General features: G+C 39.0%; 1 protein-coding gene across 4 annotated transcripts; it reads left to right on the top strand.

Moving 5' to 3' along the window:
* The first annotated feature begins 29,706 nt into the window (after positions 1 to 29,706).
* On the top strand, positions 29,707 to 105,988 carry zbtb46 (zinc finger and BTB domain containing 46). 4 transcript variants are annotated; one of them, XM_063041354.1, is made up of 9 exons: positions 29,707 to 29,840; positions 45,458 to 45,565; positions 48,257 to 49,236; positions 77,461 to 77,715; positions 89,854 to 90,017; positions 90,261 to 90,324; positions 90,408 to 90,776; positions 99,163 to 99,338; positions 103,736 to 105,988. In XM_063041354.1, exons 2-9 carry the CDS (start codon positions 45,528 to 45,530, stop codon positions 104,381 to 104,383), a joined length of 2,694 nt encoding a protein of 897 aa, XP_062897424.1. In that variant the 5' UTR covers positions 29,707 to 29,840; positions 45,458 to 45,527; the 3' UTR covers positions 104,384 to 105,988. The 4 variants fall into 4 exon arrangements, with proteins under 4 accessions (XP_062897424.1, XP_062897422.1, XP_062897426.1 ...); XM_063041352.1 differs by having other exon boundaries at positions 45,458 to 45,561; XM_063041356.1 differs by having other exon boundaries at positions 29,772 to 29,899.
* The last annotated feature ends 4,753 nt before the right edge of the window (positions 105,989 to 110,741 follow it).

The raw sequence follows: 110,741 nt of genomic DNA on the forward strand, positions 1-110,741 counted from the left end.
AGCAGGAAGCTAGAGGATTTGGAAACTTTAAAAAACCAGCAGTTGGCAACTAAAAAAAAAGAAATAAGGAGAGAAAAGATGAAATAGGAAGGTAAGCGAGCCAATAATATAAAAGAGGATACCAGGTTTTTTTCAGACATGTAAACAGTAGAAGAGAGGCAAGAGTTGATATCAGAACGCTGGAAAATAATGCTGGAGAGGTAGTAATGGGGGACAAGAAAATGGATGAACTGAATAAGTACTTTATGTCAGCCTTCACTGTGGAAGACACTACCAGAATGGCAGAAATTCGAGCATATCAGAGGGCAAAAGTGAGTGTAGTTGATATTACTGAGAGCAAGAGATGGGAAGAGGTCCCAGTCAGTTTTGCAAAGTGTGAGAAGTAGGGGGAATCTCAGCTGGGTTTCAGGGGATCGTGGGAATCGGGAGGGACTGGTGAGTTTCAGAATTAGGTTTCTTATTACACAATACAGAAAATAGAACACCACAGCCCAGTCCGGGCTCTTTGGCACACAATATTGTCTCAGCCTTTTAACCTCCTCTAAGACCAATCCCACAGAGCCCTCTATTTTTCATTCATCTATGCGCCTATCTAGGAGTTGCTTAAATGTCCCCAATGAAGCTATTCCTGAATTGTTGAGCATAGGTCTTCAGGCTCTGGTACCTCCTCCTTGATGGAAGTAATGAGAAGAGAGCATATGCTGGAAGGAGAGGGTCCTTAAGGTTGGATGCTGTCTTCTATTTAGGCTGTGGTCTCTGGTCCTAGACTCCCCCACTACAGGAAACATCCTCTCCACAACCACTCCATCTTTAACTTTCAATATTTGGAAGGTTCAATGAGAACCCTCTTTTATATATAATTCAACATTAAGATATACCAATCGGTGCACATTGAATATCACCTGCAACTACTTCAGGAAAAAGATTTATTTGGCAACAGTGCATTCAATCCAACATGCTGGATAAAGTGCAAAGACTTTAACAATTTAAGAAACCAGAAGCCAACTGCTTTGCACATTTCATGCAAGACAAAGTGCACCAACTGCTCAGCACCAGTGTTTTTTGGTGCAGGGTCAAAACATAGCAGGCTTCTCTGTTTAAGAGCATCCTAAGCAATGTGTAGATTAATACTTTTACTTGCTGGAGTTTAGACAAAGGTTACAGGGAGAAGGCAGCGGAATGGGGTTGAGAGCAATAATAAATCAGCCATGATGAAATGGTGGCAAGGCTTGACGGGCTAAATGGCCTAATTCTTATAGTCTTATGTATGTTAACATGAATAGCATGACATAGGTTCATTTGGTTAATAAAAAACTTTAGTTTTTCTATTAGCAATGGATGTGATAGATAGCTGGCCAGTGGTGTAGTGCCAACCGCATCGGACTTCAAGGCCACTGGTCCCAAGTTGGAATCCGTCTGGCTCCTTGCACACTTTTGATCTGTGCAGGGCTGAGAATTGAGCTAGGAACTTGGCCTTGTGAAAAAACAGACAAATGTTAAAGAAACGGCGAGGTTGCTGGCCCAATGTGCCATAAGGCATGGAGAAGAATGGCAATGGATATGATAGATCTGGAATTCTCTTATCAAAGTGTAATATGTAGGAAGCTAGGAATGTGGTATTTTGTAAGTTGAGCTGAGAAAAAAATCTCAAATGGAAAAATTGGCAGAGAACAACTGTTTTTTCTAATACATACATATTTAGGGATTCTATTCAATTTGTAATTAACATGAAAGATTTTCATAAATCTAACTGGAGAAGCCTTTAATACATGCTTGCATTAACTGAAAGGTTTGTCTTTCTCAGCCAAACAAGATACATACAAGCCAAATAAAGCCATTGAACAAATAAAAAAACATTTGGGCACCATGATACTTCTTAATCTTCGTAAGTTATTAAATAATTTAATGATTTTAATGTTAATGATTTTAACTCCATGTATTTGGTTCCCACATGTATTCTTAATTCAGGTATCAGTACAGTTACAACCAATCAGAAAGTTTTTGGTTCCATACTCACTATTGCACAGGAGGAGGCCACTTGGCCCCTCAGGTACTGCTCAGCTCCTGTCAAACATCCCATCTGTCCCATTCTTTATCAACACTCTTGCTTGTTTTCTCTTGAATGCCCATTGTCCCCTTTGACCATTTTTGCCACTAACAGAAGCTGATGGGAAATCAGTGTAGCCAATTAACCTTTCGGATGTGGGAGGAAACAAGAGCCCAAGAGCCTCAGTAGAAAGTCACATGATCACAGGGGGAATACACAAATGCCATGCAGTCTGAACCCCAGTTCAGAAAGCAAATTCAGGTTTATGTAACTACAAGGTACTAAAAGCTGCACCACAATACCACCAGTCGCACTTTAGTTGAAACTTTAAATGTGATCTGAACTCACACTGCTGAGTAAGTGCCACACTATTGGAAATCCCATCTCTTCAAGTTTCTGCTTATTTCTGTTGTTCAGATGCATCAACTGGTGCATGTTAAAGAACTCACTGCAAAATCTGAGACACTTGAAATTCTACTGATATTCAGAGTAACACTACTCCCTCAAATGATAATGTGATATAATTGCAAAATAATAAAGGACTTTTTAACATCTTTCTTCTGATTTTCAGAGCAGGAACAAATCTTCATCTATTTGCTTCTGTAGGTGTAGTGTAATGGCCCCACCAAAAAGCATTAATTCATAACCTTTGAACTGCGTTTGAAATGCTAGATGTACTTGGCAGCAGTTATGTAAAAAACATCCAAGATCAATCTATTAATTGTAAAATATTGAAATTATTTAATGCAAATTCTACAAAAGGATAGATGCTACCCTAGTATCCTTCCTTACTTTGGCATTCTGAACTGCATTCCCTCTCCCAACATTTGGAGTGTTGATAAGAATGAAAAAGGAAGAGGAAGTGAGATAATATCAAGCTGTGGAAAGTTGACAATTGTGAATGAAAATAAGTTTGCATTAGCGATTCAAATGAAGGCATGGTACATGTTCCGATAGCAAGTTGTAAGGCAGAGAAAAGCTTGTTGCTAGTGAGTTGAGAGGAATATTTCAGTAGATAGATTGAGCTAATATTGGGTTTAATAATTAAAAATTGTTGTTTCCAAAATCCATGGATTGACCAGAAGGTTTAGAGTAATTAAGAATAAACAATGGTTAGAACAAATGTTCACAAATCTAATTGGGACTTACAAAAGTCAGTGCAGGTTCACTTAAAATTTTTCAAAGTGGGGGTTTAAAAGAAGCATTAGAGCAGATATAGATATAGGAAAATTGGGTAAAATGACAAAAAGACTAACAAAATGCCACAAACAGGATTATAAACATTGGATTCACATGAAAATGTAGCTGCATGGTAGAGTAGTGGTTTGTGCAATTGCTTTACAGTACCAGCGAACAGTATTCAGCCTTTAATCCCCAGCATCGTTTGTAAGGAGTTTGTACATTCACACTGTGACTATGTGGGTTTCCTCTGTGTTTTTCATTTCCCCCCATACTCCAAAGACGTATGCTTAGCTTAGCATTAGAAAGTTGTGGGCAGGCTATGTTAGCACCAGAAACATGCTGACAATTGCGGGCCGCCCACAGCACAATCTTTACTGATCTGATTTCAACCAAAACAAAGCCATTCACTGTCTGTTTTGACATTTACACATGTACAGATAAAATTAATTTTTGAAGATCTTGAATCTTCAAATCACTCACAGCTTAGGAAGGACTAAAAAGACGCAGTAAGGTCTGGAGTAAGGGGTAAACATACTTAGATACTTTAAGTGTTGGAACAGCATCATAGAAACAGAAAACCTACAGCACAATACAAGCCCTTCGACCTACAAAGCTGTGCTGAACATGTCCTTACCTGAGAAATAACCTAGGGTTACCCATAGCCCTCTATTTTCCTGAGCTCCATATACTTGTCCAAGAGTCTCTTAAAAGATCCTATCGTATCCGTCTCCACCACTGTCGCCGGCAGCCCATTGCACGCACTCACCATTCTCTGTGTAAAAAAACTTATCCCTGACATTTCCTGCTTCCAAGCACCTTAAAACTGTGCCCTCTTGTGCTAGCCACTTCAGCCCTGGCAAAAAGCCTCTGACTATCCATACGATCAATGACTGTCATCATATGTGCTATTTATGCTATGTACAGGCGTGCTGTGTGCTGTTGGTAATGTGTTTTGCACCTTGGCCCCAGAGGAACACTGTTTCGTTTGGCTATATTCAAGTATGGTTGAATGGTATTTAAACTTGAACTTGAACTTGAAGCTCATACCTCTTTTATAGAAATGCTCTGTTTCAGACCTTAATGGGTCACGGGATCTGTTATATCCTTGCATTAGCCCAGGTATTCCTTGCCATTGCTAAAGGAGAATTGATGTAACCGCCAGACATAAAAGGGAGTGGTAATGTCATGGTGTTTGGTATAAGAAGTTGATCTATCAGATGTTAGACAGTGGAGTACAGGAAGACAAATATAATTACTCCAAATCTGGTGTTAAAGTACTGTAGACAGGAGTAAGTTCAGAGACAGGACATTGTACAAACTATCTTCAGTGAGCTTACACATCAGGAGCAGAGACTGGCCAAGTGACCATGAAGAAGGAGCTTCCTGCCAGCTGTATAAATGGCCGTGAAATCTTTGTTATTCAGAGATAGGCATAAACACCAGGTAACATATGACCAGTGAGATTACCCTAGGAGTTAGAGTATCATAGACTTGCAGTTATAAAAACCAGGATTAATATGATTAAAGGATACTTGAAATAAGTAATATCAACTAAATAAGAGAAAATTATATATCATAAATATACATTTGATAAATAAATATCAAATAAATAAGAAATAAGATTAGCCTGTCTACTTGCGATGCCATTTTCTGCAAACATTATACTTGTATTCCTAGGTCCTTCTGTTTCATTACATTCCTCAGTGGCTTACCATTCGTAGTAGAAGACCTCTGCTGGTTTGGCTTTTCAAAGTGCATCGCCTCAAAATTATCTGTATTAAAAGCCATTTGTCACTCCTCAGCCCCTTTCCTTAACTGTATCAGTAGGGAGTGCCTAGCACAACCAATGGTTTGTCAGAGCAGTATTTCTCTTATCTGTCTCAGTTTACTGATGACTTTTTCTCTTTTCTTTGTGTCATCTAATGTACCATTTTTGTCAATATTAGGAAAATGCTTTTCTTCTTTCATCTTGGGATGAAAGTGATAGTGATGGGGAATGAGAAACATTTGAAATTCATGTGCAGTTCGGGCATTGTCTGCTGATGGGATACTGAAGTACAAGATGATAGGTATTCCCTTTCTCATCATCCCCATCATGATATCTTTTCATGTAGATTCCTCTTCTACCTCACCTCTTACAATTTGAGATTAAGTTTAAGGAGATTTGGCATGTCACCAAAGACTCTTGCAAATTTCTACTGATGTGGCATTCTAACTGGTTGTATCACCATCTGGTATGGAGGGGCTACTGTCGCAGGATTGGAAGAAACTGCAGATAGTTGTAAACTCACCTAGCTCCATCATAGGCACCAGCCTTCCCACCATCGAAGAAAACTTCAAAAGGCAATGCTTCAAAGAGGCGGCATTGATCATTAAAAATGCCCACAATCCAGGACGTGCCCTCTTCTTATTACTACCATCAGGGAGGAGGTACAGGTGCCCGAAGACACACAAACAACATCTTGGGAACAGCTTCTTCCCCTCTGCCATCAAATTTCTGAACAGTCAATGTACCCATGAACACTATCTCACTATATTTGCTCTCTTTTTGCACTACTTACTGCATTTACATTAAATTTATTACTGCTGCTGCATAACAACAAATTTCACAATGTATTTCAGCAATAATAAACCTGATTCTGATTTCAATAGATACATTTCATGTCAGAGAAACATATACAATATACATCCAAAAAATTCTTTTTCTTTGCAAACATTCTTAATGATCCAACATCACCTGCATGAACTGTGATCATCATGATATAGGTAGTATCAGGATTCACAGCAGCTTTCTCATGAAATATTGTCATACAAGATAAAATTATGGCAGTTGACAAAGCGTAGTCAACATGAGTGTTTAAGAATAGTCTGAAAGTGTAAAGAGAGATCGGCTTGGAGTGAAGTGTACAAAAGGAATTCCAGAAAAGAAAGGGCTTTGATAGTTGAACCAAAAAGCAAGCTAATATCTCCATGGGTAAGTATAGAATAACTAACTAAAGGTTAGCAGGTAGATGCAGCAAAAAGTCAGGATGCCAAGTTGCAAAGTACTGGGAGACTATCAAATAAAGGGATTTAGTTACCAGTTAAGGAAGCAGTCATTTAAAACTGAGTGTCTATGAATTCTCTGGAAACATTTAAAAAGAAGGATGTAATTTTGAGAGTATTCAGGACCAATGGCAGATGATAGGAAAGTTGAGGTCGGGAATGTATCAACATGTTCATATTGAATGGCGGGGCAGGGTCGAGGGGTTGAGTGGCCGACTTCCACTCCAGTCTTCCTGCACTCTTGTGTTCTTGGGGAAAATATAGTCTCCATTGTTGAGGTACCAAAAATCAAGCTTAAACATGTCCAAAATTAGAGGAGCGGCGATAACTCAGAGAATTCAGAGCCCAAGGAGATTATAGAAAAATAACATGGAAAACTTTAAATTGAGTTGTCGATTTGAAATATGGATGAACAAGGATGATGGGTCACTTAATACAAGTTAGTATATGGGCAGCAGGGATTTGCATGACCTTGTATTCACAGAGGATGAAATAAAAGAATAGGACCAGGATTGGATTGGAACAGATACTCAAAAGTGATAAAGCCTAAAGAGGCAAGGTCAAAATGGGTGTAAAGTGATTGTCTTACAAATAACATAATTAGGTGATCTGAAGCTTAGCTCAGGATCCAGTAGTCCAGTTCATTTTCCAACATTATCAAGTAGAGAAACAGTATTGATGGCAAGTGAGTAGCATTTTTAACTGTGACTAGCATCCAGAGCCTTTAGATTTCTCAAAATTTAGCTGAAGGAAATTTATGCATCCAGAATTGGCTGTTAAAGAAGCTATCTGAAAATATCAAAAGAGGATGTGGCATGGTTGTGCTGGGCTTCATCTGTGTACATATAGAACTTGTCAAACATATTTTCAGATGTTGTTGTGAGACGCAGGATACACAAGATAAATCCTGAAAGAATTCCTGAGGTGATAGTGCAGACACCAAAATAAGAAGCTAATACTGCTGATTCTCTGCACGTAATGAATAGATAAGAAGGTAATCAGGCAAATACAGTTATAGTCAATGGAAATACAGTGGAGAGATGTTAGTGGAGGACATTGTGATTGGCTGCTTAGGGTAGAAAACAAAGTTGGGGGAGAAATTACACAATCAATGTAGGTGTAACTACTGGTTTAAATGAGAGCCATTTCATGATGGGATGGAGAAATCTCAATTATGGGATCCAAACAAGGAGTTTCTTGTAAGGTTACCATGAATTTGGGAGGTTACAACACTTTGGGGAAGGAAGGAATGTTGTGGATGGGACAAGAGCTAATAAGGATAGGACAGGAACGAGATAGCTTTTTTTCAGGTGTCCTGGCAGCAGATTTGAAGGAGGAGGGGCCACATCTGAGAACACAGGCCCATGAACTGTATCAACAGACTTGCAGACAGGAAGAGAGGTTTGGTGAAGCAGCAACTTGGAAGGTATAGGACTGAGGGAGCAGGAGGTGGTCTCATCAAAAATCTAAATCTGTAGAAGCTATGAAGGAAAATAAAAGACACTGGAAAAGAATTCCAATTTAATGCTAAAACTGGAGGGAACATAATGAGGTCGGCTCAGTGTGTCAAGGAGGAGTGAAGAAGCAGAGGCAGCTGGCTACATATATATATATATAAATGTGTACTATATATAAAATATAATTACAATACTGAGGTTGTGTTTCATCACTGAAGAAAATTCAAGCATGATTTTCAGTCACTGGAATGCCACAACCACAGAATGCCTTGCTCAACTAAAATGCCTTACTCATTTTTTAACCAGTGCTATGCTATGTCCACTAAAATGGTGCTTAGCTGATTAACACCGTATGTGACAGACCAGAAAACTAAGATTTTATGCCAATTCATAACTGTAGAAGTACTAGCTCAGTTTTCATCTTAACAGGAGCCAATATAATTTTCCAGTGCTTTGAAGCATATTTTGAGAAACATTTATTATTATTCCTGCTGAGTTGAACTGAAATAATAATTGGGTGAGAAATGAAAAGATTTTGACACACAGACATCTATTTTAAACTAAAATTCATCTGTGTTTTATTTATCTACTTGGCTGTAGTTATTCTTGCAAATTTTATTTCTTAAACCTACAGCCTTGCTTCTTAACAGTAATATAAGTAAATGATCTGAAAACTACTTTAATAACCTATGTCCATCACTTTCCTTACTAAGACTGGATATCTGTTATCCCAGAATTTTTAAGAACATGAAAAACAAGACATACAGCCACTTGGGCTTTCTCTACCATTCAGTAAGATCAAAGATGAGCTGACCTTGGCTTCAACTGAACTTTGTATGTTCATGGTCTTCTGCTGCTGTAGACCAACTTTGTCAAGGTTTGATGTGTTGTGCGTTCAGAGATGCACTTGTACACACCACTGTTGTATCACACAGTTATGTGATTTACTGTCACCTTCCTGTCAACTTGATCCAGTCTGGTCTTTCTCCTGTGTGAAAATCCCAAGAGATCCCAGGAAAATAAGACCAATCAAGTGTGACAGTGGAAAAGTGTGTATGGAACCGAAAGAGGTAGCAGAGGTACTTAATGAGAACTTAGCTTTAGTATTCACTATGGAAAAGAATATTGGCGATTGTAGGAATGACTTACAGCGGACTGAAAAGCTTGAGTATGTAGATATTAAGAAAGAGGATGTGCAGGAGCTTTTGGAAAGCATCATGTTGGATAAGTCACTGGGACTAGGGGAGATATACCCCAGGCCACTGTGGGGGGGGGTGGGCAAAGGAGGAGATTTCTGAGCTTCTGGCGATGATCTTTGCATCATCAATGGGGATGGGAGAGGTTCCAGAGGATTGGAAGGCTGTGGTTGTTGTTCCATTGTTCAAGAAAGGGAGTAGAGATAGCCCAGGAAATAATGGACCCTTGAGTCTTACTTCAGTGGTTGGTAAGTTGTTGGAGAAGATCCTGACAGGCAGGATTTATGAACATTTGAAGAGGCATAATATGGTTAGGAATAGTCAGCATAGTTTTGTCAAAGGCAGCTCATGCCTTACGAGCCTGATTGAATTTTTTGAGGATGTGGCTAAACACACTGATGACGGTAGAGCCGTAGATGTAGTGTATATGGATTTTAGCAAAGCATTTGATAAGGTACCCCATGCAAGGCTTATTGAGAAAGTAAGGAGGCATGGGATCCATTGGGACATTGCTTTGTGGATCCAGAACTGGCTTTCCCACAGAAAGCAAAGGGTGGTTGTAGACTCGTCATATTCTGCATGGAGGCTGGTGACCAGTAGTGTGCCTCAGGGATCTGTTCTGGGACCCCTGCTCTTTGTGATTTTTATAAATGACCTGGATGAAGAAGTGGAGGGATGGGTTAGTAAATTTTCTGATGGCACAATGGTTAGGGGTGCTGTGGATAGTGTGGAGGGCTATCAGAGGTTACAGCAGGACATTGATAAGATGCAAAACTGGGCTGAGAGGTGGCAGATGGAGTTCAACACATAACTGTGAGGTGTTTCATTGTGGTAGGTCAAATTATGATGGCAGAATATAGTATTAATGGTAAGACTCTTGGCAGTGTGGAGGATCAGAGGGATCTTAGGGTCTGTGTTCATAGGACACTCAAAGCTGCTGTGCAGGTTGACTCTGTGATTAAAAAAGCATACAGTGCATTAGCCTTCATCAATCCATGGGATTGAGTTTCAGAACCGAGAAGTAATGTTGCAGCTATATAGGACCCTGGTCAGACTCCACTTGGAGTACTGTGCTCAGTTCTGGTTGCCTCACTATAGGAAGGATGTGGAAACCATAGAAATGGTGCGGAGGAGATTTACAAGGATTTTGACTGGATTGAGGAGCATGTCTTATGAGAATAGGTTGAGTGAACTCGGCCTTTTCTCCTTGGAGTGACGAAGGATGAGAGGTGACCTGATAGAGGTGCATAAGATGATGAGAGGCATTGATCGTGTGGATGGTCAGAGGCTTTCTCCCAGGGCTGGAATGACTAGCACGAGAGGGCACAGTTTTAAGGTGCTTGGAAGTAGGTACAGAGGAGATGACAGGGGTAGGTTTTTTTTTAAATTTCATAGAGAGTGGTGAATGTATGGAATGGGTTGCCAGTGACGGTGGTGGTGCCGGATACGATAGGGTCTTTTAAGAGACTCCTGGACAGGTACATGGAGCTCAGAAAAACAGAGGGCTATTGGTAACCCTAGGTAATTTCTGAGGTAAGGACATGTTTGGCACAGCTTTGTGGGCCGAAGGCTGTGTGCTGTAGGTTTTTTATATTTCTATGTTTCGAGATCAGGAATTTTTGTAATATTCAAACCATCTCATCTTGGATGCCATTTCTTCACCGTTCTGATATTTGATCTGAACAACAAATAAACCTTTCTTCTGACTTTTTATGGTTGTTGGTAGTCCCACCTGAAGGTGTATTACCACCAACTGGACTGGAGTATTGTGAAGAGAGTTGGGCAAAAAACCTTACTACGTCTCTTTCAAATTAAAGTGAAATCACCCAAAAAGCCCTATAGATCGTAAATAATTAAAGATGATGCTGTGAATTAAATTAAAATCAATCCCATAACTTAAAGTTTTAAAATGAAAACTATCAACCCCAAAGATTGCAATAAAGCCTGCATTTGATTCCTCTCAACCTTATGTTTCGCACTGTAAAAGTACATGTTCAACTGTTTCATCATAGTGGCAAAACCTACACAATGCAGAATGATGTTTCCAACAAGCATTAATCATAGTATGCCCAAATCTAAGTTGTGTCAAAATAATTTCTTCCCTTGTTTTACCTCCTTCTACCAAAGACCTAACAGTTTGATGTATTCTATAAAGGTGTCTCTCCTTATGCCCAATATCCCATATCTTGCCATAACCCCCTAATTATTAACCCCACCAACCCGTCAGCTTCTGATTTGCTCTGTGAAAGGTCTATATCCACTGTTGAACTTTTGACAGCATCCTTAGCTAAACAATCAACCCACTCATTTGCCTCAACACCTCTATGTGCAAGGACCCATAAGAAGCAAACATATAAACCAATACTTTGTATATGAAGTAGTGTTTGATGAGCTTCCATCAGTAAATCTGACCTACTGCTAGAATAGCCTGTTCTAAGGCTCATCAAAACTAGAAGGGAATCCAAACAAATTACCACTTAACATGGACAAATTTCTTCCACCCGCAGTAAACCTAAAATGATGGGAACCAATTCTGCTGATAAATGGTTAGTAAGTCATTCCTTTATCATTACTTGCAATTCAGGCATAAAAACAGCCACACCAACATTCCCAGTTAATCCATCCATAAAAATGATTAACATACAATAATTTTCCTTAATATATTCATGAACTAACAGAGTCTCAGACATAACAGAATCCTTAGACTTTATTAAATCATGTAATCTAAAATCAACTAAAGTCATTGGAAAAAAACAAGCTGGGGTTACTGAGCAAGCTACAGTAGGACATATTGCAAAATCCCACAAACCCATATTCCCAGCATGGTAAGCAGCCACCCAAAGTTATAAACACTCATCTTGTGATGTTCCCAACATTCCTATAACACACCTTTAAGAAAATAATCATTTCTTTGCCCCCTCAAATTAATTCAATAAATTTCAACCTCCATAATTTTAAGGGTGAATTGTCCCATTTCAACCAGAAAAGCTGAAACAGGGGGATGACCTTACTGCATGAGGACACAATCTTAAAGTTTGTGCTTGTTTAACATCCAAACATTTTAAAGTTGAAGATGAAACTGACCCATAAGACACACACCCAGAATCAAGAACAGATCTAATTAAATATAAATGGTTCACAAAGATTTTCATGTAGCATCCCAAGAATACTCACAGGAGCACATGAGAATATTTAATGCTCCTTAACATTTAACAATTATTTTACTGTTATGGCATTTCCATGTTAGCTTGTTATCCATCCACATGCCTAGAAATCTTATCACCAACACTTCTTCAAGAGCTTGACCATATAATTTTAAACCAAATGCAGGTCTTTTAATCCTCTTTATAAAACACATAACTTGAGATTTAGCTACCGAAAGCTTAAATCCCCATCTATTTCCCCACCATTCAACCTTATTAATTGCTAATTGCAACAAAATACTGTAAAATTAAAATTTCTATCTCTGATCCATAAAGGTCCATCATCTGCATCTAACAATTTACCCACCCCAGTACCTAACTCAGAGAAAATATCGTTAATCATAATATTAATAAAGGGCAACAAACACTGCCTTATGGGGACCCATTCTCTACCTCATTGAAACCCAAATATACCATGCCTACCCTTAACTGTATAGATCATCCAAATAAACTCAGAAAAAAATTATACAATCTCCCCCTCACTAATTTCTGTAGCTTAATCAAAAATCCCTCCTTCCATAACATATCATATGCCTTTTCAATATCAAAAATTACCATAATTTTTAGTTACCTCTGCTTTTGTGACATCTTCTTCCAATCAAAAAACTGAATCCAATGTCATTCTATCCTTCCAAAATCCACTCTGATAAAACACTATATCAGCTTTTTTCCAAAATAAAATTAAAACACTCTATTATCATTTGTTCCATAAATTTACATAAATGAGACATTAACAATATAGGCCTATAACTAGAAGGATCCAACAGGGGTTTCCTAGATTTTAGAATAAGCACTACTACTGCCATTTTCCATGAGGAAGGAAGATGACCTATGCTCCAAATGTGATACAAAAAATTGAATATTATCTCGAGAGTTGTCAGTCATATGTCCAATCATACAATAACATTTATCATCCTTTCCTGGTGATGACTGGCCTACATTAATAATGGCCTTCATAAATTCATACAGAGAATACTCTACATCAGTAATACTATCATTTCTCCAGCTGGCTTCCAACACACCAGAGTATTCTCTTGGAACCTCATACCTACACCGTTTAACCTCTTCATTTAAATCATCTTTATTATGAATTGCAGTAAATGACCAAGTCAGTATCTCAACATTCTCTATTTCAGTAACATTCATATTACCTTCTTGACCATGTCAGCATGCTTTTATGCTTTGAGGTGCTGCCACATGATTGGTAAATTAGATATTTGCATTAACAAGCAGGTATACAGGTGTAGTTAATAAGGTGGTCACTGAGTGTGTATTAAGTGACTCAGCCTTCACAGGTCACTGAAGTAGAAAATTTCAGACCTTTATGAAGCTGGTCTAGGACCTGTATGTAAGTATTATCACAAAGAAGGCACAACAGTACCTCTACAGTTTTTTTTAGAAATTTGCATATATTCAGCATGTCACCAAAATCTTTGACAATCATCTATGGATATACAGTGGAGAGTATTTTAATCAGTAACATTTGCTCAGGAATGGAAAAGGCTACAGAAAGTGGTGCATACAGTACAGTCCATCCCCACCACTGAGTACATTTACATGGAGTACAGCCACCAAAACAGCATCCATCATCAAAGACCCCTTTTCTTAATACTACCATTGAGCCGGGGTACAGAAGCCTTAGATCCAATACCACCAGCTTCAGGAATAGTTACAGACCCACTTTCAAGGACCCTTTTCAACTCAAGTTCTCAGTATTAGTTTTGTTTGTATAGATCATTTTCTTTTGCACATTGGTTGTTTGTCAATCTTCGTCTGTTTATTTAGCTTTCCATAAAATGCTATTGTATTTTTCCTGTAAATTCCTGCAAGAAAATGCATCACAGGGTAGTATATAGTGACATATACTGTACATACTTTGATAATAAATTTATTTTGAATTTTGAAATTAGATTGAACTTTGAAGCCCTGAACAAAATGTTTTCTCCTTATCGCTATGATCCCAAGAGTTGGATTTTGTGTGGAAGAATAACATCCCAGCAGTATCTATCCTGTTAATCCCTCTCAGAATTCTATAGCATATGTTTTAATAATTACTCATCATCTGTCATTCTTATAAACTCCTATAGTTATATCTGTGTGATCTTATTGAAACATAAAATGGAGCATAATAGGATAAATGTTGAGATGTTTCCAATAGTGAGTGAAATTTGAATGAAGAGATATACAGTAAATACCAGACGAGGGGATCATGGAGACTGGAAAGCTACAGGTAGTTAAAGAGGAGGTAGATACATTTCTAAAAGATCTCTGTAGAACCGGCACACATGAAGAGTTGACACCAGGGACTGATTTCATCATGGGGTAGACCTGAGGGGCCAAGTTGACCTCTGCTCTTATCTTTAGTGTGTTGTTTTGTGTTCAAGCTATTCAATACTTCCTGATAAGACAAACCTGTCACTCCAGGAATCAACCTAGTGAACCTTATTTGAATTGCCTCCCTGTATGCATATCAATCTGTATATAAAGAGACTAAGAATGGTGGACACAACAGACTGCAGATGAAAATGAGCCAGTTGAGGAACTCAGCGGGTTAGCAGCAACTTTGGAGGGAATGGGGAGTCACATTTCAGGTGAAGATTCATCATCTGTACCAGACCTGGAACCAAATGAGCTCTTCCAGAAGATTGTTTCTTGCTCAAGACTGAAAGCTCTGAGCAGTTTGGCCTCACCAATACCCTGTATTCTGTACGTAAAATGTACTTTGGCTTTAAAGACATGTGGATTTTCTTTTGAAGTGGTGTTATAAACATGATGTGAAGACCCCAAAGGATCTGAAGATTACTATTAAATGATACTATTAAGAATAGAGTCATAGAATGCTACAGCATCGATATAAATCCTTTGGTTCATCTTATCCATGCTAACTTTCATGCACCCATTTACACTAAACCTATTTCATGTTCCCTGCTTTCCTATCAATTCCTGCAAGATGCAACATACTAAGTACAATTCATAGTGGCCAATTAACCCACTAACCAATTTAACCAGAGGCTAGAACCTGTGTTGCAGGAAAGGTAAGTCAGAAACTCTGCACATATGCCATTACATTGCCCAGAGTTAATATTCTGGTTAAATTCTCAGAATAGTAACCCAGTGGTCTGCATTAAGAATTTTAGTATGATATTTCAAATGCCACCAAGGTAATTGTGGAATTAAAATTCAATGTGCAATCTGGAATTTTAAATAATGATCATAATTCTGCAACACAGATAGTGGTGACTCTGTGGAAATCTAAATACTGCAATGCTGGGTAAGTTTAGCTATTGGATTCATTCAGAACAGTGATTGATTAATTTCTGGAAAGTTGGGAAATGAAGAAAATTGATTGATATGGGATTGTGCAGGAAAATGACGTTGAGGTGGCAGATCAGGCATGATCATGATGAATGGCAGAACAAACTCAAAGGGACATCTGTCTCCCCCCTCCCTTTGTCTCCTGCTCTTGTGTTTTTATTTCAGTTGAAGCGAATTACCAAATTATTGAGACAAGGATCTGTGGAAGATGATGTTTGATTCATTTTAAAAATATTTAAAGGAAGAATACTGTGTTCTCCAGATCTTTGTTCTTTTTTAAAGATAAATTGTGTATGAGCTTCACATTAGTTTGTTGCAGTTATCTGACAAACGTGTAATCAACTTCTTGTAACAAATTGAATCAGTTTTGTCCAGATGGTGTAATTGAATCACCTTACATATGTCTTTCTGATGAAAGAAGGTGGATTTATAATGGGAACCAACACAATTCTCCAGGTCTGAAGAACTTGTTGAAATGGTAGTTGTTGTTTCAGGTGCACATTTGGTATTTACTTCATTATTAAGATGTTAGTCTCCCAATTTATTTGTGTGTTTGTTATTGAAGTTATTTTTCCTCTCATTTGCAATTGGTACTGGTCATTAGGCTGGGAATGCCCTTCGCAGGCTGTCTCATGCTCACAAGGTCAATAGTGAAAAACGTACTGCAACACTTATTTGTAACTGTCTGGGTGTAACCCCACTTTTTAAAAAAGGAGGGAGAGAGAAACCGGGGAATTATAGACCGGTTAGCCTAACGTCGGTGGTGGGGAAACTGCTGGAGTCAGTTATCAAGGATGTGATAACAGCACATTTGGAAAGTGGTGAAATGATCGGACAAAGTCAGCATGGATTTGTGAAAGGAAAATCATGTCTGACGAATCTCATAGAATTTTTTGAGGATGTAACTAGTAGAGTGGATAGGGGAGAACCAGTGGATGTGGTATATTTGGATTTTCAAAAGGCTTTTGACAAGGTCCCACACAGGAGATTAGTGTGCAAACTTAAAGCACACGGTATTGGGGGTAAGGTATTGGTGTGGGTGGAGAATTGGTTAGCAGACAGGAAGCAAAGAGTGGGAATAAACGGGACCTTTTCAGAATGGCAGGCGGTGACTAGTGGGGTACCGCAAGGCTCAGTGCTGGGACCCCAGTTGTTTACAATATATATTAATGACTTGGATGAGGGAATTAAATGCAGCATCTCAAACTTTGCGGATGACACGAAGCTGGGTGGCAGTGTTAGCAGTGAGGAGGATGCTAAGAGGATGCAGGGTGACTTGGATAGGTTGGGTGAGTGGGCAAACTCATGGCAGATGCAATTTAATGTGAATAAATGTGAAGTTATCCACTTTGGTGGCAAAAATAGGAAAACAGATTATTATCTGAATGGTGGCCGATTAGGAAAAGGGGAGGTGCAACGAGACCTGGGTGTCATTATACACCAGTCATTGAAAGTGGGCATGCAGGTACAGCAGGCGGTGAAAAAGGCGAATGGTATGCTGGCATTTATAGCGAGAGGATTCGAGTACAGGAGCAGGGAGGTACTACTGCAGTTGTACAAGGCCTTGGTGAGACCACACCTGGAGTATTGTGTGCAGTTTTGGTCCCCTAATCTGAGGAAAGACATCTTTGCCATAGAGGGAGTACAAAGAAGGTTCACCAGATTGATTCCTGGGATAGCAACACTTTCATATGAAGAAAGACTGGATGAACTGGGCTTGTACTCGTTGGAATTTAGAAGATTGAGGGGGGATCTGATTGAAACGTATAAGATCCTAAAGGGATTGGACAGGCTAGATGCAGGAAGATTGTTCCCGATGTTGGGGAAGTCCAGAACGAGGGGTCACAGTTTGAGGATAGAGGGGAAGCCTTTTAGGACCGAGATTAGGAAAAACTTCTTCACACAGAGAGTGGTGAATCTGTGGAATTTTCTGCCACAGGAAACTGTTGAGGCCAGTTCATTGGCTATGTTTAAGAGGGAGTTAGATATGGCCCTTGTGGCTACAGGGGTCAGGGGGTATGGAGGGAAGGCTGGGGCGGGGTTCTGAGTTGGATGATCAGCCATGATCATAATAAATGGCGGTGCAGGCTCGAAGGGCCGAATGGCCTACTCCTGCACCTATTTTCTATGTTTCTATGTTTCTATAATTACTTACTTTGGCTTGACTTTGGGGTTTTTAAACAATTACTGTGCACCAGACATTAGTGAATGGAACCTCATAGTCAGAAGTTCTGGAACATAAGACCATTCAATTCTCGTATGTACTCGACTGTTGGTTCCTTATGGTTGTTATCGCTGGGGGTGGTAATGGAGTCAAGGTCCCATTATCTATTAAATGCTACTAATGGTGTTCGCCTCAAGTAGCCTCTGACACCCAAGTCCAGTTCCTGGTCTTTACGTGTGGCTGAGTTACTAAGCCCAGCGGAACTGTTTCTACTGACAGGAGAAGGGGCAAAGGCAGGTTATTGGTGCGTTAAAACCAGTCACTTCGGATAAATGAGGTTCACCAGCCATGGTTGGCATCTCACCTAGGAGAAGAAAAACTCCGATCTCAAACCTCCACGGCCTTGCGGCTCTACACACTCAGGGGGAAGGCTATGGGAGTAAACCCCGAGGACAAAAATCTGGAGCTGGAATCCCTCAGGCAGACCTTCTTTGAGTTCAACTTGATGCTGTTGGTACCAAACTGTATCGGTCTCTGCTATTGCTTTGGGTTCATCAGATACATGGAGAGGGGGAGCTTGCTGCATAGGCAACAGCTTGCTCTCTATTTCTTACTGCCCAGGCTTGCATATCTAGACAGCCAGGATGCAACATCCATGGTTGACCCTGAACGCTGGAGGCCTCACTCACACTCTACTGTTCAAAGCTTTTTATCTTCAGCATCACATTTCTGCACTATCGCCATATCCTTCAAAAAGCCTAATTTAAAAAAAAACTTCTGATTTCCATCTTTACAGTGATTGAACAGCCTTCTTACCAGCTGTAAAATAAACACCTAAGATATTTCAACATTAAACTTTAAAATATAGAGGTCTGATCTCTCCAAATAATTTTTGTAAATTGATATACAGCAGTTTGATTTATAAGATATTTAAGAAACAGCTCAACAGAAGAAAAGAAATGTCTTTCATGATCTTAGAATATTCTGCTTTTTTAGTCCATTCAGATTTTGTAGGTCAAAAACATGACTGCCAAATTCCCACACAGAAAAATCCTACCAACCCACTGTTGATAAGATGTCTCTGTCTCTGTGTCCATCTCTGGAGACAAACTGTCAACCGACATCTTTTATAAACGTACAGATTCCCATGGTTACCCTGACTATACCTCTTCCCATCCTATCCACTGTAAAAATGCTATTCCTTTTCCTCAGTTCCTTCACCTCTGCCGCATCCGTCTCCAGGAAGCAGTTTTCCTTTCCTCCTCCTCCAAAGAACGGGGGTTCCCTTCCTCTACTATTGATGCTGCCCTCGCCCGCATCTCTTTCATTTCCCCAACATCCACACTCACCCCTTCTTCCCACTGCCTTAGCAGTGATAGAGTTCCTCTTGCCCTTACCTACCTCCCTATGAATCTCCTCATCCAGCATATCATCCTCCACAACTTCTGCTATATCCAAAGGAATCCTATTGCTAAACATATCTTTACCTCACCCCCCCACACCCCCCCCACTGCTTTCAGCAGGGATTGTTCGCCCTGTGATTCCCTTATCTATCTGTCTCCCCCTACTACTCTCTCCCAGCACTTAACCCTGCAAGTGGCCTTAAGTGCTACACCTGCCCATTCACCTTCTCCCTCACCTCCATTCAGGGCCCCAAACAGTCCTTCCAGGTGAGGCAATACTTCACCTACAAATCAGCTGTGGTCGTCTATTGTGTCCAGTGCTCCCAAAGTGGCCTCCTCTCCATTGGTGAGACCTGTTGTAAATTGGGGGACTGCTTCGTCGAGCATCTCCGCTCTATGCACCACAAGCGGAACTTCCTGGAGGCCTAACTTGCTGAGTCCCTCCAGCATTTTGTGTGTGTTGCTCTGGATTTCCAGCATCTGCGGATTTTTTCCTGTTTATGAAATTGATAAGCTGTTTAGTGATATTGGTTAAGGGTTTATGGTAGCCAAGATTTCTGCAGAAATCCCCTGCCACTATTGAAGAAGCGTCATAAGAAATCATGCATTCTGGGTATATAGGGGTTTAATTACACACATATTGCGAAGGATGGCACCCATCCATGCAGCACTTGGCACTGCTACCTCAGTAGGGAGCCGGTGATTCCAGGGGATCATGGGTTTGCGCCCCCGGTGGACTGTGTCCTCTCCAGGACGCAAGCCTGGGCAGGAAGATTTGAAGAACCGGCTGTTACGCATGCAGCGGGTTCCCCCTCACCACGTCACTGATGTAGTCCAAGGGAAGGGCAAGCCCCAGTACAGCTTGGCACCAGTGTCATTGCAGAGGTTGCTAGACTGAAGTTGCAAACAACATCAAACTGTCTTAGGGACCCCGGCTCCAGGTTTCTTCCTCGGGCTTTACTCTTGGAGCCTTTCCCATTGGGTGGGTGAAGCACCTTCAATAACTCCAAAAGACTGAGGTTTGGTGAAATACTGAAAGGCTTTTATTCGCTGCACAATACGATCTCCACAGTGAGGTCTGCCCCCGGACTGAGGGGGAGGGGCAAGGCGAACACCTTTATACAGGAATCTGTGGGAGGAGCCACAGGGGCAGTCAGCAGAGGGGCGTGTCCAGACAGGTAACCCAGTTACAACATACATATATGTATGGTTTACCACAGTGGGTATGGCCGCAAGGCAGTGGAGGTTTAAAATCAGAGCTTTCCTTTTCTTAGGCAAGCTGCTCTCCAAGGCTGATGAGCCCCACCTGCCTGAAGCAGCTGTTTTTGAGGCGCCAGCCTTTGCCCCTTCTCTCGTCAGCAGAAACAGTTCCGCTGGGCCTAGTAGCTAAGCCACACGTGAAAGCCAGAGTTGGACTTGGTTGTCAGAGGCTGTTAGAGACGCACACCATTCAGAGCACCTTGTAGGTAGTGGGAGCTTATCCCCACTACCACCTCGGTATGAAAACCTCAGGAACCACTGCTACCTCACTGAAGTAATGAGCAACATTTTGTATTTAAATGGGCTTGCACCTCTGCCTCATTAACACTGGTAAGTATGAAAGGTAATCTTCAGCACATCTTTTTGTGCTACACTCACAACACGCTGGAGGAGCTCAGCAGGTCGGGCAGCATCCATGGAAACGATCAGTCAATGTTTCGGGCCAGAACCCTTCGTCAGGACTGAAGAGGGAAGGGGCAGAGGTCCTAATTTCTGTGCTAAAGTGGCCACTTTACTAGGTACACCTGTACACCTGCTCATTAATTCAAATACCTAACAGTTAATCATGCGGCAGCAACTCAATGCATAAAAGCATGCAGACATGGTCAAGAGGTTCAATTGTTGTTCAGACCAGGCACCAGAATGGGGAAGAAGTGTGATCTAAGTGACATTGACTGCAAAATGATTGTAGATCCTCAGACGGGTTAGTTTGAGTATTTCAGATGCTGCTGATCTCCTGGGATTGTCACGCACAATTGCCTCGAGAGATTACAGAGAATGGTGCATAAAGCAAAAAAAAATTGAGTGAGTGGCACTTCTGTAGGTGGAAACGCCTTGTTCGTGAAGAAGGTCAGAGGAGAATGGCCAGACCGGTTCAAATTGACAGAAAGGTGACAGTAACTCAAATAACCACATGTTACAACAATGGTGTGCAGAAGAGCATCTCCGAATATACAACACATCGAGAGTTGAAGTGGTTAGGGAACAGGAGAACAGCATGAACATAATCAGCGGGTTCCGTTTCGGTTTCATTTTGGTTCCTTTAATATCAGAGAACGTATACAGTATACAATATGAAATTTGTACTCTTCACAGACATCTACGAAATAACAGACCCAATAGAATGAATGATAAAACATCAAAGCCCTGAAGCCCCCCACCCCCTGCATAAGCAGCAGCAAAAGAATTCATTCGGCCATCAAGCCATTGCCAATAAACTTGGTGACATCTGAAAACATGCCAAGGAAGGAATAGTGGGTTTAAAAATAAACTATCACCAGGTACACAGTTGGTCGGAAGCATTATAGAATCTGGCAGTAACAATCGATCGAATATTAGTAAAGCACAAGCATCCACTTTTGGGTTGAAGGATTGACTACAGCAGTTCATGGGCTAATCCACAAACTGATGGAGCCACTATTGAAGTTCAAGGAACCAGTTGTTCTACAGCCATGGCAGAATTAGTTCCATTGCCACAAGGGCAAGTGAAGAGTAGGAATGTTTAAAATATAAATCAGTTTGGACTATAAATGACCATAGTCCAGGAGCATCATTGATGCATAATGCCTAGAGAGTAAATTTTAGATCTCACTTCTACCCAAAACTACAATTAGAGGCAAGATCAGTGTGAGAAACACAGCAAGACATCAATTGGGTAGTTCTTTTAAGCTCCTTTATTGTATCAGACATGGTTATGCATAGACACAAGCAAACATGATCACAGATCAAAGACAACCATAAAGATCATTACATACATACTTATTTTCTATTTCAGCTCAACAAACTTGCAATACTTTTGTGTTCCTTCATTCCCTCAGTGTTCAAAAGTAGATCTCTGTCTTGAATTCTCCTTGCTACCAAATATCGACAGCCCTCGGGGGTAGAGAATTCTGAGTAATAAAATCTCTCCTCATTTTTACTACAAGATCAAACCATTATTCTAAAATTGTGACCTTCAGATCTCTGTAGCATCCCTTTAGCACAATTCTTGTCAAGCTTCATAAGAATTTTATCTACATTGAAATCACCTCTCTTGCTTCTACAATCTATCGTATATAATACCATAAGACAAAGGAGAAGAATATAGGCCAAGTTTGTTTGGATTAGTTCACTGATCCCTGGAGTCTAATGAATTGTATTTGCGTAAAATCTAATGGTAAATCCTTCTGTTTTTAACGAAAACAAAACTGAACACAGTATTCCAGTTATAATCTTGTTTGGGCCTTGCTTCACTGCAGTAAGACTTGGTTAATTTTATACACCATTCCTTTTGCAATGAAGAGTTATATATCAATTCTTAATTGTTTACTGCATGTTGACTTTCTATGACTTGTGTATTCTCATGACATTGACATTCCTATTTCTGACTCTTTTAAAATATTTTGTATTTCTGCTTTTTCTATCTGAAATATTAATTCCAGTTTATATTTCAACTGTCATTCCTATGTCTACAGATTTAAGCTTTCTACATCTCTTTATGATTTCTTTCTATACTCCTCACACCTCACATTCAAATTTTACTTTCTACGACTGCCAAGTTTGGATACACTAAATCTTCTGAGAGCTGACTTGTGATCCACAGAATCATGTTCTTGAAAGGTTGGCCATGTGTTATTAATGCTATGTATTACTACTTTGTGTATTTCTCCAGAGCCTTCTCCTTTGGTGTCTGGGGGATCCTGTTTACCATGAGGTGGATTGTGTTTGCTGTCTTGTGCTGACAAGTTATGAAATAACAATAGTTGTTGTCTGGCCGGAACCAGGGTTAGAATTGGGGTTGGGAGTAGCAAAGGGTTTTGGAGTGTGATTCATAGCTGTGGCTCAAAGTCAGTTCTTCCTGCATCCTTCCTGTCAATTTTCTCATTAAGATGTTCAGGAATTGATTTTTTACCCAATCTGGAATTTGGATCAAGGGAAGATCCTGAAATCTTTCTGACATGTCTTTATGCAGCATAACCAAGTAAGCACAGTATACTTGAAGATCATCATCTGGTATTCTTTCTCTTCCAACTCAGAGACTTGGAAATTGGAAAATGTTCTGATGGTCAATGTTGCATTTAAATAGTGTTAACTTGGACAGAAATGTGGAAATGGCTGATTTAACTTTGATAAGATTCACATAATTTCCTTGCGATTGATGACTGATTTCATTAAAAATTTCAAACATTTCTGACAAATGAGCAATGTCATGCCTTCTAATCTTGAGTTGATTATTGAATGAAGCATTTGAGTCTTCAAAGAATTTTAGCATAGTATCAAAAAGCACATAAGTGTTTGAGGCAGATTCCTTTTGAGAACCATCTGACATCTGTGTGCAACAGCAAGCATTCAAACTATTCATCGTTCTCAGTACAAAGCTCTCAAAATAGTTAAGAATTGAGAGCATGGGACTTGATTTTATTTACTGTTGTAATAACAGTATTAAATGATGTGTGCAGTCAATTACTTGCTTTCTTGTGACAAGATGTTGTCTGTGAAACAGCTGAAGGGTAAATATGTTAGGTTCAGTTTCTTCCAAAAAGTAGTAACTGCAAGGTGGTGTTTTGTCATTGATTGTGCCCCATCGATAGTAAGAATATTGGTGAGCAGAATGTTCTTTGCTCAAAATCTCAAATTATTGACTCACCCTTTGTATCTTTTTCTAGTACCCTTGCAGATAATAACTGATGAATCATGCTTTTGTCTTTTATGAAGCAAACATAACCAAGAAGCAAAGATTCATTGCCTGACCAAATTGACTCATCTAACTGCAGAGCAGATTCTGTTGTTCTAAGTACTTTGCATAATGTGCCTTCCACATTCTCAGACATTTCATCTATTCATCTTTGAACAGAGTTGTGGCTGAGCAGAATCAATTTAATTGTTTGATCTGGTGACTTATACAAAACCATACTCAGAACCTCCCTTTTCCAATTATATGGGGCTTTCCAGATTTAGCCTTGTTCATCAGTCACTGAAAGTAACATGCATGTACAGCAGGCAGTGAAGAAAGCCAATGGCATGTTGGCCTTCTTAACAAGGGGAGTTGAGTACAGGAGCAAAGAGGTCCTTCTGCAGTTGTACAGGGCCCTGGTAAGACAATACCTGGAGGATTGTGTGTCGTTTTGGTCTCCAAATTTGAGGAAGGACATTCTTGCTATTGAGGGAGTGCAGTGTAGGTTCACGAGGTTAATTCCCGGGATGGTGGGACTGTCATGTATTGAAAGATTGGAGTGACTAGACTTGTATACACTGGAATTTAGAAGGATGAGAGGGGATCTGATTGAAACATACAAGTCTATTAGGGGATTGGACACGCTAGATGCAGGAAACATGTCCCCGATGTTGGGGGAGTCAGAACCAGAGGCTACAGTTTAAAAATAAGGGGTAGGCCATTTAGAACAGAGTTGAGGAAAAACTTTTTCACCCAGAGAGTTGTGGATCCGTGGAATGCTCTGCCTCAGAAGGCAGTGGAGGCCAATTCTCTGGATGCTTTCAAGAAAGAGTTAGATAGAGCTCTTAAAGATAGTGGAGTCAAGGGATATGGGGAGAAGGCAGGAACGGGGTAATGACTGTGGATGATCAGCCATGATCACAGTGAATGGCGGTGCTGGCTCGAAGGGCCGAATGGCCTACTCCTGCACCTATTGTCTGTTGTCTAAGAGAACAGTGGGTTAGCAAGAGAAGAAGTGATCACATGATCATAGTAAACAATTATAAGGCACCGAGGATCATCATCATCATCATCATTATGTGCCATGTTGTATGATGTAATTGATCATGGTCTCAGGATCATGATTGTTCTCTGTAAGTGTTTGTACAGAAGTGGTTTGCTATTTCCACCTTCTGGGCAGTGCCTTTACAAGATGGGTGGCCCTAACCATTATCAATACTCTTCAGGGATTGTCTGCCGGGTGTCAGTGTCATATAACCAGACTTGTGATATGCACCAGCTGCTCATACAACCATCCACCACCTGCTGCCATGGCTTCACATGACGCTATTCGGGTGGCTAAGCAAGTGCTACACCCTGTCCAAGGGTGACCTGCAGGCTAGCAGAGGGAAGGAGTGCCTTACATCTCCTTTGGTAGAGATGTAACTCGAACCTGGCACCTAAACTGATGACCATATGCTTATAATAAGTACTTTATTTCTTAGGTTAAAGTGTAATACTTCAGCCGCCCCCTTGCTACCGAGCGGCAACCCCTTAGAAACTCCCACCGTCTCCAGGAGGGGGATGATATCACCCATTTTGGGAACGACTGATCTGAAACATACTAGATAAAACCTACAATCTGAAACTTAAGTTAGAAATTGTTATATCCATGAAGGCATTGTCACAATGTCATTGCTAGCATCCACCCCGAGGTATCCACAATTTTGTTATCTATTCTGCACCCCTATCCCTCACAAACAATGCAGATTTAGCTTATGCTGCACTTTGTTACCTCATTTAAATCAATGATTTGGACTGTAAATAATTAAACTCAGGCAAAATTCCAAATGTCAACTTCCAAGTTATAGAACACCAGACTAAAAATGACTCATTTAATCCTACTTCCTGTTTTCAGCCTGTCTACTAAACTTTAATCCATGCTAATATATTAGCTCAATCTCTTGAGAACTAATTTTATGTGCTAATGTCTTATGCGGATCCTTAATGAAAATAGTAAATCCAAATACAGTTCATACACTGGTTCTTTCACAAACAGAAACAAAATCTGCTGGAAATACTCAATAGGTCAGGCTACATCTGTGAGAAACAAAACAAACAGGATGAACATTGCAGGTTGAAAATCTTGTTTTTATTTACTTTCACTCCCTTGGCTAACTTTCTACTTATAATCTCAAGATCAATTAAATAGGTTTCCAACTTTTCCTTTTCACTCTCTGTGATGGGTGGGTTTGCCAAATAATATCATGACTTCCTTCAAATGAGCTGTGACCACGTCCCTGATAATTAATGCCTTATATTTTATATCCTTTTTTCAAGATAGCTGGCAAACATTTTACTGTTGTATTTTCCTCTCCTTTCCTCCTTGAGTAGAAATGTTCTGTTTGATTTGTTCTAAACTTTGGGGACTGGGTCGGAGGAGGACAGGTAGGGGCTGAAGAGAAGGCTCCAAAGGTAAGGACAACAAAGAGATGGTCAAAGAAGGCAGTGGAGTGACAACAGGATTGCTTCAAGTTGGTTGAGGGCCATGTTCAAAGACACATAGGAGGATCTGAACAAATATGCTATGGTTGTCACTGACTAGTAGATGAGTGTGTCCCTATAAAATCACTCGATCTTCCCCATCCTGACTCTCTCCAGAGAGCGGTGCGGACAGTCCAGTGCATCTGTAATTGTGAACTTCCCATGATTCAGGACATTTACAAGGACAGGTGTGTAAAAAGACCCCATAAGATCATTGGTGACCCAAGTCACACCAACCACAATCTATTCCAGCTGCTACTGTCCAGGAAGTGGTACCACAGTATAACAGCCAGGACCAACAGGCTCCGGGACAGCTTCTTCCACCAGGCCATCAGACTGATGAACTCACGCTGATTTGAGTGTACTCTATATTACATTGACTGTTCTATTTATTATAAATTATTATAAATTACTATGATTGCACATTTAGATGGAGACGTAACGTAAAGATTTTACTCCACATGTATGTGAAGGATGTAAGAAATAAAGTCAATTCATTTCAACCAGAAACCCTGGATGAACCAAGGGATTTGTAACCTGCTGAGGGCTAGATCAGTGGCTTTCAGGTCTGTCAATCAAGTAAAATACACAAGGACCAGGTACAACCTCTGGAAAATGATTTCACATGCAAAATAGCAATTTGCTCCTAGATGAGCTCAATGTCTTTATGCTCGTTTTGACCGTCAAAGCATTGAGCCGCTGATAAACCTGTGATTTCAGTCTTTGAGGCTGATGTAAGAGCATCCCTCAGGAGGGTGAACCCATGGAAAGCATCTGTCTCAGATGGGGTACCTGATGAGTGCTGAAGACTGTGCTATTCAACTGGCTCGTGTGTTCACTGATATCATTCACTCTTGCTTTGGCAGTCTGAGGTACCCACTTTCTCCAAGCAGGCTTCAATATACCAGTGCCCAAGAAAAATGTGGTAACCTGCCTTAATGACAGTATTGTCTATTCACTGTGAAGTGATTGATGATGAAACATATCAACTCCTGCCTGAGGAGCGCCTTGAATCCACCTCACGCTGCCTACTGTCACACCAGCTTAACATTAGATGCCATTTCATTGACTTTCCACACAGCTCTGGAACATTTGGATAGTGAAGATGCACACATCAGGATGCTCTTCATTGACTGCAGCTATGCGTCCCCTCATCGATACTGTCATCCCCTCAAAACTAATCAACAAAAATTGGAAAACCTAGACCACAATATCTCCTTGTGCAACTGGATTTTTGATTTTCTCACTTGCAGTCAGTTCAGATTGGCAACAGTATCGCCTCCACGATCTCCATCAGTATAGCAGTGCTGCAAGGCTGTCTGCTTAGCCTGCTTTACTGGCATTATATTTATGACTGTGAGGTTAAGCACAGCTCCAATGCCATATTTAAATTTGCTGATGCCACCACTGTTGTGGGACAAATCAAAGGTGGTGATAAATCAGCATATAGGAGGGGGATTGAAAATCTGGTTGAGTGGTGCCACAACAACCTCTCACTCAATGTCAGCAAAACCAAAGAGCTGATTATTGACTGCAGGAGGAGGAAACCAATGAGCCTGTCCTCATCAGGGGATCAGAGTAGGAGAGTCAACAACTTTAAATTCCTTGACATTATCATTTCAGAGGATCTGTGTTGAGTCCAGAATATAACTGTCATTGCAAAGGCAGCAGAACAGAGTCTCTACTAAGAAATATGTGCAGATTTGCCATGACGTGCAATACTTTGTCAAACCTCTATAGATGTGCAGTGGTGTGTACATTGATGGGTCACATCATGACCTGGTATGGGAACACCAACGTCCTTGAATGGAAACAAAAATCCCAAGAAATAGTGGACACAGGTAAAACCCTCTCCACCACTGAGCACATTTTCAAGGAGCACTGTTGCAGGAAAGCAGCATCCATCATCCAGGACTCCCACAATCTGAGCCATGCTCTCTACTCACTGCTGCCAGGTACAGGAGCCTCAAGTCCCAGGAACAGTTCAGTAACAGTTATTACCCCTCAACAATCAGGCTCTTGAACCAAAAGGGGATATCTTTGCTCACCCCTGAATTGATTCCACAACCAATGGACTCACTTTTAAGGACTCCACAACTCATGTTCTTGGTATTTATAGATTATTATTATTCTTTTCTTTTTGTATTGCACAGTTTGCTTTCCTTCACATATTGGTTGTTTGTTGTGTGCAATTTTCATGGTTACTATTGTGTCTCTTTCTATTTATTATGAATGCCTGCAAGAAAACGGATCTGAGCTGTATATGGCAACTACTCTGAGATTATTTTTATATGATAAAATTACTTTGAACTTTCAAGAATGTTGCATGCCCTGTGACAGCCAGCACAAAAATTAAAATCGTCATCTGACAGCAAAAATATTTCTTATATGCATCCAGATGAAGTGTTACTGGTGCAGCTCGGATATTCAGACATGTACTTAGATGATAAATTTACTTTGAACTTTACTCTGAAGTCCAGCGAATGTTAAAAGATGCAAAGCATCTACTTTCTCAGGAGTATCCCCTGTAAGATCTTATGATGTAGGTGATCATTCCCGTGAAACCTCCAGGAATAAGCCCAGCGGCATAGAGTATTTGCTTGTGTTTCTTAATTCATGGTAGACTAGAGTAGCTGTGTGTTTACATGCTTTTATTAATCATTTGAGAATGTCACATGAATTGCATGTGAAGTTCATGTCAGTCAGCTACAACCTACGTGTATTCTATTTTGTTACGGAATACACCACATTATACGTATTCTGTCTGTGTTTTTTTAAAAAATATATAGCGGCTTCAATGTAGTTTATATTATAAGGTGTAGCCTGTTTATAAATATAGGTGAGGAGTTTGTTAGTGTGTGTGTAATGTAGTTTATGTGCTTCTTGCACCAGCCAATATGTTTAATACAATTTAACTTGTTTGTAGGATCATGCGGGAATCAGAGACCACATTGCAGTTGATATTCCCAGTATTAGTTTCTGAAGTAGTCAGTGAGTGCAATCTACTTTAAATTACGCGTGCAGTGTATGCATGCGATGCAGCTTTCCTATGTTGAGTGCGGTTGCCGTGTGTGAGATGCAGGCGAGAGAGTGCATGTGCTCCTGAAGCGGGCAGGCGCTGCAGTGTACTCTGTCTAGGTGCCGTCTCTGTGTGTGTGTGTGTGTATTCTCTAGTTTCTACAGTGCGCGTGAGTTCATCTGGTAGCCAGGGGTGGGTCTATTCCTTACCCACAATACCAGGCTGTCGTTTCCGCTTGCGGCGAGAGCAGGTTCCTGGTTACTCAGGCTGGGAGGAGGAGGCGGTTTCTCGGGATCATTTCTTTTTCCCTCTTGTGTTGGAGTCATTGGTTTCGGGGCCCTCATCCGCTGCTCCACACATACATGGGTTAATCGGTGAGTGGCGGGTGGCGCACCTCCTTTTCGATGAACTACTTTGTTTATTAGGAACACAGGTATTTTCTGTGTTTTGTTTTTGCTCCATCTGCCTGCTGTAGCTGTCGGCGGCGATAGGTGGGAGGGTTTAAACCCGGACTGAGTGTAACCTCCGCCGTGAGGCCGGGGAACTGGGGGGGGGGAGAGTGGGGGTGGGGGCGAGGCCGAGTGCCGATTGCTGCTGCGTCAACGCCCGTCTTTCGGCTCCAAATGCTTACTGGCTTCGGTGGAGATGGAGCCAAGTGCTCCTGGATCTCTCTTGCTCCCCTCACGTTTCCCTCCGGCTCCGGCCAAAGTCACTGAGAGTTGCAGTAGGGCTTAAAAAGTACATAGAGAGCGCAGTGCGGGTCCAAGGCCGCGGCCTGGCCGTATTGTCTCCCCCCCCACCCTTGAAGCCTGACTGTTCGGTGAAACCTGGTGTCGGCTCAGAGGATTATCTAGACTTAAATGGGCAAAAGCAAAACAGCTTAACGATCTGGTGTTGTTGCAGAATGTCATCTTATTTTAATTGAGTTTTATTTCTCCTCAATATTCATAATAATTCTAGTTAACTTGGAAAAAATATATACTTTATGTATTTAATCCAAAGTCAGATTTGACACAGTTCTACATCAACTGTTAAGCAGTGTACTTCATTTCACCCATGTGCTTTTTCCGTTTGTTGATAAATAAGTTATTTGTATTATATTTCACATGCTTAAATATTTGGTGTGAATGGAGTGATCTTATAACGGGTAACGTTTTGAAGAAAATCGTAGTATAGAAATTGTATTTCCATATATTGATCACTTATCTATTGTTTTCCCATTGTAAAATAATTACAAGAGCCTGTCACTTTTTAAAGCCAAGTTAGTTGACTATTTCCATATTTCAGTCAAAACCGATTAAGTTAAACTGATTAAATGTGTGATTTTATTTCCTACAAACATGACTTATGTTGGTTACATTGAGTTGGTTTTGGATATCATAAAATAGAAGCAGATGTCTTCAAAGAATTGTTTGTGTATTTTGTTGGAATCAACAAAATTCAAAAAGGTGTCAATTTTTTAAACTGGTATGGTTTAAAATTTATTGTTAATCAAGCAGTAATTTAAAATTCTTCTGTAAAAACATACATCCTATCTAATAGGGGCTTTCCACCTTGGTAGGAAAAACTGAATAATTGAATATCAGCCATTGCTGGGGTGTTGTTTGCCCACATCCTCCATTCTCTTGGCTCCAGCAGTTGGTGTGTATCAACCTATTTAGAACTGTGGAGGCAGCTGAGATCTACCACTTCCTAGTTGGAGTTTCCAGTGAGAGCAGAGATATCCCAGAAAGGGCTTTCCCATTTTAAACAGTTCACTACTGGTGTCCTAAAATAATTAGAAATACATGCTGTTTAACATTTAATCTTTACCATCCCAGTGCATGAACATTGTGATTTATACTTTGCAGAAGGGATTGTGTTCTGTAATAGGTTATTACAGAATGTTTGGTTTTGGATTTTGTTTCGAACATGTAGTACGAATTTCAAAATTAACATTACTTTGACAGGTAAACACATTCAGAACGAGTTTATAAAAAATAATGCCTCGTTAAAATTTGGCAAGAGTATTTATTAAAATTTGCAATTGCTGTATCTGTGATTTTTTTTTGTTGAACTTGGGATTTGTGCCTCTGTACAATTATGCCTTTTAGAATTTTAAGGAAGTTGAATGCATGCGATTATTTTTAAAGTAATTAAAGGTGCGGAACTAGAGACCCAGACAGAGAACTAAACAAACCGTGGTTGAGAAGCAAAATTCTGAAGTGAGGTAGTGTAAGTAGTGAAATAGCATGTGAAGGAGTGGGAGCCTATTGAAGACAAAGTTAGGGACTTGCACATGGACATTGAGGAACGCTAAATGTTAGGGGCCATTTTTTAAATTTGTTTTCTTAATGTACTAGAGAATTTCTGAATTTGGAGATGACACAAAACTTGACAGTGTTGTGTATTGCAAAGAGCTTAGTGAGATATAAATAGGGTGATGGAATAGCCAGGTTAAGTTAAATGCATTGGTTCATGGAGTGATGCACTTTAGTAGGAAGGATGAGGAGAGGCAACATAAAGCCATTTAAAGAATATTGTTGTTATAAGGGATGCAGGAGCAAAGAGACCTGGGTGAAATAAGCACATATCTTTGAAAGTGGCTGGATAAATCGGAAAAAGTAGTTAATAAGCCAGGCATAATTCTTAGCTTTATCATTTGAGGCATTGGATGTTAAAGGGAAGTTATCTTGTGCTTTTATAAAACACTGGTTCGGCCTTAGTTGGAGTATTTAACCAATTTCCCCCTGGGATCAATAAAGTATGACTATGTGTTCGGTGGAAATGTAAGTGTTTGGTTACCATGTTATAGGAAGCATCTAAAGGTATTAGAGAGGGTCCAGAAACAATTTGTGAGAATGATTCCTGGGACGGAGAGTGATGTTAACAAGAATTGATTAAAGAGCCTTGGATTATTTTCTTTTGGGGAAAAGGGTTTGAGGAATAGTTTGATTGAAGTTATAAAATAGCTGCCTGAACATAGAATTGTAGGAGGCTGCTTCATTTAAGGCAGCAGGAACTGGAGGTCTTGTATAAAATGAGAAAAATGACATAAGGAAAATGTGCAGTGTATTGTTCAAATCTGAAATGCAATCCCTGCAGATGTAGTAGAAGTAGGTTCCATTGTTCAAGAAGGAATTGGGTAAATATATCGATTATAAATTGGGACGAGTTCAAGGACTTTGTTGCATGTGTGGTGATATGATTGATGGGTATAGAAGTGGCATGGAGAAATTAAGAGATAGGAACTGGAACTGAAAACTTTGGGTTACCCTTATGGTCTGTGTGTGTGTGTGTGTGTGTGTGTGTGTGTCTCCCTGTTCTTATTCATCATCTCCTAATGTTTATATTTTCACCTGTTGGCTCAGCTGTAACTAACTTCACCACCCTCTTTTAGCTAGTCATTTGGTGTCTCTAGGTTTTCACCCTATCACAGAACTTCTCTTTGTTCTCTCTACACCCCGCCCACAAATAATTGAAATGATGTTTGATTCATAATTTCTAGTTCTGATAAAAGGTCATTGACCTGAAGTTCAACTTTGTTTCTTTCTCCATAAATGCTGTCTGGTCTGCTGAATATTTATAAGATTACTGTTTATGTTCCATGTGTGGTGATATGATAAAATATTAAATATTACATTCAGAATGCATAGACAATAGATAAAGTAGATGAAAAGTTGTATGTGTCCTACACTATAACACAAAAATTACCTACTTAGTTCTTTTGCATTTATCATTTCCTCTCAATTCTAATGCTTAACGTTATTTGAATATTAGAAGTACTGTTTGGTTTGTTGGAGTTGACAAACACACCAGATGGTGAAACCACTAGAGGTCTGGGATCTTGAGAGGCTACAAAAGGTCCTTAAGCAATACCCCTGAATGTTTTTGAAATGATTTGCAAAACATTGATGCCAGTATTTAAAAATATTGTGAAACTGTAAATCTGCACATTTTAATTTTAAGAACAGGTGATACTTTTAATGTTATTTGTCAAGAGTGGGGTACATATTCAGCTAAGTGCAATAGAGTATTTTTTTCTATGTTATTAGAATGAGGACTTTGTGGTCCAGTTATGCACCCCACATAGGAGGGAGGGGGACAAATATGTTTGGAATGCAGAGTATTTGAACCAATGCATTCTGCATGTTTTTTTTGAGAACAGCTTGAGAAGCTCATTTGTATCTGTCTTTTCATTTCCTCCTCCTCCAATTCCATAAATTTGCATTGATTCACTTTCCAATGTCTTCAAACTGTTTTAGGGGACTGTGGATGTTGGAATAATTTTGGAAACATATGATGGACTCTAAAACTTCTGTTATTTCACAAATAGTCAAGCAAGGGTAAATAATTCCTGCTGTAAAATGTAAGATGGTGTTTGGGAGAAAACGATCAAAAATCCGTTTCAAAGTCTAGTTATAATGCGGATTATAGAGGTGGAGGGATTCCAGCCAAAGACAACATAGAGTGGAGTGTTGTAATTTACAGATATATAAAAATTTGAAATTTGAGTAATATAAATGTCTCAAGTATAAAAAGGCTGCAGATACTGTAAATCTCAGTTGAAAATGAAGGCAACATCTGCTTTAAAAGATGGCAAGAGGTGCAAGGATTTGGTGACTGAGGAAAAGTTCAAGCAGATTGCTACATTCTTGGAGAACAGTATTAATTGTAAGATGATTTGAGTTATGGATTATTCCTAAATTTATTTTGCACTGTCAGCGCAAAACATCAAAATATTTTGTTTTAGAAAATCATTGCAGATTTTATTTTAAACTGTCTTGCTTGAGTTTTCTGATTGGCTTTATATATTTTTATGTGGAAACAGGTATGTTCAGTCAACCAACAATGTCTCTGTTTCCACTTGGAGTATCTTCAAAGATAATTATTGATAAACTTCTCGAATTAATTTGTATTCAAAATGTCCACTCCATCCATAATTTGATACATGTGATTACAGTAATTTCCAATTCTAGGCATAGTTAGCTTGGAGAGTTTTGTTTAAAGTAAATAGCAACTTATCAGATTTATTCATGGAATTTTTCAACTTCCAGTTATTCTGGAAAGTTCAGGCGAACTTTAAATTATGTTGAGAGAAAAAAAATGAAATGGGATGTGCAGTACTTAGCTGTATTTATTTTCCAATTGAAGACGCAAAAGGTTTTAATGAATTGTGTGCAAGTGGGTGTTTTTCACTCTAAATTTCCTGTTCAGAACGGGTGGAGTAGTGGGAGGAAACCAACATGACTCGACCTATTAAATGAGAATCCTGTTAAGTTTTATTCAGTGCTGATTGTGGGAATGTTTTGAATACCATTTGCCTTTGCTTTACTTTTTCAGTGAGAAGTTTGGAATTGCTAGAAGTGGCATTTGCACGGCAAGACTGCTCCTTGTGGGTTCTTGCATTTCTTTTAAATAGAAACACTTTAAAGCCTTGGAGTTAATCCTTCCTTCAAAAAATTAAATAATCACTCAAAATAACAGTACACAAACTCATGAGATGGTGATAATGCAACACATTTTTTCATTCAATGTATTGACTTTGTGCAAATGCAGATAACTCTTGCCAAATAGTGAGAAGCTAAACTAATTCTAACATTCCATTTGGTTTGTGATGAAAGTAATTTCTCTTTGGCCTTGGCTACAGGAAAACTTTTTCCAGTGATGCTTGGAGCACTATTGAATCGTTGTCTCCTTATTTGAACTTGAATCTTGATGTTTAACTATCTTTTTAATAAGAGAAAGAACTTTAGTAACACCTGTATATATTTAAAATAAAGGAATTTGAAGGTAATTTAAAGTGCTTAACATCTATCTAGTATATTTTGGTCTCGTATTGACAATTAAATGCAGAATAAACACACGGATACCAGTTTACTCAGGAAATGATCATCCACATTAAAACATCAGTAGGCTTTGCAATGAGCTAATGTCTCAAGAGATTTTTCAGAATTACTGTGCTCGGGCTGAAATGTTTCAATCAATGTATTGTGAAAAATGAGTAGTTAAATTAGTGAAGTTTTTCTAAAAATTAGAAAATTTCTTTGAGATACTAATTCAGACTGTAGTTTGATTGCAGAAGTACTGGCAGTGTTCTATAACCTTGCCAAATTGACTGCTTAGCATAAGCCTAAATAGTGTATCCTGATCTGTTGTTTCCACAGAAGAGTGAGGAATTTACAAAAATGCTGAAAGTTAGTTTGATTCTGTTCCCACCTGTGTACACTTTGTAGAAGTTATCACTCAGTTATACTTATAATGGTGAAACCTGGTTCTTGGGGCTTTTCTAATTCCCTCTTTCTGCATTCCTCTTCCCCATCATACTCCCAATGGGCAATTATAGCTAAAGCTTGAAGTATAATGTTTGTTGAGTAATGCTTATAAAATAGAGAATATTTGTTTTTATATTCCAATACAATTTACTATAAAAGAGGGAGGACATGAGCTTGCTATGCATGTTACATTTCTGCAGAGTGTTGACAGAGATAGTGGTAACATTCTGAATTGTGTTGGGGGAATGAGAGCTTTAATTGAGTTTACTTTGGTAGCTCTGTAACTAGTTACAGAATTTCTGAATTATTAGGAGAGATGATGAACAAGGATACACAGCAAATGCTGGAGAAACTCAGTAGGCCTGGCAGCATTAATGGGAACGAGTACAGTCGATGTTTCAGGCTGAGACCCTTCAGCAGGACTGACCTGCTGAAGGTTCTCGGCCCGAAATGGCGACTGTGCTGTTTTCCATAGATGCAACCTGGCCTGCTGAGTTCTTCCAGCATTTTGTGCATGTTGCTTGGATTTCCAGCATCTGCAGATTTTCTCCTGTTTGTGAATGAACAAAAATCGTTTATCGTTAATTGTGAACCTCTTCCATCCTCACATTGGTTCACTTATGTTGAAGATTGGTTTAGCAAGTTGACTTTTCAGATTCTTTCTCTTGTACAAAACATCTCATTAAAACGGATCTTTCCAGTAACTCCTTAGAAAAATGCATTGCCTGATGCAATATTACACAGCAACAAGGGTTGGACATGTTGACTTTTACTGGGTATTAGCTAATTTTCCTTCTTGACTGAGGGGAAAAAAGACCCCTGATCTGTCTGATTTTTTTTTTCTGGACAAATGATAGGACTGGTGTTCTGTCTTAGTGTGTGCAAGGGAATGATTACCCAAGGAACAATTTTCCCACAATTTCAGCAAAGCAAAAATGCTGGTCATTGACTTCAGGAAAGTGTGGGTAGGATAGTGGGGTGTACACGCCCCTGTTTACGTCAATGATGCTGAGGCCAAGACAGTTGAGAGCTTCAAGTTCCTCGGAGTGAATGTCACTAATGGCCTGCCCTGGCCCAACCACGTGGACCCAAAGTTAATAAATGCCCTTCCTTCCAATGTCTCTACTTCCTCAGGAGGCTAGTGAAATTTGCTATGTTTCTATTGATTCTTATCAGTTTTTATCAATGCTTCATAGAATGCATCATATCTAGGTGTATTATAGCTTGCTATGACAACTGCCCTGCCCATGACTCCGAGAAATTGCAGTGTTCTGGACCCAGCTCAGCACATCACAAAAACCAGCTTATCCTCCATGGACTCTGTCTGTGCTTCTCACTGCCTCAATAATGCAGCCAACGTAATTAATACCACCCACCTCGGACATTTTCTCTGCTCCCCCTCCTATCTGGTTGTAGGTACAAAAGCCTTGAAAGGAGGTACTAGTAAGCTTAAGAATAGCTTCTATCCTGCTGTTGTAAGACTTGGGCAATTCCCTAGAATGTCAACGTGGACTCAACTTTACAATCCATCTTGCACTTCATTATCTATTTTCACTGTACTTTTTCTGTAACTGTAACACTTTATGCTACAGCTTGTTTTTCCTTGTACACCATCAGTTCACTGTAGTAATAAATTGATCTGTATGAGTGGTATGCAGGAATTAGAATGAGGTTTAATATCACAGGCATATGCCATGAAATCTGGCAAGTAGTCACTGTATCTCCGTACATGTGATAATAGTAAACCAAGTTACCAATGGAGGTATTTAAATAGAAGTGGGAGACAAGCTTCTGGCCTTCATGGTTAGTGCATCACCCATTAAGATGATGGCTGATTCTGTATCTTGTTATTGAGCTATCTTCCTGCCCAGTCCTTGTGCCCATATGCAATCATCTTTATTTTTGTTGGGCTAAGAAGGAGATTGGAATGTTAAGTGAAGTTAATGTAACAATGAGGTTGTTGTGATTATAGTAAAATTTGAATTGCAACTATTGGCAAATCTAGCCACTTTGCATGCAGTAATTGTTTTTGTTGTGATGTTTTATATTAAGGAGTCAAGTTACTGTTTGGATTTGTGAACGGTGTGGAATTTGTGTAACTGGATGGAGGGTTTAGTCATTTATTCTGTTTAGAGTATTTATTTATGGCATCTAAAAAGTGATAAATATTATTCATTTAGCCAGCTATCCTGTCTAAAATACTTTGTTTATTTTGGGCAGAAAGCTCTGCTTGCTCATGCATACAAATTTAATGAAATTTTTTCATTCATTGGACCTAGCTTGATTTACGGGCCTTTCCTGTGATGTTATCCTCTAATTTTAACCAATTAATTTAAAAGGATTTGCACACCCTGTTAAGTGTGCCAGGTACTGATTATTTTTCTCTCTGTAAAACCTTTTACACGTCTGTTATTTAAATCTTGCTTCTGTTACCACAACAGTTGTTGTTTGCTTTGTTACATTATAAAATGCATTGTATCATAATATTGCATTTGGTAACATAATTGTCACTAATACCTGGAGACTCATTTTTCCCCATTTTTTCCCTTTGTTATGTGGTTACTGCTTATTTCTAACTTTTCAAGATAAGTTAAGTATTGGTGAATAAATTACATATACAGTAGTGATTAGGTAGGAGTTAGGTGGATGTGGAGTGAGTGTGTGTAGGTGTAGTTTGAGAAAACAGTACAAAGTTTTTTCTTTGAAAGAACAAAGGAGATCCAGGTAAATAGTTTACCCAGGAATGAACAACCGTTATTACTTAGCACTTTGGAAAAGTAGCAAAAAGATGAAAGTGAAGCACTCTTTTACTGAATAAAAGTTGAAATAATCTTAAAGGCCTGATTTCATGACTTCATTTAAACATAGCTATGTTTGTAGTCTTTCGTAGAAACTATTTAAATATTGCTTACAAGTTGGTGTCGCCAATTCATTCATCATTTCTAGCATCTTGATATGTTGGGTTCTATTAAATTCAGTCAGCTGTTAACTTACTATCAATTTCAAAGTCTAGTATTAGTGCTTCTTTGAAATCAAAGATTTTTTTTTAAAAAGTAATGTATGGCGGGATATCACTATGGAAATGCAAAGTCTAATCTTGTTTACCTATCAAAATGGCTAAGGATTAACTTGAAAAGAAAAGATACGGGGGGGGGGTGTGTGTGTGCGTTGTGGATCCGACAAAGTTGGTATGTCAGCATGTACAAGGTCAACTCCAAATGATTTTACATGAATTCTAAGAATGTAAGGCCGGGAATTTTTTGACTCTGGCAAGCTCTGTTCACTGATGAACTCCATACTAAACTGCACTTGCCTTTGCAACAGGCACAAAATGCTGCAGGAACTCAGCAGGTCAGGCTGCACTTTTGGGAAAGAATAAACAGTCTACATTTTGGGCTGAGACCCTTGCTCTGGATTTCCAGCATCTGCAGATTTTTTTGTGTTTGCATTTGCCTTTAGCAGCTCAGTTGCAGCTTCACTAGGGTAGCTCGAGGCTCACCAATGAGTTATTGCACTGTGCAAGTGACAGGACCAGAACAAGGCCCTACCCACTTGAGGCTGGGGTGAAAGTGACAGCTGGTTAATCCAGAGATATAGGATTCTGCAGACATGGGAACATGCAACAATCAATATATTGCTGGAGGTTAGGCAGCAGCTATGAAGAGGTATTGTTAACCAGCTGTCATGACTATTAAAGAATTGCTTTTAATTTGACTTAGACAAGTATTTAGGAGTCATGAAACGAGATAAACCTTAAATGTCTATTTATATTAAAACATTCAAATAAATGTTCAAGCAACACACATCAAAGTAGCTGGTGAGCGCAGCAGGCCAGGCAGCATCCCTAGGAAGAGGTACAGTGGACGTTTCAGGCTGAGACCCTTCGTCAGGACTAACTGACGAAGGGTCTCGGCCTGAAACGTCGACTGTACCTCTTCCTAGGGATGCTGCCTGGCCCGCTGCGCTCACCAGCTACTTTGATGTGTGTTGCTTGAATTTCCAGCATCTGCAGAATTCCTGTTGTTTGCGAAATAAATGTTCAATGTATCTTAAAAATTCTGTTGTTTCTATCTTGACTGCAATGACACATGCAACGGTAAGTTACCCATGCAAGAACCAAGCAATGGCAGGAAGTTTGTTGACTTACTGGATGGCATGAAGGGTCCTGCAGTGAAGTGTGATTGTACATCAGTGGCTCCGTATAGCATACCCTCACATGGATAGGATTCCTGGCTATAAATTGGGGAAATGCTGGTACCTCAGTACAGAACAATGTGTTTTCTCATGAAAATTTGACCATGTTTAGGAAAAAATTGATCTGAACCTGTGATAGGGTGTGCACATTGTTATGGTAACAGTTACCGTAAAACCAAAAGATGGAAAATATTGGAAATGGAGAAGTATGGCCGCATAATTGAAGAGAAAGGGTGAAATAATTGATTTATTTGTTCTTTTTTCTCTCTCTGCAAGATTATGTATTGCATTGAAATGCTGTTGCTAAGTTAACAAATTTCACATCACATGCCGGTGATAATAAGCCTGATTCTGATTCTGAAATGGATAGTTACCTTAAGCGATTGTAGCCCTCAGGTCCTCATATTAAATACAGTGTACATGAAGGGAAGATGATGTGCTGTTCCTCAGGTTCATGTTGGGCATTATTGTTGCAATAAAGCAGGTTCATCTTGGAGAGGTTACAATGGGAATGAGATGGAAAATTGAAAGCTACGATGACTGGAAGGTCAGAATTGCCATTGTGGTCTGGATGTATTATGGCAATCCTTTGCTGTAATCCTACTCTGACTTTTCTGGAACAATGTAGGAGATTGAAGGGAATGAAATCCAATATCTATCTTTCATGTGGCTTTGTAACATGTACAGTGGCATGCAAAAGTTTGGGCACCCCTGGTCAAAATTTCTGTTACTGTGAATAGCTAAGCGAGTAAAAGATCACCTGATTTCCAAAAAGCATAAAGTTAAAGATGATACATTTCTTTAGTATTTTAAGCAAGATTACTTTTTATTTCCGTCTTTTACAGTTTCAAAATAAAAAAAGGAAAAGGGCCCGAAGCCAAAGTTTGGGCACCCTGCATGGCAGCACTTAGTAACACCCCCTTTGGCAAGTATCACAGCTTGTAAACGCTTTCTGTAGGCAGCTAAGAGTCTTTCAATTCTTGTTTTGGGGATTTTCACCCATTCTTCCATGCAAAAGGCTTCTAGTTCTGTGAAATTCTTGGACCATCTTGCATGCACTGCTCTTTTGAGGTCTATCCACAGATTCTTGATGATGTTTAGGTCGGGGGACTGTGAGGGCCATGGCAAAACCTTCAGCTTGCACCTCTTGAGGTAGTCCATTGTAGATTTTGAAGTGTGTTTAGGATCATTATCCTGTTGTAGAAGCCATACTCTTTTCATCTTCAGCTTTTTTACGGATGGTGTGACATTAGCTTCCAGAATTTGCTGTTATTTAATTGAATTCATTCTTCCCTCTACCAGTGAAATGTTCCCCGTGCCACTGGCTGCAACACAAGCCCAAAGCATGATCATCCACCCCTGTGCTTAACAGTTGGAGAGGTGTTCTTTTCATGAAATACTGCACCCTTTTTTCTCCAAACATATCTTTGCTCACTGCGGCCAAAAAGTTCTATTTTAACTTCATCAGTCCACAGGACTTGTTTCCAAAATGCATCAGGCTTGTTTAGATGTTCCTTTGCAAACTTCTGATGCTGAATTTTGTGATGAGGACACAGGAAAGGTTTTCTTCTGATGACTCTTCCATAAAGGCCAAATTTGAGCAGGTGTCGCTGCACAGTAGAACAGTGCACCATCAGTCCAGAGTCTGCTAAAACTTCCTGAAGGGCTTTTGCAGTCAAACAGGGGTTTTGATTTGCCTTTCTAGCAATCCTATGAGCAGTTCTCTCGGAAAGTTTTCTTGGTCTTCCAGACCTCAACTAGACCTCCACCGTTCCTGTTAACTGCCATTTCTTAATTACATTAAGAACTGAGGAAATGGCTACCTGAAAACGCTCTGCTATCTTCTTATAGCCTTCTCCTGCTTTGTGGGCATCAATTATTTTAATTTTCAGGGTGTTAGGCAGCTGCTTAGAGGAGCCCATGGCTGCTGATTGTTGGGACAAGGATTGAGGAGTCAGGGTATTTATAAAGCTTTGAAATTTGCATCACCTGGCCTTTCCTAACGAAGATTGTGAACAAGCCATAGCCCTAACAAGCGAATTAAGGTCTGAGACCTTGGTAAAAGTTATCTGAGAGCTCAAATCTCTTGGGGTGCCAAGCTTTTGCATGGTGCTCCTTTCCTTTTCTTCATTCTAAAACTGTACAAAACAAAAATAATACACAATCTTGCTTAAAATGTTGAAAAGAATGTTTCATCTTTAAGTTTATGACTTTTGGAGATCAGTTCATCTTCTATTCACTTAACTATTCACAGTAACAGAAATTTTGACTGGGGTACCCAAACTCTTGCATGCCACTGTAGCTTAATTTTATAATCTGTAGCGATCACACTGCTTTCTTTCTCAATATGTATGACTATACCTCTGTATTTCAATTTTTTTTTCAGTTTCCTTTTCTGAAAACAAAACTTTAAAAAAATGTAATTGTTACTGTGGTGTCTATGCCCTATTGCAGCTTAAAAGACTTGTTTCTCACTTTTCAGGTTCTGATGAAAGATGGTTGACTCATTCTCTCCATTTCTCTACCTCCTGCACTTGAACTGCAGAGTGCACTTTATGATGAATTATCTGATAATTAATTTTGGTTACTGGTCCTCATTTGGATCATTGTTTTTAAACATAAGGATAGTCTGGAATCTTGAACTACAGTAACCGATTTGTATTCCATTTCATCCTTGATTCAGAGTAATGCCTTCATGATGTTACCTTGCAAAGCACACTGATAATTTGTAGTATGCATCATGAAGTGCGATGAACTACAGTAAAGAGGATGTCCAAGTCTGATGAAGTACCTTGCTGCACAGCATTTTATGTAGTAGAATTAATTTGCAGTCTCAGGTTCAAGATCCGTAGTATTCATAGCATATTAAACAAACATTTATCTATTAAACAATCATTTATCTTGATGCTGCTAGTAGGACCCAGAAATTCAAATTTTTGGGCAGTTTTTAATATAGCATGAACAATTCAAAAATCTTAGGCACTTTGAAACATGACAGGTGCTATATAAATGCAAACTTATTCCATATCTTCATTTCTCCCATCAGTTTTCAAATGATGGAGTTATGGATTAGCGTTGTGTCAAATTGTTTGCTGTATTCCCTTCCATGGCATCATTTTATACACTTCAGAAATACTTCATGGTACAGGTGTCCCCCACTTTTCGAACGTTCGCTTTACGAAACCTTACTGTTACGAAAGACCTACATTAGTACCCTGTTTTCACTTTCAGAAGGTGTTTTCACTGTTACAAAGAAAGGCAGCATGCGATAAAAAATCACACGATAAAAGGCAGCGCGCACCCGGAGCAGCCTCTCTTCCCCGGATTCGGAAAGGTATTGCTTAAACACGTTGCATTGAGCAGCCGTTAGCAAGGTAAGTTCTAAGGTGTCGGAAAAGCCTGAAAGAGCTCGTAAGGGTGTTACACTTAGCCTAAAACTGGACATAATTAAGCGTTTCGATCGTGGTGAACGAAGCAAGGACAAAGTGAGTTTGGCTTGTGGAAGCTGACGAAGATGATGTTGAAGAGGTTTTGGCATCCCATGACCAAGAACTGATAGATGAAGAGCTGATGCAATTGGAAGAGGAAAGGATAACAATCGAAACCGAATGCAGTAGCGAAAGTGAAGTCGTCCAGGAACTGAACGTGAAGCAACTGCATGAGATTTTCGCTGCAATGATAAAGTACGACTTTAATTTTGAAAGGGTACATCGGTTTAGGGGATATTTGCAGGATGTTTGAGTCCTTACAAAGAACTGTGTTAGAAAAATGCTCGAGGCTCAGCAGTCAAGCAAACCTTCCACATCAGCCACAGCAGACGACGAACCTCGACCTTCGACATCGAGGCAGGCAGTCATAGGAGAAGATGAGCTGCCTGCCCTGATGGACGATGAGATGACACCGCCGTGTCCCACCACCCCAACCCCTGAGCCCCGGACAGATACTGTACCGATTCACGGAGAATGCAGTGGTTGCCGGGAGGCACACAGCACATCTTTAAGAAAAAAAGCCGAAATAAACATGCTAATTAATTAGATGCCGCCTAGCACGTAATTGTCGGCCCAGATCAGTGCCGGTGCAATTGGCAATCACCTCTGATCTGCGCCGACATTTACGTGCTGGGCAGCACCTAATTAATTAGCATGTCTATTTTGGCTTTTTTCTTAAAGGTGTGCTGTGTGCCTCCCGGCTACCGCTGCGTGCTTCAGGGCAATGTATCAGGTGGCAGCCTGGAGGGTGGGGACCACTGCACCACCCCAACCTGCGATGACTCAGTCTAACACACCATCATCAGTGTGCTCGATGTCTTCCCAATTCCCGTAAGTGATACTACACTGTACATACATTATTTCTACTTTATATAGGCTGTGTATTTTTACGTGTTACTTGGTAGATTTGGCAGCTTCATAGTTTAAAGGTTAATGGAGAGCGTGTTTATGCCAACGGCGCTTGCGTGAGACTTTCTGCTGAGAGCGCTTGCTTGAGATTTTCGCTACGGAGATCTGTGCAGGCAATCGTTGTAGAGAAGTATTTCTACTTCATATAGGCTGTGTATTTATCATATCATTCCTGCTTTTACTATATGTTACTGTTATTTTAGGTTTTGTGTGTTATTTGGCATGATTTGTTAGGTTATTTTTGGGTCTGCGAATGCTCACAAAATTTTCCCATATAAGTAAATAGTAATTGTTTCTTCGCTTTACGACATTTCGGCTTACGAACCGTTTCATAGGAACGCTCTACCTTCGGATGGCGGGGGAAACCTGTATAATGTTCTGAAATGTGGCAGTGTGAGACATATTCCATAAGTACCATTTTTTCACTGTTATTATTCCTGTACATTTGCCCATGTTGGCAAGAAGTAAAATGACATGACAGTTTTAGATGACAACATATTTACTACTTATAAAATGCTACTCTTGAATAAGTGAAGAGAAATGCGTGTTTAGTTCACTTCGAGGTTAACTTATCACTTCATGCTATGTGAAATCATAATTCACGCTTTAGTAATTATTTTGTGAACTCTTAAATTCTGGCAATAATTTGGGTTAAATGTATTAGGAAAACAACTTGGTTTATTCTGCACAGAGCCATAACAAGGGCTACACACTACACTCCTTTCCTAGTCATGGTCATTGTTAACTTGGAGATACTTTTTTAATTGGGTTGTCAAATTGTTTCATTGTTGTTGCATCTGGAAAGATATTATGGGTGTAGGTTCACCAAAATACAGTTGTTCGAGAAGTCAGGTTCACAGCATCTTCTCAAGGAGTATTTTGAATGGGGAATAACCGCTAGTCTTGCCAAGAACATCAGTAAATAAACTTTAATATTTTGAATATGGAGTACGTTTGAAATTTTGCATGGATTTACCAACATTTTCTGTTCTTTTTGAGGGCTTATCGTTGTACAAAAAAGTGGATGTTCTTCACAGCGTCTTCAATAATTTGGTCCTGATATTTGGTATTGATTGAAAACAATGAATTAGAATTGCATTTATTATAATTTTATGCAATATTGGAATATTTGCTATTTGTTTCTAGGACGTTTAAAACCACTGGGAGACTGTGAACAATCCTGGGGAAAGAATGGGAAGGAACTGGCACTACATTGATGAAGGAGAAGGACAGCGGGAGAAAGAAAGACAGTAAGTAAGCAAAAAAAGTTACAATAATTGCAATTTCTTGGCTATTAATTGATCATCTGATTTTTGTACTCTAGAAGTATGCCAAAACAGTGGAAGGGCTTGTTATAATTGACCTAAGTTAAGCGCTTTCTAACATTATCTTCAATAAATGTAGCTCTCCTTAGAGATTGTCAAGGAACAGTAGAAAGATCATGATAATGTGTTCAAATAAAAAGTTGCTGATGCAGTGATCTCATTAGAAGCAATCAGCTTTGCAGTATAGGAATAATTATAGCTGGAAATGGTTAGTATTGGGGTGGACATACTGCTGAGAGCTTACCAAATGTATATACTTAAGATTTTCTCTGAGATGTATGATGAAGACCCCAAGATGGGATTAATTGAATTGCTTTACGTTTGTGGATAATTTCTATCGGCATTACCTTGGACCTCTTGTAGAGCTTTATGTGATACTCAATTATGTTGCCATTTACAAGGTGAAATCAAACTGCGGATATCAGCTGATATCAAAGGTAAAAGGAACATCATAAGCTGTCAGCTCCAAGGTGATTTGGTTCTCCTGAATCATTAAGGCTAATCTTGAACATTTTTTCTTCCTCTTTTTGATCTATTAGCACTTATATTGTTTGTGACAGAAAGATGAAGTAAATATCCAGTTCATTTCATAAAATATCAGAATAGACCATTTGTGAAAGGCTTCTTCATAGCAATTTGTTTCATTTCATCACCATGAAGGATAAGAGCAGTTGACTGTAATGTATGGGCACAAGTTATCCAACGTGGAAAGGTCTTACAGTTCTTTCTTGTTGGTGCAATTATTGGAACTCTATTAGTCTTATTGGAATAATATTGCCGCAAACATTGCTGTGGTTAAAAGAAGTAGCTCACCACACCATCTTAAGGGCAATTGGCGATGCTCAGTAAATACCTTGTCAATCATTCTTAAATGAACTTTTAAAATAAGTTCCTTTTGCCTTTTCCTGTGGCACCTGGAACTCAAATATATTTGGCCCTCTGAATGACAGAAGCAATTAGAATGTACATTTTTGAGGTTTAATCATGTAGTACATGACAATAATGTCAATCCTGTCCATATGAGTCTGGTTGCCAACACTGATAACCAGATATTGTTGGACTGCAGCCAAAGAATGGACTCACTGAGCTAACTCTGCTTCCCCCCCCCCCCCCCCCCCAAATTTGGTCATTTAGTAGTTAGTAGTAATCCCTCATATTGTACTGAGTGATAGACAGTCTTATTAGTTAAACTAATTAGACTTGACATTTGGTTGGTTAGTGCCACAACGGATACTGAGTTTGTGTGACCTTAGTTCTCTTTGCAATTCTCCCCTTGGATTTAAAGAAAGTGCCTTTCAAAATTCCAGAGGTTGTACTTTTTTACTCTTTCTACTCCTTTCTCTGAACCATGTTTAATTAAATGAGGATATAACATTGCATATCTTATATTTTGTCTATTTTAAATGTATTGGTTGGAGACAGCATATGGTCAGGTGATTTTGAAACCTGTTCTTGCTGCAACGACATCTTGAAATTATTGTCCTTTAAATAATCTGTGTGCTGAAGGTGGGAAAATGTGAGGTAATTTACTTTGACAAGAAGCATAGACAACCAGAATGGTTAAGGTGTTCATATTATAGTTAATAAGATGCAAACATGTAGATACAGTGTACTGTTTGGGCCAGCAAAATATTTGGAAGGCTGAAGAATTATTGACCCTAATGGGAAGGAGGTTAGTCTTCAAGAACAAGGAAATCCTGTAAAACTGTTAAAATCTCACCTGGAACATTTTGTATTGGTTTCTATACTAAAGAAAGAAATGTATGGCTTGTAAGCAATAAATTGTAAATTGACTCTATTGATTTATAGGAGAGGGGCATGTCCAATGAGGGGGTGGGAGGTAAAGGTTTAGCAAAAAGAACGGTGTCATTGAAATGCAGACAGTTTGAGAGGATATTTACTGGATAGAAGATGGAAAGCTACTTTTTCAGTCTGGTGAATCTAAAAATGGGGGCATACTCCAGGTTAAGGAAAAAGAGTGAAATAGATTTTTCCTTGTGTTCAAGGGAATGAAGGGATTTTGGAATGCCATATTAATCTTGGATTTATGGAATGGAGTAGCATGGGTTGGAATGACCGAACTCTCCTAAATCTTTGCTTTGTTACTCTGACTTTGAGGGTCAACTATGAATTATATAGAGATCAAAGCAAGAACTACACAAGCTGGAAATGTAAAATGACGAAAGCATTGGGACACTCAGCAGTCCAGCCACATACTGTGGCAGGAAAGAGTTAACGTTTTGGGTTTGGGACCCCTTCTCAGAATGGGTCCCAGCAATGTACTTGGTTTACTTGCTTAAAGGTTGTTGGTCGCAGTGTGGTGGTTTCTGGATTGAGGTGAGCAAGTACAGATTGAGCATCTCGTTTGCAGACTTTCTGTATTAAATCTACAGACTTGTCTGACGAGAGGCCTTTGACCTTGCATGTACATACTGTGGAGCACATTTTTCGTTTGTGTTGCAACATCAGACATTTTGCTTTGTTAAATATCATTGATCTGAACCAATAAAGGATAATGTTCATTTTGTCAAAGTAGAAGCATGTTTCTTGTATGTAGAGCCACTTCTTTTGGTATGCAAGACTGATTTATTTTTTTTTCTCCACTTTATTCTTTCACTAGAATTCAGAAGCAACAACAATATCTGTCAATAAACAATCGAAAGGATGATATGGAAATCCCATCACACTACCGTCACTTGTTACGGGAATTGAATGAACAGCGGCAGCATGGCATCCTTTGTGATGTGTGCATCATTGTCGAGGGGAAAATCTTTAAAGCACATAAAAATGTTCTGCTTGGTAGTAGCCGCTACTTCAAGACTTTGTACTGTCAGGTGCAAAAGATGTCCTCTGATCAGGCTACTGTGACTCATTTGGACATAGTCACTGCGCAGGGTTTCAAAGTAATCATAGATTTTATGTACTCAGCACACCTAGCGTTGACAAGCAAGAATGTCATTGAGGTGATGTCAGCTGCAAGTTATCTGCAAATGACAGACATAGTTCAGGCATGTCACAGTTTTATCAAGGCAGCTTTAGATATCAGCATAAAGACTGAACCATCAGAGGATATTATGGAGTATGATATGGGAGCTCCCTCGAGCAGCAGCATTGATGTTGTAACCCCAGTAGCAGTGGGCAGGAGTAGCTCTCCTTGGTTAGAAAGGCGACGGACAAGCCCAGCAAATTCTTCTGGAGATTCAGCAATTGCAAGTTGTCATGATGGCGGAAGCAGCTACAGCAAAGAGGAACACGAGCAGAAAACTGACAGTCATGATGACATCTCTTCACAATCACTCTGGTCTAGTGACATTGGTTACAATTCATTTAGAGTTAAGGAGGAACAGATATCTCCTTCACATTATGGAGGTGCTGAACTGAGAGAAACCCACCTTGGAAAGAGCAACACTTCAGCACAAACTGGATTTTCTGATCAGGTCCCTGAGGGATGGCAGCTATCTGGCAGGAAAAAGAATCGCAAAAACAAACAAACGGTGCGCCACATTACACAGCATGTTGAAGTGGACAGCAGACCCAGCTCTCCAATGCCATCAATGCTAACTGTTGGTGGATGGCCATACAGTAGCCGTGATGGGACAGGTAAGCAAAATGTTTGTATGCGCTTTTATGGAGACATGTACTTAAAAGTTAATGACCATTTTTGGATCATCGGATATTATACCAAAGAAGATGGCTGTTCACCTCTCAGAATCGGGTTTAATATCATTGACATATGTCATGAAAGTAGTTGTCTTTGTGGCAGCCGTACAATGGAATAAGTAATGGAAAAATAACCTATTACAGTAAGTATATATATTTAAAGTAGCTAAATTAAATAGTAGAAAAATAGAAATAAAAAAGTAATGAGGTAATGTTCATGAGTTCGATGTCCATTCAGAAATTGGATGGCAGAGGGGTAGCTTATTTAAGGAGTAATGTAAACAGTCTTTGCTCCAAGGGGATAATTTTCTTACGGCGCTTTATTTATTCAGATATGAAATGTCCTTTGTGTCTCAGTTGTAAGTCAAAATAGTAAATGACCAAATTTTTAGCTTGGAGAAGCTTTGCAAGGTCTTGCTGTGAATTCACTGCATTTTGAAGTCCCCTTGCCAATTCAAGGTCTATTATTTCAATTGACATTGAAAGGAGTATGTGGGGTGATGGTTCTTTATCCTATACTATTATTTTGCCACTGGAGTGGTTGAGTAGTCTTGCAGGTTGTCTGTAAACATACCTAAATTTTTGTGTGTTTTTTCATAGACATGAGTTCACTCTTGTCGCTTGCAGTTGATTTAGACATGGGTGATATGCTGGGGGTTTAAATTTGCAGATTGAGGGATAGTGCTAATTCATTTCAATTGTAGTTGCATTTGTTAACTTTCAGTTATTCAAGACAGTTCCAATGCTTTCTTAAAACGGCTGTTTTTCTTCATTAATCTTCATTTTTACTGAAATCTCACGAGTTAAGTGAATACTGTGCTGCACAAGTTTTCAAGGATGTACAGAATGGAAATAAAGCTAATAACTGCAGTTAGTGGAATCTGAAATATACAAATATGAAATGCTGGAAATAGTAATTAAGTCATGCAGCATCCATGGAAGCAGAACAGTAGTAGTCCTTCAGACTTGTCAGATGAAGTTGGAAATCAAATGTGTTTTTAAGTTGGAGAAGAGGGATAAGAGTGGAAAGGAGGAGGGCAGTTACAAGGAAAAAAATTATGCAAATGGTGGTTATACTAACCAAATGGGTGGTGGAATCATGCTAAATTACAACTGATCTCTGGCTGAGGTTTAAATACTAATGATGGTGAATCAGGTTTACTATCACTGGCATATGTCATGAAATTTGTCTTTGCGGTAGCAGTACAATGCAGTACATAATGGAGAGAATAAAACGTGAATTGCAGTAAGTACATATGTTAAATAAATAGTGAAAAAATAAAAAAAGTAGTGAGATAGTGTTCATGTGTTCAAGGTGAATGTCCATTCAGAAATGGACGGCAGAGGGAAAGAAACTGTTGCAGAACAGTGGGGGAGAGAGGAAGAAGAAACAATACTGATGCAGACACTGCACGAAAATAATCAGAGGGTTGTGCACAATCTGTGGGGAGAGAAAAATGGTTAAACTTTGAGTTCAGTGTAGAGTCTAAAGGGCAGATGTGTGCCTTGATAGAACACGACTATTCAGGCTTGTGTTGGCCTTAAACATCATCCAAAGTGGGATAGAGAGTTGAAAAGCAACTTAGTATGCGTTAGTGGTGGAGAGTAGAAATTTTTAGGGTGTTGTAGTAGGTGCTGATCAGGTGGTCAGCTTTGACTTGAATGATGAAGGACTGTTGGAAAGCTATGTTAAGAGTCTTTTAAATGCCTCTGATGTACCAGCCTCCGCTGCCATCTCTGACAGCATATTCCAGGCATTCACCACATGGCGTGTGGTGGGGGAGGGGGATAACTGGCCTTGCACATCTCCCTTGAACTTATCCCCTTCATTTTAAATGCATGTGCTCTCTTTATAGCACATGCCCTCTTAACCAGTCAGCGTCTGAAAGCCCCTTCTGCACCCTCTGCAGAGCCTCCACATTGACCAGATTGAAAGGAGTTCTCCAGATGTGGCCTCACCAGAGTTTTATAAAACCACAACATAATTTCCTAACTTTTGAACTCAATGTCTCAAACAATAGAGGCAAACATGCTTTTGTTATCACCGTCTCATGGCTGCAGTATTTTATATCTGACCCAGTTGGATTTCTGGTTATTGATGGTAATCAAAATGTTAATAGTGGGACTGAAGAGGTTAATTCTGTTGAATGTAGATAGCTGGATTCTCTTGTTGGACATTGAAATTGCATAGCAATGTTTTTAGCAGGAATATTACTTTCCACTTATCAGGCTTTAATGTTTCCTTCCTTCTGTTTTCAGTTATCCTGTTTGTTTCCATACAAATCAGCTCCCATGAAGAAACCACCCTCATCCAGAGCTACCTGTGTCATTCGATCTTTGTTCTTCCTCTCCCCTATTTCCACTTGTTCATTCTAGCTTTTCTTTTTTTCTACAAGTTAAGGTCTTTGGTCTAACTTTTCTCAGTCTTTGAGAGGTAATCAACCTGAAGCTCTTGATCACCTGATTTTTTTCAAGATTTTTGTACTTCAAATCAGCATTTGTACTCTTACCTAATTGTATACTTAAACGTGTGAACTATGGGTTTAACAACATAGCTGTTGGATATTTTTACAGTTTAAAATTTAAAGTGGATCTATGGGAATGTATTTGCCCATATTTACTGCAAATTAAGATAATTCTGTACTCATAATTAAAGAATAATGAGGCATTCATTTCTTGTCCATTTGTGCTTTCGCCAGCTGCCTGTTTTGAATTGTCTCAGTTAATTACTTTACATTCAGAATTTCTCAAAGGTAAGTTGGAGCTTGAGAGGTTAACTTCTGGGGAACTTTGCTGTTTCCCCTCCTGGTTTCGAATACACCACTAGGAGGATGGTTTATTAGCCATTTTTAATATTTTGAAATTTGATTCATTCTTCCTGGGAATTGGGTGTAATTGTTATGCTTGTTCCTATTTTTATAGTCCAACCTGATTTGGAAAGTAATATGAACAGTTATCTCCAGGAAGTGACGATAATACTATTAATGATGCCTAATTTTTCACTAGTCATCAAATTTAAAGAACAGCAAATGTTGTAATGTGAAACAAAAGTTGAAAATGGTGGAAACACTTGGCAGGTCAAGCTGCATATGTAGAAAAGAAGAGTTAATGTTTCGGGTTCATGAGCTTTTGATCTTTCATCTGATGAAAGGTAATGATGCGTTTAACTCTTTCTCTCTAAAGATCTGAAAATTTTCAGCGTATTGTTCTGCTTATGTTATTCAATCTGGATTTATCCTTCGTATATTGTTTTTTTTGCAAAATGAGTGCTTCCATCAAGTTACATTTTAAGGGGGAAATTGGAGGGAGTACGTAAAAGATCAAAGATGGTTGAAGGAATGCTTGCATCTCCCTTCGAAAGTAAATGTCATGAAATAAATGCCCATGGCAAATTTAAAGTGTCTGAAAATTGCTTCAGCATAAGTGTTGAGAGGGTGACCTGTTTCTGCCTGCCGAGTACATCAGTGTATACTCAACCGTAGGGCTGCAGGTCCAGTTGCACTTGAAGCCTGGCTGAGCCAGGATAACTGTAATATTATCATTTTCTAGACCACAGTCAGTTGCAAGTTCAATGACTTATCCACATCAATTTTGGTTTTTATAATGAAGAAGCTTTACACCATCCTCAGTCAAAGTCTCAAAGTCAGAGGCAGTTGTCTATTTCACTGTCGCCTAAGGGATTTAGTTCTTTGTTATATGCCGGGACCAAACCTAGTGATGTGAGGGAATTAGAGATCAGGCCAGAGACTAAGTCTCTGCTCCATGTTCAAAGCCCAGCCATGGGACGTCTGTGATTGGACATTAAATGTCAGGCTGCCAGAAAGTGGATGAATGAACCCTGGAGTAGCCCCAAAGCCGTGCTTATCAGTTCATCATATTAGTGGCATGGAGCACAGCAGCCGGAGCAGTCTTCATAACCTTAATTCCATGGAGAATGAGTGAAGTTAGCTCTTCTCCCGACCAACTCCCTGACTTTTCAGTCTGAGCCGGTGTTTAGATTGACCCAACAATGAACAGCGAAAGGCTCTGCACCCTGGACAGAGGAGTGAAGATCATGGAGAGTGAGCAAAATCAGTTCTTGCCTTTGATCTGGGCCAGCGTTTAAATTGTCTAAAAAGCGAATCGTACCTTGCACGAGGACCCAGTAACTGTGAAGGGCTGAATTGGAAGTCCGTAAGTAGAGGCCTATTGGCTGCAGCCAAGACTCTCAATTTTTGTGAGTTTGCTAGGGTGGTTGAAGGCCCAATATCTGCAGGTCTGAATCTGAGTCTGCTGGGGGTCTGACCTGAGGTTAAAGGACTGTTTATGTACATGGGTGGGATGGAGGGACAGGACTTGTTTTCTTGCTTGTTGTCTTCTGTGTTGTTCTGCTGGCTGTTGTGGGCATTTGGCACTGGAATGTGTGGCAACACTGCTGAGCTGTCCCCAGCACATCCTCAGGTGTGTTGGTTGTTAATGCAAATGGTGCATTTCACTGTATGTTTCTTTTTAGCATACATGTGACAAACTTGAATCTTGAATCGTGTTTTGCCTGTACAAAGAATCAGAATCAGGTTTATTAGCACTAACGTGTGACATGAAATTTGTTAATATAGCAGCAGTTCAATGCAATACGTAATCCAGCAGAGGAAAAAAAAATAAAAATAATAAGTAAATGGGTAAGTCAATTACATATATTGAATAGATTAAAAAACGTGCAAAAACAGAAATACTGTATATTTAATAAAAAAGTGAGGTGGTGTCCAAGGGTTCAGTGCCCATTTAGGAATTGTATGGCAGAGGGGAAGAAACTGTTCCCGAATCGCTGAGTGTGTGCTGTTAGGCTTCTGTACCTCCTACCTGATGGTAACAGTGAGAAAAAGGCATGCTCTGGGTGCTGGAGGTCCTTAATAATGGACGCTGCCTTTCTGTAACCATGTTTGAATTGGCCAGTTACCATTTCTGCTGAGCTGTTTCAGTGTCTGTAAAATGATGAACATTGATATTATTGCTAGTGTACAGCAGATTAAAATACCTGTTGAAAAGTCAATCAGCCAGAACTTTTGTGTTCACTGGGATGGTCTAGGCATGTATGAAATAACTAAATTTGAGGATGAAGTTGAAATAGACAACTGCCCCTGAGGAGAGCATAAAGCATCCATTTATATAAAACTGAACATGCTCTTGACTGTGGTGCAAGTGCACAGAGACCAATATTTAGTGGAGGGCAATCATCTCTCCCATGAGCATCGTTGTAGTTTTCATCTAGCCATATTCACCTCCACTGATCATCAGGTCAGGAGGAGGATTAGATGTTGAATTAATTTAGTGCCATTTGAAATTCTTCACCCTTGCTGATCAAATGAGAGATTCATAGAGTCGACATTTTGGGCTGTGTCCCTTCATCAGATCCTGATGAAAAATCTTGACCTGGTATGTCAACTGTTTATTTCCCTCCATGGATGCTGCCAGACCTGCTGAGTTCCCGCTATATTTTGTGTGCTTTACTCATGATTTCCAGCATATGAAGAATCACCTGTGTTTCCAGTGAGAGATTCTTGTCTGCTAATATGAATAAATATCTGAGAATCTTTTGGACAGACTAGCTAATGAACAGGAGATGTATTGAGTTACGTTGGTTTCTGGTATTAAAGCAGCCATGCTTATGATTGGAGTTAGAATGTAGGAAATGGTATTCAAATCACCCAGGGGTATGGGCTAATTTGCAAAGCATAATGCTCATTTTATGTTTTTCTATACAATGTTATTTCAGAATAAATGTTTACAGTTTGTGGCTATTTTCATTGGAATAATCATCATTTGAGTTGATAAATAATATGCTATTGCTCAAGTCTAGTGAAATCTTCCAGTATGTAGATTTTAAAAGCTAATTTAAATCAGAATAGATGTAGAAATTTTATGGAAACTTACTAGTGTAAGGTGAGTGGTAGAATCTGGAAAGAGTTGAAGAGAATGGAGAATAAAAAATGGGACTGATAAAGGGTTAGTGTAAATGGGGTTTCAAGTTTGATGCAGTCTTAGGGCCTAGTACCATGCTGTATCTTTCTTTCACCGTCTGGGATTATTTATAGAATCTCCAGATTTTCCTCATTTTTATACTCAAATTATTTTTGACCAATTTGTGAATGTGTTGGTAATCTTGTATGTTTTGGCAGTTGCTTTTGGCACATTCTTGACGTCCCAAGCAGTGTACAATACATAATTTGTATATTTTAATTTGAATGTGGTGTAAAGCAATTCACCAAAGGCTTAATTGGTTTGTGTCAGTTGATTGACTGCTGCAACGCCTGGAGGTGTGCAAGAGAAGACAGGTGCTGGGAGTAGTAAGATGTTGGAAAAATCTGGGAGCAACTTAAAGGACAGTGAAAGACCCTATGAATATGTTAAAGTATCTTGCCCATTGTGGTTGAGACCCAGTAGTGCCAATGAGAGATGGCCTTGCATATCATTTTTCTGGATGCATGTTTGGAATGGTGAATGTAGCTTTTTTTAAACAATATGACATTGCAACTTATTGTTCTGCCACCTCCTCTTCCCCCTCCCCCCATTGTCATGAAAAATTGTGTACTTTTCCTACTTTATTCCACTTCCTTATTATTTTGAAACTACCAGTTTATTAGTTTCGAATTCAAATGCTGCATACCTGAGTCCTCCATTAAGGTACTCGAAGCTTACTGTTCTGCCAGATCCTTAGGGCAGCGGTCCCCAACCATCCGGCCGCAAAACATGCGCTATTGGGCCGTGAGGAAACTATATGAGTCAGCTGCACCTTTCCTCATTCCCTGTCATGCACTGTTGAACTTGAACATAGGGTTGCCAACTGTCCCGTATTTGCCGGGACATCCCGTATATTGGGCTAAATTGTCCCATACGGGACCACCCTTGCCCTGTATTTCCCCCCGCTAAGGTAGACCATTCCCATGAAACCTTTCGTGCCAAAATCGTAAAGCGAAGAAGCAATTACCATTAATTTATATGGGAAAAATTTTTGAGCATTCCCAGACCCAAAAAATAACCTAACAAATCATACCAAAAACACACAAAACCGAAAATAACACTAACACATAATAAAAGCAGGAGTGATATGATAAATACACAGCCTATATAAAGTAGAAATAATGTATGTACAGTATAGTCGGGAAGATGAAGGCAAAACCGATTTGTGGGGAAAATATCGGCATGTATGCGCATACACAGGTGCCCGCGCAAGGCTTCATGGTCATGGTAGTCTTTCCTGGGGTAAAGTGTTCCAGGATTTGACTGCTACTTTTGTCCCTTATTTGGGAGTGAGAAAGTTGGCAACCCTAACTGTAAAAGACATATTGAGGTGACCCTACTTGAACACCACCCCCCCCCCCCACCCCCAGTCGGCTGGTCCGCAAGAATATTGTCAATATTAAACCGGTCTGTGGTGCAAAAAAGTTGGGGACCCCTGCCTTAGGGTATCCATTCTAATGTTCCCTTGTGCCTCAGTGCCACAGTTGATTTGAATAATGTCTTGTACATCTCCTTCAGAATATTTTGACTGGTGAAAGGCTAGCCCTGCTGTCTACTGCTTTGTTCACTTTTTGTTTTTTTTAATCCAAATTTTCTAATTGAAATTTCTTCACTAATTCTCTCTCACAGATCTTGTGGCGTATAGTAGTATATACTTGCATATTTTCTGTTTATATAATTATAAATTCTTACTGTGATGCTGTAAGCCTCTCTTTTTCAAAACAAAAGCTCAAAGCCTTCTGCTTCATGAAATTACGAGAGGAATGAATTGCATGTCATTTGCCTTTGTTATGCATCCCTCAGTGTAACATGGCCAGCTCCCACTGTTTCAATTAAAAACGAAATTATCTTAGTGGGATGTTTGTACTGAGTTTAGTTTCAGCAATAGAGTGTTAGCACACAAGCATAAAATTAATTAAATTACTTTTCCCTCTTGCATATTTCCCTCAGGTGGGATTTGAACATAAAAAGCCTGGTCTTTATTGATATTTGGTTAGAGATTGTCTGTGGATAAAATATATTTGAATAAGTGATATAATGTTAAATTTGAATGCACACTTTAGTGTAAGTAAATGAGTTTTTTAATTTAGCAATGCATCTTTTGAGCTGCTGAAGGCTTTCTCTCCAGCTCGACAGAAGTGACTTTACCTAGGTTTCAATTTTGTTAGGAAAGCTGGCGTTCTAAACTTAGTTTAGTTAATTAAGATAGTATTTTAAAGATGTAATTAATATTCCCCTTATTCTCTGTTCACTTGTGACATGTATTAATTTGCCTGTGGAGTGAAAAGGAAATAGTCTGTTAAGTAGGTCTTAACTTGTACTGCTTTAGAGCATGTTCTCAGATTGTGCATATGGAACAGTACAACTTGACTGATCTCTGTACATTGGTTCTTGGAACAATTTTATGAAAAGTAAATTAATTCCAATGCCATTTGGAGCAGTGAAGATTTCAAGACTGCCAATTTACATAGTGGATGGCAATTGATAGACAAAAAGTTGTGTAGTAGCATTATTCAGGTAGAAGTAATCCTTAGAATTTGAAGATTCTTGTAATGTCATCTGTTAATAGCTTGATTAAATAAAGGATTTTGTTTTGATGAGCAACTCTTCCTCTCTCCACTTTGACTACCTAATATTTTTCTTCAGTTGCCTACCCAAGCAATTCCTTTCATAACTGTCCATTTCTTACTGTTTTAAAAAAAATTGTGTTGACTAGTTAAGCTCTTATTTTTCCCTTTTGCCTGCTTCTCACTTTTTCACCAAGAGCAAATCAACTTCACTTCTCAACTCAATAAACCCCTTAGTGAAATTAAATTAGGCTAATTTGCCATGGATGGTCCCAAGCTCTCCTCTGAAAAGAGGAGGATTGAGCTTAGAGCTAGCAACCCCATCCTGTAAAAACCCAGAGCTGCAGAAGCGACAACAGAAGCTCCAAAGATCTCATCCCTGGGAGAGGAAGGATCTTCACCTAGAAGCCATAGATGGTCTACACCTGGGGATAGTTTAAAAGACTGGTAAGCTGTTTTTGGGTCAATGTCCCAGTGGTGGTGATGGGCTGAAAAAGAATTTCAGTGAGATGTAGTAAGGTATGATTGATAAGTTTGTGGAAAATACAGAAGTTGTTGGTGGTGTGCCTAGCATGTGAGGTGGTTTAGGGTTGCAGTAGGATATAGATAGCTGGCATGGAGCACTGGTACATGAAATTTAATCTTGACAGGAGGAAGGTGATGTACTGTATTTTAAGAAGTCAAATAAGAGAATGAACACTGAATAGTAGGTGGTAAGGAACATTGATGAACACAGGGAACTTTGGTGTTCAAGTGTGTAATTGTGACAGTGGCGACTACAGATAGGATAGTGATGCTTTGGCATGCTTGCTTTCATTGATGAGGCATGAAATGTAAAAATTAGGATTTTATTGGAACTTGACAAAATGTTGGCTAGCATAAATTTTAAATGAGAAGAATCCATTTGCATTGGGGAGTGCATAGGAGATTCACTGGCATGTTGACTGGGTTAGAGGACTTCAGTTATGGGCAGAGATTAGATAGGCTGGGTTTTAAGGTGAGAGGAAGGAGATCTAAACTGAATTTGAGGAGACATTTCCTTTACACAGTGGCTGATATCTGGACCTCATTGTCATATAAACATAGAAAACCTACAGCACCATACAGGCCCTTCGGCCCACAATGCTGTATTGAACATGTACTTCGAAGTTACCGACGGTTACCCGTAGCCCTCTATTTTTCTAAGCTCCATGTTCCTATCCAGGAGCTTCTTAAAGGACCCTATTGTATCCGCCTCCACCACAGTTGCTGGCAGCCCATTCCACGCACTCACTATTCTCTGTGTAAAAATAATTTACCCCTGACATCACCTCTGTACCTACTTCTAAGCACCTTAAAACTGTGTCCTCTCGTGTTAGCCATTTCAGCCCTGGGGGAAAAGCCTCTGACTATCCACACAATCAATGTCTCTCATCATCTTATACACCTCTATCAGGTCACCTCTCATCCTCCATCACTCCAAGGAGAAAAGGCTAAGTTTACTCAACCTGTTCTTGTAAGGCATGCTCCCCAATCCAGGCAACATCCTTGTTAATCTCCTCTGCACCCTTTCTATTGTTTAGAAATGTAATCAGATCCAATCACATTTAAAAGAAAATTTGGTAGATACTTAATAGGCAATGCATAGAAGGATATTTTTCTAATGTGGGCAAATGGAATTATTGTAGAGATGCAAAATGGTCATTTTCTACCTGGTAGAGAGCCCTTTTCTCTACAGCTTTGATTGTAAGGTTATGGAAATTCAGAATTAAGAGCAAGAATTATGAAGATCCGCAGCATAAAGCAGTGAAGCTTAAATTTGTACATGAATTTATTGGGAAAATTTGAAATTTCCATTACTTCATGTCTTTTACTGAGTAAATTGATTTTGTTGATGTTGAGACATGCTTTGCCACACCTATATGCATTTGGTGATGGAGAGTTGTCAAATATTTTTCGGTAGATAACACCTCTCATGTCAGAGCATCAAGTGGAGCCAAGATAAATTGCAACTTCTGAAGGCATTTGGCTTCTCTAATTTTCATGCTTGGTCCTTCTGAAGTTCCTTGATCTATTTTCAACCGATTTAATGGCATCTTAAGAGATGTAATTCAAAATGGAATGTTGTAACTTCAGATGCAACAATATTGGAATTAAAGGAGTAAAGAAAATTAAATGTCTGGAGAAAGACTAATTTTAAGATTGAATATTGTTCTGCTTTGTAAGATAGGTTGTAGAGAGAGGTTGTTGAAAGCTTCCTAGCCAAGGTAGATGTAGCTCTTGAAGCAAAGTGAATGTTGGAGCGGCCTGGTGTTCTGAAATTGGAGAGGAGAAGGCTGAAAGCTCTAAGGACTGACTGGTGTCAGATAGGGGGTCAAAGGAGAGGCCATAAACAGGGGATGTGAAGGGGAATAATATTCGGAAGGGGCTTAGAACTACGTCCTTGAAAGAAAGAGAATGAAGTTATTCTATATAAGTAAGTCATTATAAAACTGATGCTTATTTCTTCGATAAATGATAAAGATTTTGTACATCTTTTTACTATAGAATTTTATAGTAAAAACATTTACACTATGGTAAATGGTAGTAGCCAATGTTTTTGAAGTTTCAATTATTTAGGGAAAAGTGATCTGGAATGTTATCAGCCTTGCTACAAGCCTGGTAGTAAATTGGCAGTCCTTTAACACTACAGTAGATTTGCATAGCTGGATTTTGAATATTGTGACTAAGCACAGCTTCAGTGCCGTATTCATGTTTGCTGATGACACCACTTTCATAGGCCAAAGCAAAGGTGATAAATCAGCATATAGGAAGGAGATTGAAAATCTGGCTGAGTGGTGCCATAACAACAGCATCTTATTCAATGTCGGTAAGACCAAGGAACTGATTTTTGACTTCAAGAGAAAGAAACCAGAGATCCATGAGCAAGTCCTTGTTGGAGGGTTAGCAACTTTAAATTCTGAATTATTATTTCAGAGGACCTGTCTTGAGTCCAGCATGTACAGTTGCAGGAAAAAGTTTGTGAACCCTTCGCAGTTACCTGGTTTTCTGCATTAATTACTCATAAAATGTGCTTTGATCTTAATCTAAGTCACAATAAATAAATGCAATCTGCCTAAACTAATAACATACAACTGTGCTTTTCATATCTTTGTTGAACACATTGTTTAACTGTTCACAGTCCAACCTGGGAAAAGTTTGTTAATCTTGTATTTAATAACTGGTAGAAGCTCCTTTAGCAGTAATAAACTTCATGAAACTTTTCTTGTATCTTCTGATCAGATTTGCACAATGGTGCGGGGGAATTTTAGACCATTCCTCCATCCAAAATTGCTTCAGTTCATCAATATTTCTGGGATACCTTGCATGAACTTCCCTCTTCAGGTCATACCACAGCATCTGAACTGGGTTAAAGTCTGGTCTCTGACTTGGCCATTCCAAAATATGAATATCTTCTTTTTAAATCATTCTGTTGTTAATTTGCTGTTGTGTTTCGGATCATTGTCTTGTTGCACCATCCAACTCCTGTTAAGCTTCTGGTGATGATTGCTACCCTGACATTCTGCTGTAAGATGTCTTGATACTATTTTGAATTCATGGTTCCCTCAATGAGTGGAAGCTGGAATGTAGCTCTTGAAGCAAAGTGAATGCAGACCCTGGATGCAGCAAAGTAGGCTGAAACCATGATGCTTCTTCCACCATGCTTCACAGTTGGGATGAGGTTTTGGTGTTGGTGTGCAGTGCCCACTTACTCTAAACATAGCAATGTGCATTTCTGCCAAAAGGTTCAACTTTTATCTCATCTGTCCACAGAACATTGTCCTCGAAGCATTGTGGAACATCCAGGTGGTCTTTTGCAAACTTCATGTGCAGCAATGTTTTCTTTTGGAGAGCAGTGGTTTCCTCTGTTGTCCTTCCATTAACACTATTCTTGTTCAATGTTTTTCTTATAGTGGACACATGAACAGAGACTTCAAGTTCTAGAGATTTCTGTGTGTCTTTTGCTGTTAGCCTTGGGTTCTTTTTCACCTCCTTCAGCATGGCATGTTATCCTAGTATGATCTTTGCAGGATACTCACTCCTAGGGAGAATTGCAACAATACTGAATTTCCTCCATTTGTAGACAGTTTCTGTTACTGTGGACTGATGAACACTCGGGTCTTTAGAAATGCTTTTGTAGCTTTTTCCAGCTTCATGCATCTCTGAGCTCTTCTAAGGTCCCCTGAGAGTTGTTTTGATCAAGGTGTGGTGCATGTAAACAGATCTTTCTTGAGAAGAGCAGGACACCTCCACAACCCACACGTATAATCTCATCTTGTTGATTGAAACACCAGACTCCAAATAGCTTTTGTAGAAGGCATTCATCTTCATCACCTGGTTTGAGCTTTGACTGCCATGGCCCACACACTCCTGTTTTGGGTCAAGTTGATCAATTCATTGGTATTCATTTCCAGTTCTCTGGCTGCTGTCTCCATCATCATTTGTCTTTGCCTTCCACTTGCTTTCTTCCCTTCAATCTTTCCCATAATTACCGTGCATTCTAACTCCTCTTTCCTAATCACATGTCCAGTGAAGTTACGTTGCTTTTTCATGATCTTATACATTATTTCACTTTTTGTGTTTGCTCTGTTCGTAACATCCTCGTTAGATATTCGTTTCATCCATGATATTCTTTGCATCCTCCTCAAAAACCACATCTCCGTTGCTTCAATTAGTTTCCTCATGTTGCTAGATATTGTCCAACATTCTGAGCCATATAACGTAACTGGATAAACGTAACATTTCAGTACTCTGAGGCCGGTTGTCATGCCTAGTTTAGTATTGGTTAGTATACTCTTCATTCTCATAAAGGTGTCTTTTGCCATCCCTATTCTTCTTTTGATGTCCATGTTGCACCTGCCATCTGATCTCACCCGGCTTCCTAAGCAGCAAAAGTTCTGTACTTGTTTTATGTCTTCCCCGTTTATTTTCAGCCTGCAGATAGGATTCTCCTTCTTTTTGAATATCACCATACATTCTGACTTGTTGCGATTGATAAGACTCATTTTTGCACTTTCTTCAACAACTATATCAATTAAGTTTTTTAGCTTTTCCTCCGTACTTGCAATTAACGGTGTCATCTGTATATCTGAAATTATTGATGTTTTCACAGCCAACTTTGATTCCCAAGAAGTCTCTTATTTTTTTGTAATATTGTTTCACTGTACACATTAAACAAATCAGGGGAGAAAACACACCCTTGTCTAACGCGTCTCTTGATTTTCGTAAAATGACTCACTTCTCCATCTATTCTTAAAACGGCAGTTTGCTCCCAGTACAGATTTCCGATTAGGCGGAGGTCTTTAGAATCTGGATCTAGAGTTGTAGAAGGCATTACCCCAGAGTTTCACATACTACTTTGAACCTAGACTGTAATCGTTTAAGTGGTGTACTCAGTATTGACGAGAATACAATTGTTTGTGTTACTGGTTTAGGCAGTTTGTAAAGACTCAGCATGACATTTGAAACTTTGACAATCTTCTATAGATGTGTAGTGGAGAGTATGTTTACTGGCTGTATTATGGCTTGGTATGGAAAATCCTGCAAAAAGTTGTGGATACAGCCCAGTCCACCTCAGGCAAAGCCATCCCCACCATTGAGCACATCTGCATAAAGGGTTGTGGCAGGATATCAGCATCCATCATCAAAGACTCCCACCACCCAGCACACGCTGTCTTCTCACTGCTGTTATCAGGAAGAAGGTATAGGAGCCACTGGATTTGTACCACCAGGTTCAGGAACAGTTATTACCCCTCAACCAACAGGCTCCTGTACCAAAGGGGATAACTTCACTCAACCTCATGTGCCCTGTCATTGAAATATTTCCACAACTTATGGACTCACTTTCAAGTACCCTTCATCTCATGTTCTTGTTATTTATTGCTTATTTATTTATTATTATTATTATTATTTTTCTTTCCTGTATTTGCACTTTTTATTTGTCTTTTGCTCACTTGTTGAACCCCCAAGTTGGTAAAGTCTTACATTGATTCTGTTACAGTTATTATTCTATTATGGATTTATCGAGCATGCCTGCAAGAATATGAATTTCAGGGTTGTATATAGTGACATGTATTTGCTTTGATAATAAATTTACTTTGAACTTTGAAAACCCCACATGACTCAAAAGAGTGCAAATGCCTGATGTACATCCAGTAGTTTGACGCAATGACAAACAGTGCAGAATAAATACTTGAAATGAATGAATTTGTATCTACGTTAATATCCAGTTATCCTTCAGAAGGACCAATCCAGATTCTTTTCGACATTGAAGTTTGCTGTAATACAGTAGGTCTATGTTTGTTACATTGACATAATATAAAGCTCTGTAGCTTTTGAATTTGTAACAGCGAATTGTATTGTATCATTAACCCTATTGTTAATTGATAGTTTCATGTTTTCTATTTGCATTGCGTTATCATTTATGAGATGTTATATGTGATTTAACTTGACATAAATTTGCTGGAACCTTTCCACCCCCATCCAGGTTCCATGCTCAAAAGATTTGGAATTTAAGGGGCAATAACCAACTTGTAGACACTTACATAGAACTGTTAAATTTGGAATTGTTGAAATTCCGATGTTGGTATGATTAACATCAATACAAATGCTGGGAACACTTAACTGTTCAGTCACCATCAGTGAACAGGGTCAATGTTTGAACTATTTCCTCTGATTCCCCCCCCCCCACCCCACTATTTTATATTTCTAGCATCTGTAGTGTTTTGATTTTCATTTGAGTCGAACATTTTTTTATACAAAAGCTGATGTAAAGTGGGAATGATGAAAACTATTGTGTAAACGCAAGCAACACACAATGCTGCAGGTCAGGTAGCATCTATAGAAAAGAGTATGGTCGTCGTTTTGGGCCGAGACCCTTCATCAGGACTGGAGACAAAAAAGATGTCAGAGTGGAATTAAAATGGGTGGCCACTGGGAGATCCTGCTTTGTCTGGCTGACAAACATAGGTGCTCGGCGAAGTGGTCTCCCAATCCATTTTAATTCCATTTCACCTTCCCATTCTGACATGTCAGTCCGTGGCCTCCTCTACTCTATTCTGTCTGGGTAGCCTTCAACCTGATGGCATGATCATCGATTTCACGAACTTCTGGAAATACCTCCACGATTCTCATTTCCCCCTCTCACTTCATCTCCTTACCTGCCCATCACCTCCCTCTGGTGCTCCTCCCTTTTTTCTTTTTTCCATGGCCTTCTGTCCTCTCGTATCAGATTCCCTGTTTTCCAGCCCTGTATGTCTTTCACCAATCAACTTCCCAGCTCTTTACTTCAATCCCCCCACCCCCACCCCCACCCCGACTCCTAACTCTGATTCATCTTTTTCCCCTCTAGTCCTGATGGAGGGTCTTGGTCCAAAACATCGACTACGCTTCTTTATTCATACGTAGATGTTGCCTGGCATGTTGAGTTCCTCCAGCATTTTGTGTGTTGCTTGGATTTCCAGCATCTACAAATTTTCTCTTGTTTGTGTAAGCCCAAACTTTTGTGCAGGAACCAGAAGGTAGTGGTCTAGAATTACACGAACATTCTTAATGTCCTCAGAATTCTTATGTAACCTGATCATCTGTACTGACTGTAATGCAACAAAATGGAAAGCACACTGAGAATTATGGTGACATGGAAAAAGTGGACACTTATGTTTATCATACTAATTCCTGAACATTACTGAGAAATTTTTAAGGAACTGCTACAGTGTTCATGTAGCTTGTCTTACAGCATTGTATTTGTTGTTGGAGCATGTTTATTCCCAAGATGGTTCATCAGAATAAATCAGACAGCTGGATGGGCAGTTCAGTCCAAATTATTTGCTTTTCTGGTATCATCTTGGAATGCAAAGATAAATTCAGTCACTTTTTCCTGCAACCCTGGGTTCAGTTCTGGCCCTGGTGCTGTCTATATATCTTCTCAATGGAACTGAGAAGGTTTCTTCTGGGTGAACCTGTTTGCACAGTATCCTGAATTTGTGGGTTGGTTTGTTATTTGACCACTGAGAAGTCCCTCATAGGGTGAAACATATAGCTGATTCTTAATTTCTTCCTTCTGAAGTGCAGAACTGGTTGATTTTTTTTTAAACTGAAGCTGAGCTTGTTTGTTCAGCTGTACTTTATACTAGTATTCAGGGGATCTATATTTGCTGGTAAATCTTGAGATCACAGATGGTGATGACTTGTTGCTTTGAACCATGGTAGAGTTCACTTCCATAGGTTCTTTCAAAAGCATAATTTTCTATGTAGCCATTTCAGGGGAAAATTGAGAAGTGAGTGACCATGGTGCTCTTTGTTCAGACAAGCATAGGTTTGCCTGTGAAACCTGATGTACTGTGCCAAACTTCAATGATCTTTCATTGCAAAGCACTGAGTATGTCTTTATTTTTCAATCCTAATGAAGGGTCTCAGCCCGAAGCATCGACTGTTTATTCCCCTCCATAAATGCTGCCTGACTTGCTGAGTTTTTCTAGCATTTTGTGTGTTGCTTAATATTTCCCGTATCTGCATAATCTTTTGTGTTTATGACTTCCAGTTTCTTTCCAAGGCTCTTTTCATTTTTTCTTTGTGAGTTTAATGCATGGGTCGCATTTACTCTTGTCATTGAGAATGAATTAAATCACCAGAGTTTCAATTTTTTTTTCTTGTGTGGTATTTGATCAAGTTACTGTTTTTATTTCATCAGGTATTGTCCTCCTTCCTTTGAAATCTATTATTTTTATGTTGGAAAAACACATACTGACAAAGGGTTTAATAGGAATCTGGACCTCCATTTGCACTCAAGCTTTTTTCTAAGTGTATTTTGTCCATGCAGTCTTTCCCTGAACCCCATTTAAAAACTTCAGTCAGATGTTGGATGGCATCAAGTCACAAAAGAGAAACTCTGTGTCTGATGAACAACCGATCTCCGCATCATCTTTTGATATAATTGACCATTCATATCTTCATCTGACTAGATTGACTAAGCTACCTGCTTGGCTCCATTCTAGTTCTTCTGGCCAGAAGCACCCCATTCATGCCCATTGAGCAATAGACATAAAATCATCCATACCACTGCCTCTGGATTTCCAAGGAAAGAGCTTTGGTTGTCTTAAATTTCTCATCTATATGCAGTCAATTGGTATCACCAGAAAATGCAATGCTAGGTTGCTCACAGACGTGTCAATACCAAATTCCACCTCACCACTATCTTCTTTAGACTCCTTTGCTGTCTGACATGTAGTGCTGGTTGAACAGAAATTTCTACCCAACTAAGTATTAGTCAGATTGAACGGTGCATAGTTAGTTCCCATCCTGCTAATGACCCATTCCCTCTGCAAGATTGCCTTGGGTTACAAATATTAAATGTAGGAACACCCTACGTATGAGCTCCCATTATATTAAGTTTAGAGGTCCTACATACATAAGACATGTACATTTGTACATGTACAATATTTCTGTGAATGGTAGAACTAATTTTCCTCCTCTGAGACTTTATTCTTTCCTATCAGTCTCGTGTACTTTTAAGTCTTTGTAATAAACTGAGGCTGTGGCCTGCTCAAACTGCTGTGATGCCTGGCTTTGTCTTTTGTTAAACTCCAATTCTGAAGATATTTGCTTACTTTTATTGTTAGCATGATTTGTTTTTTTTTCTCTCTGTGCACATTGGGTGTTTGACGGTATTATTTTAATAGATTTGTTTGAGGTTTCTTTGTGGCTGCCTGCAAGGAGAGAGATCTCAAAGTTGCATAATGTATACATTGACAATAAATGTACTTTGAACTTGATGTTATTCATTACAAAACTGTTGGGGTATAATTTGCCTTATTGAATGATTTTAGTGCATTTCCTTATTTATGGACATCTTAGAAATAGAGCCACTTCAATACTCAGGGATGGCCTATATCTGTCAACTGTCTGAGATTGAATTAGACTACTTACAAATGTTAAACTTGACCCCAAGATTATTTTCTGATCTCAAACCTCTGTCATCACATGAGACGCACATTTTTTGTTTTCAAGTAGGTTTTGACACCACCCTGAATTCATCAGGTGAAATCTCATCCATGTATTATCTTGACTTAATTATTCTTATGCTCACCTGGCCAGTTCCCCAGCTCGTTGTGTATTCACCTGTTGCTTTTAGCCAGCTGGACTACATTGATTCCTGATTAAGCAAGGCTCTGATTTTAAAATAAGTGTCTATATTTTCAATAACCTCTGACCTTGCCTTTTGTTTCTTGCCGTGACTTTACCCTTAAACCCTTGAGTTATCCCATGTTGGAGTTCTTTTAATTCTGACCGCATGTGCATTGCCATTTGTAATTGTCTCACTATTGGCAGCTGAATATTCCAAAATTTCTTCCAAAACCCCTCTACCTTCTATATTGATTTAAGGTGCTGGTTAAATCCAAATTCTCTACTGTGACTCAACAAATTGTCAGTGCTCTTGGAAAACATAAGGGTTTTCTGACTATGTTAAAGTTGTCATAAGCATCCAAGTTATTATTGGACTCTTCCGTGAGATAACAGAAGCATCTTTATAATTCTCAGGTTGGAGGAACAACGCCTTATATCCTGTCTGTGTAAGCCTCCAACCTGATTGCATGAACATCGATTTCTCGAACTTCTGGTAACGGTCCCCTCTTCTCCCCCCCTCACCGTTCATCATCCCCTTCTCCCTCCCTCTCCTTACCTGCCCATCACCTCCCTTTGGTTCTCCTCTTCCCTTTCTTCCATGGCCTTCTGTTCTCTCCTATCGGGCTCCCCCTTCTCTTTCCCTGTATCTCTTTCACCAATCAACTTCCCAGCTCTTTACTTTATCTCCCCCCTCCCCCCACCTTTCTCGGTTTCACCTATTACCTTGAGTTTCTCTCTCCCCTCCTCCACCTTTTAAATCTACTCATCTTTTTTCCTTCAGTGCCGTCAAAGGGTCTCGGCCCAAAGTGTCAACAATACTTTTTTCCATAGATGTTACATGACCTGCTGAGTTCTTCGAGCATTTTGTGTGTGTTTCCAGCATCTGCAGGTTTTCTCTTGTTTATAATTCTGTATTTGGAAACCATTTAAGGGAGCAACGAGCAAAAAGGCCTCATGTGCAGTTCTTTAAAAATACTTTATAAACAGTTCTAATGTTTGTTACTGTTCTCTCAATTTTTCCAATTTCTCATTTATCTTTTTGGCCTTGGAGTTGATTGTTCAGGTCACCAAAAATGCTGCCTCCTGGTGCAATTCCATCTCCCATTTACATCCTTGTAACCTATTTTCTCTCGGGTTCCCATTCTCCCTCCTGAATCTTGTGCCTCATCTCTACACTCGGGCAGTTTACAGTAAGAAGTTAACCAATGAGCATATTTTTTGGGAAGTGGGAGGAAACTGCAGCGACTTGGCAACAATCCATGTGTTCACAGGGAGAGCATGTTATTTCTACATCAACAGCATGCAAGGTGGATTGTGAGGAGGCAGCAGTACTACCAGCTAAACTCTGACTTCCATGGTCACATGAAATTGTACTTGGTGGTCATGTACTTGCTGCTTTATTTGCAGTGTGTTTGGTTGAGTCAACATCATACACTCAACACATTATATTTTGTTCAATTTCGGCCTATTGTCATAAAATCTGGGAATACTAATATTCTGCTGCCTTCAGCAGAATTTTGCATTTCCAATTATTCGGTATGCCATTCTCATACTGAGCGCTATTCTGGTTCAATTTTAGGTGCCGTGATAAGCAAAACTGTTTAATAACAAATTAGGCATGGTTATTAATGTTTAGTGGGTGGCATATGGTCATATGGTGGTAATGCACGGGAAGAATTCTGCAGATAAATGTTCCAGTTCAGCAAGTTCCAAGAATTGGAAAAGTGGATGGATTGAATTGACTACCCTCAAATTTTCTCAAATTTGCCTTAGTAATAATGTACACTGTTAAGTTTTGTTTTGTAACCCTAGCAATCTGAATGGGGATTGTTTAAACTTTAAGTCTGTAATTGCTAGAAAACGAAATTTTAACTCTGATATAATTGTCCGCTTGTTAAAATCATAAATTTGTTTGGTATGACATAATTGCCTCTAGTTGTTTGTGCAAGCACATAACTTAGTTGAAAAATTGATTAATACAGCACTTTAATTTTCAAAGTTCCATGAAATGTGGAAAAGCTCTTTAGTTTTAGTGTTACATATTTGCCACATGTGCATTTTTTTGTTTCATTGTGTCATTTTAATTCCGTTAGAATGCAGTCAGTTTCACATAGCCATATATCAAATTTCTGTTAATTTTAATTATTGAATGACAAGGTTAGGAAAATTGTTTTTCATTTGAAGCTAGTGACTAGAAGAAATTAAGTTTCTGTTGAACTCTAATCCTAAGAGCAAGGCTAAGTCAAAAGCTTAATCATAATCAGTCATCTTAAATACATTTTGTATCTTTGTAAAAATAATGAATGCACTTTTATGAATAAAAAACTTCTATGAAAAAGAGAAAAATGTGCTCATTGTTGAAGTCACTTATAATGTAAAGACACTTAAGTTCGCTAAACAAATTGTTTTTCCAATTAACTGAACAAAATGCATATCCTTTGAAGTTGTTTAATATTGTGCATTCATTTGTGAAAATGTAAGTCATTTGGCTTATGACTAATGTCCATGCAATACTTGATATCATGCTATATCAGTTTCCTGCCTGTAATTCCTGTTTGGTCAGCATGCACCTCACTTAGTGGGACCAGATCCCATCAGCCCATTTTGCAAGCTGGCTGCATCCCAGAGACCAGCGCTGTGGCATTGAGGGTAACTAGATGTATGGTAACAAAATGCCATCTTCACCTGACCAAGTTGGCAAAGAGCTTCATAAGTCCTTCTAATGTAGATATTTAAAATGAATTAGAATTTAAGTGAACAAAAACAAAACAGAATGAATCAGAAATGCAGTGTACAACTTTAAAAAAAAACACACACTCAAATAAAATTATTTGAAATTGGTTTCTCCTCTTCCTCTTTGCTCGGCCAGCTCTATTGAAACAACTGGGCTATTAGAACCTCCACCACACGTAAAACCATGTGTTGCAATTGAGGCTTTTTACACTCACTCTGCCCAGCATATGGACTCAGACATCAACTCTAGAATCCAGTCGTGAAACAACTGATGGATTTGGCCTTGCGCAAAGTCAGAAATCTAGGACCATTCCTGTGGGTTATTGCCAAATTTCAAAGTAAATTTTATCAAAGTACATATATGTCACCGTACACAACCTTGAGATTTATTTTTTTGGACATACTCAATAAATCCATAATAGAATAATAACTGTAATAGAATCAATGAAAGACCACACCAACTGGGATGTTGAACCAATGTGCAAAAGATGACAAACTGTGCCAATATAAAAAAATATTTATTAATAATAAATAAGCAATAAATATCAAGAACGTTAGATGAGTCCCTGAAAGTGAGTCCATAAGTTGTGGGAACTTCTCAATGATGGGGCAAGTGAAGTTGAGTGAAATTATCCCCTCTGTTTCAAGAGCCTGATGGTTGAGCAGTAATAACTGTTTCTGAACTTGGTGGTATGAATCTTGAGGCACCTGTACCATCTTCCTGATAGCTGCAACAAGAAGAGAGCCTGTCCTAGATCGTGTGTGTTCCTGATGGATGCTGCTTTCCTGCAATAATACTTCATGTAGATGTGCTTTGTGTTGGGGAGGGCTTTACCCTTGTTGGACTATGTTATATCCACTACTTTTTGTAGGATTTTCTGTTCAAGGGCATTGGTGTTTCCATGCCAGACTGATGTAGCCAGTTAATCTACTCTCCACCACACATATATAGAAGTTTGTCGAAGTTTTAGATGTCACGCTGAATCTACACAAACTCCAAAGGAAGTAGAAGTATTGTTGTGCTTTCTTTGTAATTGCTGAGGATAGATCCTCTGAAATAATAACACTGGGGAGTACAAGTTGCTGATCCTCTCCACCTCTGATCCTCCTTCAGGGACTGGCTTATGGATCCCTGGTTTCCTTCTCCTGAAGTTTATAATCATCTCTTTGCTCTTGCTGATATTAAGAAAGAGGTTGTTGTTGTGGCACCGGTCAGCAGATTTTCAGTCTCCCTCCTATATGATGACTTGTCACCACCTTTTGATTTGGCCTACAACAGTAGTGTTGTCTACATACTTGGATATAGCATTGGAGCTATGCTTAGCCACACAGTCATAACTGTAAAGTGAGTAGAGCAGGATTCAATCAGTAGAGAAGTTCTGATTGAAATCACTGGCAAATTCCCAACACAATTGTAGTCAACAATTTTGGTTCCATTAGTCAGAAGTGTACTTGTGTTGCCAAACGTGTTCAGTAAAAGCACTCTTATCTACCTGTAGATGAGGGAGTAAACTGGAATGTTTCACACGCTGGTGATTATTTTTGTGTTTTTGGCATTATTTGGAAGAATTGGATCTTCAATATTTAAAATCATGGAACAAAACAGCACATGAACAGGACCTTTGGACCAATGAGTCCATGCTGACTACAGTGCTTACCCGTCTAGTTCCTGTGCTTGGCCCATTTCCCTCTATGCCCTGCCTCTCCATGTACACACCCAAGTGCTTAAACAATACTATTGTATGTGCCTCAAACAGTTCCTCTGGTTGCTTCCTCCTACATTAGCCTCTGCATGAAAAGTATTCCCCTTGGGTTCTTTTTATATCTTTTCCCCCTTCACCCTAAACCAATGTCCCCTAATTCTGGACCGCCCTACTCTGAGGGAAAGACTATGGACATCCATTTTATCTAATCTCATAATTTTAAACATTTCTATAAGGTTGCCACACATTCCAACAAATAATAACCTAACCTAACCTAGTTGACCTCTCCCTATACCAAAGGCTGCCTTGTCCTGGGTGTTTCCTTGTAAATCTTCTCTGCACTCTCCAGTTTAACCACATCTTGTAACAATGTGACCAAATCAGTAGCCAGTACTTTTATTGTGACCTCACCAACAACTTTTACAACTGCAGTATAATGTCTTAGTTCCAATATTTGATGCCCTGACTGATGAAGGCGCTATTCACAATTTTGTCTATCTGTAACACCACGATCAATGAACGATATGCTGTACTCTTAGGTCGCTCTTTCTGTTACATTTTTAGTGTCCAGCTGTTCATTGTATAAGTCATACACTGGTTTGACTATCTAAAGTGCATCACCTCACTAATCCACATCGAAATCCATTTGCCACTCTGCAACCCACTTCCTGAACTGATCCAGATCCCTTTGTAATCTATGATAAACTTTTCTACTCTCAGTCACGGCTTCTAATTTTATGCCACCTGCACGTTTTCTGATCAAATCTGTGCATTTACATCCAAATAATTTAAATAAAGAATAGAAGAATCCCAGCTCCACCCCATGCAGTATGCCATAGTCATTGAACTCCATTCTAAAAGAACCTTCAAACCCGCACCCCCCCCGTTTCCTACCTTTCAGCCAATTTTGAATCGATTTGAATTCTAAGGTACCTAATCCTCCAAACTAGCGTACTGTGTACTAAGGCCTTACTAAAGTCTACAGAAACAACATCTGCTGCTGTACCCTCATCTGCTTTTTTGGTTATCTCACATCACCTACAGATAATGCTGCACCAACAGCATAGGTAGCTAGGATGCAACATCCATGGTTGACCGCGACTGATGGAGGACTACACAGATGCTGGTAGATCCTGTCCCTCAGAATTCTCTACAGTAACTTCTCCACTACTAATGTTAGGCTGATCAGTTTGTAGTTCCCTGGCTTTTCCTTGCTACCCTTCTTAAACAATAGAACAGCATTAGCCAAAATCTGAAGCATGGGTTAACTTGTCATCACATTGTAATTTATGGACCATAACTAATTAGCTTTTTACAAAAATAAATTAATATTACTAATATATCAAATATTCTTTAAATCTTCATTTGTGTGTGACACTTTCTTGGGCTGGTAGCTCCTAGTGGAGCTTAGGCTATTGATGACCTGTCTCTGTCATCTGAAATTCATGGCAACACACTCAAAATGCGGAGGAACTCAGCAGGTTAGGCAGCATCTATGGAAAAGAGTAAACAGTAGACCCTTTTTCATAGGATCATTCAAGAAAGAAGGAGATGTGCTCCTATTTCAAAGAAAGGGGCTTCCCTTCTTCCACCATCAATGCTGCCCTCAACCGCATCTCTTCCATTTTATGCACATCTGCTCTTACGCTGTCCTCTTGCCATGCTACCAGGGATAGGGTTCCTCTTGTCCTCCTCTACCACCCCACCAGCCTTCGTGTCCACCACATAATTCTACGAAACTTCAGCTACCTCCAACTGGATCCCAGCACAAAGCATTCCCCCCCCCCTTTCTGCTTTCCACAGGGTTCGCTCCCTATGCGATGCCCTTATCTAGTCATCCCTCTCCACTGATCTCCCTCCTGGCACTTAACCTTGCAACCGGAACAAGTGCTTTACCCCTCCCTTACTACCATTCAGGGCCCCAAACAGTCCTTCCAGGTGAGGCAGCACTTCACCTGTGAGTCTGTTGGGGTCATATACTGTGTTCGGTGCTCCCAGTATGGCCTCTTGTACTGTATATCGGTGAGACCCGACATAGATTGGGAGACTGCTTCGCTGAGCATCTACGCTCAGTCCGCCAAAGCAAGTGGGATCTCGCAGTAGCCACCCATTTTAATTCCACTTCCTATTCCCATTCTGATATGTCTGTCCATGGCCTTCTCCAATTTTGGGACAAGGCCACGCTTAGGTTGGATAAACAACACCTTATAATTCTGTTTGGGTAGCTTCCAACCTGATAGCATGAACATCGATGTTTCAGACTTCCAGTAATGCGCCCCCCCACCCCGCCTTCACCATTTCCCATCCCCTTGTCCCCCTCTCATGTTATTTCCTTGCCCGCGCATCGCCTCCCTCTGGTGCTCCTCCTCCCCTTTCTTTTTCTTCCATGGCCTTCTGTCTTTTTTTTTACCAATCAACTTCTTAGCGTTTGCTTCATCCCTCCCCTTCCAAGTTTCACCTATCACCTGGCATTCCTCTCTCCTCTCCCCCCCCACCTTTCAAATCTACTCCTCAGCTTTTTTTCTGCTGGGCTGTTGAGTTCCTCCAGTGGCCTCAATGACTACAGACCGGTGGCATTGACCTCCCACATCATGAAGACCCTGGAGAGACTTATTCTGGAGCTGCTCCGGCCTATGGTCAGGCCACACTTAGATCCCCTCCATTTCACCTACCAGCCCCGACTAGGAGTTGAGGATGCCATCGTCTACCTGCTGAACCGTGTCTGCGCCCATCTGGACAAGCCAGCGAGCACTGTGAGGGTCATGTTTTTTGACTTTTCTAGTGCGTTCAACACCATCCGCCCTGCTCTGCTGGGGGAGAAGCTGACAGTGATGCAGATGGATGCTTTCCTGGTGTCATGGATTCTTGATTACCTGACGGGCAGACCACAGTACGTGTGCTTGCAGCACTGTGTGTCCGACAGAATGATCAGCAGCACTGGGGCTCCACAGGGGACTGTCTTGCCTCCCTCTCTCTTCACATTGACACCTCGGACTTCAATTACTGCACAGAGTCTTGTCATCTTCAGAAGTTTTCTGATGATTCTGCCATAGTTGGATGCATCAGCAGGAGAGATGAGGCTGAGTACAGGGCTATGGTAGGAAACTTTGTCACATGGTGTGAGCAGAATTATCTGCAGCTTAATGTGAAAAAGACTAAGGAGCCTGGCGGTATACCTGAGGAGAGCTAAGGTACTGGTGACCCCTGTTTCCATCCAGGGGGTCAGTGTGGACATGGTGGAGGATTACAAATACCTGGGGCTACGAATTGACAATAAACTGGACTGGTCAAAGAACACTGAGGCTGTCTACAAGAAGGGTCAGAGCCATCTCTATTTCCTGAGGAGACTGAGGTCCTTTAACATCTGCCGGACGATGCTGAGGATGTTCTATGAGTCTGTGGTGGCCAGTGGGATCATGTTTGCTGTTGTGTGCTGGGGCAGCAGGCTGAGGGTAGCAGACACCAACAGAATCAACAAACTCATTCGTAAGGCCAGTGATGTTGTAGGGATGGAACTGGACTCTCTCACAGTGGTGTCTGAAAAGAGGATGCTGTCCAAGTTGCATGCCATCTTGGATAATGTCTCCCATCCACTACATAATGTACTGGTTGGGCACAGGAGTACTTTCAGCCAGAGACTCATTCCACCGAAATGCAACACAGAGCGTCATAGGAAGTCATTCCTGCCTGTGGCCATCAACTTCACAACTCCTCCCTTGGATGGTCAGACACCCTGAGCCAATAGGCTGGTCCTGGACTTATTTCCTGGCATGTTACATATTAGTACTTAATTATTTATGGTTTTACTACTATTTAATTATTTATGGTGCAACTGTAACAAAAACCAATTTCCCCCGGGATCAATAAAATATGACTATGACTATTTTGTGTGGGCTGCTTGGATTTCCAGGATCTGCAGATTTTCTCTTGTTTGCTGCCTGACCTGCTTTGTTCCTCCAGCATTTTGTGTGTGTTACCTCAGACATCCAGCATCTGCAGATTTTCTCTTGTCTAAAGTATGGTTGGAGCTCATAAATTTTTCTGTAATACATTGTATCCACTGCACAGGGGATTGGCTTATACAGCTTCACCATAACCCTGTTGGCCGGCCTTGCCTGTTTCCACCTTTCATGTTGGGAACATATTGTTGGACTTTGAGAGGCCATGTGTGGCACAAAAATATAATAAAAAGATTGCTGAAAATGTTTAGCAAGTTATGTTGCAATCCATAGAAAGAAACAGTTAATGTTTCAGGTTGAAGACCCTTTGATTGAACTGTGAGGGAGAGGAAATGAATCATTTTTAAATTGCAGAGAGGGTGGAGGAGGTATGGATGGGACCAAGGGAATATCTGTGACGGGCGAGGTCAGGGATGGTGTGCAGTTAAGCTATTGATGAAGTCATCTGATGGCTTAATGAGAGCAGTTAGAACACACACAGACAAATTATATTTAGCAGTTCTGAGATGTGGATAGATGGAGAGCACGAGCACAGAAAAAGGGTACATGAAAACTGAAATACAGAATCTCCTATGTCACTGCATTTCATCGGTTTTGTATAAATTTTTGTTCTCGTGTTCCAACTACTCATATCTTGTGATGTTCATTTTTTTTATCACTCATTAACCTATCATGTGAATAACTTCAGCTTGTATCCCTCCCTCTCCATCCTTCATAAAATTTACAGTTAAACTGTTTTCTTTTTTCTGAATGTGGAGGAAGGGTGTTTAACCTGATATTTAAGCTGTTTTTTCCTTTTCAAACACGCTCCCTAACCTTTGTGTTTTTCACAATTCCAGCATCTATAGTCTCTGATTTTCAGTAATGTGTAATTTGATTGCTGCACTCGGATATGACTAATCACTTTCATTTACATTGCTGTTTTTTGAAGTTGCTGCAGTGGTGCAGCAAGCACTAAGAATGTTACTCACTTGTATGATCCTTCATATTCTCATTAATAGACTGGCATTAAGATTCATCTACATTACTCCTAAATGCACTGATTACAACCTTGTTTTTCTTTAGGTGTGGATGTCACTGAACCAAGTAGTTCTGATAGTAGGGGAGACAGATCTGATTTTTGTCAGAATCCAGAGGAACCGCTGGCTGGTGTAGAATCAAATTATCTTTCTCAATTTGTTGCGTCCGTGAAAGAAGAACAGCAGGCATCTACAGTGGCCAACCTGCGAGCTGCACTTCTGAGCAAGCATAACTTCTTGTCTGTCAAGTCAGACCAACCAGGAGAAGATAATCCTATTATTTTCGAGTACTTGCCTAAAGGTAAAGCATTTTAATAAAATGTATGCAGTATGTGGTAATTTACATAAAATCTGTTACATCAAATTTAAAGGAACGTGATTTTAAAAACCTCTCTTTGTCATCCATTAACGTTTGCTTTGTCGTCAATGGGAAAATTTTTCTTGGTTGTTATACGGCTTTTTATAACATCACTGTCTTAAACAAATTAGAAATCTTATTCCCTATATGTGTTGAATTGATAAGGTGCTTCTGGCACCATACATACTCCATCCCATGAGATCTCTCTCTTCCTCTTCTCCTGACCCCTCCCCTCGACCCTCTTCCCCTCCTTTACACCTTGCTCACAACCCCGTCCTCCATGCCCCTCTCCCTGGCTCCTCCACGCCCCCCTCGGCCCCTCTCTCACACCCCTCTCCCCGGCTCCTCCACGCCCCTCTCTCTCCCCCCCCTCCACGCCCCCCCTCGGCCCCTCTCCCACATCCCTCTCTCCCCTTTCTGATGAATGAACTGTAATGGAGCTTGACCTTTGTTAATTAATCTTTCTTCTCTGTAGCTTCCTCATCCTAGTGTTTTAATTGAGTTAACTTTTTTTTTGCTGGATATATTTGTTGCATTATCACTTTGATCTTTGCGAATTTAAACCTTAATCCAACAGTCTACGGTTTCTACAAACCCCATTTCCAGAAAAGTTGGGATATTTTCCAAAATGCAATAAAAAACAAAAATCTGTGATATGTTAATTCACGTGAACCTTTATTTAACTGACAAAAGTACAAAGAAAAGATTTTCAATAGTTTTACTGACCAACTTAATTGTATTTTGTAAACATACACAAATTTAGAATTTGATGGCTGCAACACACTCAACAAAAGTTGGGACAGAGGCATGTTTACCATTGTGTTACATCACCTTTTCTTTTAATAACACTTTTTAATCGTTTTGGAACTGGGGATACTAATTGTAGTAGATTTGCAATTGGAAATTTTGTCCATTCCTGCTTGATATAAGACTTCAGCTGCTCAACAGTCCGTGGTCTCCATTGTCTGATTCTCCTCTTCATGATGCGCCATACATTTTCAATAGGAGATAGATCTGGACTGGCAGCAGGCCAGTCAAGCACATGCACTCTGTGTCTACAAAGCCACGCTGTTGTAGCCCGTGCAGAATGTGGTCTGGCATTGTCCTGCTGAAATAAGCATGGACGTCCTGGGAAGAGGCTTCGCCTTGATGGCAACCTATGTCTCTCTAAAATCCTAATATAGGCCTCAGAGTCAATGGTACCTTCACATACATGCAACTCACCCATGCCGTGGGCACTGATGCACCCCCATACCATCACAGATGCTGGCTTTTGCACCTTTTGCTGATAACAATCTGGATGGTCGTTTTCATCTTTGGCACGGAGAACTCGACCCCCGTTTTTTCTGAAAACTAGCTGAAATGTGAACTCATTTGACCACAGCACGCGGTTCCACAGTTTTTCGGTCCATGTGAGATGAGCTCGGGCCCAGAGAACTTGCCGGTGTTTCTGCATAGAGTTGATGTATGGCTCCCTCTTTGCGTAATACAGTTTCAAGTTGCATTTCTGGATGCAGTGATGGACTGTGTTGAGTGACAATGGTTTTCTGAAGTACTCCTGAGCCCAGGTGGCTCTAATTGTCACATTAGCATGACTTTTCTGTGCACTTTTCAATCTTATTTTAACTCTGTCCTAACTTTTGTTGAGTGTGTTGCAGCCATCAAATTCTAAATTTGTGTATATTCACAAAATACAATTAAGTTGGTCAGTAAAACTATTGAAAATCTTTTCTTTGTACTTCTGTCAGTTAAATAAAGGTTCACATGAGTTAACATATCACAGATTTTTGTTTTTATTGCATTTTGGAAAATATCCCAACTTTTCTGGAAATGGGGTTTGTACTTCATTCTTCTAAAACTCTCCAAAGAAGGATGGCACTCCATTTTGCTGCTTGTTTTCCAGACTTATTGGTAATGTGATACAATAATCACATAGATTATCAGATAATTGATACTGTTTTGTGTTCCATTTTCATGTGTAGCACTTCAGTAAAAATAAATAACCTATCAAAAAATTCTATAAAATAGTGTCCTGTCATAACTTAAATGGTAGTTGTGAGCTGTTTATTTATCTGTCCTTGGTAGATAAATGAATGAATGTCAGTTTTTCATCAGTCTGCAGAGAAATCTGCTTGCAAGCAATTGTCATATCTGGTGGAATTTATGGATTGAGTGGAGATGAAAGGGTTTAGTTGACAACTCAATTATCTGAATTATTCTTTTCCTTATTATTGAAAGCAAAGTTAGTCTAGTGTTTTAATACATTGTCCCTAAAAAGTTGAATTTTGGTATTTATGGTCCTGAAACATAACAGATTTTTTTATGCTTAAAATGTGGCAAAAGAACCTTGCTGATTCAAGAGCCAACATCCACTCGTCATGTGAAGCTATTGGTGCATGGTCAATAATTAGGTCAAAGGCTTAAATCTTGGAGGATAGACTTCAGGAAGTGGAGACTAATGAAGTTGATACTGCTTTGGAAGGGTCACTGCTTGACAGTTTACTGAAGTGAAGTGAAGTGAATGCCCAGTCTCATTGAGAGATTCTTGTTTTCTTGGATAGCATAGCGTTGGTGTGTGACTGAAGAGATAGCTTAGTGGGAAAAAAAATAGTGAGACAATTTTATGTCAGTATTAATTAAGTAGATTCACAACTGAGTAAAACAAACTGACTTGAGAAAGAGTTCCATGCTGTTGGAAATTCTGTCTTTCAGATTAGATATGAAACTGAGTCCATCTGATCGATGTGCTTGGGGAAGGAAGGAAGGAACGAATGGAGTCTGCTCCAGGAAAATATATGAACAGATTCAAGTCAGGCTGGTCTGAAGGAAAGACCCAATCTTTTGGCTGGTTTAGTTGATAATCAGGCAGGGAAAATATGTTATTAAAGCCAGTGGACTTTAGTTTACAAGGTCACAATGGCTCCAACAAACAACGATTCCTTGGCGACATCTTTTAGATAGTCAATTATTTCAATTTTTCTCTTACTTATTCTTAATTATGTTTTTTGAAATAATTGGAGCCTGTGACTTAGTTTGGAGTTCGATTGAGTGATCTAGCATTGCTGTCCCTGAGAAAATTCCAGGAGAGAGTATGAACACGAGTTGCCTTGAGGAGAAGGGGTGCAGGGCCTTGATCAACTCCATTTCTCGCTGATTGAAGCATCAAGGAAGGTTGGATCATTGAGGCGAATGCGGACGAGAGCGAACGAGAGGCAAGCCACTCTGTTCGGCGGTCAGTCTCTATGGAAGGCAGTGTCGAGTGGTCACTCTCTATGGAAGGTAACGCTGCTGTGTTAAGTGGTCACCCTCTGCGGGAGGCGGCGCCGAGTGGTCACCCTCTGCGGGAGGCGGTGCTGCTGAGTCGAGTAGTGACTGCTGCCGAAATCAGTGCCGCTGTGTCGAGTGGTCACTCTCTAAGGAACGCTTTGTCAAGTTGCCGCTCTGTATGGAAACAATGCCACTGTATCTCTACGGAAGGCCTGTGTTTGAGCTGTCACTTTGCTTGATGGTTTCGGAGAATGTTACCGAAATTCTAAGATTTTTGTGATTATTAGCGTGGACCGTGGTTCATATTGGTCTCCTTCAGTTTGCTTTCTTGTTGCCGATTTGTATGTTGGGTGTTGAGGTTTTATGTTCTTGTTGATGTTTTTCAGTGTGGACAATCTGTTGGTGTTTTGTGTGTAGGAGAGTGGGTTGGGAGTTTTATGTTATTGTTGCTGTGTTTCCCATGTGGGCGATATTTTAGTTTTTTTGCATGGTTGGTGTTTTGGGGCTTGAAGTTCTAGCTTCCGTTTTCCATGTGGGCGATCTGTTAGTTTTTTTGTGGAGGGAGGTTGTTGGGGGTATGGGGTTTGCAAGTTTTTGTTTCTTTTTGTGCAGGGGTTGGGTTGATGTCTTTTTCAATAACATCTATGGCTACTTGAAGACGAATTTCAGAGTTGTGTTCTGCATGCATACCTTGATAATAAAGTGAACCTTTGAACTTTTTGAACCTTTGAGATTCAAATGACAAGGTTGCAATAAAAAGTTGACTAGTTACTGCACCAGTTGATACAAATGGCTAAGGTACAATGCATGAAGGCACTGGGTAGCTAACAATGCCAAATTCCTGATTTTCCCAGAAGAAAGGTTCGGATCGAAATAGTTTGTCGTTGAATGGCAATTAATTTCTGTAGGGCACAGCAGCATTCTTAGTGTTCGGAATGCTGTCAGCTTTTTTGTCAGTCTTGGCCATGGTACGGCATTACAACAGAGAATCTAAGCTGATTTTTAAATCATAGAATCAAAGTTATAACATATTGCAATCATTGTATTTAAACTAGTGCATGCTTATTTTAAATTATCAGTCCAAATGTATGTTTGTCTTTTCTATTGGCAGTGATAAACAGATAAAATGGAGTTTCCTCCACTTTATCCTGGTTTTCGTAAACTGTCTGAACCCACAAAATGAAGGCTGGTTATCACTATTGAAAGCTTTTTCATACTGAGGAAAGGTACTGATGATGACACAATATCTAGGAGGTTAAATTTTCACTGAGAGGTGATTTGGGATAGGGGTGTTCTGGATTTACTTGTTTTTCATCCCATATATTCTGTGTTGCTCTCACTTCCCCACTAGGGCTGTATTGTTCTCCAGTGAATTCCCTTTGCAAGGAAACCATTGATCCTTTCTATAAGGTGTTCAAAATAGCAGTAAGAAACTGGATTTAATCTGACTGACATGGAACTCAGTGTACAAAATCCAGAACTTGTTTTTATCGTAACCATCAAGATACAGAAGTTAAAATGAGAAGTCATTAAGTGGAAGATATTTTATTTTTCAAGAAATAGATTTTGCTCCTCACAACACAGAAAGCAGCTGATACAGAAGGACACCTATGCATTTTCTTCAATGACTGGCAGCTGGGCTTTATTGGGACAAAGAAGAAGTGTAATCAATTGGAACAAGAAAAGAGTTTAATCTATTTTATTTCTAGAAAATAATTGATGCCTAAGTGTATAATTTGCTACTTTTGGGTCTTATCCTGTTAAGATGCTCCTAACTATATGACTTGACTTTTTTTAAATTTAAAGTCTCAGTTTGTACTACAGGTCAACCTTCACTAATCCGGCACCATTGGGGCCTGGGGAGTGCCGGACTAGTGAAAATGCCAATCACATTAATCAGTGCCGGATTATCGAAGGAACCGGATTACAGGTAGTCGGATTAGTGAAGGTCGACCTGTATTACTTTTAAGTTGGATAAATTTTAAACTGAAACATCAAGAATGTTCTTGCAGTGGTTTATTCTGCAAATTTCTGGTGCTCAGATATATCTTCTATAAAGATGAGAGGTGGAGTCAAAAATGGCAGTTGCTATTGATTTAAATGGACTGTTGTGGAAACTGGTATTTCATTGAGACTGAGAAAAGTAAATTGCAACAGATGGAGGAGCAACATGACTAACAGAAATTGTGCCTCAGCGTGATGCATTCAGACTGTAATTGTGATGCCATGTCAGAACAAAAGTAGTGTTTGAAACTTAGAATTGTTGTTTGACCTATTTTGAAGGTGAATGGTGAGATATCTTGGAGAAGGCAATTTTGTGTATGAAGTTTTATTTTTGTGTCATGAAGCTATTATTTACTTAATGTTGCTATAATGATTTTTAATATGTTACATTTAAATAGTAACCACAGGAGCACCGTGGTGTTTGTATGTGTGGTATATATTTGTGTCTGTAGTGTGCCTGCAGGGAAAGTTCTAGTTTGTGAATTTGAATCAGACCAAGTCATTAGTTATGCCCTGTTACATGTATTTCCACCAAAATGGAACTACTGATCTGAGATTAGTAAACATGGCTCGCCTTCTAAATCTGTATGTCACCAAGAACATTTAAGTTTTCTTTTGCTGAAGTCAGCAACTCTATTTTTAACTGCTATTTAAAAAAATAGAACGTTATAGGCTTGTGCCTTCATTGTAAAAATTGCTGTCAAATTGTTCTGTCTGAATGAAAATGGACAAAGTGATTAAAGCAGAAATATGCTTGTGCTGAAGGTCAATACACTTGAAAGTTTGTGCAATATAAAAGAATCAGGTTTATTATCACCAGCATGTGACGTGAAATTTGTTGACTTAGCAGCAGTTCAATACAATACATAATCTAGCAGAGAGAAAAATAAATAAAATAGTAATTATAATCAATAAACAAGTAAATCAATTATGTATATTGAATACATTAAATAAAGTGCAAAAACAGAAATACTATATGTTTTAAAAAAAAGTGAGGTAGTGTCCAAAGATTCAATCTCCATTTAGGAATCAGATAGCAGAGGAGAAGAAGCTGTTCCTGAATCACTGAGTGTGTGTCTTCAGGTTTCTGTACCTCCTACATTATGGTAACAGTGAGAAAAGGACATGCCCTTGGCGCTGGAGGTCCTTAATAATGGACATTGTCTTTCTGAGACATCGCTCCCTAAAGATGTCCTGGGTACTTTGTAGGCTAGTACCCAAGAATGAGCAGACTAGATTTACAACCTTCTGCAGCTTCTTTCAGTCCTGTGCAGTAACCCCTCCATACCAGACAATGATGTAGTCTGTTAGAATGCTCTCCATGGTATATCGATAGAAGTTTTTGAGTGTATTTGTTGACATGCCAAATCTCTTCAAACTCCTAATGAAGTATTGCTGCTGTCTTGCTTTTTTAACTGCATCGTTATGTTGGGACCAGGTTAGATCCTCAGAGATCTTGATACCCAGGAACTTGAAACTGCTCACTTTCTCCACTTCTGATCCCTCTATGAAGATTGGTATGTGTTCCTTCATCTTACTCTTCTGGAAGTCCCCAATCAACTCTTTCGTCTTACTAACGTTGAGTGCCAGGTTGTTGTTGTGGCATCACTCCACTACTTGGCATATCTCACTCCTGTACGCCCTCTCGTCACCACCTGAGATTCTACCAACAATAGTTGTATCGTCAGCAAATTTATAGATGGTATTTGAGCTATGCCTAGCCACACAGTCATGTGTATATAGAGAGTAAAGCAGTGGGCTAAGCATACACCCCTGAGGTGCGCCAGTGCTTAAGTCAGCTATTTAAAAGAAAAAGGGCATTTTTCACAATGCAAGTGTCTTCAATTGTTTCAGACAGCTGATCTAATATATTTTAAAGTTAATCATTATGTTTCTTTAAGTTGTCTCTATGCAGGTGCCCAAGATATTAGGATTCAATTGACTTGTTATGTATGCCCAATTATCAGTTTTTAATATAGGAATCAGTAAAACAATTTCCAATTGAGCAGATACATTTGTATTTCAGGGGACTAAACTGAGTGGAATGGAAGACGGGAGTGTTACTGATTTAAATTTCAGTTTCCAAATTAAGAAACAATGACTGGTTACTATACCATTTTAAATGGTATTAAATGATTTTTTACTAAGAGGGGTAAATACCAACATGAGTCATTTTTGGCATTCTAAAGGAGAGCTTTTTTTTTAACATAAACACAAGAGATTCTGCAAATGCTGGAAATCCAGAGTAACATGTATAAAAAGCTGGAGGAACTCAGCAAATCATGTTGTCCTGATGAAGGGTCTCAATCTGAAATGTCAACTGTTTATTCCTTCCCATAGATGCTGCCTGACCTGCTGTGTCCCTCCACCGTTTCAAATATGTTACTCTTTTTTTACATGATGTCTACATTGATTCACCATTTATACTTTGTTTACAGTGAAGGTGCAATCTCCCCCACTTTGTGAAATGTTTAATTTTTCACAACTATATTTTTCCTCAATATGGAACCGTCTACAGCTTTGCTTTCTTGAAGAAATTGAACAAATGTATACTGTAGTCAGGCTTTGCTCGATATAAGCAAAGGATAAAGTGGAATGGTTAGATAGGACAAAAACAACAGACACCTTTGTTACTGGGGATTATTTTTGCTGCTCAAGTTAAAACCAGAAATGTCAAAAGCAATAACAGGTCTGAGACTATTTATGGAAAGATAAGCAGGTAACATTTCAGACCAGTGTAGATACACAATACTGCAGATGCTGGAATTTGGAGCAGTAGGCAGTCTTCTAGAGTCCTGATGCAGGGTTTCAACCCAAAACATTGACGATCCCTTTCCTCTCATCGATGCTGCTTCACTCAATAAGCTTCTACTGCAGATTGTTACTCATATTTCAGTCAAAGCCTGTGGAGCAGTGTTGTCACTAGAATTGTTTCTTGATGAAGTAACTAGCTTGATGGATTAACGAGGGCAGTTAGAGAAAATTAAAGTAAAGGAATGTAAAAGCTGTGGAACGTAGATTTGCAGAGAATGCAAAGTAAGTTAGGCCATCCTAGTGGAGAAAAATTACCAACCTGAACCACCCCCATTTGCGAACATTTGGCCCATATCCCTCTTAACCTTTTAAAGGCCCATATGCCTTTTACATGCCGAAATGTCTTTTAAAGTCGTAATTGAACCCACCTCTACCACTTCCGCTCACAGCTCGTTATACATGTCTACTACCATCTGTGTTAGGAAAAAGTTGCCCCACAAGTCGCCTTCAAATCATTTCCCTTCTCAACTTAAATCAATGCACTCCAGTGGTAGACTCTTCCACCCTGGGGAAAAGACTGACCATTCATCCTATCTATGCTTTTCATGGGATTTACACCTCTATAAGGTCATCCCTCAAACTCCTATGATCCAGGAATAAAAGCCCAGCCTATCTAGTCTCTCTTTATAGCACAGCTTCTCCAGTCTACATAACATCCTTGTGAATCTTTTCTGCACCCTTTTCATCTGAACGAAATCCTTCCTATAGATAGGGGACCACCATATTCTAGGTGTTGCTGTAACAACATCTTGTACAGGTATTATGTGCTGTTTCAACTTCTGTAGTTACTGCAGTGACTAAAGAAGCCAAGGCTACCTTATGTCATCTACAGCATCCTGTCCACCTGTGTAACCACTTTCAGGGACTATAACTTGTACCCCTAGGTCTCTCCAGAACTCTGTCATTAACCGTGCTAGTCTAGCCTTGCTGTAACTTCTCAAAATGCAGTAGTTCATACTTTTTAGTTAAATTCCATCTGACTTTTCTTGGCCCATTTTTCCAGTTGACTTAGATAGCCTTCACTGTACTACCAAATTTGATATTATCCACAAACTTATCAACCATGGCATCTGCACTCCCATCCAGACCATTTATCTAGATGAGAAACAACATTGAACTGATTCCTGTGGCATACCACTGGTCACAGACCTCTACTATCACCCTCTGGGTCTACCCAAGTCCATTCTATTTTGTTTTGGCTAGCTCTTCCTGGGTCCCATGTGATATAACCTTTAGGGCCAGCCTACCATACAGGAGCTTGTCAAAGGCACTGGTAAGGTGCACGTAGACAATATCTATAGCCCTGTCCTCAATCCTCTTGGTCAACTCTTCCAAAAAAAAACTCCGTCTCATTTGTGAAACTCAATTTCCCATGCACACAGTCACGGTGATTCTTTCTGAAAGACATAAAACTTTACAGCACAATACATTGTGGCTTTTCCACTAACTTTCCAATCAGTGATGTTAGGCTTACCAGCCAGTAGTTTACTGGCCTTTCCTTATAACCCTTCTTTAATAAATGTACAACATTAGCAGCTTTCTGTCTTGTACCTCACCTGTGTCTAAAGATAGTGCAAATATCTATGCCAAGGCCCCTATGATTCCTTCTCTAGCTTCCCATAATATCTGAGGATACACTTGGTCAGGCATTGGGGATTTACTCACCTTTTATGTGCCTCAAGACTTTCAACACTATGTTTCAGGCCATCACTATTCCCTAAATTCTCTATCTTCCATGACCTTATCCAGAGTAAATACAGACAAATATTAATTTAAGGTTTTGCCCATTTCCATTAATAGCCCTTGAGGTCTTGTTTTTTAACCTCTGCCTAACTTCCTGTATTCACTGTGCAGGACCACATCCCTTACATCTTTGGTACCAATGTGCACAGTAATCTCTGGCTGCTCCCCCTTCATTTTGAGAATTTTCTGTAACTTGGCAAATCCTTGACCCTGGCAGCACTATCTTAGAATCTCATTTGTGGCTGCAGAATCTCACATTTTTTTTCACCTAACTATTGAGTCTTCTATTACAACTCTCCTTATCCCCGCCTTCCACTGTGCATCAAAGCCAATCATTGTTCTACAGATCCAGCTGGCTCTCCTGAATGCACCCCCCCCCCCCCCCACCCACCAACTGCTCCCCAGTGGGATGCCTGTTAGTGAAAAGAATGGTCCACAGGGGAATGCTACACTCTGCCACTTTTCTCTTTTCTCCCAATCCCACCTCTCTTGGTAGTCATTGGGCTTAAATGTCCTTTAATGAGTCTGTTGAGTTAATTGTGTTGAAATCCTTACTAACCTAAGTTTTACAGTTTCTGAATTTAAATTTAATGCAAGGAACTTGCCATTTTTTTTAGTATATTTATCAAAAGCAACACCAACAATGAAATGTATGTTGCAATTGATTGACTTCAGCGAACTGATGTAAGATGAAATGCAAGAGTATTTGAAATATTTCAAATGATTATAATGACAATTTGTTAGGTTTATTTATTCAAAGTAAACTTTTATAAGCCCAATTGTGCAGCAGTTTGAATTTTTTAAAAAGCATACACTGTATTGACTTAAAAAGAAGTGAACATTTCAGTGAAAATGCTTCTATGATTGCTTGAGTTCAAATTCTGAAATTCTATTCCATTTAATTTAGTGAAACTATATATCAGAAATTGGGGTTGTGTTGTATTAGCATATTACATATTTAGAGCATGTCACAGAGGGTGCCATTCCTCCCCATCCTTGTTTCAGACATACAGTTTTAGTGTAGTGACTGAAGCTACATCATGTTCTTGCATCAGTTGCTTCTTGGTACACACCCCAGTTTAAAAATGAGTTACTTGGGACAAAAATGTCAAAATTCCTATTGATATCTAATTGCATTATTGTTGGTGGTTCAGATAAGTTTGCTACACTGGTTTTTCTTTGAAATTACCCAAATATATCAATCTGTAAATGCCAGTATTTTGATTGCAATGCATAGTTGTTAAATATTCAATACGTGTGTCTTTGATCCATGTTAAAATTAAATATTCTGCTCATGTACAGTTCTTAAGGGCAATCAATTCAGATCTTTCGTATTTTATCATGATGAAGTAGCCTTCGTCAGTTGGCCGTTCATTCATTGTGCATAGACTTTAGGTAGTTGCTCTACATGTTCTATATTTGATTCTAATGACCTGGCTTTGATTGGCGAAGCTGTATCTTAAAAAGGTTATTGTTCAAGTTTCTCATTTTAATGCTTACATCTTATGGGTGCAAACTTTGACCAACACTGCAAAAGATATTGGATTTCTTATCCCCCTCAGGCTGTTGAGAAGTTGCTTTGGAAATCAAGTCATCATAGTAACTGAAATCTGATGTTCAAGCACAAATGAATGGATTCTTCATCAATTTGAAGCTTTACTTTATTATTCATTACTTTGGTAAATCTGAATTTCAAGTTACAGAACTAAACATTGCATTTAGGAGACAACAGTGGCATAATGCTTCAATTTTTCCATTATTGTTCTGAAGTAATAAGAAAAAACTTATTGCTTATTTGTTCCCATTTGACTGCTTGTTGTACAAGATTCATGTAAGACAGGAAGATGACCTGATCACAGTTTGTACTTAACGCTGCTGGTGTACTGTTTAAATAAAAACTTGCTGGAGTCATATATTGAAGCATTTTTTAGTAGTCTTTTTATGAAATACATTGCAAGACTCATTAGTATTTTTAGCTTCATATGCTACATTGAAAGTTCCAATTTGTGCTCTTTAACAAGGGCAATAACTTAGTATGTTTACAGAAAACATATCTTTGCCATAATTACTTTAAGAATTCATAGCTTCTTGTAGCTTTTAGACAATTTCTGTCAAACAATAGGCTCTCCCTTCCTCTTTCTCACTGGCAGAAGAGAAGCACAACAGCACTCTACTGCAGTGCATATCTTTTTTTGGCCGAAAGCCTGCTGGTGCTAGTTTACGTGGGTGAGACTCGTTTCCTGTGTTCCTCAGGGTCTGGAAATAACTTGAATCATTCTGAAGATGCACATGATTACCAACCAAGAGATTTGTCTCTACTGACTTCCCAATTTCCAGCACAGAGTCCGCGGATGTTGCAGTGTGAAGAAGCTTCACCTGAGCAAATCTCACAGAAGCAAGCTGACTCCCCACTGCAGGTAAAAATCAAAACCATTATTTGAAAAGCTACAAGTAGAAATTTATATTTAAGGATTGTTGAACTTTAAGTGGGCAAGGGTTAATAATTTGTATGCAAATTAATAATTACCATGTCCCATGGAAATGCAGTTCAATACAGTTATAGTCCATTTAAAATATCGTACGATATTTTCAGCACATTTCACATTTATTTTCACATATATTATGATTCATTATTAACTTGTATTACTTTACAATTGCAGGTCAAGGTAGATAGTACTGAGGGAATCCTGCCATTGTCAAAATCATATGGAAATGAAAATTCAGGTATAGTCAGCATGTTTCAAATTAGCACAACTCTTCACCATACTAAGTTTGCTGAAAAATTTAATAATATTTCCTTCTCTAAGGCCTTGACACCAGTAATGCAGAGGGCTCCTTAAAAGATGAAGAGACAGAAATGGGGACCAGCTTCTTTCCAGACAGAAGTTCAAAGAGTTCCACTTGCACATCAACTACAAGCTGGCATCAAGAAGAGCTTGCTTGTAGATTCTGCAGAATGAAATTCAGCGATGCAGAAAAGCACACAGAACATGAATATCAGCATGCCTTAAAGATGTTGCCAGTTGAAACTTCTGAACATATGAAGCCAACCCTTACAGCCATGAGCATTCATGTATTTCCTGTGCAAGCACTCCGGTACAAGTGCTCAAAGTGTCCTGCCAGCTTCACGCTGAAATCAAATGCTGAACGTCATGAGAAGACTGTCCACTACAAACGTAAAAATTTGCAATGTTCATTTTGCCTGAAACCTTTCCGCGATAAAACTGATTTAAATCGTCATGTCGCATCGGTGCATACATGTGAACGTGCTTTTGTGTGTAGTACTTGTGGAAAGAGTTTTGGCGTACAGAAAAATCTAATAAATCATATGAGATTTTGTGATCAGGGTAGTATCCAAGAAAGTACTGAGCTTTCTGACCAGGTTTTGGATAGCCAAGTCCTTAAAAATGAGGAGGAGCTTGATTGTTGTAATGATATACCAGTACTTGATTCCCAGTAGTACTTCTCCACAACTCAATTAATCTGAATTGTCAGGGAAATTCTATAGGTATATTAAAAAAATGTGAATTTTGCTCTTGTTTCCTCTTTTCTGTGCATTGAACACTTGGATAGTCTTCAGCAGTTATAGGAAGTACATTTATATTTTGTTACCTGGTGCACTTAATTAGGCTTTTTCTAGTTCTTGGTGACAATAAGTTATTCTCCTATATCTTTGCGTATGTGGCAGATTGACTTTGCAGGGCAAAGTTACATTTTTAGCTTGTGCTTTTTTAATATGGATAAGTGTCATGAACTGAAATGGATGAATACATATTTTATTTTTTCAGCAAGATCTGTATATTAAGTAATTTTCTGTGTGTTTTTAATTATCAGTGATCTAATCTTAGAGTCATAAGGGACAGAAATAGGGTCTTTAGCCCAAATCATCCATGCTGACCGAGATATCTATCTAAGCTAGTCACATTTATCTGTGTTTGACCTATATCACTTTCTGCCTTTTCTATCCATGTGCCTGTTCTAATGTCTTTTGAATCTTCGGACTCTGAAGAAAATTGTTGGAACACCATCATGTTTTCTTTGTTACATGTTTTAATTTCCTTGCCTATCCGATTATGTTTAGATTTTCTGTTAAATGAAAATTTTTTAGACTAAAGGCTTTCTCAAATCTTTTTGCTTTAAGGTGTGTAATGGGGCTGTCTCGGAAATAAGTTTTTTTAAAAAAATATATATATATACCATATAGTGCTTTGTAAAAGTATTCAGACCCCAACCCTTTGTTCACATAAGTGAGTACTGCAACCAGGGATTTTGATCAATTTAACTGAGAATTTTTATTTGTGAATCATATATTCCTTTATTTCACAGTAGGGCCCAAAAACAGGGAAAATTGTAAAGCATGATTGAACTTAAAAATTCAAAAACTGTAATGTCAACAGTTCAAAAGTACTAATTTCCCTTTGCTCAATAGTTAGTTAAACCACCTCTCACAACTATTACAGCCTCTATTAGTTTTGCACATCGTGATGGAGCAGGATTTGTCCATTCCTCCTTGCAGAGTTGTTCAAGCTTTGCCAGGAGGGAGGCTGGGCAGCAATCTTGAGGTCTTGCCAGAGATGTTGGAACAGATTAAGGTAATGACTGACTCGGCCACTCAAGGTCATCAATTTTCTTCATTTGAAGCCAATCCATGGTTGATCTGACAGTGTGCTTTGGGTGGTTGTCCTGCTGAAAGACGAACTTCCTCCTGAGTTTAACCTTTCTGGCAGAGGCTAATAAGTTTTTATCTATGATCTCTCTATATTTAGCAGCATTCATCTTCCCATCAATTCTGACCAGATTTCCAGTCCATTCTGCTGAGAAATATCCCTATAGCATGATATGACCTCCACCATACTTTACAGTAGGGATGGTGTTACCTGGCTGATACGTAAACCTAGTGCTGTACCTCACATACTGCTTAGTATTGAGCCCATCCAACCACAAGACCTTCTTTCACATCTTTACAGCATCTTCTAAGTGGTGCTTTGCAAAGTCTTTATAGGCAAAGATATGTTTTTTTCAGCCAAGACTTCTTCGCTGCCACGCTTCCATAAATACCATTTTTGTGCAAGGGCTTAGAAATTGTCAAGCCATGAACTTCATCTCCATTTGCAGTCACTGACTTCTGCAGCTCACTCAGAGTGACTGTTGGTGTTACAATGGCCTCTCTTACACGTGCCATTCTTCTCCAATGACTAAGTTTAGATGGGTGGCCTGACCTAGGCAGTGTAGCTGTGGTTTAATATTTTTCCACTTTTTCCACGATGGACTGCGCTGAGCTCTGAGGAATGCATGAGATGGTCTTGTAACCTTTTCCGGATTTGTGCTTCTCTGTTATCATTTCTGTGACTTGCCTTGAATGCTCTTTTTTTCCTTCATTTGGTTTGATCTGTTGAAAATCCACAGATCTTACAGAAAGAGTGGGTATTTATTCAGGTGATCCTCCAATTTTCTACATCGACAAACTGGGTGAGTTGGTAATGTAATGTACAGTATTGCACCTGAGGAAACAGCGTACTATTAACAAGGGAGTGAATAATTTTAAGGTCTCACAATTTTGGTTTCTAGTTTTTAATAAGTTGTTGACAAGTTTTGGTATTTTACTTTTGATCTGACATAATGAGCAATGTTTTGTAGATTAGCTCAGAAGTTCCTACCTCTATTTAGAAAATGAGACAGTAAAATGTGAAGATAGTTGTGGGCGCTGAATACTTTTTCAAGGCATAGTACACAGGAGAATTTTGTAAATGAGTACTTGCAGTGGGTGTATTCTGTTTTTTAACATGACTAAATTCATATTTAAAGTGTTTATCCTTTGCAAATTGTCTTTAGATTTTTATAAACCATTTTTGAAAAAATATCAGTAAAGCCAAGTATTAGTTCCTTCAGAATTTATTTTTATTTTAAAAAGTGAAATGTGTTGCATTTAATGATCCCACACTGTAGATGGAGACTGAATGCAAACATTCTTGTTAATGCAATGAAAAGTGAAATTAGGTTTTACTTTACTAGTAAGATTTGGTCCATAGTGCCAAAACAGGTTTAGTTCCCATCTCGATAACATTCATTGTCAAAAGAAAATATTTTTTCCCAAGCACAACCTGCTATAACACAGTGCAGCATTATTGGTAGCAATTTTGTGATGTAATTTTTCATCTACTAATTTCCATAGTAGACTTTAATGCATTTATTTTAGAACTATTAAATGTTAGCATATTGTTTTGAATTGCAATGAGTTTCAAAGGTTTAACCTTGCTGTTAGTTTTAATATTATTCTAGTTACTGTGTAAATGACTTTACCTCTGATTTTATCTGCCTTGAGGAAATCACGTTTCCCCCAATGGTTTTTACTGCTTAGTAGACACGCAGCTTGTGCACCACACAATTCTCTATACATATCTTTGAGAAGGTTGTTAAAAGTTGTATTATGTGTTTTTACTTTGTTGTAGAAATAGAAAAATGTGCTTGCCATACCGAAGACTGATTTTATTGCTTCATGGTATTTTGTTATTGAATTAAATAAATTTTAGATAGCAATGAAATGATTTGATTTCCCGTTTATCTTCTCACTAATTTGTGCTACTTTCTAGTTAAGGAACATGGAAGTAAATTTTAAGAAAATGTTAGTATTTTCAAGATACTCATACTAGCATATGGGAAAAATAGTGCAACTTAAGTTGTATGTAACATTTAGGTTGTCTTCATGCTGAAATCTGACATTTGGGAATATGGAATGGGACAATTTAATTTGCAAAAGCAAAGATGTAGAGGTAATGCTATTTTATTTAATACCTTTGAATGGATCTTGTGTTGAATATCAGCTGCATGCCAAATTTAAGTACATTATCTGCACTTTTGTTTTACCTGTTGTGTCATTAGAGTGACAGGATGCTTCTTATTCTATTATTCATCCAAGTAAATCATTCCTAGGTGTACCCAGGAATTCACCAGAAATGATTTCTGTTCTTGGGGAGAAGTCAGTTCAATAGTATTTCTTTAAACGTGATGCTTCAGAAAACCCTGAATAAATTGCACTGTATAACTTAGCTTGCTTTCTTATCGTTTACTAAACTTAATTATCTTGTTATGTTAGCAAATATTGTACTGATTTATTTTTGTGATGGACTTTTTGTATCAAGTGTGCTGGATATGATGTTAGCCATTGTCTACAAATTAAATTTTCCTTCTAAGATCCACAATACATTATGGAATAAGAAAGATGATTCTATATCCATTGCATTCAATAACTGTATGCAGTTTGTAAGGCTAACTATTAGATTACATATGCCATTCAGATAGATTCTATGTTCAGAAATGACGCAAGGCAGGTGTGTTTATAGTTGAGTTTTAAGTCACCTACAGTTCCTCGAGTTCTAGTTCATTGTGTTTCTCTCTATAGATCACATGATTCTCAAAGTGAAGAGCACTGTATTCAGTTTATTTGAAAGGGTGAATACATTAGGAATCTGCAAGCCAAGACTTTGATATTTGCAAACTTATGACAACATGGCCTAATCCTTTGTCTGTGAAATACCAGTAGCATACTGGAAAACAAAAAAGTTGTAGGTTGTCTCTATAAAATGATTTGATCCTTTGCCATTAAAATAGTATGAAATCCATCTGTACTGTTACTGAAATAGTGGGTGGAAGGTAAGAAACCTTTTCAAAACCCAATTATGAATTCAAACTGGTAAGGATAGTGGAATATGTTTGATGTAAGGTCACCATTAAAATCAGAAAAATACATCTGAGCTGTTAGCAGCTGAAAATGTAAAAAGGTGAAATCTTGTACTTAAATTTTTGGCATGTGCAAATGAGACTAAAATTCTATTAGTCAATTTAGTACACATGGAGGGTGAGTTTTTTTGCAGCTGCATTCCAGTAATGTTAACACAATTCAAATAGATTAAACAATATAAATGAGTTGTGCCCCAAATCTCTTGTATTTGAAGTTCTTTAAACTAAAATGCAAATTTGATTCAATTTGTCTAGGTGAGGCCTCAGCTACAAGAGCAGTCACACTCCATCATTTGTCCTAATTATGTTGGATAGGGAAGAACTTGTAAATTATATGTGCTTTCTTGAGCTAGCAGTAATACATTGACAGTTTTAAAATTCTTCAGATTTTAAAGAAAACAGTTCATAAAAGCAGAGATCAGTGTACACCAGTACAATATTCTGGTATTTAAAATTTTCATTGTTTTAATTTCTTTCACTCGCTGGTGGTGAGCTGGCTAAAAATTTTTTTTATTAAAATCTATTTTTAATAATATAGGCAAGGCTGTATGCTTTGCCTCTTGTACATAGAAAAACTTAAAGAATGTAATTCTTGTGACTTGAGTAATGGTACAGATCTTTTACTAATTTGTTTTCTGGTTAACTTCAACCTTATCAGTACAATTTTGATCCAGCCAAGGCAGAACCAACCCCCCCCCCCCACCCCCAACCTGTTTCCTTCCTATTTCACCTTTACATTGCCTCTCCCAAATGACATTCCACACCACATTACCACCTTCAGGGTTAAATAAACTTTAATCGTTAAAATCCACCTGTTTTTAAATCAGCTTTCCAGTATGATTTATATGACCTACTACCAAAACTCTTTAGCCTGTGGCAACGTTCCACTTCCCACCTCCAACATCACTATCTTGAAAAGAAAATATTAACTGAGTTTTGCAGTCAGTACCTGTAACTATGCCCTGAACACTTTTACACAAATAAAAGAAAAAATATTTTACTTAATTTTAATTCTCTTCAAAGGTTGCTTGTGGTATTTTCATAACTCAACTCTTCTGAATTCCATCTGTGATACATAAACATTGCCAGTTTTTGCTTATCTAGTGAGCTTAGATTAAGCATGAATTTGCACGATTTCACTGTATAATAAGTGATTCCAAGCAAAATGGCTAATATTTAGCCATATAAGCAGCTAGTCCAGAGTTTAATGTGTTATCAAATGCAGAAAGCCTGGTCTTACAGATTCAGAGCTACGATTCAGGACTGACGAGGGCCTCGGCCTGAAACATAGACTGTACTTCTTCCTATAGATGCTGCCTGGCCTGCTGCGTTCCACCATTTAAAATCCAAAATGACTTGTAGCTCTCTATAAGTGGCAAAGCTGAAAGGTTGGGATTGCCATTTGGCAAAGTTTTTTAAGTGGCTTTGGAGGCATGGTTTCTTCAGTATATTGCTAGTGATCCTGTTGTGGTTAAAGTTGGCTGAGTGAGTCTGGGATGATTGGGATTAATATCCAGATAGCCTAAGAGTGGTCTGGGAGGGTAAGGGAATATTGAGTATGCATGTATAAATATTATGGTATGAGACTGGGTGAGCAGGATTTGCCTTACTGAATTATATTAACTAGTAACTTGGCACTATTGATAGTGAAAGCTTTTTTGACCTTTAAAGAGTAATGATACAAATTTTGCATTATTTCATTCTTTTAATATTGCATTGTACTGATTCAAAATGGAGAAAATATAAATCGGGCATTAATCATTCCCAAGAGGGATATTCTTGGTTGGTCAAAAGTGATGATTGTGGTGCTTGTTAGTTATTCAATCTTGAGATGGAGAATGGTGGGGAAAGAGCATCATCATCCTTGAGACAGGCATCCAGTAACCATGTTTTACGGTTTCAAATTTCACTTCCAGTGAGGAACATACAGAATGACAAAACAGATTGTAGCACTTTTGTGCCACTGTATCAAAAATCTGCTAACAATATAGATGAGGAATGACTTGGGACACACTGTTCAATGTAATTAGTAAGCAGATCAATGTTAAACTGTTTATTAGTCAAATTTCCAAACTGGACAAATTGTAGGAGGTGATTTACCAATAGTTATGGACATAGAAATGGAAAGCTATTTTCCAAGAGTGCATGTACTTTGAAATAGGCAGATTGTTAAAATTGAAATATTTTCACATACACCCTCTTCGTGTTTGCCCTCTTTTAAGCTCCCTAACAATTACTGGGAAAAGGACAAATCTTCCATGATGTTGCTGTAGGTGCATGCGACTATTGTGCTGAAAATGGCTTATTTAGTGGATTTCTTTTAGTTGCCAGCCTGGTTCTATGAATATACAATAAATACGTGAGGGAGAAGTAAGTTTTGTCAGCATTGTATCCAGTGGTAATAGTTCAGAGCTTATTGAGGAAAGTGATGTTTTAACACCAGGTCATCTTCCACACTGGTGCTTGCAGAATGGTTGCATTGGTAGGGACCGTAAAGATCACCAGTGCCTGTTGTTCTGCAGTCTCATTTTAATAATTGCTCCTCTTTAAAATGGATTTTACTTTGGTTGATAGTTTAGTAAATCTTTCCCTTGTCGATTCTTTAACTCCAACATTTTGTGGTTTATCACTTATTTCCAGTGTGATCAAATATTTTTCAATAATAATCCTGTTTTGAGAGTATCCATCATTGCTACCCACAACAAATCAGGCATGATAAAGAGTTATAGTAATTAGCATTAATGGACATGAAGTAAAAAAAATCAATCTCTCTGAATATATGACTGATTATTAGAAATTAATTGTCATGAACATTGCTGACATCAACTAACTGATTTTGCCTAATTGTCTTTAACAGTTTTATTAGTCAATTAAACCTACTCAACAAGCTATTTTGTTTTGTACTTCAGTGGCTTCCAATTATTAATTTGTCTTTCATGCTGAATTTGATTAGTTGGGTTGAAACACAGTTTTGCTGAGCCATGTGTCTTCTTGGCAAGAAAAACTGATACTTGCTGCTTTCCTGGTTTTTCATTTGTTTCTCCACAAAGCAAATAAAACAGCCTTTTCTGGTTATTGTTCTCTGGAATTATTAGTTGCAATTTAAATGTCTTTGCAAACTTTGGGCCTCTTTTCCCTCTTGCTCCACTCATTATTATTCTCATTTTTTTACAACATGAAAGGAAGCCATTCATTGCTTGAAACTATGCTGGCCCTCAAGGCAATCCCATCATTCTCATTCACCTATTTATTTCCCAGTAAATTATTCTTTTCTCATGTCCAACAACTCCATCCTGATTTCCCTTTATCAGCTCCCATGTCCACTTCCCCCACCGTATCAGCTTTGCATATTTCCACTCCCAAACCCTTCTATATCTTTCTTCTTTAATTGCTTTACTATGATTTGTGAAGTAATCTTGTATTTTCTCTCCTAAGTATTGTAATCACGTAATTTTTTTTGGCAGCATTGCTTTTTGGTTTCAGAACAGCCATGAGAAAGTGTCCAGGCTTGCTAATAACTTGCTTTTTCCCAACTCTCCTGTTATATTTGTTCTGATTAGGAGCATAGATAAGTTTCAGTGTGCATTCCCATTTCCACAGCTCAGTACCTTATGACAATGGATCCTTAGAAATACCTGAAGTAGAAAGTTTCTTCTGAAACAAATTGAACATCTTAAGTTGTATAATTATAATCAAATGTACTACAAGCTTTGACTTGTTCATGACAACTTGTAAATAGTAAAGCTAAAATGTTATTGCAACGTACAAATTTTATGTTCATTATAAATGACTATTAATTCAATTGTGTTTTTTCACATTTTACAGTTAATGAATTTACCGTGATAAGAAAGAAATTTAAGTGCCCGTACTGCAGCTTTTCTGCGATGCATCAGTGTATCTTGAAAAGGCATATGCGTTCACATACAGGAGAAAGACCGTATCCATGTGAAATTTGTGGCAAGAAGTTTACTCGGCGGGAACATATGAAAAGGCATACGTTGGTAAGCATTATTTTTATTCCAGTTATTTGAGCATATGTCCATACCGATTAGGAGGAATTTGTCACTCAGCCCTCAATCCTACTGTGCCATTCAAGATCATAGCAGATCTGTAGTAGCCATCATTCTGAATTCCTGTCATACATACCTTTATCTTAAAGATTCACAAATCCCTTCCTCAAAAGACATCGGAAACAGAGTTCCAAAGAACGACGATGCTCAGAGAGAGGAGTAAGCCTCATTTTATCTGTTTCAAATGGGCAACTTTTTATATTTAAATTGTGATCAAGAATTCTAAATTCTCCCACAGGAGTGATCACTGAAGCCTGTATGTTTCAATTGCCATATTTCTCTATCACTTGTAGCAGATACAAACCTTGCTTATTCAACCTTTCTCAGGAGCAAACCCAAATATTGTAGCAAACCTACAAGCTGCTTCCAATGCATTTACATCCTTTATATAAAAAGAGACCAGTATTCTTGCTGAAGTCTCACCAATTCTGCATAACTAAGGCATAAGCTCCATACATTTGTATTGATTGTATGTAAACTAGTTTTTTTGTGAATTCTGCACAAGGGCATCCAGATTGCTCTCATTGCTGGAGCTCTGTAATCTCTCACCTTTTTATTTTTATTCTGGCAAAATAACCATTTCGTATTATTCCATCTAGTACTCTATTTGCCATATTTATGCCCAGTTATTTAACTTATCTTTTCTGTATATTTCCTTTGCAGCCTTCTGTTCTCCCTATCTGCTCAAAGCTGTCTTAACATTGCTTATTATCTTGAATTTTAATATCTTATAGTTTCTAACACTTTTTTTTCTGCAGTGTTTCCCGTTTTGAATAAAAAAAAGGTTCCATTTGTTCTTTTCCAATCCAGTGGAAGTTTTGTTGAATCTGTGGGATATTGAAAAATTAAAACCAACTAATTCATATTCCCCCCTCTCATGTTATCTCCTTGCCCGTCCGTCACCTCCCTTTGGTGCTCCTCCCCCCTCTTCTTTCTTCCATGGCCTTCTCTCTCTTTTACCAATTAACTTCCTAGCTCTTTGCTTCATTCCCCCCTTTCTCCAAGTTTCACTTTATCACCTGGCATTTCTCTCTCCCCATCCCCCACCTGTCAAATCTACTCCTCTGCTTTTTTTCTCCAGTCCTGCCAAAGGGTTTTGGCCCAAAATGCTGACTGTACTTTTTTCCATAGATGTGGCCAGGCCTGCTGAGTTCCTCCAGCATTTTGTGCATGTTGCTTGGATTTCCAGCACCTGCAGATTTTCTCTTGTAATCCACTATCTAACTTGCCACTTCTTGTAAGGCACTAGGAGGAACTCCATCACGATTCGGAGACTTGGCAGCCTGCAGCTGCAATGACTGCCCTTATTGTAATTTTCCGGAGTTTCTCCCTCCCTTTCAATTCCGATATACAAATATTTTGCGAATGCTTCTTCTATCATGTATAAAGAATGTTGTAAGATACCCGTTTAATATATCTGTCTTCTCCTTATTTTCCATTACTTATTACCTAGACTCATTTTCTATACAACTAGCACTTTCTCGTTGAAGCCAAACATGACCATTTCAATATATATTGAAAGCTAAATAACACTTCAGCTGTGTTTGTACATGCTGCAAGAATATCAGTGTGTCCACACAGATAGATTGCACCTGAGAAATCTTGTTCATTTAGTGAATTTATTAGACTAAGAGTTTGTGAATAAATCCCCTATTTTCTGCTTAAAGTCCTTGTTTAAAGCTAGATTATTCGTCATATTTATCTAGTTGAATATTTTACCATAAATATTTTACTCACTAATGTCAGTTAATTTATTAATTCTAAAATAATTTCATATTTGTATTCCCACTGCAAATAGTATTTTTACATTTCACTATTCCAAACAGTGTAATTGTTTGAGATATTAGTTGAAAGCAGAAATACTTATGAAAAGAGATTAGGTTAGATAACTGTTCTATAAAATCATCAATGCAACCCTGATGGAAATGTTTGATTTCATGTTACAATGTTGTATGATTGAATAATTATCTATGGTCAGACTACTATCTTCACAGCAACTTCATAAACCTGTTTATAACATGTTATTTGTGGAAGTATTGATCAAAGGTAAACCACATTTGACAGGGAAGCTTGCAATAAATGAGGATGTATACTTCATTTCCATAAGACCATAAGACAAAGGAGAAGTCGGCCATTCGGCCCATTGAGTCTGCTCCGCCATTTTATCATGAGCTGATCCATTCTCCTGTTTAGTCCCACTCCCCTGCCTTCTCACCATAACCTTTGATGCCCTGGCTACTCAGATACTTATCAATCTCTGCCTTAAATACACCTAATGACTTGGCTTCCACTGCTGCCCGTGGCAATAAATTCCATAGATTCACCACCCTCTGACTAAAAAAAATTTCTTTGCATTTCTGTTCTGAATGGGCGCCCTTCAATCCTTAAGTCATGCCCTCTCGTACTAGACTCCCCCATCACGGGAAACAACTTTGCCACATCCACTCTGTCCATGCCTTTCAACATTCGAAATGTTTCTATGAGGTCTCCCCTCATTCTTCTAAACTCCAAGGAATACAGTCCAAGAGCGGACGAATGTTCCTCATGTGTTCCTCTCATTCCCGGAATCATTCTAGTGAATCTTCTCTGTACCCTCTCCAGGTCAGCACATCCTTTCTTAAATAAGGAGACCAAAACTGCCCACAGTACTCCAAGTGAGGTCTCACCAGCGCCTTATAGAGCCTCAACATCACATCCCTGCTCCTATACTCTATTCCTCTAGAAATGAATGCCAACATTGCATTTGCCTTCTTCAGTACCGACTCAACCTGGAGGTTAACCTTAAGGGTATCCTGTACGAGGACTCCCAAGTCCTGTTGCATCTCAGAACTTTGAATTCTCTCCCCATTTAAATAATAGTCTGCTCGTTTATTTCTTCTGCCAAAGTGCATAACCATACACTTTCCAACATTGTACTTCATTTGCCACTTTTTTGCCCATTCTTCCAACCTATCCAAGTCTCTCTGCAGACTCTCCGTTTCCTTAGCACTACCGGCCTCTCCACCTATCTTCGTATCGTCAGCAAACTTAGCCACAAAGCCATCTATTTCATAATCCAAATCGTTGATGTACAATGTAAAAAGAAGCGGCCCCAACACGGACCCCTGTGGAACACCACTGGTAACCGGCAGCCAACCAGAATAGGATCCCTTTATTCCCACTCTCTGTTTCCTGCCAATCAGCCAACGCTCTATCCACGTATGTAACTTTCCCGTAATTCCATGGGCTCTTTATCTTGTTAAGTAGCCTCATGTGTGGCACCTTGTCAAAGGCTTCCTGCCAGATGCTAAATATTTGATTGAGTTTCATCAACCACAAGGAATCTAAAAGCTAAACTGAAAGTTGGATGTAGTATTAACCATTTACTATAGATTCAGTGAAGATGTTATGTACTTGTCATTTAAAATTAAATGAATTCTTCATAAATCAAGTTTTATTTAAAGGGTTACATTTGTTTATAATATCTATGTATTAAAATATATTAATTCTTTGCTGAAAACCAGTTCAAATCTAACCTATCTGATGGACGTTGGACATAAATTAAGTGATTATTATATAAAAACTGGCCGGGGCTCTTATGGAAAGTAGAGCAACTTGCTGGGAGAATTGCAAACATCAATAAAAGCAAAATATTTTCCACATTGATTTCTTGATTCAATATGTACATCTGAAGTAAAAGATCAGTGTTGCTGTTAATCAGAAACCCTGTTAACAATTCTCCAGCTGTGGCTAGTTTAAACTTATTCTTATCAGTTAGTTTTCTGTCAGTGAGTAGAGTACATTGTATGCACAGAAGTTGGGGCAATTTATATTTCTTTCAACTTATTTCTAGTCCTTGTGGGGCCAGAGATTTTCAAACTTGATTAATTCCAGAATTTAATCACAGACCATATCATGAGTTTATGTCAGTGGCTGCAGAAGTAAGAAAGTAACAATAGTGTAAGGTACACAGCAGTATGTGACGTAGCTGTATCTAGTCACAATGTTGAAGTGGCTGCTTAGAGATTGAGGATTTAGATGATCAAAAAGACTAAAAATAGTTGCAGTCCATTTTTATATAATATTTTTCTTCAGAGTTAAGGGTCTTTGGAATCTTTTGCCACAGGGAACTGTATGGAGACCGTTTAGGAGAGGGAGATGGAAACATGCTTGTAAAACCTGTGCAGAAAGAGTCAGAATGAAATATTGATGCGCATACTTGTTCTTCGCATCTGACCTTTTATGAATTATTTGCTAAATCACTTAACAGTTTTTGATTTTCTGTTGGGGCTTTTGAGGCAGAATTCTTCCATAAAGAATCAACACCAAACATTTGTTTTTCTACTTAGGTGCACAGTAAAGACAAAAAGTATGTCTGCAAGGTCTGCAACAGAGTCTTCATGTCAGCGGCCAGTGTCGGTATTAAACACGGTTCTAGGCGTCATGGAATATGTGTGGATTGTGCGGGTGGAAGTCTGATGTCTCAGCTAGACCAGGATGGTACAGACGAGTCTCCAGATGGAATGTTCTCTGCAGAAAGCCAGTACCCGGATGATCATGGGGAAGGTCCTTATCCGGATGATCAGGGCGAGGGCCCCTATCCGGATGATCAGGGCGAGGGCCCCTATCCGGATGATCAGGGCGAGGGCCCCTATCCGGATGATCAGGGCGAGGGCCCCTATCCGGATGATCACGGCGAGGGCCCCTATCCGGATGATCACGGCGAAGGCCCCTATCCGGATGATCACGGGGAGGGGCCCTATCCAGATGATCACGGGGAGGGCCCTTACCCAGATGACCATGGGGACAGGGAAAGGGAGATTGATGAAGAAATGGCAGACGGTGAGGAGGAGATGAAGTGGAAGGATGATGTGATTCCCCAGGCCGATATAATTCTTGAAACTAAGGAGGTAATTGATTCCCAACAAGACCAAGAGAATCAAGAAATTCCTGTAGGAGATGACAAGGATTTTGGGTGGATTTCCCAGGAAATGTAGCCTTTGGGTTACCTTTACATTCTGGAGTGCATCAACGCACTGTAGTTCTTTAGAGTGCTAGCTGTTTCACTAATGTACACGTTAAATTGTAGTCGGGCAGTTTTACAAGAACATTATATTTACAAAAACTACTACTCAAAGATATGTACACCACAGTGATTTTTCAGGTTCATTGTCCAATTGTGAAATTTAGGATTAGCCGTTGTTAAAATTTGGGGCATTGTACCAGTGGTTCTATACGCCTTTCTTAAATTTCATAATGTTTTTGAAAGATGTTGGTAAATTTTGAGATTTTGAATCATTTTATTTAGTATTGTCTAAGTATGTTAATCCAGATTGCCCATGTGAATGCAAGATCCAAAGCACATTGCTAACAGTTAATAGATAATAACAGACATTGAATAGCAAAGGTTTTGTCCAACTGTTGCTTCCCACAATGTGATCAATAATTATTAAAGTTATCATTCCCTCCTTTAGCTCAATGCATCCAGATGCGAAAACCCCATCATTTTTTTGTGTTAGTAGATTAGATCATTTTGACAAATTATGTGCAAAAATTAACAAGTGTACATTCCCAAAAAAGAAGATTCTCCACTCTGGAAAGAGTTGAGACATTCCTTCATTCTATAATGTCTATATGTGCACACAAATTCTGCCATAGATTTAGTTCCGAGTTAGTGTGTTTTAAGAAGTGTTTCATAATGGGGTTTCTTCGCTATGGCGGGTGTGAGTCATGTGCTGCATTGTGTTCTTTTAACATTTTCAATGTCTATGTGTCTGTAGTCTAAAAATGACTATTTTTAGTCTATATGTCAATGTTAATTTTGACTATCAAAACATGTGCTTTCACAAAGTTCAAAGCTGTGCCAGATATCTGTCCTCTTTAGACATGGAAAGAAGGAGTTAACTTAATTGTTACATTGATAAAAAGGTAGAACATTGCTTTTTTTAGTTATAATATACACTAAATACTGAATATATACCAAATTATATGTTTTAATAGAATTTACTTTGGATACTTTAAGATGATTTTTGTTTATCATTTAGAAAATGCAAAAAAAACTGGAATTGTTCATTATATTTCAGAAAATCAAATCTTATCATGTTTGGCTTGTTAGTGGTAATACAGTATGTGCAAATTACTAAATTAAGCCATAACTATGGTTACTTTTTAGAAATCTATATTGTTGTATTTCAAATTTCTGCCTTTTACATTAGGAGTTTTGCCTGATGAAAGTTTTAAGAGTGCTGTGTGAGTATGCTCTCATATATATTTATTTTTTCAACATGCTTTCAGCTGGATTTAAGAGAGTGCTTAAAGCTGTTGAAATCTTCTCTGCTTGGAATATTATTCTATATCATACTGACTTTGTAATTATAAACCTGTGTTTGTATTCAAGATGTGTTTAATATTCAGAGTTAGTTATGAGTAGTGGGAGAAGATGACTGTGCATTGTACTGATCTCTGTAAATGTAGTAATTAAATTTTTTTAGTGATTATGCTTTCTGTATCGGGCATACCAAAGGTCTGCCTAAAGTTCATGTGCTGGGAATAGCTTGGATATACTCACACCCAAATCAAACTTAAATAAACTTGGAATTGCTGCCAAAGCAAACAAGTGTTGTACTTGTATGTTTTATGTCATTTTTGAAAGAAAGATCTCACAATTTGTTCCTTATGTTTTTACATCTTGCATGAATAGCGCACTCAAGTTACGAATGCCTGATTTAAGAGCGTTAAAAGAGTGGAAGTGCAGAGCATGTTTCCTATAGTAGGAGAGTCCAGGACCAGAGTGCACAGCCATGGAATAGAAGGACACCCTTTTAGACCAGACATGAGGAACTTCTTTAGCCAGAGGATGGTGAATTTGTGGAATTCATTGCCACGTGCAGCTGTGGAGGCCAAATCACTGGGTATATTTAAAGCAGAGGTTGATAGCTTCTTGATTAGTAAGGGTGTCAAAAGTTATGGGGTTGAGATTAAAAAAAAAAATCAGCTGCAATCAAATGGTGGAACAGACTCAATATGCTGAATGGCCTGATTCTGCTCCTAATGGCCTAATTCCTTCAAAATCAACTTCCTTTCTTTTTACCACAATGGATAATTTCACATCTGCATGGTACTCAGGCTGCTGGCCCACATACTTGTAATAATCGTGCATATTCATTCAGTTTTCATGTTTAGGACCCTTCCTGATTGTTGCAGTTAGTTTTAAAATAAATTGATTTAACATTAAGATGCTGAAATCAAATTAAACATTCAATCCAATTTTACTTCCTATATTTATGTTAGAAATTATCTTTAAAACATTTCACTGAACAAATAACTACCCAAATAATATATAATCTTAGGTCTTCTAAATCCAATATGTTTTAATGGTGTGATTTTAAGAGAGGCATTATATTTCTCTTAGAATCCTTGGCTTTGGTTCAATGTTGGGCTGGAGACAAATGTTAATAGAGTCTTTCATTGACTTATGCCCAATTTTAACCTGGGCCATGCCTGAACAGAGCAAGAAATGAGACAACACATGAAGAGTTGACTATTAAGTCCAGGCTACCTCAAATCTAAGGTCTCATTTTAATTGCAACAAACAATCTGTTGGAGGAACTCAGTGGGTCGAACAGAATCCATTGGAGGAAGGCATGAAATCTCAACCATTGCTTTCCCCCAACACCCCAACCCCACAAGCTGCTAACCCGCTGAGTTCCTCCATATGATTGTTCGTTGCTCCATATTCCTGATTTTGCAGTCTCATGTTTCTCTCTTATTTTAATTTGTTCTGAGTACTCTCTTGCTCAAAGCTGACAGTGACTATATCCAGGTATGGGGAGGGGAATGAAAACTCAAAAGAAATATCCCATTGCAAATAGCTTGTGCAGAACTAGCATCATCTTTGAATGTTTAATGAAGACAAAAATAACAGGCAATATCTATGGGGGAAGAGAGAGAAAAAATAGGAGTTACATTTTCAATAGCCTTTCATTAGAGAATGCACTATTTTGCAGCTATCAGTGGGGCAGCTTTGAAACTTAAGACCTTGATTTCCTGTGGTGAATGACTTTGTTGGTTAAATTGACATGGGGAGAGGAGGATTGGGAGGGCCAAATGTAATGCAGACTTTGCATCGTTTCAACTGTTTCCCATCCCCCTCCCGTCCCCTTGTCTTTGCAGCAGGGCTGACATTTGAGATTCGGTGTTTTGTGCAGTAGCTGAATTTATTAAATAAATTTCAGATGTTTAATTGAGTTTCACCTCAGTTGCACCTGCCTGCCATATGTTGCGGATCATTATTTCATTTTACTTTCATATACATTGATAATTTTGGTACAAATACCTTAGAGGTGACAAATGTGATATTATAGATGTTTAAACATAGGATTAAGTAATGTGATTATGATTTCAGGTCTTGTACAGCTATGAATAGAGTATACTGTCTTAAATACATTGGGATGGTGATATTCCAACAGTTGCATGACAAATGAATATCCCTCATTGTAGAGTTCGATTACATGATTTTTCATAATCAGCTTAAAATATCAACTAATTTTGAGAATTATCTATGGTTCATTTGGCAGCATTCATATTGGTGGGCCACAGGATCAAACATTGAGCACTGCTGTGGAGAACTGAACAGTAAAGTACAGACCCAAACTGATGGGCTCTTGCAATGTGTGTTGGAGGGGAGGATTGCATCGTTTGGCTACTTTGCTGAATTGAAGCCTTATCTGTTGCCATAGAAGTTAAAGAAGAATCTTAATGTAAAGCAAAAATTTTCCCCAGTACATCTGGATCAATATTTGTCCATCTGTGTTAACTGTCATTTGTTGGAGCATGTTAAACTTGTCATCAGCTGCCATGGGTTGGCACACAGAACAATCACTATGTTGACTTACCACATATTTTGGTACAAATTCAATTGGTTATCAGTGATTTTCATAAACCACATGCAGTAAAATGTTTCACAAAACAAGCTGCTGGACAAAACTGGTGGTTCAGGACCTTTCCTAACCTGTTCCTTCAGCACATTGCTTTTTGCTCCAGATCCAGTATCTGCAGTCTCTCGTGCCTTCAGTAAAATGCTTTGTTGTCTATAATCCATTGCAGGATAACAGCTTTGAATTATTATGATTCCACCCACCACTCTCCCTCTAAATTTTTCTCAAAATTACTCCTTTTGCTGTAAATATTTTGGCAAATCCTGAGCCTTTAAAGGGTAAGTAATTTTTTTTCTGTGTATTTTGTATCAAAGAGATTATGTGTTACTTCTGGAGTCTACCAGCATATTCTTTCTCTTTTACATAATCAAGGACTTTGAGATAACTGATTCTTTGTTCTAATTGCAGGAAGGTTATTACGACGAGTACATGAAATAATCTTTACTAAGACTCAAGTTATTACAACATGATCCTCAGCACTGGTGTGTTTAGGTGTACAGATTATTGCAAGCTAATACCGTGATTTATTTGTACCCCAAGGTTTTGGAAAAAGAAACATTACTCATAATACAATGTTCTGGAATAATAGTTCGAAGAATTGGTAAAAACTATTTGGTTAAAAATAATATTATAGCTTTAAAAAAAATCTGTGTTTTTAAGTGCTGTTCAAGCAGTGTTTTATTTGAGTAGTCACTGTAATGATGTGCAACATATTGCAGCCAGTTTTAGTTGCTGGTCAAGACACTGAGAAGAACTGAGTTCCTTTTCTTTACATGAGCTGTTTTGCCTGTAAGAGTTGAGAGGCCCTGGATTAATGACTCAATTGAAAAATTTTGCTTCTGATTTTGCATTGCTCTCTCAAACAAATGCTGGATATGAATTTGATAGAGTTCAGGGCCACCAGGGAAGTGGTTCTGATTGAAAAGCATGGAACCCCCATGATGGATCAATGTACTGTAATATTTTGCAAGTTGACTTTAAGTTACAGCAATCCAACAATGTTATGAAGTACAAAATATGCTAGAGTTCTGAGTGATAAATATTATAATATATAGTTGGTTGCCTTGTGTGTAAATTATACATAGTACTAAAAGAGTTAGCTTTACCTCTTTTGAGCATAATGGCAATTTTGCATAATTTGAATCATTGTTGAGCATACTGGATTCACATTCTCAGTAGCCTCCGATATTAAGGATTTGGTTTTGTACTCATGGAAGACTCATTTTTAAAAGCTCGGTGTCTCAACGTGCCTTACAAGCAATGTACTGTAAAACTGAAGACAAAAAGGCAAAAGTTCATTATCACTTTTCTCCGTTCATTCTTTTTATTTCAAGATTCCGCCTTAAAGTTGAAAACATTGGATTCAAGTAATGTAAATCGAGTGCCAGATTGGTGTCCATTGGGAAATGCACAGAGTGGATCTGTGGTCATCCCAACATTTGTGCAAGGTCTTACTGCCATCTATTGATTTCAGGAAGAAGATAAATATTCCCATTTGTATGTACAGTAGTTGAGTCAGTAATGAAGACCTTTAGATATTGAAATTAGTTTATTATTGTTACACTAGAACAAGGTAACACAAATGACTATGCAGAATGATGAGTTCCGAAGGCTGTAATGTGTTCGGCTGGAAGATGAATGCTTTTCCTTGAGCATGTGTTGGGCTCCACTGCAATATTATAAGAGGCCAAGGAAACAGAGATCAGAGTGGGATGGAGAACTAAATGACAGGTAACTGGAATTTTGGGGTCATCCTTGTGGAACATCTGTAAGGGTTCTGTAAATTATGCTTTATTCTGGATTTGATTTCTCTCATGTAGAGGAGACCACTGTGAATGCTGAATGAAAGCAATGGTACCATAAGAGTGAAACACTGGTTCACCTGGAAGGAGTATTTGGGTTCGTCAATAATGAGAAGGGATAAAGACACAGGTAATGCTTTTCTTGAGGTTGCATCGGTGAAAAGGCTATGAGAAGGGGGTGTTGGTGGTGGAGAACCGGAATGGAAACTATCCCTTAAAAATGCTATTGGGGAGCAAAAGATGTTTCTGATGATGTCCATTTTGAAGAAGGCAGGAATTGCAAAGAATGTGGAGTCTAGTAGGTAGAAGTTGGGTACAAGAGGAACCAATCTGTTCTGGCTGAGGATGTCTTTGGAGCAAAGTGCAGGAAATGGACTTAATAAACAGAAGAGCTTTGGCTCATTGGTAGAGGGGAAGCCAAGACAATGAGAAAAGGAAGACTTTTAGATACATTAGTCAGGGGAAGGCTGACAAGATATTACCAAGACAGAGAAACTGGGAGAATGGAATGGAGTCCTTTCAGGAAGTAAAGTGAGGGTAGGTATAGTTAGGACTGGTAATGGACATTAATAGCTGGTTCCAGGTATCCAACAATGCATCATGGCTTAGGTTTGATG

This window comes from Mobula hypostoma, chromosome 2 (genome assembly GCF_963921235.1).
Source record: "Mobula hypostoma chromosome 2, sMobHyp1.1, whole genome shotgun sequence".
Classification (NCBI taxonomy): domain Eukaryota; kingdom Metazoa; phylum Chordata; class Chondrichthyes; order Myliobatiformes; family Myliobatidae; genus Mobula; species Mobula hypostoma.

Bases quoted from the DNA above. Each gene is read 5' to 3' on its own strand.
- zbtb46 (XM_063041352.1), top strand. From the start codon at position 45,503: ATGGGAAGGAACTGGCACTACATTGATGAAGGAGAAGGACAGCGGGAG. The intron at 49,237-77,460 runs GTAAGCAAAATG...GTTTTTCTTTAG, and splicing joins CAGTAGCCGTGATGGGACAG to GTGTGGATGTCACTGAACCA. The intron at 90,325-90,407 runs GTATAGTCAGCA...TCCTTCTCTAAG, and splicing joins ATATGGAAATGAAAATTCAG to GCCTTGACACCAGTAATGCA.